The sequence below is a fragment of the Magnolia sinica genome, chromosome 9 (genome assembly GCF_029962835.1).
Source record: "Magnolia sinica isolate HGM2019 chromosome 9, MsV1, whole genome shotgun sequence".
Lineage (NCBI taxonomy): Eukaryota > Viridiplantae > Streptophyta > Magnoliopsida > Magnoliales > Magnoliaceae > Magnolia > Magnolia sinica.
The window spans coordinates 37,860,487-38,004,665 of record NC_080581.1 but is presented as its reverse complement, the minus strand read 5'-3'; the positions used below and the strand labels follow the sequence as shown (position 1 = coordinate 38,004,665).

Here is a 144,179-nt window from a genome sequence, read left to right as displayed (position 1 = left end):
TGAGATTTACATGTCCTTATGGCACCTTTGCTTACTGAAGGATGCCATTCGGACTATGTAATGCTCCCATCACTTTTCAGTGATGTATGTTGAGTATTTTTTCTGATATGGTGGGGCAATATTTAGAGGTTATCATAGATGACTTCTCGGTCTTTAGTCCATCCTTCAGCGAATGTTTAGAAAATTTAAAAAATGTGCTAAAACAATGTGACAAAAAGAATTTAGTACTTAATTGGGAGAAGTGCCACTTCATTGTTCATAAGAGAATTGTCCTGCGACATATCATCTCTTCCAAAGGAATTGAGGTAGATAAGGTTAAGATTGATCTTATCTCTAACTTACCTCCACCCAAGAACATACGTGACGTGCGATCCTTCTTAGGACACGCTGAATTTTATAGAAGATTCATAAAGGACTTTAGTCACCTATCTCGTCCTTTATGCAATCTACTTCAAAAGGATGTACCATACGAGTGGATTGAGCAATGCTAAGAAGATTTTTCTAAGCTCAAGGGCATGTTAACCACCGCACCTATCATGCAGCCACCTGATTGGAGCATCCCTTTTGAACTTATGTGCGATGCATTTGACTATACTCTTAGGGTGGTATTAGGTCAGAGAAAAGATAAGAGGCCCTACGTTATACATTATGCAAGTAGAACTTTAAATCCTACCTAAGTAAATTACACTACTACGGAAAAGGAACTCTTAATCGTAGTATTTGCTTTGGACAAATTTAGGTCCTACCTGATTGGATCCAAGATCATCATCTACATGGCTTACCACCTTTCCCGCCTTGATCTCTCTGATTCCCTTGAGACGATGTATATAAATGATATGTTCCTTGACGAACAATTGTTTAAAGTCTCTCAATCACCTTGGTTCGCTGATATTGCTAATTATCTTGCCACAGGTTCCGCGTCGACACATTGGACTACGCAAGATAAAAAGAAATTCTTTGCTGAGGTACGCAAATTCTTCTAGGATGATCCGTATTTATTCAAATATTGTCCAGACCAAATCTTAAGGAGATGTGTTCCAGACAATGAACACTAAAGTGTCATCTCCTTTTGTCGCTCTTAGGCTCGTGGTGATCACTTTTCTACTAAAAGGACCACGACCAAAATTCTGCAGTGTGGCTTTTATTGGCCCACTATGTTCAAGGATACTCATGAGTTCTGCAAATCTTGTAAGTATTGTCAGAAATTGGGAGCATTATCCCATAGAAATATGATGCATTTAACTCCATTCTTATCATAGAAGCATTTGATTACTAGGGCATTGATTTCATGGGACTATTCCCCCAATCCTTTGGAAATTTATATATTTTGCTAGCAGTAGATTATATAACTAAATGGGTCGAAGCAATCTCATGCCAGAACAATGACCATCAAATCGTCATTAAATTCTTAAAAGAAAACATCCTTTCCTGGTTTGGAATGCCTCGAGCCATCATTAGTGATAGAGGATCACACTTTTGCAATAGGTCATTCGCAAATTTAATAAAGAAATATGACACCTCTCACAAAGTAAGCACTCCATGCCACACACAAACAAGTGGGCAAGCTGAGATTTCAAATAGGGAAAGTAAACACATATTGGAAAAAATGGTTAACCCTGACCGCAAGGATTGGTTAATCCTCTTGACCGATGCTTTATGGGCTTACCGTACTGCATTTAAGACTTCTATTGGAATGTCTCCCTTTAGACTTATTTATAGGAAGACTTGCCACTTACTTGTGGAGTTGGAACATAGGGCCTACTGAGCAAGTAAAAATTTGAACTTTAATTTAAACAACGCTGGCTCGCTGCGCAAACTTCAATTGAATGAACTTGAGGAAATCTAGAACAATGCATTCTAGAACTCGAGAATTTACAAGGAAGACTAACATATTCTTTATAAATCATTCACATTAGGTCAGAAGGTCCTTTTGTACAATTCTTGATTACATCTCTTTTTGGGTAAATTCATATCTCGTTGGTCCGACCATTTCACTATTACTAATGTCTATCCTCACGGGGTCGTCGAGATTCGGAATCCAAACAATGACAATGATTTCAAAGTAAATTGACACCATTGAAAGCCATTTGTTGAAAATTTTTATTCAGAGGACATGTTTATACCTTTGAATGATCTTATTTACTAGGATTGACCTCTTAGTCTGACGGAGGTGTAGTTAGGTTTATTGCTTTTCACTGTTTAGGATAATTTACTTTCCGCTGTTTTAGGATATTTTGCTTATTATCTGTTTAAGTCTTTTGTGTTAACCCATCTTCATACTCAGATCATTGGAAAAGCCTAAAATTCTTTCTTCAGGTACTATCTTTCCATCACTTCCCTTTTCTTTTTATTGCCCCTCTTGCATTACATGCTTATTTCTTTTACATTGAGGATAATATAGATTTTAGATTGGTGATGGGGGATTAGGTTACCTAATCAGTTGTTCTCCTAGTCTTTAAGCAAAAATTGTGAAAAAAAGGTGCAGAAAATTGGATTTTTTTTTTAAATAGAAGTATAAGATGCTTAATGTTGATGATTTATATCCCTTAGATTCAGTTACTTAGAGATTTCAAAGTTAAGTTCGAGTTATTAATCCATAAGTAGAAGTTTTAAACATTAATCAAGTTATGATTTCACATGCCACATCTAGCAGTACATTAAAGCTTCAGTCAATATTGAATTGTTAACTTGGTGATTATTTAACATGAAAGGAACCCACCGGGAGAATTTTTCCATCATCTTTTAAAAATAATAATAATAATACCCAGCTAAAAAATAGATGCCTTCACAAATACCACCTATTAAAGATCTTTAAAAAGATTGACATAACGTGAAAGCCATTAATGTAAAAATTAAAAGCTGAAGGAATAAAAGAGGGAATTAAAAGATGAACTGTAAGACAAGTTTCAGTTTAGGTTTTGTTTGTCATGAATGCTCTTTTAATTATCAATGTTAGCATGAAAGTAAAGAATTGAACCTTCACCCATGGAACTCAATATTTGGAATTGTTCTAATTAGAGGATTAATGCTTTGAACTTGATTATGATACTTATCGAGTGCTAGAGTTTAGGAGAAGGTAATGCACAACATTGATGTATTTTAAAATTCTATTATCTGGATTATTTCTTAAACTACTTAAGCTTATAAAAATTATCATGTCGTTCTTGAAATATTTTTCACATACTTTGCTCGGGACTAGAAAAATGCTGGTTGGGGGATTGTGTTAAGGGTCAAATATTGCATATTATCCCTCATTTATATCTTGGTTTTATGAACATGATAATGCTTAATGTTCTATTTTACTCATGTTTGTGTTGCAAAGTGAATTTAAGAGCTTGGATTGAAAAGGGTGTTAAAAGCATGAATTTGATGCTCAAGAATCACCAAGGCAAGGGATGGATCTTAGGAGACCAAGATTGAAGAATTCACATGCTAAAGATCCAAGAAAACTAAGTGAAGAATGAAAAGAATCAAAGATTTGAATTGAAGAAAAGGAATCCTGAAATCGTCTTGAAAAAGCATATTCTGAAACTTTAGGTCATTTTGTGAAATTACGCAGAGTGAAGTCTATTTTGGAAAAGCATATAGAGTGAAGTCTATTTTAGCAAACTGCGTAAATTTAAGGCGATTTATAGAGTTTTCCAACTAGGTGTAAAAGAGTTCCACAACTATAAATATGACTCCCTAAGATGTTCCTAGGCATCTTTTAGGGTTTAAGGAGTGGAGCAAAAGGGTGAAGAAGCCATCGCTAAAAGTTTTTCTTCTTCTTCCTTAATTATTTTCATATTTTTTTAAGAGACTTTAGTCTAATCATGTCTATGATTGGCTAAATATCTTAGATAGGGCTAAGAGGTGAAGCTTGTAGCGTGATGGGATGTTTCTTTTACTTTAATTCATGTTTATATTGAACCTTCTTTGATTCTAATTTGATTTTAAAGGAATACTTTCAATTTTTAATGATTTATTGTGACTTAAATTATAGTAGATCTGCAATAGCTTTGACTATCTTCTTTTCCTTACTTTGAGATTGTGGAATTGGTATATCTTGTCGTCGGCCATCGTCCTATGGGCATAGTTTGGTGATGGAATCCCTTCCAATATCACAATTATCCTCCTTTGAGAATTAGATCAATAAAAGTTCAGATTTATTTTTATTGATATATCTTCCAATTGTATAGGGTAGGACTCCAATTCCAATTGTGTTACTTGAATCAAGTAAGAGGGTTCCCTGATCACTACAAGTGGATCCTTGGCACCATAGTTCCCACCTTTAAATTCTTAGTTTTAATCACTCTATTTACAATTCTTCTCTCAAATACTTCAGAATTAGTTTCATATCTTCTTCTAGTTTTACTTCTAGTTAATTTTAGAAATGTACAAGTTTCAGTCCCTGTGGATTCGACCTCGGTCTTACCGAGATTAGTACTACATCGTGACCCTACACTTGGGGTTGTGAACAATGACAACCCCAAGTCCAGGGTTGCTATGTAGTTTTAATTCAGTGAGACTGAGATCGAATCCTTAAGGACGTATATTTGTGTGGTCTCAAAACATTTTAGAACTAGAAGTAGAAATAGAATTAACTATGATATTCGAATTTAGAAGAAGCAATGATGAAAACTAAAAAATGTAAAGAGAAAATTAATGAAATAAAACACTAAAGTGTCAAGGATCCACCTCTAGCCATTCTCAATGTTTAATTCACTTGGTTCAATCAAATAGCTCAATTGGAATTGAAGTCCTATCATATCAAGCTGGATGATAGAGTGGTTTATTCATAATTCAGAAACTAAAATAGATTTAAACTTCAATTGATTCAATTCCCACATGAAGCACAAAGTTATTAATCTTAGGAAATCCAAAGTATATATCATGATCGTAGTCTATGATAAATATATGAATTTTACATATCAATCTCTTACAAAATAGATAAGTAAAAAATTTTAGCCTTCTTAAGCATCCAAAGTGCCCAGAGTCGAGAATGGATTAAAGTAAATTAAAACCAAAGCTTTGTTCAAACCAAAAGTAATGAGTTGTTTAACATTCAAACTATAAACTTGAATCAAAGTAAACTAGAACATTAAAAACAACTTTAAGCTTCACTAACGCTTGTTTGAAACACTGTATTTCATGTTTGTTAATTGTTGTGTATTTAACATCTATTTACATTAATCACTTACTATGAGGATTTATCAATGAATGGAGGCTGCTTAGCAAGCACGGCAACACCTTTTTCAGGCCATGTGAGCCCATTTGGGTATTAGGGCCCATGGTTAAGGCCCATAGGTGCATGGGCTATGGGTGAGGCCATGAGCACCTATGGGGCTAATTGCGAGGCCCATTTGAATATAAGGCAGATAGCCCATTTATGAACTTAAGTGCCACGGGCATGCCATTGAATGACATAAGGCCCATTAGGTGGGCCCATTAGTGCCAGAGAATATAGCCATATGAAGGCCCTTTGTTATTAAGGCCCAATGGGATATACCTAAGTCCATTGCAATGTGTAATCCTATCATATTTAGTAAATGTTTACACCACTACTTGGACAAGGTTGCTCCCCATTGCAAAGTATATTTGGTTAAATGCGCATTATATTTCCTAGGTCCATACTGAATTGTGTAGCCGTCTAGCCATCTTCATAGGAATTTATCCATCCCTTAACGCTTTAATTCCATGATTCAGTCATTGACAACGTATGTTATATAAAATGTGATATAGCATTCCTGGACGAATTGTTTAGAGTCCTACGTTCCACATAGGCACGTACTGAAGATTGCAATGATGGATTGCTAATTCATCATTTGCATTGAATGTTCCAGTACGCCAGCGACATGGTCCTACCTCACGTGCGTATCTGTTGCGGGATTGGATACGAAAACTTCTTCTACATGGGTGGATAGATTCCCTGGTAAATCCCTAAACCTTATGGTACCGAGTTGCCCAAATCTTAGCCGAGTGGGTCATGACCATGACGATTACCAAGGCATTCCTTTACTGTCTGCTCGGTTGGAAGGTCGGCCTTATCACTTTGATAGCATGCTAAGTGATCGACCGACTCAGAATGGGTCGCTATTTGGCATGGCCCTTATTGGCGGGCGGATAGTTAGGTTTTTCACTCATGATTCGCGCGATGCGCAATCGGCTTGTAGTAGTGTCTAGACCTTGGTGAATTCATTTTTATGTATTGTAATATGATGGTCTTAATGAGGATTCTATCTTGAGTTGCATTTGCATTCATGGCCTTGTTCATGGTGACTCATTCTTTCACCGCATGACCATTGAAATACGCTTATGGTATTTTGCATTCATCGGCATGTTCGCATTATCATACTCAAATGGTGATTATCCTAAGCTATACATTCACCACCTCAAACTTTCATAAATCTTATGACACATCTCGTGGGTGGTTGGATCGCTCAGATCGAGCTTGGCACCATCATTTTGAGTTTTTGTTATCACATTTATTTCCCTTATGGTCATTGCTTGTAAATTTTGATTAAGGGAAATGTGATGGATCTCACATGGTAGTTTGATTGTGGGTTATGCCCTTGGCTTATGCTAATAGGAAATTAAAGCATTTGAAAATCCCCTTGTATATCCCTGATCGGAACTGGTAATGGCCGGGACCGAATGGGGTCTCTGATTTGATCGGGACTTATTGGCGATCGGGAATTTTGTGAGCCCGGTTTCCGAGTTTGGGGCGTGATAGTCTCCCTTTAGACTTATTTATAGGAAGACTTGCCACTTACTTGTGGAGTTGGAACATAGGGCCTACTGAGCAAGTAAAAATTTGAACTTTAATTTAAACAACGCTGGCTCGCTGCGCAAACTTCAATTGAATGAACTTGAGGAAATCTAGAACAATGCATTCTAGAACTCGAGAATTTACAAGGAAGACTAACATATTCTTTAGAAATAATTCACATCAGGTCAGAAGGTCCTTTTGTACAATTCTTGATTACATCTCTTTTTGGGTAAATTCATATCTCGTTGGTCCGACCCTTTCACTATTACTAATGTCTATCCTCACGGGGTTGTCGAGATTCGGAATCCAAACAATGACAATGATTTCAAAGTAAATTGACACCATTGAAAGCCATTTGTTGAAAATTTTTATTCAGAGGACATGTCTATACCTTTGAATGATCTTATTTACTAGGATTGACCTCTTAGTCTGACGGAGGTGTAGTTAGGTTTATTACTTTTCGCTGTTTAGGATAATTTACTTTCCGCTGTTTTAGGATATTTTGCTTATTATCTGTTTGAGTCTTTTGTGTTAACCCATCTTCATACTCAGATCTTTGGAAAAGCCTAAAATTCCTTCTTCAGGTACTATCTTTCCATCACTACCCTTTTCTTTTTATTTCTCCTCTTGCATTACATGCTTATTTCTTTTACATTGAGGATAATATAGATTTTAGATTGGTGATGGGGGATTAGGTTACCAAATCAGTTGTTCTCCTTGTCTTTGAGCAAAAATTGCGAAAAAAAAGTGCATAAAATTGGATTTTTTTTTTTATAAATAGAAGTATAGGATGCTTAATGTTAATGATTTATATCCCTTAGATTCAGTTACTTGGAGATTTTAAAGTTAAGTTCGAGTTATTAATCCATAAGTAGAAGTTTTAAACATTAATCAAGTTATGATTTCACATGCCACATCTAGCAGTACATTAAAGCTTCAGTCAATATTGAATTGTTAACTTGGTGATTATTTAACATGAAAGGAACCCACTGGGAGAATTTTTCCATCATGTTTTTTTAAAAAAAAAAATAATACCCAGCTAAAAAATAGTTGTCTTCACAAATACCACCTATTAAAGATCTTTAAAAAGGTTGACATAACGTGAAAGCCATTAATGTAAAAATTAAAAGCTGAAGGAATAAAAGAGGGAATTAAAAGATGAACTGTAAGGCAAGTTTCAGTTTAGGTTTTATTTGTTTTGAATGCTCTTTTAATTATCAATGTTAGCATGAAAGTAAAGAATTGAACCTTCACCCATGGAACTCAATATTTGGAATTGTTCTAATTGGAGGATTAATGCTTTGAACTTGATTATGATACTTATCGAGTGCTAGAGTTTAGGAGAAGGTAATGCACAACATTGATGTATTTTAAAATTCCATTATCTGGATTATTTTTTAAACTACTTGAGCTTATAAAAATTATCATGTCGTTCTTGAAATATTTTTCACATACTTTGCTTGGGACTAGCAAAATGCTGGTTGGGGGATTATGTTAAGGGTCAAATATTGCATATTATCCCTCATTTATATCTTGGTTTTATGAACATGATAATGCTTAATGTTCTATTTTACTCATGTTTGTGTTGCAAAGTGAATTTAAGAGCTTGGATTGAAAAGGGTGTTAAAAGCATGAATTTGATGCTCAAGAATCACCAAGGCAAGGGATGGATCTTAGGAGACCAAGATTGAAGAATTCACATGCTAAAGATCCAAGAAAACTAAATGAAGAATGAAAAGAATCAAAGATTTGAATTGAAGAAAAGGAATCCCGAAATCATCCTGAAAAAGCATATTCTGAAACTTTAGGTCATTTTGTGAAATTACGCAGAGTGAAGTCTATTTTGGGAAAGCATATAGAGTGAAGTCTATTTTAGCAAACTGCGTAAATTTGAGGCGATTTATAGAGTTTTCCAACTAGGTGTAAAAGAGTTCCACAACTATAAATAGAACTCCCTAAGATGTTCCTAGGCATCTTTTAGGGTTTAAGGAGCGGAGCAAAAGGGTGGAGAAGCCATCGCTAAAAGTTTTTCTTCTTCTTCCTTAGTTATTTTCATATTTTTTTAAGAGACTTTGGTCCAATCATGTCTATGATTGGCTAAATATCTTAGATAGGGCTAAGAGGTGAAGCTTGTAGCGTGATGGGATGTTTCTTTTACTTTAATTCATGTTTATGTTGAACCTTCTTTGATTCTAATTTGATTTTAAAGGAATACTTTCAGTTTTTAATGATTTATTGTGACTTAAATTATAGTAGATCTGCAATAGCTTTGAGTATCTTCTTTTCCTTACTTTGAGATTGTGGGATTGGTAAATCTTGTTGTCGGCCATCGTCCTATGGGCATAGTTTGGTGATGGAATCCCTTCCAATATCATAATTATCCTCCTTTGAGAATTAGATCAATAAAAGTTCAGATTTATTTTTATTGATATATCTTCCAATTGGATAGGGTAGGACTCCAATTCCAATTGTGTTACTTGAATCAAGTAAGAGGGTTCCCTGATCACTACAAGTGGATCCTTGGCACCATAGTTCCTACCTTTAAATTCTTAGTTTTAATCACTCTATTCATAATTCTTCTCTCAAATACTTTAGAATTAGTTTCATATCTTCTTCTAGTTTTACTTCTAGTTAATTTTAGAAATGTACAAGTTTCAGTCCCTGTGGATTCGACCTCGGTCTTACCGAGATTAGTACTACATCGTGACCCTACACTTGGGGTTGTGAACAATGACAACCCCAAGTCCAGGGTTGCTATGTAGTTTTAATTTAGTGAGACTGAGATCGAATCCTTAAGGACGTATATTTGTGTGTTCTCAAAACATTTTAGAACTAGAAGTAGAAATAGAATTAACTATGATATTCAAATTTAGAAGAAGCAATGATGAAAACTAAAAAATGTAAAGAGAAAATTAATGAAATAAAACACTAAAGTGTCAAGGATCCACCTCTAGCCATTCTCAATGTTTAATTCACTTGGTTCAATCAAATAGCTCAATTGGAATTGAAGTCCTATCATATCAAGCTAGATGATAGAGAGGTTTATTCATAATTCAGAAACTAAAATAGATTTAAACTTCAATTGATTCAATTCCCACATGAAGCACAAAGTTATTAATCTTAGGAAATCCAAAGTATATATCATGATCGTAGTCTATGATAAATATATGAATTTTACATATCAATCTCTTACAAAATAGATAAGTAAAAAATCTTAGCCTTCTTAAGCATCCAAAGTACCCAGAGTCGAGAATGGATTAAAGTAAATTAAAACCAAAGCTTTGTTCAAACCAAAAGTAATGAGTTGTTTAACATTTAAACTATAAACTTGAATCAAAGTAAACTAGAACATTAAAAACAACTTTAAGCTTCACCTGTTAGCTTTATGTAAGAGTTTAGCCAACCATTGTCATAGTTGAACTAAACTCAAACAAAAGTATGAAAAATAACTTAGAACCAAAAGATTGAAGAAGAAGAAGAACGACTTTATAGAAGCTCCATAACCTCTCTCTCTCTCTATTCCAAACCCTAATTCGTATATAAAAAAACCCAAATCACCCATTTAAATAGGAAAAATTCTACACCAACTTTAAATTTTCATACTTTTGTTATGCTTCTGTTGCACCAAATGCACCTTCGATCGTACCGAACATCACTTCAGTTACATCGATGGTGATTTTCGATCACAACCAAATTTTCTCAAAATTTATCTGAAGTCTTTGTCTCTGTTTGGTTAGATCAAACCCTTCTTCAGTGACACCTAATATAACTTTGGTCACATCGAACTATCGAGCCGAATTAAGTATGAAAATCATTGTTTCTTAGTAGACTATTTTGGGCACTTTCGGTTGGACTGAGACCGAATAATTTGTTATTTTCGTTATTAGTCTATGGATTTCCAGACTTTCTCCATCCTTGGTTCTTGGTTTTCTTGGATCTTTGACACTTTAATTCTTTAATATTAATCTTTAATTTCCAATTCTTCACTTGGTATTCTTCGAGCATTAAATCTTTGCTTTAATCATCCTTTTCATTGTAGCTCTCCAAATCACCTCGCATAGAAAAAAAATTAGATCAGTTTAACACACTTATGCTTATAAAAATAATGCACAATCAGGGAGAAATATGCAATATTTCATACTCAACAATATCTTGAGTATTGGGTGGAGGTTTAGGTGAGATCAACCGTTGTGGGAATAGTGCCAAAGCTTATACTCTTGTTCCAGTTCCTACTCATGTGGGGTGTTGCTTGGTTCATTATCACCCTTAGATTCTTTCGAGTCCTTAGGCTTATCAACCATCGTCGGGATGCTCTTGTCAATTATTTTTCCACTTCTAAGAGTGGTGATGGACTTGGCTTGCTCAACATGTTGATTGGAAGAGTTAGGGTTACTGATCTCACATTGAGGTTTTGGGTTAGGTAGAGGTTGGGCTAGAAGAGTCCCCTTCTCCCTAACGACTAATTGTGACTCTAATATTTGAATGGAAGATGCAAACATCCCTAATGATTTTTTGATATCTTGGAATGTTTACATGACGTTTTGATTGAATTGCTCTTGATCATTCACGAATTTTTGAATCGAAACTTCGTGTGACTTCTTCAATATTAAAAATAGAATAAGAATTGAAGGAAGACGCCCTTGAGGATTCTTGTCAGTATTAGCCATTAGTCCATTCCTCCAATTGAAATTTGGATGGTTCTACCAATTAGACTTGTACATATTTAAAATTGGAGCATTGAAAGGCCGTTGATAATTGTTCACGACATTAGATTGTTCATGTAATAGCTCTTAGAACGTAGGAATTGTGGGACAATCCTGAGTCAAGTGCACATTACTTGAGCAAATACCACAAACGGTTGCAATGGTCACATTGGGTTTGACCGTTTTCACTTTCTTCAACTCTATGGCCTTGATTTTTCCTGTGACGTTGGCTACTGTAGCAATAACATCATCTTCTTCCCTTAATATACAAATTCCTCATTTTTCCTTGAACTGAGTCAACTTTGGATTGGTTGACTTATTTGAAGTATCACAAGATTACACGTTTTTAGATGACATATCAAAGTAGTCCCATGCGTCATCAGGATCCTTGTTCATAAACTGTCCATCGCACATCATCTATACAAATTGGCGCATGGGTGAAGTCAGTCCATTGTAGAAAAAGTTTATTACCCACCAAATCTCGTAGCCATGATGTGGATAAGCATTTAAAAGTTCCTTACACCTCTCCTAGCATTGAAATAAGTTTTCATCCTCATTTTGTGAAAAATTTATTATGGCACTTCTGACGGTGTTAGTCTTATGAATCGGGAAGAACTTTTTAAGGAAATCCTGGGTCATCTCAGCCCATATCCTAATTGATCTCAACCTTAAGGAGTGTAGCCATGATTTGACATTCTCTTTAAAAGAAAAAAGGAACAATTTGTCTAAAGTTGTCGTTAGACGCATTATTAAAGTGCAGGGTGGCTACAATCTCATCTCATCAAACTCTTTAAAATATAGATATGGACTTTCAGAGGCTAGTCCATAGAATTTTGGAAGTAGTTGGATCACTTTCGGTTTAAAATCCACCTTTCCTTCATTGCATGGAAAAATCATGCATGAAGAGGTGCTTGTCCTAGCTAGTTGTAAATAATTATATAAAGTTCTAGATGGTGGACCATTGTCCACATCATTCTCATATTGTTGTGTCTGTTCTTCAACACGTCGATTGGGTTGGTTCTCAGCCATGTTCTCAGCCAATTACGAAGATCTAATGTTTTTCTAACATGACAATGGATCGACAATCCTTCGACTAACCCTTGCCCAGTTAGAAGACAAAGAGTGTGATCACGGACCCACTTGGGTATGAACCACTCAAACCTAGTGCTAAATCTAATATTACTTTAGAGGTAAGCAATTAAAAGTTCTACAATGAAAGAAAATTCAGAAACAATCTAAAGCAAGAGGGTTGGAAACATAGTACCCAATTGACGATTATAGGTTAGAATCTACAAAACGAAAGGATAAAAAAAAAAAAAAACAATGTTAGTATCTGAATTTTTTAAGAAAACACTAACCTAAAAACGCAGTGAAAACTAATCCCTATCTTAAATGAACTCTAACCCTAAAGTATTTTAGAAAAATGCAACTGAAGTCTTTGACAACGACGCTAAAATCTTGATCGATCCAAAAGGATGACAACTCCAAGTACAAGGATGTGATGTATTTTTAACTCAATAAAATCGAGATCGAATCCTTAGGGACTTATATTGGTACGATCTCAAAATACTTTAGAATTAGAACTAAAATTAATTATGAAACTTTGAATTAGATGAAAGAAATAATGAAAATCTAAGTATTATAAAGAGAAAATCAATAAGACGAAACACTGGAGAGACAAGGATCCACTTCTAGCCATTCTCAATGCCTAATTTATTCGATTCAATTAGATAACACTAATGGAATCGAAGTCCTATCCTATCCAGTTGAATAATAAAGTGGTTGAATCAAAATTCAAAAACTAAAACAAATATAAATTTTAATTGATTCAGTTCCCACCTGAAGCACCAAGTTATTAATTGTAGAGAATCTAAAGTAACTATCATGCCCGTAATTTACGATAAATCAATGAAATTATAGATAAATCCCTTACAAAATAGATAAGTAAACAGTCTTAACCTTCTTAAGCATCAAAGTGTCTATAGTCGACAATGGATTAAAGTAAACTAAAACTAAAGCTTTATTTAAACCAAAATCAATGAAGTGTTCAACATTCAAACTATAAAACTTGAATCAAAGTAAACTAGAACATTAAAACAACTACATGCTTTACCTCTTAGTCCTAACTAAGAGTTTTACCCAACCATTATCATGGTTGAATTAAACTCAAACAAAAATATGAAAAATAAATTAGAACTGAAAGATTGAAGAAGAAAAAGGGCCCCGGAGAAGTTTTGCGACTCTTGCTCTTTGTGCCAAACCTTAATTCATCCTTAAAGAAGCTGAGAACACCTCTTTAAATAAAAAATCATGCACTAACCTTGAATCGACTTTAAAATTGTGCGCTTATGTTTTTGTTTGCATCAAATAGCACATTTAGTTGGACTGATCCAGCCGAACAATTCTTCGATTGGAACAAAATTTCTCTAAAAGTCTCTGAACTCTTCGTATCCTTTCGATCAGGCTAAACTATCTTTTGGTCGCACCCAACATAACTTCGATCACACCGAACAATCCTTCGGTCAAACTGAATTAGCTTTGACATCCACCATTTGTTTGTTGCTTGACAATTTTTGGTACTCATAGTCAGACCGAACCTAACTTCGGTCGGACCAAACAGTCTATAATCTCTATTGTTTGACTAGTAGATTTTCTAGACTTTTCTCCATCTTCAACACTTGGTTTCCTTGATATTTTATCACTTGTAATTTTCATGCTATAATCATCAACTCTTCAATTCTTCACACCTCATGAATTGGGCTTTAAATTTTCCTTTTAAGCACGTTTTCTTCCTTGGTTTTGAAACCACATCGCATATAGAAAATGTATGTTATTAGATCAACTTAAAAATTGAAAGCAGTTGAAACTAGTGCAATTGAAGGGATAATATATGTAATATTTGAGTTTTAATACCCTCATAAACTTCTATGTCAAAGAGTGTGGGAAAAATATATTTAAAAACATATAGAAGCTCATTGTAATGGAGGCAATGATGTCGAATGCATGCTGGAAGCTTGCTGAAATGGGTCACGAAGATGGCGACAGTCCTAACGGCTATATGGTCCCCTCTCGTAAAAATTTTTAAAAAAAGAAGAAAAAAGATGAAGAAAAAGGCTAAATGGCTTTTCCCGCATAAGGAACCCACCTATTTAAGCCCATCTTATGTTTGCTGGATTGTCTTAGAGCATATCCAAGCCATGTACATAAAATGAGTATTAATTTCATGCTATCTATCGTAGTTTGAGAGAAAAAATAATCACAGATGTACCACACTAGAGGAAACAGTTCGAAATTAATGCAGTTGTGGGCCATAAATACTAATTTTTTCTTGAAATAACCCTACTGTGGATTCCGGTTGTCTAATGAAAGTGGGTTAATTTCATACATACCACACCATGATGTATGTGTTTTATCCATACGGTCCATCCATTTTTATATCTTGTTTTAACCCAAAAATAGTCTACATCAAAGGGTTAACTGGACCACACCACAAAAAGTGGGGATCCACAAAAAAGTAGGGATTAAAAGCCTACTGTTGGAAACTTCCTAGGGTTCACCGTGATGTTTTATTTGCCATCTAACTTGTTCGTCGTGTCATACAGACCCGGGTAAAGGGAAAATACAAATATAAGCTTGATTCAAAACCTCTGTGGCCCCAAGAAGTTTTCAATGGGGACATTTATTTCATAATGTTTTCTGAGGTGTGGTCAACTAGAACTTTAGATCTACATAATTTTTTCCTCATGCCTTAAAAATAACTTCAAAAATGGATTGACAGTGTGGATAAAGAACAAACATCACGGTGGGTGCTACAAAGCTTGGGCCACGGCGTTAACAGGTGAGAAATTTATGATTGTGGACCCCACCTTTTATCCAGCAGTTTTTTTGAAGCAATACAAACTTAACATATGCACTTAGACCTCCTCGTACAGACACCGAATTCCAGGATGAAAATACCCCTCCTTTTTACAGAAACGGCTTTTCCTCTCCATTTCCTCTGTTTGCTTCTCCTCTCCCTTTCCACTACTGTTTTCATTGCCGTTGCTTTCACCCCCTTTCCTCACTGCGTTTCAGGTAGAAAGACTAAAAAAACCCTTTTTGTGAGCCTCCCTTATCAGCATTTTGTCTTCTTATAAAAATGGTCAGTGCAGTGAAGAAAGCACACAGCACAGGTATATATTTTTATTTATTTATTATTACACATGCACACACACCCCACACACTCATGCAGGTGGAATTTCACCACCTATGGGTACTCGAACCCTTGACCGAGAGTTGAAACTCCTGAGAGTTTACCACCCGAGCAAGAGTAAGGACCCCAGCACAGGTATATTTTAAACTCAGTTGGGCCCACATTAAATGTATGTAGTATATCCACATCGTCCATCCATTTTTCCATCTATTTTAAGGGGTTGAGCCCCAAATTGAAGCATATCAAAAGATCAAGGGGATCATACCACGGGAAACAGTGGGCATAATGATTTTCTAGTTTAACTCGCTGATTTTCTAGTTTGTCCCACTGAATTTCATGATTTGCCTTGCTGAATTTCATGTTACCCCCACTGAATTTCATGTTTGCCCTGCTCAATTTTCAGTTTGCCCTGCTCAATTCCATGTTTGCCTTGCTCAATTTCATGATTTTCCCTGCTGAATTTCATGTTTCCCCCGCTCTAAATCAAGTTTGCCCCAATCAATTTCCAATTTTCCCCAATGAATTTCATGTTTTCCTCGCTGAATTTCATGTTTGCCCCGTTCAATTTCATGTTTGTCTCACTCAATGTCTAGGTTCCCTCCTTCAATGTCTAGGTTCCCTTCCACATATGGGGTTTTGGTGTATACATATTCCGATGAAAATGGAGGGGTATTACATAATCTGTTGAACATCATGTATTACAAATAGAACATCATTGTGGGGCATTGTAAGCGTAATCAGATTGCGTACTGAGTTAGTCAGTACGCTCTCATTGTACTAAGTAAACTCAGTTGGGCCCACATTGAATGTATGTAGTATATCCACGCCGTCCATCTATTTTTCCATCTATTTTGAGGGGTTTAGCCCCAAATTGAAGCATATCAAATGATCAAGTGGATCATACCATCGGAAACAGTGGGTATAATGATTTTCACTGTTGAAACCATAGTCGGCCCAACAGTGATGTTTATTTGTTATCAAACTTATTCATAAGATCATACAGACATGGATTAACAGAAAACACAATTATAAGCTTGATCTAAAACTTCTGTGGCCCCTAAGAAATGATCAACGTTAGAAGTTCAATTCAAAATTTCATGTGGTGTGGTCCATTTGAACATTGGATACGTTTAGATTTTTTGGCTCAAGCCATGAAATTATTTGTTAAGTTTGCCCCGCCGATTGTCTAGTTTGCCTCGCTAAATTTCATGTTTGCCTTGCTCATTTTCATGTTTGCCCCACTGATTTCCTAGTTTGCCCCGCTGATTTTTTTAGTTTACCCCATTGACTTTCTAGTTTTCCCTGCTCAATTTCAGGTTTGCCCCGCTGATTTTTCAGTTTGCCTTGCTGAATTTCTAGTTTACCCCGCTGATTTTCTAGTTTGCCTCACTCAATTTCATGCTTGCTTCGCTGATTTTCTAGTTTGCCCCGCTGAATTTGTAGTTTTCCCGATTGATATTCTAGTTTGCCCCGTTGATTTTCTAGTTTACCCTCCTCAATTTCATGTTTCCCCCGCTGAAATTCAAGTTTACCCTGCTCAATTTCATGTTTTCCTGCTGAGTTTCATGTTTTCCCTACTGAATTTCATGTTTCCCCTGCTAAATTGAATGTTTCCCTTGATCAATTTTCTAGTTTGCCCTGCTCAATGTTTTCTTAAAGCAATCATTTTTTATATATCGCAATGGACAATTCCATCAGTTATAGTTGAAAAGAAGAGTTAGAAGAGGATTTTCAATCCATAAGAGGTCTCTATCCTCTTTAAGTATTTCCAACTTCCAATTTTCTTGAAACCATTGATTCCCATATAGTTTGTTTGGATCCTTATTTTCTTTGGAACAAAGGATAGAGACTTCTTTTGTGGATGCCTCTTGTTCTTGTTTAGTTCCCATCATTTCGAAAGTCGTTTCTAGTTCTACGTTTGTTTCTTCCGTGCTTTCCCCCCTTTCTTCCGATTCTGAGGTTTGTTTCAGATTCTTAGTGATAATAGGCGATGGTATTTTGCCTAAATAGTAGACACATGTGATAAATAAAAGAATACTAAAGATTCGAGGCATAGACTTTCTCAATTCTGACACATGGTACCTATTAGATCGAATAAGTACATTAGATCTACTAGAATTATTTTGTCGTATCCAAAATAATGTGAATCCAACCCACTTCATGAAGAAAATGTGACCAATTAACCAACCAACAAAACTAGTTGCAAATAACATCTTCTTGTTGATACTACCAATATAAATGTTCACTAATATGGCTAACGTTGAACTTAGTAAAATGTCTAGCTTGCCCTGTTTAATATCCAGTTTGCCCCACTCAATTTGCAGTTTGCCCCGATCAAATTATAGTTTGTCTCGCTTATGTTGATAGTTTGTCTTGCACAATTTCTGGTATTTCCCCACTCAATTTCTATTTCTATTTCATATGAAGCTTATTCAAATTAATGAAATGCTACATTGTTTTCAATTATGTTTGATTTTGTACACTGTTTATCTTGTGAATTTTATGTTTGATATGTTTTTCAATTCATCTCTACAAGCGATGAATATTCTGCCGTAATCTCCAACCCAACATCTAGGTGTACACTAACATAGTGGTTTGACAAGGTGAAGGGTGGAGTGGAGAAGCATGATAGTCGCCTAAATCTGTTTAAGCAATCCCCTTTATTATTTCTATTGCATGTTACATCCTTTAGATTTATAGGGGCTTTATTTCACCTTCTTTTATTAAGATACAAAGGCAATTCAGTATTTGAGATCAAGGGGAGGCGATTGCAGTTTTTCAAGATGGACTTCGCCCTCATTACTGGTCCTAAGACTGGAGATCTTACTGTACCGAAGAATCATTGCACTACGAGTACACTAAGAGATAAATACTTTAAAGAATATCCAGTCTTAAAGAAGCACCTAATGGACGTGTTTGAGAGATTAATTGACACCAATAAGCATGAGGACGTCGTGAAGGTTTCCCTACTTCTAGTTGTGAAGTGCTTTCTTAGGAGAACCGAACTGAAAACCATGTGCAACATGGATTATATTCACCTAGTGGACTCATTAGATGATTTCTATATGTATCCCTGGGGTAGTTTGGGATACTAAACAATGTTGCAAGGAATCGAATCTGCCATTGTCGCATCAAGTTCCCCTCGGTACACTGTATGTGGTTGCATCTTTTCTCTACAAGTAAGAACAACTTTTATTTTCTATATGTTTTCCCTCTGTAGTCAATTTTGGATTTTTAACCTGGTGCAATTTCATTCTAAAAGGTATGGGCAGTAGCGATATTACCGGCCCTACTAGTGTGTGTTGTTTCGTATGTTCCCCATCAAATTCCACGCTTCATTCAATATTGAGGCTGGAAGGGTTGGAGGTACAACATAATACATGCTATTTTCGAGAGTAAAGCTATAAGTTTATATATATCTCCAGCATTTACTTTGCTTAAGTTGATGTATGCGCTTTTTTATTTAACAGTACTCTTTGTTCTTTTGCAGACATCAAAAGTAATGAAATTAGAACCAACACTACGAGAATGGGAAACGGATGCTGTTCGCTCGGTGCGTGACAGTTTCTAGGTGAGATGTTATGAAAAATGAACTATAATTTTTCTGCCATTGTAAAGTTATCCTTACTCTTACATATCCATCTATACATTTTGTAGTTCACTGAGACCCAGGAAGATGATGAGGAGGGCAATGAGATTGATCATGAGGAGGTTGAGGAGACAGATGATAACGATGAGAAAGGTGTGGAGGGAGAGAGACCGAGGGGGGATATTATGAAGAATGTTGTTTTTATGGAGAAATTTCGGATTGAGAGGGAAGATTTGAAGAAGGAGAGAGAGGAATTGAAGAAGGAGAGGGATGAATTGAGAAAAGAGATGGAAGAGATGAGAAGGAAAGAAGCAATGTTTGCTGAGCGGGAGATGTTACTGAAAGAGAAAGAATAATTGAAGAGGGAGAAGGATTTGTTTTTTGAGGACAAGGAAAAGTTAACGAATGAGAGGGAGGAGTTTAATAAGGAGAAGGAATGTAGTCGTACACAGAGGGGACGTTTTGTGATGGAGGAGGGTGAGAAGTTAAGGAAGAGAGGGAAAGTAAATGATATTGAAGATAAAGAACTTGGACATGAGAATCTGGATGTGCAATCGTATAATAATGTTAAAGGTAATGTATTGAATGCATCCACTTCTCATCTCGTTTATAAAAGGAGAACCAAAAGGATGCCGAAGCTGTCATATTACAAGATTTCTCCGTACTTGTCCCTGTTTGCATTCGATATAACCCCTGGGGCGATTCCCGAACCCGAGCAAGTAACAACTTTTGTTACTTCTCTGATACCATTTCCTTTATAGATGGATCCTTTCAGGATACTATCCGCGCAGGAGGTGAAAAAGGCAGAGGACTGGTATGAAGCAAATAAGGCTATGACAGCGGGGAAATGGTTCAGTACGATATGGATGAAGGATGTGTGGGTTGATAGTGAGGTAAGCATTACTAATTTATTCTCTATATACATTGATTGACATATAATTAATTGTTATATTAATCTATGACTAAATCGTACTATCCTATTGATTAGGCTATCGACACATACATTGAGTTCCTTGATAAAAGGCATAACAACCTTTCAATCGCATATCCTCTGGATTGCAAGTTTTGTCCTACGTATTTTATGGTAACTGTTTATTTCACCAATCCTTAATCTGTTTGAAAGTTTTATTTTTTTTACATGTAATGAACTTTGATCATGTTTGTAACAACAAAGCCTTGAGGGGTGTTTGCCGGTTTTGATTGCATACCGGGTCTCCAAATCAGCATCAGAACTGGCCTTGCTAATAGGTCAGCTGAGTATGGCCTACGCAATTGCCAAGTAGCGAGATAAACCATATGCCAAAGCGATTTGGTATTATGAATAGGTAATGCACTCGTCACAGAACATCATCTCTTACCGTTATGTGTTTTATCATGTTTTAACTAATATATTATTTTGTGAATCATAAATAGGTCTATGCGCCCATAAATCATGAAAATTCACATTGGTTTTTGCTGGTCATCTATCATAGAGTAAGAGAAATTGTTGTTGTGGATAGCTTATGCACAAATCTAATGTCGAAGTATAAGCAAAAGATGAAGAAGATGACTGATGCACTCTCCATTCTCTTCCATGCCACTGGAGACAGCACTACGATTGAAGGGAAGAAAGGGACCGTCAAAGTCGATGAATCTGCGTTAAAGCAGGACAATGGTTATGACTGTGGTATATTCGTAATGAAATACATTGACATTTTGTGTAGCGGTCTCACCTTGGTGGGAACAGACATGAAAAAATTCTCCGCCGATTAGATGAAGTCAATAGCGTATGATTGCTTGTCTCTAGTCTGTAGATGATATTTGTCCAGGGCATGGGAGGAATTTTGGAAAGATGTTGTATAAATTGTATTATATACATCATTGAATATACATTGTATGAGGTTTACAATAATCTTGGAGTGCAAAAATTCTCAAATCTGTACATTTCAGTTCGAGTTCCTTTTCTAATCACGATAGCCTTGGGTGGGTTGATCCGAGGGATGGGTTGACTGCAAAAGGGCTGATTAAAATTATATTGGGTTATCTTGCTAGTCCTGAAATCATTATACCAGCCAGCAAGATAACCGAATATAGTTTTAATCGGCCCTTTTGCAATTAACACATCCCTCGGATCAACCCTCTCATGGCTATCGTGATTAGAGAAGGAACTCAGACTGAAATGCATAGACTTGAAAATTTTCTACATAATCACCGGAATTGTAAGTTTTGATGTATAATATACTTTGTAATTTTGGTGGATGATGAAATGAAATTTATACTTTGTCCCACAGTATTTTCAGTTTGTCTCGCTATGCTTGTCGATCAAGTTCAATGCACATGGAACTCAATGCTTGACAATTGCTCTAGATCTTGAATTTTATGTTTGCCCCTCTCATTTTCATGTTTGCCCCGCTCATTTTCATGCATGCCCCGCTCATTTTCATACATTGTTATTTTGAAAATCTTGCAATAATATCACAAAGAATACACTTAAGCGATATTATCGTGAGAATGTGAAAATCTCAGCATGATTTTTAAATATTGCATTTTTTTTGCGATATTATCAATCAAGATGTAAAATCGAAAAATGGTAATAACCTAATGATTTTGTTATATTAATTCATATTTTAATTTTATATTTCTTTTTTAGTTACAAGAAATATTTTTTCGGTGACATTTTCCCAAATATACCTTGAGAAAAACCTTAAAATTTGAAAATCCCTCAAGAAATTCCCAGGCTGAAAAATTGGAACGAGGTTTGTCACTATGCTAGAATGTCCCCTGGCTCAAAAATAGGCATGTCTCCTCAGCGGGTCATCTCTTCACACAAAAAAGAGATGGTTGGTTATAAAAGACAACTAATGATCTCATTCATTTTACACATGCTTCCCATGTAGTGAGTGGACTAGCATTGTTTTTAGCCGGGGAGACATTGACCATGGGCCCGCTGATGAACGACTTAGATCCCAGACACATGCTGCATATGGAGCTTGTGTTTTGTCATTTACAGATGTGTACTAGCACCTCCCTGTTTGGCAGCAACAATTATGTCTTATGATCTTTCAGCTTGGTTATGAAATCCATTATTATAAGGATTCTTGTTAGATTATGAATTTCAGCTTGGTTTCTCTTATGATGTTTCAAAAATCCATTATTATAAGGATCGGTATAGTCTTTCTTGGAATATTTGCTTTCCTTTCTTAGGCCTTTATTTTCTTTCTTTCTTTTTTCTTTTTCAGAGAGCTCATGTTTTATTCCCCACAATTGGGGTCACCATAGTACTGTTTCTTTGGATGGTTTGACAAAAAGGCATCAGGAAAATTTTCTAAAGAGAGGACTGGTCTTATCATTGGTTTGTTTGATTTTCATTTAGGGAAAAATAATTCATCCTATATTAGGCCCAAGCTCAATCCTATGTGGTAGGGACTTGAAGCCTAATAGGCTAGTCTATCTTATTGCCATAGCAAAGTCAGCTTTTGCTTGGGTGAAGTCTGGGTATTATTGCAAACCTTACTCATCTTTTAAACCCATACCTAAAGACACATATTATCCAAAATCATGTACATTGAGTGTGGGGCCCACCAAAACTGAATTTCATGAGTATGGGGCACACAAAAACCATGTACATTGATTGTGGGGCCCACCAAAGTTGAATTTCAGAGTGTGGGGCCCATTGAAATTAAAAAGGGGGGGCGGCACTACCACCTGGACCACTAAATAGTGCCACCATAGTTTGGTGGTCCGGGCGGTAGTACCACCCGAGTGCGGTAGTGCCGCCCGTCCCCCCCTCCCCCTTTTTTTTAATTTTTTTTAATTTTATAAGGAGAACTTTTTCTCCCTTACATTTTTCTCTAATACATAATTATGTAAATAGGTCTGAGCGGTAGTACCGCCCGGGTGTGGTAGTGCCGCCCCCCTGTTTAATTTCAAGTGGGTCCCATCATGGGTCCCACATAAAGAGATTATTTAATCTCCCCCACACACCCAAACCCTTATATTCCACACCTTTTCTTCATCTTCCTTCACAAAAACCCTCTCCTTTTCTAATCTCTCAACTTCTAAGCCCACTATCCACATCTTCCACAACCCTCATTTCCATATTTCAAACCCTCATTTTGCTAAACCTTTCTTCATCTCCCTTCCCCTTTCTTCATCTTCCTTCATAAAAATCTCTCTTTTTCTAATCCTTCTACCATCTCCTCAAGTTCCAAACCCTCTCTCCTCATCTTCCACAACCATCTTTTCATCTTTCCAATACCTTTCTCTTCATATTCCAAACCTTACTTACATAACCATCTTCCCTTCTTCCATCATCCTCATAAGGAAGAAGAGGGTGGTTCAAGTGGGTCCATCATCTCCACCTCTCTTAAGAAGCACGAGGCGGGCCGCTGGGGATGTCGCAAGTCGATCATCACCACCTGAGGGTGGAAATGTGAGGACGGTCAATGTTGGTGCAACAAGTTCTTCACCACCACCTCGTGAAAGGAGGTCGAAGAGGGGCCACGATTGAAATTCACGGATATTGGATGCGGGCCGATATTACGATCGGAAAGTGGTTTTCAAAGTCATGGTGGGGGACCGACTGTTTGCCGAAAATGACGTGTTAGATCGACTCATGTATCAAGGTTGGGGACCTATTTTTGAAGGTAATTTTCTAGCTAATCAACATAATGTGCGGTTTTTCTACTCACGAATTATTAATGCAAGTGTCAACCCACTCAGATTTGACATTTCATATGGAGACGTTGTGCGTCTCATCAGGGTAGAAAACATCACGAACATACTTGGCGTGTCACTAAGAACGGTCCGTATCCTTATAGACACAAAGAACTTGAATATATCGCAGCACAGGAGTGAGCTGAGCAGTAGATTGTGTGGCCACATCGTGGAGTGGAGGAGAGATAGTAACTTCATAAACAAAGAAATGATTCCAATTTACAGACTGTTGCATTCCATCTTCACACACAATTTATATCCAAGATGGGGAAACAACACAGAGGTTTCTGTCTACCATGTAGAGATAATGTACCAGATAGGCCGTGGGGAGAATGTGTGCTTGCCCTCCATTATCCTTTACCATATAGTGAAGGCTGTGAGGATAAGAAGAGATAATCTCTCCCTCCCATTTGGCTGCCTAATTTGTAAGCTAGCTTGAGATAATGGGTTCAGGGCATCCATTGGCCCTTCACATCCAAAAAGAGTGATAACCGAAGACACCTTAAATCACATGCAATGTGGCCCTAGACAAGAAGTAAGGCGGTTGGAAGAAATTGGAGACGAGATAGCTGAAGATGAAGAAGAAGAGGAAGAAAGCAACGAAGAGGATGAGGCTAAAGAAGAATAAGAGGGTGATGATACAAGTGAGGTGCCCGATGCACGTCAGGGTTTAGATGAGAGTTTAGGTGCGATCGAGGTGAGTATATCTAAGATTAAGAGGGACCAAGACTATCTGAAGCATAAGATGAAGAGTATACACTACTTCACATCATAAACCAAAGTGGAAACAATTTCATTTATAATCTAAGTTAATACATTGTTCCCATACATACCTAACTAAGTGAAATTGTTTCCACTTCTCATTTTATCACTCTCGATCCCCTTCATCATGCATCTCAGATTGATCATGGGCCTTCACAATCAGAGCTGATTCTGTCATTCCTCATCCCAAGCATGAAAATGAGCAGGGCAGACTTGAAATTGAGCGAGACAAACATGAAATTGAACGGGGCAAACTGAAATATGAGCGGGGCAAACATGAAATTGAGCGGGGCAAACTAGAAAATCAGTGGAGGAAACATGAAATTGAGTGGGGCAAGCTAGAAATTCAGCAGGGCAAACATGAAATTGAGCGGGGCAACCATGAAAATGAGTGGGGAAAACTAGAAAATCAGAGGGATAAACTAAAATATGAGTGGGGCAAACTAGGAATTCAGTGCGGGGAAACATGAAAATGAGCGGGGCAAACTAGAAAATCAGCGGGGGAAACATGAAATTGAGTGGGGCAAAGTAGGAATTCAGTGGAGGAAACATGAAAATGAGTGGGCCAAACTAGAAATGCAGCAGGGCAAACTAGAAATTACAAAGTATGCTATACCCAAAGTAGAAAGTTCATTTCATCATCCACCAAGATTACAAAGTATGCTATACATCAAAACAGTAAATAAATTACAAAGTATGCTATTTTTCAGGTATAGAAAACTTGCACTTTCGGCGATTATGCCTTGTTTGTTTGCATCACCCACACTTTGTTGTTTTCGATTCCTTTCCACGCGATGGAATTGTAAGCTTTTTGGGTTTTCCAGCTGACCTCCTTTGTCCTGGGGGTTTAATTTGTGCACAATATTCCTTGAAGCCCACTGAAATTTCTTCCCACTCACTCTTGTCACGTACTGGGTACACCGATTCGCTATATGTGGCCATGTAATTTTGTGCCATGTAGAATGAGGAGCAGTATGAGTAATGAGGGAGATTGTAGTTTGTACATACTGACAGGACATGCATACAAGGCTACCCCTTCACGCCAAACTCGTGGCATGTACACGAAAACTCATTGAGCTTGACTGTATCATTATAATCTCCCACAACATAGTACTCATCTCGAGAAATAGGATGACAGCGAACATCTCGCGCCTTCTGCACAAGATCCTTTAACTATTGCTTTGCCCATGGTGTCAATGGCCCTACAAATGATGCTGTAGATTCTCTTCTCTTATAAAACAATTCTTATATCTTAAATCTAACCCCTTCTATCAATTTCGTAACAGGGTATTCGCGTGCTTCTTTGAAGAGGGCATTAACACACTCAGAAATGTTTGTAGTAACCCAGTTGAATCTTTTTCCTAGAAAGGGCGAAGATGCCCATCTCTCGTATCTGATTTCTGTCAGCCATGCATATATTGCGGGGTTGGCCATTTCAATATCATGCATTAATTTCTTGATTAAGCCCTCCTACATGTCTTCACTGCTCACCAGAAGTACATCTCCAATGACTTATCTTTAAAGGTGTCCACCAAGTTTCTGTAGATATGATACACGCAGTAACCATGAATTGTACATGGTAAGACTTGGGGAACCTCTTTCAGTAAACCTTTATGTCGATCATATATAATCACAAGATCGCCTAGAGACCCTATCACATCGTTAAGGTAGGTAAGGAACCAATTCCAATTGCTAGTGTTCTTCGATTCCCCGATGCCAAACGTAACTGAAAATATATGATTGTCCCCATCTAAGGCCGTGGCGATGAATATAACACCCTTATATTTGCCCTTTAAGTGTGTCCCATCAATGGCTAATACCATCCGCAATGATTTTTGAAAACTTTTAATGCATTGTCCGAGCACAATAAAACATCTCTAGAACTTGAAAGTCTCTTTGTTAACAAGCAGGGCAGTCACTGTCCCTAGGTTGACCGTTCTCAACTCATGCAAATAGAAGGGGAGTTGATTGTAGGAGTCTTCATAAGACCCCATCACCTGATTAATTGCAAGCTCCCTGGCTGCCCATGGCTTCCTATAACTGATAAGAATATTATACTTCTCTTGCATGGCGAAGATAATATCACGTGGCCTCAACCCCAGGCGTTGCTCAATGTGGCTAACAACCAGATCACAAGCTAATTTACTGCTTACTTACCGGTGATTACTCCTCATCCATGACATACCACACGTGTGTTTTGACGTATAAGTCCGTATCTTGAATATCCCAGAATCACAAGATGCATGAACACGCGATTCGCATCTATCTTCGAAGCACACAACCGTAAATCTCCTAGAATTTGAGTACAGTACCCTGTACTGGAATTTATTTTAAATAGCAAATTGGCTCAACACATACTATCACCAACTCTTGTCCTTAAACGTTTGCCTAAAGGCTATATCGATCGATTCACATAATGAATCCGTATATTCCAGCATTGCTGCATTGGTGAATGCAGCATCATGAAACGGTGCGGGAACTTGACGAGTAAGGAAGTTCGATGTTTTGGGAAGGTCTGGATGCGGGATGTCGCTTTCAGGTTTGATGTATCTTTGAGCTGTGGATGATGATGGCAGATCTACGGTTGTTGCTAGAGGCGGTGGCATGTAATCATAGACGAGATCAAGGTCACGTGCACCGCTGACTTGGCTACTCACAAATTTTGATGTTTGGGGCGGCTCGGGCAGTTGATCATTAGTTCCTCCTACTTGTACTGGATTTGGTTTATATTCAAATTCCACGCCATGCTCCTCTTTCACACTGTCCACATGTATTGTCATATTAATGTGTTTGATTGTCTCGATGACTAAAGGGATGAATTTTTTCAAATGCTCCAACTGTGTTACCAGTAACTCTCTGACGTCATCGTCGTCCTCGAGTGCGGTTGAAGGGATTGATTTATTGGAGCAGGGATACAAAACTTTCATCCTAATATCACAATCTTTTGGTGTACTCTTAATAATCCTGTACATTTTGGATACAAATTCCTCGTATGTAGTATCAACATCTAGCGACATAGTTTTCGTACTTCCACTCGTGTACGTCCATTGCTTATTTTCACATTCTAACTCCCTGCTACAGCAACAGATGATTCTCGTACCCATTATCTGGAAATCAATACAATGACAAATTATTAATAAATCATTAAACAACAAAAGTTTCCATAAGACAAAACTCAATTAAATAATAGAAGACCGAAAACTCTCTTTCCCTTATAGATGAGAATGATACAAAGCTTAAGGAAATAAAGAGTAAGCAACGCGTTAAATTGTCAAGTAAACAACCAGAGTTTATATGGATTAGGCATTCTACGAATGATTTCGTATCATATTTTATTAAATTAAGAAAGGCAATCTACAATGACATTGAGCGGGTGAATTGGAAAAATGAGTGAGACAACGTAGAAATTGAGCAGGGAAAATATGAAATTCAGCAAGGTATATGAAATTGAGCGAGGCAAATATGAAATTCAGCGAGCGTAACATGAAATTGAGTGGCGCAAACTATAAGTTAAGCTATGCAAGCAAACATTAAATCAAGTGTATGTAATCCCCATCAAGGCATAAAATTAACTAAGCCTAATGCATGAAATTGACTAAGCCTAACACATGCGCAACAACTTGCATTAAATTGACCTTAACTACATCAAATAAGTCCATCAGTAAATTCACTGAGCTAGCATCAAATAAACAACCAGAGCTTAGACGGATTAGTCCTTCAATGATACGAATGATTTCATGTGGTGCACATTTAACTTTGTGACACTATCTATCATGACATTGAGCGAGGCAAGCATGGAACTTGATCAACGCAAACTAGGAATTGATCAAGGGAAGTATGAAATTTTAGCGCGACAATCTAGAAACTGAGCAAGGAAAGCATTAAAATTGAGTGGGGCAAACTAGAAAATTGAGCGGGGCAAACAACAAATTGAGTAAGGCAAATTGAAAAATTGAGCGGGGCAAACTAGAAATTGAGTGGGGGAAACATGAAATTGAGCGGGGCAAAATAAAAAATCAAGGGGGGGGGGGATATGAAATTCAGCAAGGCAAAATAGAAAATTTGCGGGGGAAACATGAAATTGAGCGGGGTAAACTAGAAATTCATCGGGGCAAAAATGAATTTTAGCAGGGCAAACTAGAAATTGAGCTGGGGAAACATGAAAATGAGTGGTGCAAACATGAAATTCAGCGGGGCAAACTGAAAAATGAGCGGGATAAATATGAAATTCAGTGAGGCAAACTAGAAAATCAGCGGGGGAAACATGAAATTGAGCGGAGCAAAGTAGAATTTCAGCGGGGCAAATTAGAAATTGAGCGGGGGAAAAATGAAATTGAGCGGGGCAAACTAAAAAATTCAACGGGAAAATCTGAAAAAACAGTGGGGCAAACTAGAAATTGAACGGGGCAAACTGAAAATTGAGCGGGACAAACTATAAATTTAGCTATTCAAGCAAACATTAAATCGAGCGAGCATACCATGATATGAAACTGAGCAAACGATATTTCGAGCGAGCATAACATGATATTGAGTTGGGCAAACATTAAATCGAGCGAGCATAGTATGATATTCAGCAGGGCAAACAATAAATTGAGCAAGCATATCATGATATTCAGTGGGGTAAACATTAAATCGAGTGGGCATAACATGATATTGAGCGGGGCAAACATTAAATCGAGCGAGCATAGCATGATATTAAGCGGGGCAAATATTAAATCGAACGAGCATAGCATGATATTGAGCTAGGCAAACATTAAATTGAGCGATCCTAGAAATTTATCGAGGCAAACATTAAATTGACCTTATCTACCATTAAATTAAGCTGGGAAAACATTAAATTGAGCGATCCTACATGTAATTTATCGAGACAAACATTAAATTAACCTTATCTACCATGAAATTAAGCTGGACAAACATTGAATTGAGCAATCTTAGCATGAAATTTATCGAGGCAAACATTAAACTGACCTTATCTACCATGAAATTAAGCTAGGCAAACATTACATTGAGTGATCCTAGCATGAAATTTATCGAGGCAAACATTAAATTGACCTTATCTACCATGAAATTAAGCTAGGCAAACATTAAATTGAGCGATCCTAGCATGAAATTGAGCAGGGTAAACATGAAATTTAATGAGCATAACATGAGATCGAGTGAGCCCTAACATGGAATTGAGTGAGCTTCAAATGGAATTGAGCGATTTTCATATGGATTTGACCGATCAACACATAAAATTAACTAAGCCTAACGCATGAAATTGAGTAAGCCTAACATATGGAATTGACCGAACTTCGCATGTAATGTAATTGTACGAGTCGAGCATTTTTTAAAAATATCTGTACTACCGACTACTGTAGTACTGGTCAAATATAGGTTGAAGAGAGGTGCTTTGCAGTGAGGGAATATTTTGAACCTTTTCAAGGATTGCAAATGCAGCCACTTCGTGGGATTTCACGTAACCCTAACCAAGACGGAAAATGGCAAATGTAGAATGATGATATCTAGATGATTCATGGAGATTCCGATCAGGAAAACGATAAGAAGAACCTCCGTACGTCGGTTTATCGTTGAAAGGGAGTGAAATGCAGTTATTTTGAGAAGGAAGGTTTATTCATTAAGGGAGTGAAAGCAATGGAGTGAAAAGCAAGGCTTAAAAAATAAGCCAGTGAAAGGAAACAGATTGGCTACTCCCCCTGCCACAAACTAATGGCTAGTGGTCGGTGGTCTGTGAGCCCCACCATGATGTATGTGTTTCATCCATTCCGTTCATCCATTTTTACAGTTCATTTTAGGGCTTGTTCCAAAAAATGAGAGGGATATAAATCTTAGGTGGACCACACCACGGGAAGATAATATTGATTGGATATTGACAATTAAAATTCTCCTAAAGCCCAACGAACTGTTTATTTCACATATAATTTGTTGATTAGGTCATACAGGCCTAGATGAAGGGCAAAACCAAAAAACAGCTTCATCCAAAACTTTTATGGCCCCCTAATGGTTTCTAATGGTTGATGCTCATTTAACATTGTTTCCTGTAATGTGGTACACTTGAGATTTGGATATACCTCATTTTTGGTCTCATACCATAAAATGATCTAGAAAAATATATGGACGGCATGGATGAAAAGCATACATCATGGTGGGGCCCACAGACCACCGACCATCCGCCATTGGCTGGTGGCAGGGGGAGTACCCAATCTGTTTCCTTAAAAAGGAGGGGTATTTTCGTCCTGGAATTCGGTGTCCGTGCAAGGAGGTCTAAGTGTGTACTGTAAGTTTGTATTACTTCCAAAAAACCGCTGGATAAAAGGTGGGGTCCACAGTCGTAAATTTCTCTTATAGAAAATGACCACTGTAAACAAAACCTTTTACCCAATGGTTTTTATGAAGGAATACAAACTTAAGCTACCAACTTAGACTATCACGTGCGGACAACGACTTTGAGGACGAAACTACCCCCCTTTTCACTGCGAAGACGAGCGCTGATGCTCCTCCAATTAAGAGTTGTACGAACGGCTTAAAAGCGATCAAAGTTACATGGCCCCATAACTATGTATTTATTATATCCACAACATTCATCCATATTTCGAGATCATTTTGGAGCATTATAAAAAAAAAAAGAAAATCAAATCCAAAGATCAACTGGGCCACACCACATAAAGTAGCGAAAAATTGATTTTCATCATTAAAACTTTTGTAGGGCTCGCCATAACATTTATTTTCCATCCAATCTATTCATAAGGTCATAAAGACTCGGATGAAGAGGAAAAACAAATTTCATAGTGATCCAAAACTTGTGTGGCCCCTAAAAGGGTTTCAACGGTAGACGTGCAAGCATAATGGTAATGGCATGTGGACAGGGATACGGATATAGCTATGGTTATAATCTGTAGCCATAACAGTAGCTCGACGATCAATCGCGGATCCCGTGATTCCACCGCAAGTCGCTGTCCCTATTGGCGATTAATCGCGGATTGTGCGATTCCACCCCCGATCTAAGGCTACGAATTATAACCGTAGCTATAGCCGTATCCCTATGCACTTTTTTTTTTCTACATGGAGAATTTTATTCTACCTACATTTTTTTCTAACACATATTTATAATGTAAATATAAGCATATAAAAACAAAATTTCTCCTTTTTTTTCATTTCTTTCTTTATTCATATAACAAGAATATTTTCTAAACCAAAATTAATTACTTGACGTACCATATATAATTTTAGGGCTGAAAGTTGGGCGGGCTCAACCCGACCAACCTGTGACCGACCCAACATTGGGTTGGGCTTGGTCAGGATGTATTGGGTTTGGTCTTGGGGTTGGGCCATACAAATAGCAACTCGATAAAACTTGGGTTGGGCTTGGGTTGAGGTCTCGGGAATTGCCAGGAAATGCATGGAAATGACCGTGAAATGAAGGAAAATGACCGTGAAATGCATGGAAATGACCATGAAATGTATGGAAATGACCGTGAAATGAAGGGAAATGACCGTGAAATGCATGGAAATGACCGTGAAATGAAATGGAATCACCGGGATTGACCGTGAAATGCATGGAAATGACCGTGAAGTGAAAGGAAATGATCGTGAAATACATGGAAATGACCGTGAAATGCATGGAATTGACCGTGAAATGAAACGAAATCACTGGACCGTGAAATACATGGAAATGACCATGAAATGAAACGGAATCGCCGGATTCGTGAAATGCATGGAAATGACCGTGAAATCAAAACAGAATCACCGGGATTGACCGTGAAATGCATGGAAATGACCGTGAAGTGAAGCGAATTGACCATGACGAGGAAATGCATAGGAAATTGAGCCAGTGCAACCTAAAATACGGCAATCACGGATTGAGACAGTGAAATGCATAGGAAATGACCGTGAAGTGAAGCGAATTGACACATAGGATTTGAGCGAGGAAAGTTAGAAATTCAGCGAGGCAACCTAAAAATTGAGCGAGGAAACCTAGGAATTGAGCGAGGGAAGCTAGGAATTGAGCGAGGGATTGAGCGAGGCAACATAGGAAATGAGCAAGGAAACATAGGATTTGAGCGAGGGAAGTTAGAAATTGAGCGAGGTAACCTAAAAATTGAGCAAGGCAACCTAGGAATGAGCGAAGGAAGCTAGGAATTGAGCGAGGAATTGAGCGAGGCAACATAGGAAATGAGCAAGGAAACATAGGATTTGAGCGAGGGAAGTTAGAAATTGAGCGAGGCAACCTAAAAATTGAGCAAGGCAACCTGCGAATAAGTGAGGAAAGTTAGAAATTGAGCGAGGCAACCTACGAATTGAGCGAGGGAACATAGGATTTGAGCGAGGGAAGCTAGAAATTCAGCACGACAACCTAAAAATTAAGCGAGGCAACCTAAGAATTGAGCAAGGGAAGCTAGAAATTGAGCGAGGCAACCTACGAATTGAGCGAGGAAAGCTAGAAATTCAACGAGGGAACCTAGGAAATGAGAGAGGGAACATAGGATTTGAGCGAGGGAAGCTAGAAATTTAGTGAGGGAACCTACGGATTGAGCAAGGCAACCTACGAATTGAGCGAGGGAAGTTAGGAATTGAGCGAGAGAAGTTAGAAATTGAGTGAGGGAACCTACGGATTGAGCGAGGCAACCTAAGAATTGAGAGAGGGAAGCTAGGAATTGAGCGAGGGAACCTACGGATTGAGCGAGGCAACCTACGAATTGAGCGAGGGAAGCTAGGAATTGTGCGGGGCAACCTAAAAATTGAGCGAGAGAACATACGAATTGAGAAAGGGAACATAGGAATTAAGCGAGGGAAGCTAGAAATTGAGCGAGGCAACGTACAAATTAAGCGAGGTAACCTAGGAAATGAATGAGGAAACCCGGTCGACCCTGAACCACTGTCCAGCCAACCAGGTCGACCGGGTGGACCCGGTCGACCCTGCAAATGGCATTCATACCCCAAACATTTGAGATCATTTTTTGCTCCTCTAATAATTGAAACAAGGAGAAACAAGTTTTTAAAATAAGGCAAAAACCAACTTTGGTGTATATGAAATCTTTTCGTATTTCAATTTTTAACTCAAGGTCAAGGGCTATTGATAAGCATAAATGTTGGGAGTTTTGACGTTTTGAATGATTTATGAGGAATTATGCTTGAAGTGACTTGTGGCTGCTACAACTGATAGGAAAAGGATAGCTTAATCCTGAATTTAGGAGCAAGGGTTGTTCAATGTCATCGTTGAGTTAAGAAATCCTGTAGGTAGCCCTAGTGAATGGGTTAGTAGTATGAGTTTTGTGTTTCACTTGCCTAAAACCTCAAGAAAATCAATTTTTTTTAATATTATTTACACTGCTACAAATTAGCAAGCAATATATAAATTGAGCAAAGGAACCTAGGAATTGAGCGAGGGAAGCTAGAAATTCAGCGAGACAACCTAAAAATTGAGCGAGAGGACCTAGGAATTGAGCGAGGGAAGCTAGAAATTCAGCGAGGGAACTTAGGAATTAAGCGAGGGAAGATAGAAATTAAGCGAGGCAACCTAAAAATTGAGCGAGACAGCCTAGGAATTGAGCGAGGGAAGCTAGAAATTTAGCGAGGCAACCTAAAAATTGAGCGAAGGAACCTAGGAATTAAGCGAGGAAACCTAGGAATTTAGCGAGGGAAGATAGAAATTGAGCGAGGCAACCTAGGAATCGAGCAAGGAAAGCTCGAAATTTAGTGAGGCAACCTAGGAATTGGTGAGGCAACCTAGGAATTGAGCAAGGCAAAGTACAAATTCAGCGAGGCAACCTATGAATTGAGTGAGGCAACGTAGGAATTGAGCGAGGGAAGCTAAAAATTGAGTGAGGCAACCTAGCAATTGAGCGAGGCAACGTACAAATTCAGCGAGGAAACCTATGAATTGAGCGAGATAACGTAGGAATTGAGTGAGGGAAGCTAGAAATTGAGCGAGGGAACCTATAAATTAAGCGAGGCAACGTAGAAATTGAGCAAGACAACATAGGAATTGAGCAAGGGTAAGTATAAGGTGAGATAGGCAAACTAGAAGTTGAACAAAACAAGTATGAAAGTTGAGTGACGGAAACATTTACACGTTATGAAATTTAATTCATTATAAAATTTCCTGAAGTACAAATTGTGTGGGGTACATAAAACACTATATATAATATAACATTCCTCAAAAATATCCTTTTCATCTCATGCCTACAACGAGTATCATTTATAAGTTACAGACAAACAATCATACGCTGTCGACTTCCTCTAATGTATAGTGAATTTTTACATGTCTGTTCCTTCCAAGGTGTGACCGCTGCATAGTATATCGATGAATTTTATTACAAATATGCCACAGTCAAAACCATTGCATTGCTTCGGCACAGATTTCATGGATTTGGCGGTCCAAGTCTTCCCTTCATGCGCGGTGATGTCTCCGGTGGCATGGAAGAGAATCGGGAGCGCCTCCGTCATCAAATTGATCATCTGCTTATACTTTAGGAGAGCATTTGACACTAAGCTATCGATAATAATGATCTCCTGTTGTCTTGGATATAGGACCATCAAGAACCAATGAGAGTTATCATGGTTGATGGGTACATAAACCTGTCTATGTTTAAGAAGTAGGCTATCCGTTAAAAAACATGATCAAAGAACACATTACGACCTTTTTTGATTTTATGTGACGAATAAATTACTCGTTCAGTATACCAAATCTCCTTGGCGTGTGATTTACCCTGCTGCTTGGTAATTGCGATGACATTGTTCATCATAACTATCAACTTTAGACGTTCCGAAGCAGACTTCGAGTCCCGATATGCCCTTAGAGTCGGCATACTAGTTTGAAGGCATGGCTGTAACAAAAATCAAAGATCAATACAAGTAGAAAAACACGAATTAATGGAAAAAATAGGTTAGCGATACTCCGAACTAAATATTTACCATAAAATAAGTGGGACAGAACTTACAATCTTGGGGAAATGCAATTGCACAATCAGACTGCCTTTCCTCTAGGAAGTCAACATATTTGTCGATAGCCTACTCCACAAGATAATATGATTCAGCAATAATCGATTAAAAGATATAACTATATGAAAGTCAATGTATATAGACACTCTCATACGAATGCTTGCCACACTATCAACCCACGCCTCATCTACCCATATAAACTTGAACCATGAAGCCTCTCCCGTCTCCTTATTTGCTTCATAGTAGTTTTCTACCTCTTTGAGTTCATCCGTCGATAGCATCCTAAATGGATCCATCTGTAGATGAAATGGTATCGGAGATGTAGGAAAGTTTACGGCTTCCTCAGGTCGCCTCACCACATTCGGGGTTGTATTGATCGAAGACAGGGACAAGAATGGATAAAACATATAATAGGATGGCTTAAGTACCCTTTTAGTTCTCCTTACATAAACAGGAGGAGAAACAGGTGCTTCATCTAATAGATTACGCTCCGCCATACCATACGATTGCACCTCCAACTCCATATTTCCCTGTTCTTTTTCTTCCATATCCTCAACTTTGACTTTCTTCTTCAACTCCTCATCCTCATCCCTCATAAACTGTCTTCTCTGTATATAGAAATATTCCTTCTCCTTCTTCAAGGCCTCCCTCTCTTTCCCTAAGTTTTCAGTTTCTCTCAACAACTCACACATCCGCCTATTCAACTCCTCGTTCATAATGAAAAACAATTCCTTCTCTTTCTTCAACTTCACTCTCTCGTTCATATCTACTCTCTCCATCTTTAACAATTCTTTCTCTTTCAACAACACCTCCCTCTCATCGAGCCTCTCTTTTCTCTTTCTCAACTCTTCCTTCTCTTTCCTCAACTCATACCTCTCCTTCTTCAACTCCTCTCTCTCCTTCTTCAACTCATCTATCCCAACCCTAAATTCATCCACCAAAAGAGATGGTTTCACGATATTCCCCCCTAATTCCTCTCCTTGTATGCCTTTTTCATCACTTTCCGCTGATCCCCCCTCACCCTCGTCATCATTCTTGTTACCCTCATCGCTCAATTCCTGGGTTTCGATGACCTACAAAATATATCAATGCACATATAAGAGTCGAAAAACTTTTAACGGTGAATTAAACAACATTTCATTTTAATTAAACACTCATGATATCTCACTTGAAAACTATCACGGAGCAAGCGAACGGCGTCCGTTTCCCATTCTCGTAGGGTGGGTTCCAAGTTCTTTATTAAGATAGTCTGCAAAAGAACCCAGATTGATGTTAATATACGGAGTGTATGTGTCAAATCAAGCAAAGTGAATGGCGGAGAAATACATATACTTACAGCTTCACTCTCAAAAATTGCTTATATTTTGTTGTACCTCCAACCCTTCCAGCCTCAATATTGAATGAAGCGTGGAATTTGTGAGGGAACAAATGAAATAACACACTCTCGTAGGGCCAGTAATCTCTCTACATCCCATATCTGTTTTAAAGAAATTGTATGAGGATAAAAATCCACAATTAAATATAATCATGTAGAATAAATAAAGAGTTCTTCCCTGCGGAGGAAAGACACAACCATATACATTGTAGCGAACCGCACCTGATGCCATCACAGAGCTGCGACCCCTTGCGACATTGTATTGTAGGCCAAACTACCCCCAGGATAGCTATAGAAATCCTCTATGGAGTCTACTAGGTACATATAATCCATGTTACACATAGTTTTCAATTCGGTTCCCCTAACAAAATACTCTACACACATAAGTAGAGCAACCTTCACGACATCCTCGTGCTTATTGGTATCAACTAATTTATTAAACACATCTAATAAATGCTTCTTAATAACTGGATATTCTCTGAAGTATTTGTCCATTAATGTACTACTGATGGGACGCTTTTCTGGTATTGTAAGCTCCCCAGTCTTAAGCCCTGTTATGAGGGCGAAGTCCATCTCCGTGAATTGCAACCGTGTCCCCCGTATCTCAAATATAAGATCACCTTTATATCTTACAAGAAGAAGGTGAAATAGAGCCCCTATAAATCGAAAGGATGAGAGGTGCAATAAGAAGGAAAATGAGGATTGCTTGAATAGGCTTAGCCGAGTATCATGCTTCTCTAATCCACCCTTCACCGTGTCGAACCACCCTCTCAATGAACACTTAGAGGACGGGTTTGGGAATTGAGAATAAGAATCGTCACCTACAAACATGTAATTGAAAATATATTAATAGCAAATTTCACTACTTAAAGAATCATAACACAAAAAATTAAACATAGTTGAAATTGAGCGAAGCAAACTAAAAATTAAGTGAGACAAATTACAAAATGAGTGAGGGAAACTTGAAATTCAGCAAGGCAAACATTAAATTTAGTGAGGCAAGATGAAACCGAGCTAAGTAACCTAAAAAACTGAGCGAGGCAAGGTGAAATTGAGCAAAAAACTTAGAAATTAAGCGAGGCAACCAAGAAATTCAGCGACGGAACTGAGACAATGAGCAAGGGAACCTAAGAATTTAGCGAGGCAACCTAGGAATTGAGCAAGGAAAGCTAAAAATTAAGCGAGGCAACCTAGAATTTGAGCGCGGCTACCTACCAATTGAGCGAGGCAACCTAGGAATTGAGCGAGAGAAGCTAGAAATTGAGCGAGGGAACCTAAGAATTGAGCGAGGCAACGTAAGAATTGAGCGAGGGAAGCCAGAAATTGAGCGTGGCAATGTAGGAATTCAACGAGGTAACCTGGGAATTGAGCGAGGGAAGGTAGAAGGATCCTAGAAATTGAGCGAGGCAACGTAGTAATTGAGCGAGGCAATGTAAGAATTCAGCGAGGGAAGGTACAAATTAAGCGAGGGAAGGTAGAAATTAAGCGAGGGAAGCTAGAAATTCAGTGAGGCAACCTAGGATTTAAGTGAGGGAACCTAAAAATTGAGTGAGACAACTTATAAATTGAGCGAGGCAACGTAAGAATTCAGCGAGATAACCTAGGAATTGAGCGAAGGAACCTAGAAATTGAGCGAGGCAACGTAGGAAATTGAGTGAGGTAATGTAGGAATTCATCGAGGTAACCTAGGAATTGAGCGAGGGAAGGTAGAAGGAACCTAAGAATTGAGCGAGGCAACGTAGGAATTCAGTGAGGCAACATAGGAATTCAGCGAGGGAAGGTAGAAATTGAGTGAAGGAAGCTAGAATTTGAGCGAGGCAACCTAGGAGTTAAGCGAGGGAACTTAGAAATTGAGCGAGGCAACGTAGGAAATTAAGCGATGCAACGTAGGAATTCAGCGAGGTAATCTAAGAATTGAGCGAGGAAAGGTAGAAATTAAGTGAGGGAAGCTAGAAATTAAGCGAGGCAACCTAAGAGTTGAGCGAGGCAACCTAGCATTTGAGCGAGGGAAGGTAGAAATTGAGCGAGGAAAGCTAGAAATTGAGCAAGGCAACGTAGGAATTTAGCAAGGCAATGTAGGAATTCAGCAAGTTAACCTAGCAATTGAGCGAGGGAAGGTAGAAATTGAGCGAGGGAACCTAGGAATTGAGCAAGGCAAGGTAGGAATTGAGCGAGGCAACAGAGGAATTCAGCGAGGTAACCTAGGAATGGAGCGAGGGAAGCTAGAAATTGAGCAAGGGAAGCTAGAAAATGATCGAGGCAACTTATCAATTAAGCGAGAGAAGCTAGGAATTGAGCGAGGGAAGCTAGAAATTGAGCGAGGGAACATAGTAATTGAGCAAGGCAACGTGGGAATTGAGCGAAGCAACATAGGAATTCAGCGAGGTAACCTAGGAATTGAGTGAGGGAACCTAAAAATTGAGCGAGGCAACATAGGAATTGAGCGAGGCAACATAGGAATTCAGCGAAGTAAACCTAGGAATTGAGTGTGGGAAGGTAGAAATTGAGCAGGGGAAGCTAAAAATTGAGGGAGGCAACCTAGGATTTGAGCGAGGAAAGCTAGAAATTGAGCGATGGAAACTAGAAATTGAGCGAGGCAACCTAGGAATTGAGCGAGGCAACCTAGGAATTCAGCGAGGGAACCTAGGAATTGAGTGATGCAACGTAGAAATTTAGTGAGGGAACCTAGAAATTTAGCGAGACAACCTAGGATTTGAGCGAGGGAAGCTATAAATTGAGCGAGGGAACCTACAAATTGAGTGAGGCAACCTAGGATTTGAACGAGGCAACCTAGGAATTGAGCGAGGCAACATAGGGATTGAGCAAGGGAACCTACAAATTGAGCGAGGCAACGTAGAAATTCAGCAAGGAATCCTAGGAATTGAGCGAGAGAAGCTATAAATTGAGCAAGGGAACTTAGGATTTGAGCGAGGCAACCTAGAAATTGAGTGAGGCAACGTAGGGATTGAGCGAGGGAAACTAGGAATTGAGCGAGGAAACGTAAAAATTCAGCGACGAATCCTAGGAATTGAGCGAGGCAATGTAGGAATTCAGCGAGGTAACGTAGGATTTGAGCGAGGCAACTGAGAGAACCTAAGAATTGACGAGGAAAGCTACAAATTGAGCGAGGGAACTGAGAAATTAAGCGAGGCAACGTAGGAATTAAGCGAGGGAAGCTAGGAAGTGAGCGAGGCAACCTAGGAATTGAGCGAGGCAATGTAAAAATTAGAGCGAGGCAACCTAGGAATTAATCGAAAGAACCTAAAAATTGAGCAACGAAACCTAGAAATTCAGCGAGGAAACCTAGAATTTGATCGAGGTAATCTAGGAATTCAGTGAGGAAAATTAGAAATTGAGCGAGGGAAGCTAGAATTTGAGCAAGGGAACCTAGAAATTCAGCGAGGCAACCTATAAATTGAGCGAGGCGACCTAGGAATTGAGTTACGCAATGTGGAAATTCAGCGAGGAAACCTAGGAATTGAGCTAGGGCAGGTAGAGGAAGCTAAAAATTAAGCGAAGGAGGCTAGAAATTGAAATAGGGAGGCTAGAAATTGAGTGAGGCAACCTAGGAATTGAGCAAGGCAACAAGGAAATTTAGTGAAAAAACCTAGGAATTGAGCTAGGGAAGCTAGAAGAAGCTAGAAATTAAGCGACGAAGGCTAGAAATTGAGAGAGGGAACCTATAAATTGAACGAGGCAACCTAGGAATTGAGCAAGTGAAGCTAGAAATTGAGAGAGGCAACCTAAAAATTGAGCGAGGGAACCTAGAAATTGAGCGAGGGAACGTGAAAATTCAGCAAGGCAACCTAAGAATTGAGCGAGGGAAGCTAGAAATTGAGTGAAGAAACTTCTAAATTCAGTGACGCAATATACAAATTCACCAAGGCAACCAACAGATTGAGTATTAGTTAAATCATCAACAAAGATGAGAACGACTTTATTTTGAGAGACCATCCATCCTCTCATAGATAGAGGAATAGATAGAACAGAGAAGATCTCTATATTTTTTCTCGTTGATATAATATAGAAGAGAGATCCCTCTCATTTTTTATCAGGAGAGATCTCTCCTCTCCAAGGGCTTAGGATTCAACGATTTTTAAGAGCAAGATAGAGAAAAGAAAAGTTGAAATAATACCTTTCATCCTAATCTCATCTACTGGAAAAGGGGCCCCTCTTGATCACCTGAATATATTTGTAGGCAGAATTAGCATAATTATGACCACAAGGATTGAGCTGCCAAATGAGATTATCCTCATTCCTTGGTTGGGGTTCTGGAAGATAACATTTATGCAGTAAAAAAAGTCTTCTGAATTTAGCGAGGGAAGCTACAAATTGAGTAAGGGAGGGAAGCTACAAATTGAGCAAGGGAACCTAGGAATTGAGCAAGGCAATGTAAAAATTCAACGAGGCAACCGAGAAATTGAGCAAGGGAAACATGAATTTGAGCGAGGCAAGCTTAAAATTGGGTGAGGCTAACATGAATTGGAATGAACTTTAAATTTAATTGACCTAGCCTAACAATTTGCTCTTTAGTGAATTTGATCGAGCAGTTAATGAAATTGACCGAGATTTACATGAAATTCTCTTCGATGAATTTGACCGAGCAATTAATGAAATTGACCGAGCGGTTCATAAAATTTTCCGTTACATTACATGAATCTGTGGAAGTTCCCCATCATATTTTTATGATATCTCCGTCAAATTTATGAATTGCTTGGGGAATTTCACCAATCGTGACCCGAGGAGTAGGTCAAATGGACCAAAACCTCTCGCAATTTGGATTTATAGTTTGCTCAGTATGCACTTATAGTGTTGAGTTAACTGAGTTGGGCACACCTACGTCCATAGCTCAATTGGCAGGCTGAGTGGAGATACCTCATGTCAAACACTTGAAGTCTTAGTATCGATCCCTAGCAGGGGTGGTTAACATGGAGTGTGTACTGACATGGGTGTGTACTAACAAGCTAACCCAATAAAATAAAAAGTTTTAAAAAAATTAATAATAATTTTTTTTTTTAAAAAATTACAAAAACTGAGTTGGGCCCGCCTTGAATGTATGTGGACTATCCACGACATTCATCCGTTTTTCCATCTAAAGTAAGGGTTTTAGCCCAAAATGGTGGCATATCGAAATATCAAGTGAATCACAGCACAGGAAACAATGGTTCCACCGTAGAAACCTTGTTATGCCCCTACACTGATGTTTTACTTGTAATCCATCATATTCATATGATGATTTTTGCATGGATGAACTGAAAACTAAGATTCGAGCTTCATCCAGCAGTTCAATGGCCCACAAAAAATTTACACCGTTTAGGTAAATGTACTACATTATACCTATAGTGCGTACTTTCTTCTATGGAGGGACCATTTTCATGGAGGGACCATTTTCAGCAAAACGAGATGATGCCGCTGAATAGAGACGGTGGGATCCAGCTAGAGCGTGGTGCGATCCAAGCAGCAGATGTAGTGCAGTATAGTTTTCGTCCTCCTTTTTTTCGAAAATGGAGCGAGGCAAGGGAGGGAGAGGAAAAGCAACGGCGGTAAAAAAACGAGGGGCAGTTTCATCCTCAAACTTACTGTCCGCACGTGCTAGTCCAAGTTGGTAACTTAAGTTTGCATTCCTTCATAAAAACCGCTGGGTAAAAGGTTTTGTCTACAGTGGTCTTTTTCTCTTTCTCTTAACAGGTATGTCCGTACCGGCGGGTGCCACGGGCACTCGGATGACTCTGCCCAGCTTTTTAATTTTCTTACGGTGAAGTGACAAAAATGCCCACTAACCATTTATCTCTAAAACATTACCATTCGGTAATTAAGAAATGTTCCAGAGCTAAGAGTTGTACAAGTTTCAATGCTCGTACTTATATCAGAACATTTGGCCAGTCCAATTGATCGATCTTGACTGTACATCAGGCACACCCCACATCTAATTGACTACCAAGCAAAAATAGGCCCGTCATATTTATACTAGGTCCCAATAAATAGACGGTTCAGATTATTGAATTTAGGGTAGATATGATACTTTGTATTGTAACATTGGTACGACGCTTAGTATTGCATAGGTAATTGGTATGAGGCTTTGTATTGTAACATTGGTGTAGATTTTAAGATATTACTTACGAAATAGACGGTGGTCAGTTCAAATTAATCTGCAATTGGACTACCACAACTTTCGGTACTCTCGTAGCGATTGTTCCTGTTCTTTTACGGGCCACCGTGGTTCACGTCTCCTCGTAATTCAAAAAACATTTGGGCCACAATGTAAAATCATACCTAAAACCTATAAAGTAGGCGGTTTAGCCCGCCTAGCTTTTTAAAATAGCCTGATATCTTGGGTGTCCATTCATCTTTATAGACCGTATCTTATGAATGGATTGGATGGCATATATAAAACACGGTGGACCTCACATGGAATCTGGAAGGTTTTGATGCTGGAATCCCAATCCCAACTGCTCCCTGTGGGAGTAATCAACCTGGAACTTGGTTTTGGCGTGACTTTTAGGATACGGGGTGAACTTGAAAAGGCCCACCTCATATACGGAGTGGTTGTGGACTCTACATCACAAAGGGGCGCGCCTACACACAAAATTGTATAAAAAATTAATATTTATATAGCTAGTTGTAGGTGAACCTAATGATTAATAATAAAGTTTATCTTATCTGTTCCACCTCAGCTGCCCAACCTGTACTCCTCAGTGCTTTCTCTATAAAATCAAACTCTACTACCCTTTTCCTACTGTTCCCTTCATCAACCGTTTCTCATACTTGCTCTTTCAAATTTCTCTTCTTTACTCTCCCGTGGATGCTCAACTTAGGGTTTTTTCAGCATTCTTTATTTTATTGCCAGTGCTGTTAGCACTGAGGCCGGTCCTGGGCTTGACGGAATGCCATTTTCCAGCCCTCTTCAAATTTGGTGACTCGAATTCTGACACCGGTGGATTGTCTGCGGCTTTCGGGCAGGCTCCTCCGCCGAATGGAGAGTCCTACTTCGGCGCACCTGCTGGAAGATATTCTGATGGACGCCTCATCGTTGATTTCATCGGTGATTTTTTCTTTCTCACAAGATGCATATGGTCGTATATTTTATTTATTTTCATGCGATGAACGGCAAATTACATTGTAACCTTTAAAAAGTTACACGCAATTAGTCGCGCGAATGAATGGACCATAGAACATGTTATATAACATGAAAGATATAAAAAGAAATTTTGAACAATTAAAAGAATATTTAAGTAATTTATGATGAAGTTGTTTTAACATGTTGTCTTTGTAAAAGAGACCTAACTTTTACAACCATATTCCATAACTTGGACTGATGATGTCATCTGCCACATGCCAGTTATGTGATTATTATTAAATTATATCAGTGCCAAATTTGCTGATATTATTTTATCATATAAATTACGTATTGTGTAATTTGTTAGGAGATGTAATAGAAGGTGAGTCATTTGGTAGTACATGTATGTAACTAGATAAGCAGTGGATTGCATCTTGGCCCGCTTGGACGGGCTTGGTGTAGGTAGGGCCATTGTCATGCCCCGAACTCGGAAAGTGAGCTCACAAAATTCCGGATCACCGAATCCGGCACCGACAGCCTCCGTAGTACCCCATTCTCGGCTCCCGGCACCCATACACCAGGTTCCGATCCTAGGATGCTACAAGGAGGGTTTTTAATTATCAATCGGATTCGTAATAAGCATAACCACAAGCATAACCCAAGAACAATAACCACAAGAACACCATCACAAAATCCACTATGATCAAAATCTTTGAGTACAAGGCGTATGAAAGGAAAATACAAGATAATGAAAGTTAAAAAAACTCCAGAAGCTCGGCTGCACGCTTCAACTGCGGCGAGATTATGGCTGCGTCCTAGCGTCACTTGCACGCATCAATCATGCATAAGCTTCTAGAAAGCTTAGAGGGTAGTGTAAGTGTGTGCGTAATATAAGCGTGCTCAGAATGTAAGATCAGAGTAATGCAGAATCATGGTGATGAGGACATGAATGCAATCAGTCGTACCAAGGCTACGCCGTGTATGATATGAATGCTACCGGCCATAACAGGACCATGTAATGCGAGATGCAATTCAAGCATGCTAATCCTCATCTAAATCCACATACAACTTATAAAATATCAGTGCAGTTCTCATTCTGGATAACCACCGGGGTCTAATACACTCTATGCCAGCTTGCTGCCCCTATCCAGACACACAATTGGGAGAGTGGAAGAGACCTTACTATCCACCTGCCAATATCGGGCCCAGCTCGTCGATAACTGACACATTCCTCAAGCTAGTCAAACTCAACCTAAAAATTGCTCCCTCACTCAGGCGGGTAAGGTCACACCCCTTTCCAACCGACAACGACACAGTGGGAGACACGGCCTACTGGTATACAGCCCTCGCACTCGTGTATCCACTCGGTTTCGACGTTGGAGTCATCCTCTGGTACCATCGGGTTTAGGAATTTTCACCCAGGGACATCTATGGCGCCTCGATGCTAGAAACAATATTTTCGATATCCAATTAAACCACCCACGATGTGTCTATGGAGGCTATGACCCTGATGTCGCTAGGGCATACAATAATCACGATCACACAAATGTAAGTGCATGAATCATACTATTAGACATGCAACAATCCTGCGCGTATCGAGCGCTTATGTGGGGCAACTCCGCCTATCAAGGAGCCCATAAATGATCTGCCCGAAGGCATATGCTATGATCAGTCACTTCTCACATCAGGCATACATATGATGTGTACGATCATGAATCATGGATCTATACTATATATGTTATGTGGTGATGGGCTCTGATCAAAACGAAGATGGGCCTAGACGGCCTATACGCTACAGGTATGGGCCTATTAATGGGCCCAAGGGAGAGAGTGACAATGTGGACATTTAACCAACATCATCCTTACAATGTGGACATCAAACCATCATTGCTCCCAAGGTATAGCCCGCTATAAAATCAACACATATACCATGGTGGAATCACACTACAATGAGCCTTATGTACGTCCTATTGGGCCTTGACCCATGGGCCTCCAGTACATTAAATGGGCCTCATACATGGGTCTCTTATGTATATATATCAAGGTGGGCCTCAACGACGGGGCACAAATGCATCAAGATGGGCCTAGTCACATGGGCTTGCATACATCACAATGGGCCTTATAATATATGCCTCATATTTATATTAAGGTGGGTCTCAACAAGGGCCACCAATACATCAAGATGGGCCTAAAAATGGTCTCTAAAATGGTTGGATGGTTTGGATGAAACTCATGTATCATGGTGGATCCCATAGTGATTGAAATGATGGACGACATAGATGAGGTACATACTCATGGTGGGGCCCACACTAATGGGAGGTGTAGATTACAACACATACATCAGTGGGTCCCATGTGGGGGCCTACCATAATGTTTATTTTCCATCCAACCCATTGATAAGGTCACTTAAACCAGGGGGGTCCACAGTAATGTTTATTTTCCACCCAACCAGGGCCCACTGTAACGTTTATTTGCATCTAATCTGTTCATAAGGTCACGTGGACCAGGGGCCCACCATAATGTTTATTTGCATCCAATCTGTCCATAAGGTCACGTGGACTAGGGGCCCACCATAATGTTTATTTACATCCAATCTGTTGACGAGGCCACATAGGCATGGGGTCCACTGTACTATTTATATGCAATCTAAACTGTTGATAAGGTCAAAGGACATGAATGAATAGGAAAAATATATTTCATATTTGATTCAAAACTTCTGCAATGCCCAAGTGGGTTCTAATGGCAGCTATGCAATCACCACTGTTTCCTATGATGTGGGCCACCTGAGTGGCGGATATGGCTGATTTTTGGGGTGGCCCCTGATCAGAAGGGGCCCATCAAAATGTATGGTGTTGATGTTCAAACACATCATGGTGGGGTCCATGGATGGGGCCCGTGGCCCAACCTATTCACCCGTCCGTCTGGCGCAGGCACTGCCTGCGTCTGCAGCAGCAGCGTCAGTGCTGCCTGTTTAAATAATTTTTTTTTTGAAAATTTCGTCTTCCCATGGTTTTTCACAGGCGGGACCCGCATCAAGGAAATCCACCTCGCCCATTGGTCCCTATGGCTCAATACGAATGCATTAAGCCCAATATGCAGCATATTTTTGGCGGATAAAAACATCAAGGCGAGATTTAACGGATAACCCTACTATTTCCTATGGTATGGCCCGCCTGATTATCAGATTGGTCTCAAATTTCGGCTCAACGCCTAAAATGGGCTAAGCCATGGAATGGACGGCGTGGATTATCTACATACATCAAGGTGGGGCCTGCATGAGCGGCCCACCCCAAAAGCACTTTTTTTTTGTTAGCTTTGTTAGTACACACCCATGTTAGTACACGTACTTCATGTTAGCCATGCCTAGCGCAGAGACGCTGGACAGACGGATGACGGTAGGCCTCACATGCATGAACGGTTTTGATGAAACACATGCATCATGCGGTGGGGCCCACATAGTACACACACCAGCTAGCCGCCCTTACTAGGGATTGACACCAAGACCTCAAGTGCTGAAACGAGGTATCTCCACTCAGTCTGCCAGTTAAGCTATGAATCTGGGTGTGTGTACTGCACGGTGGAGTCCCACCGTCCACGATGGACGGTGTAGATAGAACATGAATTAGTGGGGCCCACTTCATCAAAATGGATAGAGAGAGAGATACGGTGAGATAGAGAGGAGGGACCCTGCCACTATGGGCCCTCCATTTCTTACATTCATACATCAAACGGGTCTCACCACATGTGACCCAAAAAATGAGAAATAACGGTGGATCACCACCTCTAAGCTTTCTTCTTGCTCCTGTAGGCTTATAAGCTCTTGTGCTCGACTTTTAACGGTGGATGATGGAGTTTCTATGGTGGGGATGAGAGATGAGAGGGTGGGCCACACTTGGAGTTGAGAGAGAGTGTTGGACGTGTGGAATTTCTCATGGAATTTAGATATTTGCTAGAGAATGAGAGAGGGAGATAGAAATAATGGGTGTAAGGATGGATGGAGTGGTGTTGTAAGGATAGGAGATGGATGGGTATGGGTGAGTTTTGAAAATTTGTAAAAGGAGTATGGTTATGTTTGAAAATTATAAAAAGGAGGAATGGTGAGGGGAGAGAGAGGTTTGACTTGTGGGAAAAGGAAGAGAGGCCACTTGTACTTGTTGTTGGGTGAGGTGGCATGGAGGTAAGGTGGTGTACTTGTCTTGATTTAATGTGACATTCCGTAGAGATTCTCTCGAAGTTCGTAATGCATGGCGTTTTTCTCGAAATGAACATGAGTTGACATCTTCTATCCTGGGTATCAGTTCGGTGCGCGAGTCGCGGCGTTGAAACCGTGGCGACGGCACGCTCGCCAAGGTACATGTCTCAGGTTGAGCCGACTTCGGCATGCAGAACTCGGCTTAGAATCGCGCGCAAACGTCGAAAATGGGTCGAAGATTTGCCGGGATTCGACCGGAAGGACTGCGGAAGCATACGGAACAGTACGGACTAGGGTATAGGTCTTACAACTCTCCCCTCTAAATAAAAATTTCATCCTCAAAATTTGCACAATCATCGCAACTAGACATAACTCAAAATAGAAGGGAAAACAAGGCATCGTCATATAAAATCAAAGACAACATACATGATACAACATATAATCAATTTTCAAAGAGATGGGAATAACGCTCTTGAATATCTGCCTCACGCTTCCAAGATGCCTCATCAATAGAATAGTGACCCCACTGAACCTTCACCAAGGGAATGACCTTGGTCCGGAGGACCTGCTCCTGATCAAGGATACGAACAGGTTGCTCAATGTAAGAAGCGTCCTCACGAACCTCCAACGGCTGCCAGTCGATAACAGGAACTACGTCTGACCCACACTTCCTCAACATAGAGACATGAAAAACATTGTGGACGCCAGACAACTGAGATGGTAAGGCAAGCCAATAGGCCATGACACCAATGCGCTCAGTGATCTCAAAAGGTCCTATGAATCTCGGGACAAGCTTGCCCTTCGCTCCAAATCAAACTACGCCCTTCATGGGCGAGACCTTGAGATACACGTGGTCCCCTACATCAAACTCCAAGGGACGACGTCGGCGATCAGCAAAACTCTTTTACCGGCTATGAGCTGTGCGCATCCTTTGCCTGATGATATCAATAACCTCTGACGTCTGCTGCACAAGCTTGAGACCTAGGAGACGCGGCTTTCCAACCTCAGTCCAATAACTCGGAGATCTGCATGGTCTGCTATACAATGCCTCAAAAGGAGCCATGCCAATGATCGCCTGTGTAACACCTGGTCCATTCGGTACTATTTTCCATGCATATGTGCATGATGATTGATGTCCTTAGCTAGACATAGATTGACCGTTCATAATACACACCCAACTGACCAGAACCCCAAGACCTTGAAACCTATCTCATATCGACCGCCCCATCGCCGCGATCGTGGAGGTACCTCCCGTGCGTCGGTATGATACTTCGTTAGTGAGATACGCCGTGAAGAATAATAAGTGTATCATGTGCGCATGGCACCATGTATTTCATTCCACACATGTGCACAACACATGTCAAGCACACATGTACATGCCACACATGGGTGAGAGAATCTCTACCCATGTGTGTGATGTCACATACCCATACCTCCCATCTCTCATGTGCTCCCCAAAGTCAACATCTCTCCATGCCACACCTCATGTATGACATCATCAAACCATGCCATCCCATGCTTCTTTAATCCACCATTAATTACAAATCATGAGTTAATTATTAAAATTATAGCCTAAGCTAATATTAATCACATTAGCCTAACTTAACCAAAAGTTTATCCATTTCTCTATAAATACACCTCCACCCCTTAGCCTTTCACCATTTTTCTACAATTAGAGAGAGAGAGAGAGAGGATTGATCTTGGTGGGCCATCAATCACATCCCTTCCATCCATCTCAACCATTAATTTCATCTCAACCATCCATCTAATTCATCAAGGTGAGTACACCCACCCTACTCATTCTTATTTTATTTTGTTGTGTTTATGTATGGTAGAGATGATGTTAATGATGATGTGATTAATGGTGTGGATGATGAAGATAGTATGATTGATGGTGAAGATAATTGCAATAATGATGATGATGCTATTAATGGTGGGGATGCATAGGAGAAAACATATAAAATTAATTTATTATAGAGTTCATGTGGGACACATTGATAGTGAGCCCCACCAAAATGTTTGTATGGCATCCAAATCACCCATCCATTAGCCCATTGGGCTGGCCAAACTCACACACACTTACACGTATAAAAAAAAGAAGAAGAGAGAGACACTTCCAGCCATTTGATTTAAAGGGGCAGGGGTTGTGGGTCCCCAACGGGCCCCACACGTGATGTATGTATTTAATCCACGTTGTCCATTTAATTTCTCAGCTCATTTTAGCCATGGAGCTGAAAAATGAAGACAATCCAAATCTTAGGTGGCCCACACCATCTAAACTAATGTGTAGACATGGCTAAAGCATATAAAAGCACTTGTTGGGCCCCACCTGAAATTTGGATGCATCTGAAACTTGGATTGAACGCTCCACCACGTGGGACACACACAACATATGGACTGGATCATCCTGTTGTGGGCCCCATATATGAGAAATAAAAAAAAAAAAAAAAAAAAAAAAAAACAATGACGCTGCTGCTGCACTGCTGTTCACGTTGGAAGAAAATGGGCCCCACCACAGGCCCTACCTTGATGTATATTGAACATCGATCGTGCATTTGATGGGTCCCCTCTTAAAAATGGGTCACGCCAAAAATTAACAGTACAAGAACTCTAGTGGCCAACACCATCTAAAATAATGTGCAGACATGGCTAAAACATATAAAAGCACTTGCTGGGCCCCATCTGAAATTTGGATGCATCTGAAACTTGGACCGTCCCCTCCATCAAGTGGGACACACACAATAGATGGACTGGATCATCCTTTTGTGGGCCCCATATATGAAAAATTTAAAAAAAAAAAAAAAAAAAAAAAACACAACAACAGTGACGCTGTTGCTGCCAGCGTCTGACGCTGGAAGGATGTGGGCCTCACCACAGGCCCCACCTTGATGTATGTCGAACATCAGCACTGTGCATTTGATTAAAAATGGGTCACCCCCAAATTTCAGCCGTACACAGAACTCAGGCGGCCCACACCATAAAAATAAATATTAATAATAAATAATAATTACAAAAAAAGATTTGGATCAATCTGCTCACGAGGTATGTGTTATATCCAAACCGTCCATCCATTTGGCAAGTTTGTCTTAAGGCTGGAAAAAAAAAAGAAAAAAGAGAGAGATAGATTTAACTATCAAGTGGGCCACACTACAAAAGTGGCGGGGATTGAACATAAACCATTGGAACCCTTTTGGGTTAGAAATTTTGGAGCAGTATGAAATTTATTTTTTCCCCTTAATTCAGGTCTTTGTGACCTTATGAACAGATTGGATGGAAAATAAACGGTATGGTGGGCCCTGTAAATTGTTTAGTGGTGAAATCATTATCTCCACTACTGTTTGTGGTGAGGTCCAGATAATCTTCGGATATGATTCATTTTTGGATGATGCTATAAAATGATCTCAAAATAATAATAAAAAAATAAAAAATAAAAATATGTGAATTGTGTATATGCAATAAATACATCTCTTTGCACCCATGTAACCTTGATCTCCTTAACTGTCTGTACAACTCGAAGCTCGAGTATGTAAATCACCTGTTAGGTCCACCTGAAATTTGGATGTATTTGAAACTTGGTCTGACCCCTCAACCAAGTGGGACACACATAATGGATGGGCTAGATTTATGAACCACACCTCTGTGGGCCCAACAAATAATTATGAATATTTAAGGGAGGGTAACCCTCTCAACTTGTGTGTGGTATGACCCACTTTGATGTAGGTGTTATGCCACTTAATCCACCATGGTTATGACATGATTTATATTTAAGATCCTCATCATTTATCTATTTTATCAACTTTTTTGACGATATGTTACCAAGACTTAGGCCCATCCAATGATTAGGTAGTCGTACGTTATGAAATAATGCAAATTAAATTCTCATCATTGAAAATTCATTATGAGCCATCCTGACGATGTATTAGATATCGACCCATATACCGGGTTTCCTTTAAGCCATTATCCCACAGAACAGTCAATCCAACCTGAATTGGACCATACAATACAAGGCTGTGAGGATAAGTACTTAACTATTGAATTCAACTTAAGGCCACCATGGTGTATCTATTTAATCCATACAGACCATCCACTTCCTCATATCATTTTAGGACTTGGACTAAAATAATCAAAGCAGACCTAAGTCGTAGGTGGGTCACACACAACTCAACCTCATGGGAAATCCCCATGGACTCTACTGCATAGGACCCATTATGAATTCCATTGATATGTGAGCCTAAGAATGTTAAGGCCCATTTTGAGTGAACGCCATGTGGACCCATCAGTGATAGCCTTGTTTGGGCTAACCATTGGGCCTCTTCGATAAGAGTTTGTAATTTCCATGTGTGGAATGTATGATGAACTGGTATTGTAATTTTTGAAGTAATGATGATTAATCCTTTAAATGGGCTGATTGTGGACATCCCTTGATCACTTGGCACTTTGGTTAGAGTGCGGCCCCAAGTAATAAGATCATGATACTTGTGTTTAAACTCTTAAAAACATGTTTAATTATAGCAAATATATAAACTCTAGTGGTGTGAGGGTGTGATATTACCTGTTTGGCCCATTGATCATGTGGGTATTTGATGTATGTATAGCCACCTAATCATAGGCAATGGTGGAGTACATGTAGTATACGTAGTCATCTAATTGTATGAATGTGAAATACGTACAAGGCCACCTAACCGTATGAAATCAAGTGGCATTGATGACCATTCAACAATGTAGATTTGTACTTATCGACATAGATACCACCACTTGAATCACACATGACCAAGTTGTACACTAAACCGAATATGATTTAAGGTTATATTACCCAAGCTAATGCTATCAAGATCCTGGATTTTTATACAATGTGATCTTTAAACTATAAATGGTATGATGAAATGTGGCTCTCGGCCCTTAACCAGGTGACACCGAATATGAGTCATTATCTATGTGACGTGCGAAGTGGTTGTAGTATAGGACTTATCATAATTGGTGTAGCCATGTATTCGTGGCCTATGGGCAAGGCCCATTGAGATATATTTCCGGTCCATATGATAAAGCTCATTGTGATGTATTTTCGGCCCATGTGATGCGGCCCATAGTGATGTGTATTAGGCCCAGGTATGTGGTCTACCTGTGAAATAGATTTGAGGCCACTTGCAATGTATTCGAGGCCCATGAGCGAAGCCCAATGTGATGTAATTGAGACTCATGGGCGTGGCTAATTGAGATATATTTTAGGCCCATGGGTTGTGGCCATTGTGATGTATTTGAGGCCCGTGTGTAGGGCTCACCTCTTGAGTATTTGAAGCCCATGGGTCGTGACCTGATGTGGTGTATTCATGGCCCATGAGTGAGGCCCAATGCGATGAATGTGCGGCCCTTGTGTGAGACCCGAAGTGATGTATCTGAGGACCGATGTGGTGTGATTTCACCATGATGTATGTATTGATATTTATGTGGGTCATTCCTTGGGGACAATGTTGGTTAAATGTCCACATTGTCGAAGCCGATTGTTGAGGCCGGTTATTGATACTGATTATGAGTATGTGACAGCACAGCATTATCATACATGCCCATACGCATCATCTGCATGTTTGTTATGAGATGTGGTTGACCATTGCATATGTCGTTGGACAGATTGTTATGAGACTCCCTGATAGGTGGAGGTTATCTCACATGAGTGCACGGTATGCGCAGGATTGATGCATGACTGTATTGTATGACTCATGCATCTTGCATTGTGTGCCCTAGCAACATCAGGGCCGTAGCCTCCACAGGCATATCGTGGATGGCCAGATGGGACACCGAAAATATTTGGTTCTAGCATACGGGCGCCATAGATGTCCCTGGGTGAAAATCCCTAAACCTCCGAGGCCAGGAGACGCCCCAACGTCGAGACCGAGTGGATACATGAGCGCCCGAGTGCCGAATACCAGGAGGCCGCGTCTCCCACTGTGTCGTGGTCGGTTGGGAGGGGGTGTGGCCTTACCCGCCCGAGGGTAGGGGGCATTACTAGGCTGAGTTTGACCAGCTCGTGAATGGGTCCGCTATCGACGTGCCGGATAGGTATTGGCAGACTATTGGCCAGGCGGATAGTGAGGTTTCTTATGCTCACTTGGACTGTGCTGCTAGGAGAGAGACAGTGTCATTTGGAGTGTACTAAACCCCGGTGATGATCCCAGAGATGAACTGTACTGATATGTGGACTTATTGAGCAGGAGTTGCATACTCATTCATTCATTCATTTACTATTCACTCGGCCGGTGGTGCGCAACTATTCTTGTGTGTACCTTCGCAATGGCCAAGATTTCGGTTGGGCGCGCGACTAACCTCGAGATCGGAGTTTACCACATTGAGTCCGACTATCCAAATTAGGTATGGGACTATTTTGGATAGAAGTCCCTGTGAAGACCCCATAGTCTGCGATACTACGTACCACCATCCCGACTTCACTCCAAGGATAGTCATTTCATTCGCACCACATATTGTGTTGCATCCTCGACATCCGATATTTGACTCTTTATAACTCCTCATTTACATGCTGATTTATATTGTGTACTCTGATATTGTATGACTCATGGACTTGTCAGTATTTTCGATATTGTATAATTACGGCATGACAATATGATGATGATGACGTGATTACGGATGCATGTAATATGGTTATGGCTATGGTATGATTTCCTTGTAGTACATTTATCTTGCCTGCTTGTAGGACACACTGCACACACGTGTGTACTCACTAGGCTTTTTGGCCTAAGCCTCCTATTTCCCATTTTTTTTCAGGGTTGGAGTAGCTTGGAAGACTTAGCTTTCTCGATGCATTGCATTTATTCTTCGATTTGGCAATGTTGACGTTGCGTATATTTTGTAAAGCATTATACTTATAACCATCGGGACTTATGATGGAGAGTGTTGCTTGGTAGTTTGATCATGGATCTTCATGCTCAGGTATTACTATGTATATATAAAAAAAAATAAAAAAATTTTAGTTAAAAATCTTCCTTGTGGTGCGCCGAACTCGGGACTTGGTGTATGGAAGTCGAGTGCCGAATTCGGGGCATCACGGAAGCTGTCCGTCCCCGGGTTTGGGGCGTGACAGCCTGATAGTTATTATTTTATGCGAACTCAGTCAATCGCAAATGCTCATCCCAGCTACCCCCGAAGTCAATCACGCAGGCCCGAAGCATATCCTCAAGGATCTAGTTAACCCTCTTGGTCTGGCCATCGGTTTGCAGATGATACGTGGTGCTGAGCTGCAAATCAGTACCCATCGCTCTCTGAAAGCTCCTCCAAAACTGAGACGTGAACCTCGGATCTCGGTCAGAAATGATCAAGACTGGAAAGTCGTGCAGTCTCACAATCTCCTCGATGAATAACCTCACAAGCCGGTCCAAAGGCCAAGTCGTACGAATCACAAGAAAATGTGCCGATTTCATCAGACGATCAACAACAACCCAGATGGCGTCATGACCGCACTGGGTCCTTGGTAAACCCATAATAAAGTCTGTAGATACGTGCTCCCACTTCCACATCGGGACGCTCAATGGCTGCAATAGACTAGGGGGTCTCTGATGATCCGCCTTGACATGATGGCATGTGTCACACTCGGCCACAAAATTGGCAATCTGACGCTTCATCCCTGCCCAAAAATACTGTCACCTCATATCACGGTACATCTTCGTTGAGCCAGGGTGGATAGAAAACCGCGATCGATGTGCCTCGGTCATAAGATCTCTACGCAACTCAGGAATATCCAGGGCACATAATCGGCCTCTGAAGCGAAGTCCACTATCAGCACCAATCTGCCAATCTGTCTGACTCTCAGATGTTGTCTCTGCTCGATAGTCCTATAACGACTCATCTGCCTGCTGAGCCTCGATCACCCTTGCAACAAGAGATGGTTGAATCGACAGGCTCGATAGCTGAACGATAGAAGATTGCAGACCAAAATCAAGGTCGTATCCTGCTATATCCTCGAGCATCCTCCACTCCTGAATCATTAGATGTGCCACCACGCCTCGTGGCCGATGGCTGAGGGCATCTACCACCACATTCACCTTACCTGGGTGGTACTGGAGGTCAAAGTCATAGTCCTTCAGAAGCTCCATCCAGCGTCTCTGTCTCATGTTCAGCTCGGACTGAGAGAATAGATACTTCGAGCTCTTGTAATCAAAGAAGAGATCAAACCTGACCCCATAAAGAGAGTGTCTCCACACCTTCAGTACGAAGATGACTACTGCCAGCTCCAAATCATGCGTAGGATAGTTCAGCTCATGGACCTTGAGCTGACGAGACGCGAAGGTTATAGGCCTGCCGTGCTGCATCAGGACAACACCTAAACCAATACGTGAGGCATCAGTAAATATAACAAATCCATCACTCCCAGAGGGAAGAGTGAGGACAGGAGCGGACGTTTAGATGGTCCTTCAGCTCCTTGAATGCCTGCTCACATGCATCACTCCAAACAAAGTCTGCGCCCTTCTGAGTCAACCTAGTCAACGGGGCTACAATACGGGAGAAGCCCTCAATGAAACGCCGATAGTATCCCGCTAAACCAAGGAAACTACGGATCTCGGACGGAGTCGTGGGCTGGTCCCACTGACACACTGCCTCAACCTTCGAGGGGTCTACTACGACACTCTCCCTCGTCATCACGTGACCGAGGAACCTCACCTCCTCCTGCCAGAACTCGCACTTCTCCAGCTTCGCATACAACTGGTGGGCACGGAGGGTCTGCAATGCGATCTCCAGATGCTACATATGATCCTCACGGGTCCTCGAATATATCAGAATGTCATCGATGAAGACCACAACAAACTGATCAAGATATGGATGGAAGACCTCGTTCATCAACTTCATGAAGACCGCGGGTGAATTGGTCAGTCCGAAGGACATGACTTGAAACTCAAAATGACCATAACGCGTGCTGAAAGCCGTCTTCGGGATGTCCTCCTCTCGGACTCGAATCTGATGATAACTGGAACACATGTCAATCTTTAAAAAGAACTGTGCACCCTGCAACTGATCAAATAAGTCATCTATCTTCGGGAGTGGGTCCGGTTGAGCTCGCAGTAGTCCACGCAGAGCCTCAACGAGCCATCCTTCTTCCTAACGAAGAGTATCGACGCTCCCCACGGAGAACTGCTCGGATGAATGAATCCCAACTCACACAACTCGTCCAACTGTCACTGCAGCTCACGCAACTCCATCGGTGTCATACGGTATGGGGCTTTCGAGATAGGCGCGGTACTAGGCACAAGATCTATCTAGAACTCAATATGACGGTGAGAAGGCAATCCCGAAATCTCCTGGAACAGATCAGGGAAATCACAAACCACCGACAATTGATCGATACACAAGGCAACGGGCTTCTCGACTGTGAAGGACATCAAACAAGACAATGGCTCTCCTCGGGGCTTGGCGACGAATTGAAATTGCGGCAAGCTGGGTATGCAAAACGTGACTGTCCTCGCAGAACAGTCCAAGATGGCGTGGTACTCGGCAAGCCAATCCATGCCCAAGATAATGTCGAAATCAGACATCGGCAACATAAATAAGTCAGCGGGCAAAAAGATGTCATCGACCAGAACAGGACAAGACGAGCAGAAATGACCCAACATTGTAGTCTTCCCCAAGGGCGTCGATACGATCAATCCCTCACTAGCAGACTCTGTCGGTAATATAGTCGATCAGTAAAAATTCTCAGACATAAATGAGTACAAAGCACTGGAATCAAATAATACTCGGGCGATGCATGAAGAGACTGGAAGTATACCCTCGAAAAACTCCTCCGGATGACTGTGGGTCCTGCTAAACTGCGTAGAATCTGGCCTGAGCTGGCTGGGGAGGTGTCTGTCCCCTCTGAGGTCCTTGGTGCTACTGCTACCTCTGCGGTTGCTTGTATTACTGTCTCTTCTGCTGATGGGGTCTCGACGGCTGGTGCTGCTGTTGCTGCTAAGGGAGCCTTGGTGGTGGAATTTGCTGTCGCTGCTGCTGCGGGGGCTACTGCGGTGCTCTCGGCTGCTGATGGGGAGGCTTCTATGGTGCTCTCGGCTGCTGTTGCTGCTATTGGGGACACTCCCACCTACGGTGTCCTATCCCACCGCATCCATAACAGGTATCAGAAAGCTGCCTCTGAGGTGGTGCTGTTAGAGGTGCCGACGGTGCTACTGGTGCTCTGGTGGATGGGTGGCTCCTGTATCTCTGTGGGCGTCGATGCTACTGGGAGCTACTGGAGGGAGCTTGCCTCTTCTGTCCCCTCCTCTGATCTTGATCGGCCTGCGTGCCGGCCCACTCGACCTCATAAATCTGAGCCCTCCGCACTACCGCCTGAAAAGTCAGAAGCTCATGTCCAATAACACGGCCTCGAAGACCGTAATGTAAGCCGTTCTCGAAATGGTGGGCCTTCCGCCCCTCATCATCAACCATATATGGCGCGAACCTCGATAGCGCCACAAAATGGGCCGTGTACTGCGCCATGGTCATGTCCCCCTATACCAAAGTCTCGAACTCCAGTGCTCTCTAACGTCGAATGTGGTCAAGGAAGTACTGCTCCTCAAATCGGTCGATAAAGTCCTCCCATGTCCAAGCATAATCAGGTCGTACGACACCGGTAACAGAGGTCCATCAGTGCTTGGCCTCGCCCTGGAAAAGAAATACTGCCAACCGGACTCACTGCTTGGTCGTACATGACATGGTATCAAAAATCTTCTCCACATCGGAGCGCCATCTCTCAGCTGTTGTCGGATCTAACTCGCCCTAGAAACGCGGAGGATCGAGCTTTCGGAACTCACGAAGAAGGGCGCTCGGGCGCTCCTGCTCGTCCTAGGCTGGAGAAACAACTGGGCGCCTGCCCTGCCCTTGAAGCGCAGCAGTCACAACCTGCAACATCTGCTATAATGCGAGGCATAGGCACAATCAGATCCGCACTGGCATCAGGTGGAGGAGAGACATCCTCAGGCTGTGGGGCAGGGATCTCTGGCGGTGGAACGGGAAGCGTAGGTGGTAAAGCTGGAGCCTCAGGTGGTGATCGGGGTGCGCTCGGGTCACTCTTCTGGGTGGCATGTCCTATAGGAAGAATAAGGACGCTAATCAACCTTAAGAATCGTATGTTAGGGAACTCAATCAGAAGGTTTCGCACTCGGAACCTAACTGCCTTAAACTCATAGTAAACATGTGATGCTGTTCTCAGTTATTCCCAAGTTATGCTCTGATATCAACTTTTGTCACGCCCCGAACTCGGAAACCGGCCTCACAAAATTTTTGATCGCCGAATCCGGCACCGACAACCTCCATAGTACCCCATTCTCGGCTCCCGGCACCCATACACCAGGTTCCGATCCTGGGATGCTATAAGCAGGATTTCTAATTATCAATCGGATTTGTAATGAGCATAACCACAAGAATAACCCACAAACAATAACCACAAGAACACCATCACAAAATCCACTATGATCAAAATCTTTAAGTACAAGGCGTATGAAAGGAAAATACAAGATAATGAAAGTAATAAAACTCCAGAAGCTCGGCTGCACGCTCCAACTGCGGCGAGACTATGGCTACGTCCTGGCGTCACCTGCACACATCAATCGTGCATAAGCTTATAGAAAGCTTAGAGGGTGGTGTAAGTGTGTGCGTAATATAAGCGTGCTCAGAATGCAAGGTCAGAGTAATGCGGAATCATGGTGATGAGTACATGAATGCAATCAGCCGTACCAAGGCTATGCCGTGCATGATATGAATGCTACCGGCTATAACAGGACCATGTAATGCGAGATGCAACTCAAGCATGCTAATCCTCATCCAAATCCACATACAACTTATCAAATATCGGTGCAGTTCTCATTCTAGATAACCACCGGGGTCTAATACACTTTACGCCGGCTTGCCACCCCTATCCGGATACACAACTGGGAGAGTGGAGAGACCTCATTATCCGCCTGCCAATATCGGGCCTAGCTCGTCGATAGCGGACACATTCCTCAAACTGGTCAAACTCAACCTAAAAATTGCCCCCTCACTCAGGCAGGTAGGGTCACACCCCTTTCCAACTGACCATGACACAGTGGGAGACACGGCCTATTGGTATACAGCCCTCGCGTGCTCGTGTATCCACTCGGTCTCGACGTTGAAGTCATCCTCTGGTACCATCAGGTTTAGGGATTTTCACCCAGGGACATTTATGGTGCTTCGATGCTAGAAACAGTATTTCTAGTATCCAATCCAACCACCCACGATGTGTCTGTGGAGGCTATGGCCCTGATGTCGCTAGGGCATACGACAAACACGATCACACAAATGCAAGTGCATGAATTATATTATCAGACATGCAAAAATCCTGCACGTATCGAGCACTTATGTGGGGCAACTCTGCCTATCAAGGAGCCCATGAACGATCTGCCCGAAGGCATATGCTATGATCAGTCACTTCTCACATCAGGCATACATATGATGCGTATGATCATGAATCATGGATCTATACTATATATGTTATGTGGTGATGGGCTCTGATCAAAACGAAGATGGGCCTAGAGGGCCTGTACACTACAGGTATGGGCCTATTAATGGGCCCTAGGGAGAGAGTGACAATGCGGACATTTAACCAACATCATCCTTACAATGTGGACATCAAACCATCATTGCTCCCAAGGTATAGCCCGCTATAAAATCAACACATATACCATGGTGGAATCACACTACAATGGGCCTTATGTACGTCCTATTGGGCCTTGACCCATGAGCCTCCAGTACATCAAATGGGCCTCATACATGGGTCTCGTATATATATATCAAGGTGGGCCTCAACGACGGGGCACAAATGCATCAAGATGGGCCTAGTCACATGGGCCTTGCATACATCACAATGGGCATTATAATATAGGCCTCATATCTATATTAAGTTGGGTCTCAACAAGGGCCACCAATACATCAAGATAGGCCTAAAAATGGTCTTCAAAATAGTTAGACGGTTTAGATGAAACTCATGCATCATGGTGGATCCCATAGTGATTGAAAGGATGGACGACATAGATGAGGTACATACCCATGGGGCCCACACTAATGGGAGGTGTATATTACAACACATACATCAGTGGGTCTCATGTGGGGCCTACCATAATGTTTATTTTCCATCCAACCCATTGATAAAGTCTCTCAAACCTGGGGGTCCACAGTAATGTTTATTTTCCACCCAACCAAGGCCCACTGTAACGTTTATTTGCATCTAATCTATTCATAAGGTCACGTGGACCAGGGGCCCACCATAATTTTTATTTGCATCCAATCTATCCATAAGGTCACGTGGACCAGGGGCCCACCATAATGTTTATTTGCATCCAATCTGTTGACAAGGCCACATAGGTATACGGCCCACTGTAATATTTATATGCAATCCAAACTGTTGATAAGGTCAAAGGACATGAACGAATAGGAATTTTTTTTTTCATATTTGATTCGAAACTTCTACAATGCCCAAGTGGGTTCCAATGGCAGCCGTGCAATCACCACTGTTTCCTATGATGTGGGTCACCTGAGTGGTGGATATGGCTGATTTTTGGGGTGACCCCTAATCAGAAGGGTCCCATCAAAATGTACGGTGTTGATGTTCAAACACAGCATGCTGGGGTCCATGGCTAGGGCCCGTGGCCCAACCCAATCTGCTTGTCCATCAAGCGTAGGCGCTGCCTGCGTCTGTAGCAGCAGCGTCAGTGCTGCCTGTTTAAATAATTTTTTTTTTGAAAATTTCATCTTCCCATGGTTTTTCACTGGCGGAACCCGCATCAAGGAAATCTATCCTGCCCATTGGTCCCTATGGCTCAATACGAACGCAACAAGCTCAATATGCAGCATATTTTTGGCGGATAAAAACATCAAGGCGAGATTTAACGGATAACCCTACTATTTCCTATGGTATGGCCCGCCTGATTGTCAGATTGGTCTCAAATTTTGGTTTAACACTTAAAATGGGCTAAGCCACGGAATGGACGATGTGGATTATCTACATACATCAAGGTGGGGCCTACATGAGCGGCCCACCCCAAAAGCACTTTTTTTTTGTTATCTTTGTTAACACACACCATGTCAGTACACGTACTCCATGTTAGCCATGCCCAGCGTCTAGCGTCCAGAGACGCTGGACAGACGGATGACGGTGGGCCTCACATGCATGGACGGTTTTGATGAAACACATGCATCATGCGGTGGGGCCCACATAGTACACACACTAGCTAGCCGCCCTTGCTAGGGATCGACACTAAGACCTCAAGTGCCGAAACAAGGTATCTCCACTCAGTCTACCAGTTAAGCTATGAATCTGGGTGTGTGTACTGCACGGTGGAGTCCCACCATCCATAATGGACGGTGTAGATAGAACTGAATTAGTGGGGCCCACTTCATCAAAATGGATAGAGAGAGAGATACGGTGAGATAGAGAGGAGGCCCCCCACCATTATGGGCCCTCCATTTCTTACATTCATACATCAAACGGGTCTCACCACATGTGGCCCAAAAAAAAGGAGAAATAATGGTGGATCACCCACCTCTAAGCTTTCTTCTTGCTCCCGTAGGCTTGTAAGCTCGTATGCTCGACTTTTAACGGTGGATGATGGAGTTTCTATGGTGAGGATGAGAGATGAGAGGGTGGGCCACACTTGGAGTTGAGAGAGAGTGTTGGACGTGTGGAATTTCTCATGGGATTTGGATATTTGGTAGAGAATGAGAGAGGGAGATAGAAATAATGGGTGTAAGGATGGATGGAGTGGTGTTGTAAGGATAGGAGATGGATGGGTATGGGTGAGTTTTGAAAATTTGTAAAAGGAGTATGGTTATGTTTGAAAATTGTAAAAAGGAGGAATGGTGAGGGGAGAGAGAGGTTTGACTTGTGGGAAAAGGAAGAGAGGCCACTTGTACTTGTTGTTGGGTGAGGTGGCATGGAGGTAAGGTGGTGTACTTGTCTTGATTTGATGTGACATTCTGTAGAGATTCCCTCGAAGTCCGCAATGCGCGGCATTTTCCTCGAAATGAACATGGGCTGACATCTTCTATCCTGGGTATCGGTTATGTGCGCGAGTCGCGGCGTTGGAACCGCGACGACGGCGCAATTGCCAAGGTACATGTCTCAGGTTGAGCCGACTTCGGCATGCAGGGCTTGCCTTAGGATCGCGCGTAATCGTCGAAAATGGGTCGAGGATTTGCCGAGATTCGACCGGAAGGACCGCGGAAGCATACAGAACGGTACGGACTAGGGTACAGGTCTTACAGCCACTACATGGCCTGCTATAATGCATGGGTTTTATCCACCTAGAGCATCCATTTTACTATATCATTTTAAGTTATAAACCCTAAAATGAAGGAGATTTAAGGCTTAAGTGGACCACATAGTGAGGATTGAATGCCCATCATTAATAATTTATTGGGATCGTGTTGGGATTTGTGCTGGGGAATCACATGGATATGGATCTAGGATAGTAATCCAAGAGCACCAAGCAAACATAAGAGAACATAAAGATTTAAAGTGGAAAACCCTTGTATGAAAATTCTACAGCACAAAGTGACATAAATTCCACTATGAAAAGCACAGATTACAAAGATAGAAGACTTACTCGGCTTGAGAAATCCTCAAACCTCTCCTTTTTCTATACCCCTTGAAACCCTAGATTGCCTTAGAATTCCCTTAGAATACCTCTTAGTTCCATATACAACCCTTTATATAGCTTTAGAAAAATGTAGAATCGGAATAGGAAACAAAAATTGCAGAATCTGCATTTCCGCAAACGAATCCGCGTAAACCTTCGGCGACATCGAATTAGCTTCGATGTTATCGAAAAATGACAAAAACAGTCCATCGACTGGGGCTGAAAATCTTGAAAAAACTTGATGGCATCAACTGGCTTCGATGTCATTGAACTGGCTTCGATGACATCGAAGCTAGTTTAATGTCATCGAACAGTAAAATAGATTTACGACATTTGTTATCACAATATCCACCATATCTTCAATCTTCAAATATGTAACTCCTTGTCCTCTTCTCTTATCTTTGTATTCCATCATAGCTTTATCAGTGCTTCTCGTGCACACTCCGTCCTTCTATTACACCATCGCCAAGCCCAGAGAAGTTGTATTGAACTTGAACTTCTTTGTAGGAACAACCTTAGTGAGCATGTTTGCTGGATTCATGCTGGTGTGAATCTTCTCAAGTGTTACGTCTCATTCCTCAAGCACCTATCGGATAAAATGGTGATGAACATCATTGTGTTTAGTATGTGAGTGATAAATAGAATTTTTAGCCAAATTGATAGTACTTTCGCTATTACAGTTAACTGACACGGCCTCCTACTGAAGTCCCAACTGATTTATCATGCCTCTGAGCTAAACACCTTCTTTAAACACTTTCGTCACTGCCATATATTCTGCTTCAGTGGTGGAAAGAGCCATTATGGACTGAAGCTTCGACATACAACTGATTGCTCCACCAGTTAGTACAAATGGATAACCAGAAGTTGACTTTCTGGAATCCCAATTGTCTCCGTAGTCTGAATCCACATACCTTGCCAACTTTGTCCATGTCTTCTCAAAAGTTAAGACGTAGTCTTTCATACTACGAATGTATCGAAGTAATCATTTCACCGCTTCCCAATGTTGCTTGCCGGGGTTTGACATGTATCTGCTCACAACATCGACTGCCTGTGAAATATCTAGTCTCGTACAAACCATAACATACATTAAACTGCCAACCGCATTCGAATTAAGCACATGAGATATAACTTGCTTTTCCTCATTTGATTTAGGACATTGTTCTAAGGAAAGCTTAAAGTGAGCCGCATGGGGAACACTCATTGACTTTGCTTGGTCCATCCCATACTTGATCAGCACCTTTTTAAGGTATTCTGCCTATGATAACCAAAGTCTGCTCTTCTTCCTGTCTCTATGAATATCTATGCCAAGAACCCTCTTTACAGACCCCAGATCATTTATCTCGAATGTCCCTGATAACTGAGTCTTCAGTATGTTGATTTCAGATATAAAATGACTGACGATCAACATATCATCAATATAAAATACTAGGATGATGAATCTACCATCACTTAGTGTCTTGTAATAGACATAGTGATCGTATTCACATCGAGTAAATTTCTAACTCAACTTGAAAGAATCAAAATTTTTATACCATTGCCTCGACGACTGTTTCAGGCCGTACAACGACCTCATTAACCTACAAACTTTTTTCTATGCCCCTTTAATTTCGTAGCCCACTGGTTGCTTTATGTAGATCTGCTCTTCCAACTCTCTGTGCAGGAATGCAGTCTTGACATCCATCTGTTCGAGCTCGAGATCGTATTGGGCAACCAGCGCTAACACGAATCTGATAGACACTTGCTTAACCACCGACGTGAATATCTCTGTGAAGTCAATTCCTTCTCTCTGAGTATAACCCTTCACTACCAATCTAGCTTTGTATCTATCCTGTTTTCTTTTGAATAACCACTTGCATCCGATCGCTTTTCGACCCACTAGAAGCTCCACCAGTTCCTATGTGTGATTTTTGTGCAACGATTCCATCTCATTGTCCATAGCTACCTTCCACTTTTCTGCATCAAGCTCATCAAGAGCCTCTTGAATAGTAGACAGGTCCCCCTCATTTGTAATGAGGGCTTATACAATATGAGAGTCGTCACTGAATCTTGTCGGTAACCTCTGATCACGCGATGGGTTTCTTCCCACAGGTGGCTGCCCCACCTGCTTTTGTACCTCTGTCTGCCCATCTATCTTTGCATGAGTATCATCTGTATATGTCTGGACGTATATGATGAACCTTTTCGGTTCCTCTTGCTCCTCTTGATCATTCTTGTGGAATAGGGAGCTTTCATCGAATCTGATGTTTTGGCTAGTGATGACCTTGCGTGTGACATTGTCGAATAACTTGTAACCTTTCACACCAACACCATAGCCAACAAAAATATACTTTTTGACTCTATGGTTTAACTTATCTCTCTCAACTGACGGTACATGAGAGTAAGCCTCACGACCAAATATGCACAAATCTAAGTAGTTGTTGAGGGTCAAAATTGCATATTATCCCCCATTTATATCTTGGTTTTATGAACATGATAATGCTTAATGTTCTATTTTTACTCATGTTTATGTTGCAAGGTGAATTTAAGAGCTTGGATTGAAAATGGTACTAAAAGCCTAAATTTGATGCTCAAGAATCACTAAGGCAAGGGATGGATCTTAGGAGACCAAGATTGAAGAATTCACATGCCAAAGATCGAAGAAAACTAAATGAGGAATGAAGAGAATAAAAAAATTCGAAGTTAGAAAATAAGTCCTGAAATCGTTCTGAAAAAGCATATTCTAAAACTTTGAGTCATTTTGTGAAATTGTGCAGAGTGAAGTTTATTTTGGGAAACCGCATAGAGTAAAGTTTATTTTAGCAAACTGTGTAAATTTGAGGTGGTTTCTAGAGTTTTCCAACTAGGTGCGAAAGTTGGAGTTCTACAACTATAAATAGGACTCCCTATGATGTTCTTAGGTATCTTCTAGTGGTTAAGGAGTGAAGCAAAAGGGTGGAGAAGCTGTCACGCCCTAAACTCGGAAACTAGGCTCACAAATTCCCGATCGCTGAATCCTGTGCTGACAGCCTTTGTAGTACCCCATTCTCGGTTCCCAGCGCCCACCCGCTAGATTCCGATCCTAGGTTCTACAATGAGGATTTTTCAACGTGCATTTATCTCATAAGAAGCATAACCACAAGTTTTCCCAAGTCACAAAGGCAACATCATCATCACATATCCACTAATATAAACAGTTGAATACAGTGCTGAAAGGGAAATACAATATCAAAAATTAAAGCTCCAGAAGACAGCTGCACGCTCCAAGCTCAACACTGCTGCGATCTAAAGCCACTTGCACACATCTATCATGCATAAGCTTATAGAAAGCTTAGAGGGTGATGTAAGTGTGTGCGTAAGGTAAGTGCCAAGTATGCAATATCAGAGCAATGCAGAAACATGCTGGTAAGTCCTAAAATATAATAAACCAATACTATATACTAAGGAAACAATGTAATACGGAGACATAATAAGCCAAATATCATATACTAAGCATACAATGCAATATGCAAATCCTGATGAGTCCACGAATATCGTCAACCTCATCACGACCATATAAATGCAGAAACATAGCAACTCAAAATGTCATATGCCGCGTTTCACACCCCAAACTCAGAAATCGGGCTAACAAAATTTTCGATCGCCGAATCCGGTGCCGACAGCCTCCGTAGTACTCATACGCTAAATTCCGATCTTGGGACATAAAAGGAGGATTATATAACTTACATTGAACTCGTAATAAGCATAACCACAAGTTTACCCAAATCACAAAGGCAACATCATCATCACACATTCACTAATATAAACAGTTGAATACAATGCTGAAAGGGAAATACATATGACAAAATCAAAACTCTAGAGGTCCGCTGCATGCTCCAAGCTCAACGCTGCTACAACTTAACGCCACCTGCATGCATCTATCATGTATAAGCTTATAGAAAACTTAGTGGGTGGTGAAAGTGTATGCACAAGGTAAGTGCCAAGTAAGCAATATTAGAGTAATCAGAGTAAGCGAAAGTATCGATAAGCTCATAATCATAAAATATTAGAAATATTGGCAAGATCATAAATCATACGATACCAGAGTAATGCGAAAACATGTTGATAGACTCATAAATACCTTCAACCTTATCCAGGCTATGTAATGTAAAAATATAATAAAAACAATATCATATACTGATGAAGCAATGCAGATCAGCCGAATGAAATGACCAAGCTGGAGTGAAGTCGGGATGATAGTGCGTAGTATCGCAGGCTATGGGGTCCATCACAAATGACTTTTATCCAAACCAGTCTCATACCTAAATTTGGATAGCCAGACTCAATGTAGTAGACTCCAGATCTCAGGTTAGTCACGCGCCCAACCGAAATCCTTACTATTACGAAGGTACACAATAATTAGTTGCGCACCACCAACTCGAGTAGATAGCAAATGAATGAATGAATAAATATGCAACTCCTACTCGATAAGTCCAATATCAGTACGGTTTCTCTCTAGGATCATCACTGGGGTCTAGTACACTCTACATGCAAATCGCCGCCCACTGACACACGACCATGCAAGTGGAAGAGACCTCACCATCCGCCTGGCCAGTAGTCAGTCAATATCTACCCGGCACGTCGATAGCGGACCCATTCATGAGTTGGTCAAACTCAGCCTAGCAATGCCCCCTACTCTCGGGCGGGTAAGGCCACATCCCCTCCCAACCGACTACGACACAGTGGGAGATGCGGCCCCTTGTATTCGGCCCTCTTGCGCTCATATATATCCATTTGGTCCTGATGTTGGGGCGTCTCCTGGCAACGGAGGTTTATGAATTTTCACTCAGGGACATCTATGACTCCCGTATGCTAAAATTAAATATTTTTGGTGTCCCATCTGGCTATCCACAATATGCCTATGGAGGCATGGCCTTGATATCGCTAGGGCGTACAGTAGTCACAGCATACAATGCAAGATGCATGAGTCATACAAACCAATCATGCATCAATCCTGCGCATACCATGCGCTCATGTGAGATAACCTCGCCTATTAGGGAGTCTCATAACAACCTGCCCAATGACATATTCAATGGTCAACCACATCTCATAACAAACATGCCGATGATGCATATAGGCATGTATCATGATGCTATACTGTCACATACTCATAATCAGTATTAATAACTAACATCAACAATTAGCCTCGACAATGTGGACATTTAACCAACATTGCCCCCAAGGAATGACCCACATAGAGCCTAACATATAGTGGACTCATGGCCTCGCATAAGGACCTAATACACAATACCATGGGCCTTACTTAAGAGCTTAATACACATCACAATGGGCCTCTCACATGGGCCTAATATACATCACAATGGGCTTTATCGCCTGGCCCTTAAATGCATCACAATGGGTCTCATCACATAGACCTCATATACATCACATTAGACCTTAAACATAGGTTGAATACACATCACAATGGGCCTTAAATACAAACGCATATACATCATGTCACACCCCAAACTCGAAAAATGGGCTCACAAAATTCTCGATCGCTGAATCCGACGCCGATAGCCTCCGTAGTGCCCCATTCTCAAATCCCGACACTCACATGCCAGATTCCGATCCTGGCATCCTACAAGGAGATTTTTAATATGATTTTTTTTTGTAATGGAGCATAACCACAAGCATAACCAAGTCACAAAACAACATCACCACATATCCACTATATCAAAAACTTTAAGTACAATGCAGAAAGGGAAATACAAGGTGATCAAAAACCTCCAAAATAATCCGATACGTGCTCATGCCTCAGCGCTTCTGTGATCCAACGACACCTGCATACAACGGTCGTGCATAAGCTTATAAAAGCTTAGAGGGTGGTGTAAGTGTGTGTGCAAGGCAAGTGCCAAGTATATAATATTAGAGTAATGCAGAAATATGCGGATAAGCTCATGAATGCTATCAGCTGTACCAAGCTATGTGATGTAAGGCATGAATGCTATCAGCCATACCAAGGCCATGCGATGCGAGGCCTATGTAGCTAAATGTCATATATGAGATATAAAGCAAGCATGCCAGTACTAATCAAGTACACATATCAGTACAGTTCCTCTTTGGGATATCACCGGGGTCTAGTACACTCCACACTGACTGCCGCCTCCCTAGCCGTACAGCCCAGCGAGCGGAATAGACCTCACTATCCGCCCAACCAGTAGTATCCCAATACCTACTCGGCTCATTGATAGCAGACTCATTTACGAACTGGTCAAACTCAGCCTAGCTTATAGCCCCCTCACTCGGGCTGATAAGGCCACACCCCTTTCCAACCGACCACGATACAGTGGGAGATGCGGCCTGTTGGTATTCGGCATTCGGGCGCTCGTGTATCCACTTGGTCTAGACATTGGAGCAGCTCCTGGTACCAAAAAGGTTCTGAAATTTTCACCCAATGACATCCTAAGTGTCCACAGTGCTAGAACCAAGTATTTCTAGTATCCGATACGACCATCCACGATGTTCCGTGGAGCCACGACCCTGATGTCACTAGGGCATACAATGATTAAGTCACACATATGAGAGATGCATGAGTCACATTGTACAATCATGCAGTAATCTCGTGCGTACCACGCGATCATGTGGGGGCACTCCGTCTCATAAGGAGTCCCGTAAATGTCTCAGCCCAACAGCTTATGCTATGATCAAACATTCCTCATATCAAGCATATAGATAATGCGTATGGGCATGAATCATGGAATTGTACTACGCATGTTATAAAGTAATGAATTATCCTTACAACACAGATGGGCCTAGACGGCCTACACACAACAAACATGGCCTATCAATGGGCCCTAGGGAGAGTTATAATGCAAACATTTAACCAACATTATTCTTACATTGTGGGCGTCAAACCAACATTACTCTCATGGCATGGCCCGCCATAAAACATCATTACACAAACCATGGGAATCACACATTGCAATGGACCCTAAGGACATCCCGTTGGGCCTCGACCCATGGGCCTTAGATACATCAAATGGGTTGCATCACATGGGCCTTATATTGATCAAGTGGGCTGCACCAATGGGCCTTATGTACATTGCAATGGGCCATGCCCATGGGCCTTGAATACATCACAATGGGCCTCATAACATGGGCCTAACATGTATATCAAGGTGGGCCTAAGCAACGGGCCATAACTACATCAAGATGTATATAATATATATAAATGAATCATATCAAAAGATCAACTGGACCACACTCCAAATATCAGTAGTGACAATGATTTCCACCATTGAAAACTCCACAGGGCCTACCATTATATATACTACCATGGCCCTTAAGAAGTTTGAACGATGAATGTCACTATCCCCACTATTTTTCAGTGGTGGGGATCCACTTGAACTATGGATCTGACTCATTCTTTAGCTCATGCCACAAAATGAGCTTTCAAATTAGTTGGATGGTTTGGATGCAACACATGCATCATGGTGGGTCCCATATAGATGGACGACATGGATGAAACATATACCTCATGGTGGGGTCCCCTGCCGTCCAGCATCCAGCTAAAATGGCTAGACGACATAGATAAAACACATACGTCATCATGGGTCCCACCGTCCAATGGTGTGGACAGTGTGGGCAAAACACATATACCATAATGGGTTCCACCATCCAGTCATCTGGACAGTGTGAATAAAACACATACATCATTGGTGGGTCCCACGTAGGGCCCACCATAACGCTTATTTTCCATTCAATCTATTGACGAGGTCACACAGACCCGGATGAAGAGTACAAACAAATTCATATTGATTCAAAACTTCTGCAACCCAAAAAGGGTTTCAAGGGTAGACGTTCAATCCCACTGTTCTCTATGACGTGGGCGACTTGAGTCTTGTATATGGCTGATATTTGGGGTGGCCCATTTCCCCAAAGGGGCCTAACAAATGCACGGTGTGGATATGCAACACGCATCATCGTGGGGCCCACGGCTGGGACCGTGGGTCCTTGCTGTCCGTTCGCCAAAACACAGCAGCGTTCTGCTGCTGCGTCAGCAGTAGCAGGCGTTGCCTGCTTATATATATATTTGAAAATTATTTTTTTATGGTTTTCCATATGTGGGGCCAGCATCAGAAGGATCCGACCCAGCCAATGGCTCCTATGGCTCAAGGCAAGCCAAACAAGACCAATATTCGACATATTTTGGGGTGTAGAAACATCAAATGAATTTCAACAGTGAAAAACACTGGTTGCTATGCTATGGCCCACCAGAAATTCGAATCAGCTTCATTTTTCAGTTCAACGCCTAAAATGATCTAAGGAATGGAATGGACGGCTTGGATTAAATCCATACATCAAGGTGGGGCTTGCATGAATGGCCCGCCCAAAAGCTTGTGAATCAAGCTAATATTTTTGTTTTCATTACAGACGGTTTGGCATAACACATACTTAAGGTGGGCCCTGCTCAGGTGGACCACCAAATGATGGATGGTGTGGATACAACACATATGTAAAGTGGGCCCCACCTACAGATGGCTTGGATAAAATACATGCTTCATGGTGGGGTCCATCTGGGTGGGCCACACAGCCACATCATCACATACAATAGGAAGAAATGAAAGAGAGAGGGAGAGAGAGAGAGAGAAAGTGGGACACACGTGTGATGGGGGGACCTCGACACTATGGGCCCTCCTTTTTAAGCATTCAATCATACATCAAGTGGGTCCCAATACATGTGGGCCCATCAAATTAAAAATCAACTGTGTAGATTACTTCTCCACTAAAATGGAAGGTCTAGATGACCTCTTTAGATCTTAGGAAAGTAAACATCGTGATGGGGTCCATGGAGAATGGCCCCATCATGGAATAATAATGAAAATCAAGGTGGCCATCGGCCACATCAAGGGTCCAAAGTGAGATCCATACCATCAATCGGTAGGCCTCACTTGGCCCATCATAAAAATATGAAAATCTAGCCTATAGAAGCACCCACCGTTCGATCTTCTTGGTCTGTTGAAAAGTCGATCTTCTTGTGTCTCAGTTTGATGGTGGAAGATGAGAAATGAATGGTTAGGATGAAGGTTTTTGGGAGAGGAGGTGGGCCACACACATCACACTTTTCTCTCCATGGGAAGGCTTGGATGTCCACTTTTTTACTCTTGGAATGGCTTGAAAAATGTGTTGGAGAAATGAGAGAGAGAGAGGGTTGTTGTAAGAGAAGTGATGGTTGATGGATGTGAGTGATAGTGTACTTGACTTGAGAGTTGACTTGGTGGTTGCTTGACTTGTGGAGAAAGAAAGCATGGGTGTGTGTACTTGACATGAGGTGATTGATTGATTGATTGATTGGACATGTGTAGAGATTCTCTTGGGATTGCAAACGCACAGCGTTTTCTTCGAAATAAATGTCGGCCCACATCTCCCTACCAGGCTATCGGATCGGTATGCAAGACGGGTGTTAGAACCGCGGCGACGGTGCGGTCGTAATAGTATAAGTCTAGGATTAAGCCAACTCAAATATACATGGTACGACTTAGGGTCACACGCAAACGTCGATCATAGGTCGCAGGTTGCTGAAATTTGATGGGAAGGATCGCGGGAGTCGACGAAATAGTACAGACTAGGATACAGGTCTTACACATCACGTTAAGCCTCGATAATCGGGATTGGCCTATACAATCGGCCTTAACAATTAGAATCGGCCTCGACAATCGGAATCGACTTCGATAATCAGAATCGGCCTCGACAATCGGAATTGGTCTCAACAATTGGAATTGGCATCGATAATCGGAATCGGCCTCGATAATTAGAAACGACCTCGATAATCGGAAACGACCTCGATAATCGGCCTCGACAATCGGAATCGGCCTTGATAATCGGAATTGGTCTCGACAATCGGAATCGGCCTCGACAATCGACAATCGGAATCATCCTCGACAATTAGCCTCGACCATCGGAATCGACAATCGGAATCAACCTCGACAATCAGAATTGATTATCGAAATCGGCCACGATAATCGGAATCAAAAATTGAAATTGACCTCAACAATCGGCCTCGACAATCGACAATTGGAATCGGCCCTGACAATCGAAATCAGCCTCAACAATCGGAATCAGCCTTGACAATCAGAATTGGCCTTGCAATCGGAATCGAAATCAGCCTTGACAAACAGAATCGGCCTCATCAAACGGAATCGACCTCGACAAACGGAATCGACCTCGATAATTGGCTTCGATGATCAGCCGAACAAGGCCTAAGGGAAGGTCATAATGTGAACATTAAAGCATCATTGGCCATCAATGTGGCCATTTAACCAACATTATTCCCAAGCAGTAGCCTATATAGAGCCAAACATATAGTGGGCCCATGACCTGACACAAGGGCCTAATATACATCACACTGGGCCATAAATATATCACATCGAGCCTCAACACATGGGCTGGGTATACATCATATTGGGTCACACAAAAGGGCGTCATACACATGCCATTGGGCCTCACCAAATGGGCCCAAGTACATCACATCGGGCGTATCAAATGGGTCATACCAACTACACCATTCATCTATCTATAGAGATCATTTTAGAGCATTATCCAAAAAAATGAATCATATAAAAAAAATCATCTAGACCATACCACAAATAACAGTGTGATAATGATTTTCACTGTTAACATTTAGAGGGCCCACCATAGCGTTTATTTTCCATCCAGTCTGATCATAAGGTCACAAGGACCTGGATTAAGAGGAAAAGTGAATTTCATATTGATCCAAAACCTCTGTGACCTCAAATGGTTCCAATGATAGGTGTTCCTCTTTCCACTGTTTTCTGCAGTGTGGTCCACCTGATGGATCTGCCTCATTCTTTACCTCATATCATAAAATGGTATCTCAAAATGGTTAGACGGTATGGATACAACACATGCATCATGATGGGCCCCACCATCCAAACAGTGGATGGTGTAGATAAAACATATACATCATTGAGGGCCCACACCACAGGGATGAAACATATACATCTGAAGTGGGTCTCACCGTCCAGTGATGTGGACGGTGTGGATAAAACACATACACTATGGTGGTCCCCACTTGGTACATCACGGTGGAGTCCTCACTTGTGTGGGGCCCACGCTACTGGGCAGAGAATATAAAACACATATATCACGGTGGGTCCCATGTAGGGCCCACCATTATATATATATATATTATAATATATGATAATAACATTACCTTTATTATTATTATTTTTTTCCTTATTTGTTAGCTGGTTAGGATACCCCACTGTCAGCACACACTTCACTGTAACACGTCCAGTGTCCTTGGACACTGGACGGTACGAATACAACACATGCATTTAAGGTGGGTCCCACGTGGAGATTAAGGTGGGCCCACATGATCTGGATGGTTCAAATCTCATCCAAGGACTGGACGTCCTGGCTAGCATGTACATCAGGTCGTCCCACCGTCCTTGCACTGGACGGTGTGGACAGACCACATACATCTGGACCCCACCATCCCACGTGGACGGTGGATCTAACACATATCTCATGGTGGGTCCACATGTGTGGCCCACCTCAGCTTTGTATAAAGCTGATATTTGTGTTATTTCTTCATCTAGGCCTATCCAGATGGATGGGCAGCAATCCCGTCCACTGGACAGTCCTGCAAGGTGGGCCCAATGCATGGATGGTATGGATAAGATATATACTTCAAGGTGGGGTCCATGCACATGCGGCCCACTAGCCACAAACATCATTATCATCACCATAAAATAAGAGAAAGAAAGAGAGAGAGAAAACAGTGAGATGGAGGGACCTCACCTCTATGGGCCCCTCTAGATTATAACACACATCAAATTGGGTCCCACATACAAGTGGGCCATAAAATTAGAAATTAACGGTAGATCACCCACCATTCGATCTTCTTGGTCCAATGGAATCCCTAGCTCCTCGGCTTCGACTTTGACGGAGGATGATGAAGAATGAAGGGTGGAGATGAGAGATGGGGAGGTGGGAAGTGGGCCATACAAAGCTCTCTCATGGAGCTCTCATGCCTTGGACGGTTGGGTTGCTTGGAGAATGAGAGAGAGAGATATAAGAGAGAGAGAGGTTGTAAGAGAGAGAGAGAGAGATGGGTGAGTGATGGAAGAGTTGACTTTAGGGATGGGTGTTGTACTTAGGGATGGGTGTGAGTGATGGGATTGATGTGTACTTGATTGATGTGACTAATTGATTGATTTGACATGTTCTCTTGGGTTTAGCAAATGCGCGATCTTTTTTCTTGAACTGAACGCAGGCCCACATCTCCTGGCCTGGGTATCTCATTAGGGCATAATACGTAGCGTCGGAACCGCGGCGATGGCGCAGTCGTAAGGGTATAAGTCTCAGGTTGAGCCGACTTTGAAATACGAGACATGACTCAAGGTTGCGCGCAACTGCCAATAACAAATCGCGGGTCACCGAAATTCGGCCGGGAGGACTGCGGAAGTCTATGGAACTGTATGGGCTAGGATACGGGTCTTACACCATGGATGTAATGCAATATGTGGTGTGAATGACATGATTAAGCTGGAGTGTGAAAACGGGATAATAGTACGTAGTATCGCAGGCTATAGGGTCCATCATAAGGGACTTCTATCCAAACCAGTCCCATACCTAAATTTGGATAGATAGACTCAATGTGGTAAACTCCTGATTTCAGGTTAGTTGCGTGTCCCAACTGAAATTCTGGCCATTAGAAATGTACGCATAACAATTAATTACACACCACCAGCCCGAGTGGATAATGAATGAATGAATGAATGGGTATAATGTTGAGTATGAAACTCTTACTCAATAAGTCCACATATCAGTACCGTACATCTCTGGGATAATCACCGGGGTCTAGTATACTTTACGCCACCTGCCACCCCATCAAGTGCACAACTGGGTAAGTGGAAGAGACCTCACTATCCGCCTGCCAATATTAGGCCCGGCTCATCGATAGCGGACCCATTTATGAGCTGGTCAGACTCAGCCTAATATTGCCTACTCCCTCAGGCGGGTAAGGCCACACCCCCTCCCAACTGATCACGACACAATAGGAGACACGACCTATTGGTATATGGCCCTCATTCACTCATATATATCCACTCAGTCTAGACATTGGATCGTCGTATGGTATCAAGAGGGTTTAGGGACTTTCACCTAAGGACACTATGCCAGCCCATGTAGAAAAAAATTTTGGTGTCCTATCTGGCCATCTACGATATGCCTGTGGAGGCTACAACCCTGATGTCGCTAGGGCGTACAGTGGTCATATCACAAAATGCGAGATGCATAGTCATGCCATCTAGTCATACAATAATCTTGTGCATACCATGCACTCATGTGAGCAACTCCTCCTATCAGGGAGTCCCATAATAATCCGCCCTATGGCATATGCAATGGTCGACCACATCTCATAACAAACATGCAGATGATGCGTATGGGCATATATCATGATGCTATGCTGTCACAAACTCATAATCGGATCGATAACCAGCATAGATAATCAACCTCGACATTCAGCCTCGATAGTCGGCCTTGACAATCAGCCTTGATATCCAACCTCGATAATCGGCCTCGATATCTGGCCTAACAAAGGGCCTAAGGGAAGGTTGCAATGTGGACATTTAACCATCATCGCCCATCAATGTGGACATTTAACCAACATTGCTCCCAAGGAGTGGCTCACACAGAGCCAAACGTATATTGGGCCCATGGCCTCACACAAGGGCCTAATATAAATCACAATGGGCCTCACTTAAGGGCCTAATACACATCACGATGGGCCTCCCTCATGGGTTATATAAACATCACATCGGGCTTGATATCTAGGCCTCAAATACATCTCAATGGGCCTTATGCCTGGGCCTCAAATACATCTCAATGAGGTGGTCCATGCTCATTCCAAATGGGCTCATCAAATGGACAACTTGGATAAAACACGTACATCATGTGGGGCCCCCATAGAACTTGCTAACGCAATACAGTAGCTATATGGATGGTGGGAGGTACACCAGCCGTCCCACGTGGGAGGGTGGGTCCCACAGAATTTGTTGACGTTAAATAGAACACCTGCATTGCTGGTGGGATGCTGACCCACCAGAAGATGGACAGTTAGGATATAAGACATACCTCATGGCATGGCCCACCGTCCATCCATCTGGACAGTGTGCACCATCACATACATCATCAGGTGGGTCCCACGTAGGGCCCATCCTACATATATATATATTATATTTATATTATTATATTATATATATAAAGGTCATATGGATCACACCATATAAATTTAAATGTAATATATATAAAGGTCATCTGGATCACACCATATATATATATATTATTTTTATTAATTAAAAACATGCCAGCATCTAGTCCAGGCCCTGGACAGCCTGGACAGCATGGCTGGTCCACGGATGGATGGGTTGGATGTGTCATGCATTAAGGTGGGGTCCACGTCAGCGTGGCCCACCTGATGAACCAAGTTAATCTTTGTGTTTCCCCATCATCTAGACCTTCCAAAGGGGTAGGAAGGTGGTCCATTCGGTGGACAGTTTGGATAAAAAAATACATGCATCACGGTGGGCCGCAAAAATAGGGAAGAGAGAGAGAGAGAGAGAGAGAGAGAGAGAGAGACGCATGTGATGGAGGGACCCCGGCACTATGGGTCCTCCCTTCCACAACATACATCAAGTGGATCTCATTACAAGTGGGCCCACCAATCAAAATCAACGGTGGGGATCCCATCACCACCAAAATGTAAGGTTTAGATGACCTTTTCATACTAGGAAAATAAACATCATGATGGGGTCCATGGAGAATGGCCCCATCATGGAATGATCGTAGGAATCATGGTGGGCCATCGGCCACACCTAAGGTCCAAAGTGAGATCTGTACCATCAATTGGTAGGCCCCACTTGTTCCATCATCAAAAACAAAAATCTAAACCTATAAGAACAACCACCGTTCGATCTTCTTGGTCCGATGGAATGCCAAAATCCTTAGCTCTCTCTTTGATGGAGGTTGATGAAGGTTGGAGGGCTAGGATGAGGGATCTTGGGGTAGGAAGTAGGCCACACCTAACTTCTCTCTCTCCTTGGAAAACCTTGGATGGTTGCTCTCTTGTTTGCTTGGGAGTGAAGAGGGAAATGGGAGAGAGAGAGAGTGATATAAGGAGAGAGGGATGGGTGTGATGGGTGAGTGATGGATGTGTGCTTGACTTGAGAGTTGACTTTGGTTGAGAGAGGGATGGGTGAGTGATGGGTGTGTACTTGACTTGTACATTAATTGATTGATGAAATGAGTTGTAGAGATTCTCTCAAGATTGCAAATGCGTGGTGTTTCTTTAGAAAATACGCGGACCCACAACTACTGGCCTGGGTATCACATCGGTGCACAAGACACGGCGTTAGAATCGCGTCGACGGTGCAGTCGCAAGGGTACAAGTTTTGAGTCGAGCTAACTCAGATCTACTGGATGTGACTTAGGATCACATGCAAATGCTGTTTATAGATCGCAGGTTGTCGAAATTCGACGGGGAGGATCACGAGAGTTTATGGAATGGTACAGACTAGGATACAGGCCTTACAGAAGCTGTCACCAAGAGTTTCTCTTATTCCTCCTTAGTTATTTTCCTGCTTTTTTCTAGGGTTTTAGATCTAATCATTCTATGGTTAGCTAAACCTCTTGCTAGGGCTAAGAGGTGAAGCTTATAACATGATGGGATGTTTCTATTACTTTGATTCATGTTTATGTTGAACTTCATGAATTCTAATTTGATATTTAAGGAGTACTTTCAGTTTTCAATGGTTTATTGTGACTCAAATTACAGTAGATTTATAATAGCTTTGAGTATCGTCTTTTCTTGATTTGAGATTGTGAAATTAGTAAGTCCCATTGTTCACCATCGTCCCTTGGGCATGGTAGGGTGATGGAATCATTCCTAATCTTCACAATTCTCCTGCTTTGAGATTATGGGATTAGTAAATTCTGTTGTTTGCCATCGTCTCCTAAGCATGGTTTGGTGATGGAATCCCTGCCAATTATCATAGTTCTCCTTCATTGAGAATTATGTTAATGGAAGTTCAGATTTGGTTTTATTGATATATTTTCCAATTGGATAGGATAAGACTCCAAGTGGATCCTTGACACCCTAGTTCCCAGTTAAATTCTTATTTTTAATTACTCTATTCACAATTCCTCTCTCAAATACTTTAGAATTAGTTTCACATCTTCTTCTAGTTCTACTTCTAGTTAATTTTAGAAACGTACAAGTTTCAGTCCCTGTGGATTCGACCTCGATCTTACCGAGATTATTATTACATTGTGACCCTACACTTGGGGTTGTGAACAAGTTTTTGGCGTTATTTTCGGGGATTGACGGTTGCGTTTTCTGGATTTGATTAGTTTTGGAATTAGGTTAAGATTAAGATTTTTCTACTTTCTATTTTTAGGTTAGGATTTTTTTCAGAATTATTTTAGAAACTAACTTAGCTTTCTATTTTTAGGTTTAGAAACTTTCCTTTTTTGTTTTTAGAAACTAATTTACTTACTAATTCTATGATAGAAACTTTCCTAATTTGTTTTTAGAAACTAATTTTTTATTTTTTAGGAACTTTCCTAATCCATTTTTAGAAACTAATTTCCTTTCCTTTTTTTCCTTGTTTTTAGAAACTAACTTACTTTCTTTTTTTAAAAACTTTCCTTTTTTTTTTTCTTTTTTATTTTAGAAACTAGGTTGCTTTCTTAGTTCTGTTTTAGAAACTAATTCACTTTCCCTTTTCTTCCGCAGGATCCCAAAATTGAAATTTCCAATTTGGTAACTTCTTTCCAATTCTTTTTCTTTCTATTTCCAGATTTAAAAACTTTCCTAATTTGTTTTTAGAAACTAACTTTTCCTTCTATTTCCAGGTTTAGAAACTTTCTTAATTTTTTTTAGAAACTATCTTTTCTTTCTATTTCTAGATTTATAAACTTTCCTAATTTGTTTTTAGAAACTAACTTTTCTTTCTATTTCTAGATTTAAAAACTTTCATAATTTGTTTTTATAAACTAACTTTTCTTTCTATTTCTAGATTTAGAAACCTTCATAATTTGTTTTTAGAAACTAATTCTTTTTTTTTCTTTTTTTTCTATTTTTAGATTTGAAAACTTTCATAATTTGTCTTTAGAAACTAATTTTTTTTTAGAAACTAATTTGTTTTTAGGACTAACCTTTTGTTTTGATTTTAGGTTAGGGTTTTTTCTGATTTATTTTTAGAAACTAACATTGTTTTTTGTTTTATAGGATCCTAACATAGAACTCTCCAAACTGGTAAACTCTTTCTAACTTCTCCTCTACTTACTTTACATATTGCTGTAAGATTTTTATTTTCTTCTATTTTAGGTTTAGATTCGGAATTAGTGTTTCACCATGTATATGTAAGAGTGGGAACGTCAATATACTGAGGTAATTTTAGAGAATGCCAGAAATTGTGAAGGGCTGTTAGATAATTACGTAAGAAAACAACCTACATCTCAAAATTTTTCTAGAAACATCATCGAGAACCAAATGGAATACAATTCTCCACTAGTTAAGAAGTCCTTACGCGATCATATGCGGGAGATAATTACACCCCATGGATTAATAAAACTGCACATGATTGTTGGGGTTATCATGGGAGTGAGAACTATTATCACCCATCAGACAGGAAGAAAACAATGACAGATTATATTATAGGTGATAATATGTACCAATTACTACCAGATTTTTCCACATATGACTCATATGACTATAATCAGTGGAAACATCAATGTTGGGAAGATGAACCAGCAATACATCATAGTGACAATTCTCTTCGATCCGCTACCTTTGAAACCCAACCAGAAACGATCCAAGAGGAGTCACTTCAGGGTTATACAAACGATTTTGCTGTTTTAGAAGAACCATAGAAGCGATTGCATCGCGCCTTGATAAGCTAAAGGAGGCAAGTTCACCCCAGCCTCAACCCACTTTAATTCTTCATTCCCAACTCTCTACTTACAATCAGTGGAAATATTAAGATTGGGAAGTTGAATCAACAATGCATCATAGTGACAATTCTCTTCAGTCCTATACCTCTGAGATCCAATAAGAAACAATCCAAGAGAATTCACTTCAGAATTCCACATAAACTTTAGAGCTCATCCAACAAAACACACTTCGAAGATTTCAAAAACTTATAAAATATGTACAACAGTTAAGTTCACGTGATGCGATTATGGAGAATATTAAAATTGAGAATGAAGAGTTGGATTGTGTTAATGAGCATACGATTAATTTTTTAAAGAGTCGATCTCGATGACTGTCTAAAGGAATGATCAAGAGACATGCATGTCTTTCAAATATAATGTTACCGACACGCTCCAGTCATATAACACACTTGACTTCAATGAAGAGGAAGATGCTAGTTTATTCAAGCCTCAACTCAACCTAGAAAAATAGTGTGAGGAAAGTGATCTCATCCAACTTGTGAATTGTACTAAATTGGAAGATGATAAGTATTGGGATGAGAATCATGAGTTTACAGCACAAGATTCATTGGAATCGATTTCAATTATGGTTCAGGAAAGTGATCATGAGGTACAGGAAGTTGTCAACCATAATGATCTACTTCACCTATTTGACACACTTGATTTAAATGTGGAGGATGGGCCTCTTTCAATCGACCCTTCCAACTCTTTTGAGGCATGTTAGATCACTCCCCTAATTTAGATTATAATATGATTAGGGAGATGGACGAGTTGCTCGATATGACTCTGGAATTTGAAATCACCCACTTAAGACCATCATCTGAGCTGTCAACCCTTGACGATATAGTGCCTCTACTAAGTAGTAGCAATGAACAGAATCTTTACATCATTGCGCCTACTAATCCATAATCTGTCTATGCAGGGTAGGGCGAGATGTATTCGGTGACAATTCGTTCTCACCAAGGTGAAGAGCAAGAGATCATGTTTTCATCTATTCTAAGAGAAGATGAAGGAAACATTGGGCATACCATCACAAACCTCAATGTAGAAAATGAGCCTCTCTCAACTGACTATCTCAACTCTCTGAAAGATCGCTTGGCATATTTTGCAGATTCAAATAATCTCATGATAAAAGAAATAATGAATGCATTGCAAAACAATTTCTCAGTGGTTGTTACTGACCGAGACAATCCTTATTCTAAAGCCCCTCATTTCACAGATCGTGAATGTTTACCATTAAGGGAGGAGGAGTTGAAAGTTGAACCGAAGCCTGAAACTTTGGCATATGTTGAGACTACATCACCTACTAGATTTTTTCTAAGTTTTATCTACTTGTAGTCTCTGATTCACCATGTTGCGCTAACTCTAAAACTTTCTCTGTCCCAGGTGAATCATATGTACTTTGGATACCTCAGGAGATTGAAAGGAAACTTTATGCTGAGGTCCACAAATTTCTCTAAAAAATCATGCTCTAGGGCATCCAAGCCTATTGTAAAAAGGGCTTTTGGATGATCTTGTTTCAAAACCTACTGAGAAATTTATCATGATACTGGCCAGAGGTGGAACCTTGTGGCATGACTAAGTAACTTTCTCCTATTTTTCTAGTTAGGTTTATTGCTTTCAAAGAATTTAGGATTAGGATAGTTTGATTTTTGCTGTTTAGGATAGTTTGCTTTTTGCTGTTTAGGAAAGTTTTCTTTCTGATGGTTTAATTCTTGTGCTAACCCATTTTCACATTGAGATATTTTGGAAAAAAAAATTCTTAGAATTCCTTCTTCAGGTACTACCTTTCTACCACTTCCCTTTCTTTTCATTGCCTCATTTACATTGAATGTTTATCTCTTTTACATTGAGGACAACGTAGATTTTAAGTTGGGAGTGTGGATTAGGCAGGCTAATCAGTTGTTTTCTTATTATTTGGGTGAAGTTGTGAAAAATTGAGAAATTTTTTAGAAATTTCTACAAATATAAGTGATGTCGAAGTTAATCCGTGAATTAGAATTACAAGATACTTAATGTTGATGCCTTATGTCTCTTGGATTATAGTCTCTTGGGAGATCTCAAAATTAAGTTAAGTCATTGATCCTTGATTAGAAGTTTTAAACATTGATTAAGTCATGATTTCACATGTCACATTCAGCTTACACATTAAAGAGTCAGTTTGATATTGAATTGTTAACTTGATGATTATTAAGCATGGAAGGAACCAACCTGGGGAATTTTTTTATCATGTTCAATGGGAAGAATTGAAAAGAAAGAAAAAGCAAATACATAACTAAAAAAACAGTTGTCATCGAAAAGGGCTACCTATTAAAGATCTTTAAAAAGGTTGACATAACGTGAAAGCTATCGATGGAAAAATCAAAATCCGAAGGAATAAAAGAGGGAACTAGAAGATGAACTGTAAGGCAAGTTTTGGTTTAGGTTTTGGTTGTCCTGAATGCTCTTTTAATTATCAATGTTATCATGAAAGTGATGAATTGAACCTTTGATTGTGATAAGTCTAGACTTCATTATACACCCATGGAGCTCAATGTTTGAAATTGTCTTTAAACTTGATTATGAAACTTACCGAGTGCAAGAGTTTAGGAGAAGGTAATGCACAACATTGATGTATTTTAGAATTCTATTATCTGGATTATATATATATATATATTTTTAAAAACCACTTAAGCTTATAGAAATTATCTTATAGTTCTCGAAATATTTTTCGCATATATTGCTCGGGACTAGTAAAATGCTGGTTGGGGATTGTGTTAAGGGTCAAATATTGCATATTATCTCCTATTTATATCTTGGTTTTATGAAGATGATAATGCTTAATGTTCTATTTTACTCGTATTTGTGTTGCAAGGTGAATTTAAGAGCTTGAATTGAAAAGGGTGTTAAAAGCATGGATTTGGTGCTCAAGAATGACCAAGGCAAAGGATGGATCTTAGGAGACCAAGATTGAAGAATTCACATGCTAAAGATCCAAGAAAACGAAGTAAGGAATGAACAAAATCAAAGATTTGAAGTGAAGAAAAGGAATCAATCGTCTTAAAAAAGTATATTTTAAAACTCTACATCATTTTGTGAAATTGCGCAGAATGAAGTCTATTTTAGAAAATTGTACAAAGTGAAGTCTATTTTAGAAAATTGTATAGAGTGAAGTCTATTTTAGCAAATTGCGTAAATTTAAGGCGGTTTCTAGAGTTTTCTAACTAGGTGCGAAAGTTGGAGTTTCACAACCATAAATAGGACTCCCTAGGATGTTCTTAGGCATCTTTTACGGTTAAAGGAGTGGAGAAAAGGGGTGGAGAAGCCGTCGCCAAGTGTTTTTCTCCTTCTTCCTTAGTTGTTTTCCTGCTTTCTTTTAGGGTTTTAGATTCAATCATGTCTATAGTTGGCTAAACCTCTTAGCTAGGGCTAAGAGGTGAAGCTTATAGTATGATGGGATGTTTCTATTGCTTTGATTCATGTTCATGTTGAACTCCATGGGTTCTAATTTGATATTTAAGGAATACTTTTAGTTTTTAATGGTTTATTGTGACTTAAATTATAATAGGTCTACAATAGCTTTGAGTATCTTCTCTTCCTGATTTGAGATTGTGAAATTAGTAAGTCCTGTTATTCACCATCGTCCCTTGGGCATGGTAGGGTGATGGAATCCTTCTTAATCTTCACAATTCTCCTGCTTTGAGATTATAGGATTGGTAAATCATGTTGTTTGCCATTATCTCCTGGGCATGGTTTGGTGATGGAATCCCTGTCAATTATCATACTTCTCCTTCACTGAGAATTAGGTTAATGGAAGTTTAGATTTGATTTTATTGATATATTTTCCAATTGGATAGGATAGGACTCCAATTCTAATTGTGTTACTTGAATTAAGTAAGAGGGCTGCCTGTTCATTACAAGTGGATCTTTAGCACCCTAGTTTTCACCTTTAAATTCTTTATTTTAATTACTCTATTCACAATTCCTCTGTCAAATACTTCAGAATTAGTTTCACATCTTTTTATAGTTATACTTTTAGTTAATTTCAGAAATGTACAAGTTTTAGTCCATGTGGATTCGACCTCGGTCTTATCGAGATTATTACTACATCGCGACCCTACACTTGGGGTTGGGAACAGTAGTCCATGTAAGACCCATATCCTACTCCGTACTATTCCGTCGACTCCCGCGATCCTTCCCGTCGAATTTTGGCAACCTGCGACGTATAATCGATGTTTGCAGGCGACCGTAAGTCGAATCTTGTAGATTTGAGTTGGCTTAATCCGAGACTTGTACCATTGCGACCGCACCGTCGCCGTGGTTCCAATGCCTCGTCTTGCATACCGATCCGATACCCGGGCAGGGAGATGTGGACCCATGTTTAGCTTAAGAAAACGCCGCGCGTTTGCAATCCCAGGAGAATCTCTATGACATGTCAAATCTATCCAATCAATCACCTCACATGTCTAGTACATGTCTCATCCCCAAAAGCAACCCCAAAGTCAAGTCTCTCCCTCTCTCTCTCTTACACACCCATACATGTCAAGTACATGCCCATCGCCCCATCACTCACTTCCCATCACTCCATCACTCCACACATCACCTCTCCTTACAACCCTCTCTCTCTCTCTCCCTCATTTCTCAACACAAATTCCTAGCTAGGAAGAGAAGTGCACGTCCATGCATTCCAAGAGAGAAAAGTGATTTTGGTGGCCCACCTTTCCATCCCAAAAACCTTCATCCTACACATTCATTTCTCATCGTCCACCATCAAAGTGAGACACAAGGAGATCAGCTTTCCAACGGACCAAGAAGATCGAACGGTGGGTTCTTATTAGGCCTAGATTTATTACTTTGATGATGGGCCAAGTGAGGCCTACCGATTGTGGTATGGATCTTACTTTGGACCCTAGGTATGGCCGATGGCCCACCTTGATCCTCATAATCATTCCATGATGGGGCCATTCTCCATGGACCCCATCATGACATTATTTTCCTTACAAAAATAAGGTCATATAGACCCTTCATTTTGGTGGACAAAGGATCTCCACCGTCAATTTTGATCGGTGGGCCCATATGTAATGGGACCCACTTGATGTATGTTGTAAATCGTGGCAGGGAGGGCCCATAGTGTCGGGGTCCCTCCATCATCGCGTGTCTCTCCCTCTCTCTCTCTCTTTCTCTCTCCTTCCTTTATTTTGTGGGCCACATGATGAGTGTATGTGATATCTAGACCATCCATCAAATTAACCCCATGACCGTCCAAACCAAGTGGGCCCCACCTTATGGAGATGAGAAACCACAAGTATCAGATTAATTTAAATCAGGTGGGCCATGTCCATGTGGGACCACCTTGATTTTTATATTCAAGCCGTCCGTCCAGCATCCCTGGACGCTGGACGTGGACTAAATGAAGTGTGAATAGACAGTGGGTTTTTAGGCCTTTTGATGGACCGCTTATACAAGCCCCACCTTGATGTATAGGTCCATTCCATGCCATCCATTCTATTCCCCATTTAATTTTAGGCGTTGAGCCAAAAAATGTAGCCAATCCGCTCATCGGGTGGGCCATACCTTTCAAAACAGTAATTCTCATCGTTTAAATTCACTTTAATTTTGCTACACGCTGAAATATATTCAATATTGGACTTGTTTGGCTTGTCTTGAGCCATGGAATGCAATGGCTATAGTGGATTCACCTGGTGCGGGCCCCACGTGTGAAAATCCCTAAAATTTCATTTTTTTTAAAAAAAATAAATCATATAACAGCAGCAGTGTCTGCTGCTCTACTGACAGAGGCAACGTCCTGCTGCCGTGGATGCTGGAGGCAGGGACCATGGATCCCAGCCGTGGCCCCACTATGATGTGTGTTGCTCATCAACACCATGCATTTGTTGGGTCCCCTTTGGGACAGTGGGCCCCCTAAGAAATCAGCCGTATACAGCTCAGGTGACCCACACGGTAGGAAACAGTGTTGATTAAACTTCCACCGTTGGAACCCTTTGGGGTGTCACAAAAGCTTTGGATCAATTTGAAATTTGTTTTTCCTCTGCAGTCCGGTCCGTGTGACCTTATTGGATGGCAGATAAACGTTACAGTGGGCCCTACGTGGGACCCACCAATGATGTATGTGTTTTATTCTCATCGTCCACAGGAGTGGACAGTGGAACCCACTAGGGTGTATGTGTTCTATCCGCACCATCCACAGCACTGGATTGTGGGACCCACCCCACGTGTGGGGCTGCACCTGATGTGTGTGTGTATATATATATTATATAATATATTGTATATATTATGTATATTATATATAGATTATATATTATATTATGTAATATATACACGATGGGAGGCCTTCATGGGACCCACCATGATGCATGTGTTGCATCCAAGCCGTCCAACCATCTTGAAAGCTCGTTTTTAGGCTTGAGTTCAAAAATAAGACAGATCTAGGATTAGGTGGACCACATTATAGAAAGTAGTGGGTTTGAATGTCCACCATTAAGACCCTTGGGAGAAATGTTGGTTTGACGTCCATATTGTAAGAATAATGTTGGTTAAATGTCCGCATTATAACTCTCCCTAGGGCCCATTGATAGGCCCATACTTGTTGTGTGTAGGCCATCTAGGCTCATCTTCATTGTAAGGACAGTTTATCGCTTTATAACATGCTTAGTATAGCTCCATGATTCATGCCCATATGCATCATATGTATGCTTGATATGAGGAATGTTTAATCATAGCATAAGCCATTGGGCTGAGACATTTACGAGACTCCTTATGAGACGGAGTGCCCCCACATGAGTGCGCGGTTTGCGCAGGATTGCTGCATGACTGAGGTGTGACTCATGCATTTTGCATTATGTATCATAATCAATGCAGGCCCTAGCGACATTAGGACCGTGGCCTCCACAGGCACATCGTGGATGGTCGTATCGGATACTGGAAATATTGGCTCTAGTATTGTGGGCACTTAGGATGTCTTTAGGTGAAAATCTCAAACCTTTTTTGGTACAAAGAGATGCTCCAACATTTAGACTGAGTGGATACCTGAGCGCCCGAGTGCCAAATACCAGTAGGCCGCGTCTCCCACTATGTCGTGGTCGGTTGGAAGGAGGTGTGGCCTTATCTGCAAGAGTGAGGGGGCTATAAGTTAGGCTGAGTTTGACCAGTTCACAAATGAGTCCGCTATTGATGAGCTGGGTAGGTATTGACAGACTACTGGTCAGGCCGATGGTGTGGTCTCTTCCACTTGCTTGGCTGTGTAACTAGGGACGAGGCAGTCAGTGTGAAGTGTATTAGACCCTGGTGATATCCAGAGAGAAACTGTACTGATATGTGTACTTGATGAGGACTGGCATGCTTGCTTTGCATTTCGCATATGACATTTGGCTAAATAGGCCTCACATCGCATGACCTTGGTGTGGTCGATAGCATTCATGCCTTGCGTCATATAGCTTTGGTACAACTGATAGCATTCATGCCCTTACCGCATATTTTCCCATTACTCTGATATTGTACACTTGGCGCTTGCCTTGCGTACACACTTACACCACCCTCTAAGCTTTTGTAAGCTTATGCATGACCGTTGCGTGCAGATGGCTTTGGATCGCAGCAGCACTGAGGCAGGAGCGCACATCACATTATTTTGAGTTATTGATCACCCTGTATTTCCCTTTCCGTATTGTACTTAAAGTTTTTGATATAGTGGATATGTGGTGATGTTGTTTTGTGACTTGGTTATGCTTGTGGTTAAGCTCCATTACAAAAAAAATTTCATACTGAAAATCCTCCTTGTAGGATCCCAGGATCGAAATCTGGTATGTGAGTGTCGAGATTCGAGAATGGGGCACTATGAAGGCTTTTGGTAATGAATTCGGTGATCGAAAATTTTGTGAGCCCGTTTTCTGAGTTTGGGGCGTGACAGAAGTTGGTATCAGAGCATAACTTGGGAATACCTGAGGATCACATCACATATCTACTATGAACTTAGAATGAATAGGTTCTGAGTTCGAATAACTTAGTGATTTTTTTAACCTAGACCCTAAATGTTTTTGCCTTCGAGAATTCTCAAGGTTGATAGGCCCTTGTTCCTTCCAGTAGGACGTGATGCCTAGAAGAGCGACACGAGCGAATCCCGCTCTACCAGCTACGACTCCTGCTTTACCACCTGCTATTCCCGCTCCACCACCAGATATTCCTAATTTCCAGCATGAAGATGCCACTCCTTTTCCTGAGACCGGTGTGGATCCGACCGTACCTGTGAGTGCCACTTAGGTACAGTAGATGCTATAGGCGATGGCTGCTATTCTTCAGGGGCTGAGCAGGCCTCCTACTGTTACACCAGCCGAGGCTGAGCAGTAGCGTGCGAGCGCCCTTCTCAAGGACTTTCAATAGCACGATCCTCCACGTTTTCGGTGAGAGCTAGACCGTACTGCAGCAGAGATATGGTGCTCCGAGGTGGAGAAGATATTCGACACCATGAGATATATGACCCAGCAGCGAGTCTCATTAGCTGTATTTCTTCTTCAGGGTGAGGCTCAGCATTAGTGGGCATCTGTTGCCCGAGCGGTAGCGGCCGATTTCATATGGACCTGGGAGGACTTTGTAGACTGGTTTGACCGAAAGTTCTTTCCTGAGCATGTGCGACACCAGTACGCATTAGAGTTTGAGACTCTGGTCCAGAGGGACATGACTGTATCCCAGTATAAGGCTTGTTTTGTCACACTATCGAGATTCGTGACGTATCTTGTTGATGATGAGGGGTGGAAGGCCCACCGTTTTGAGAACAGCTTGTGTCCTGCCCTCAGGAGCCGTGTGATCAGACACATGCTTCCTACTTTTAAGCAGATTGTGGAGAGGGCTTAGATATACAGGTCAGATTAGGTCGGTTTACGGAGAGCCCGTGACCAGAGGGAGATCAAAAGAGGAAGGTGCCCTCTAGTAGTTCCCACCAGCAGCATCGTTCGCAGCAGCGATGCACAACCCGCCCAGCATTCCGAGCACCAGTAATACCCCCAGCACCACCACTGGGACCGTTTACAGGTACTTACTTTGGGTGAGGTAGGACAGACATCGTGTGTACGAGTGTCCCCATCCATGACAGCATCTGATGACACCATATAAGCCTCCACGACAACCACCATAGCAGTAGCAATGACCACAACACCAGCCTCCAGGGCCTCCCCCATAGCAACAGAGGCAGCAGATCAGGCTGCCACAATGACAGCAACATCAGCAGAGACCTCAGAGGGGACCTACACCTCCCCAGCAGTCCCAAGGCAGATTTTATGCCGACCAGCAGGACCCTCAGTCATCAGGAGGGGTCGTTGAGGGTACTCTCCTTGTTTCTGCATGCATTGCACATGTATTGTGGAGTCTGCCTGTGAGGGTTTGTCAGTATTGATGCCCTTAGGGAAGACTGCAGTGTTGGGCCAATTTTGCGCATCTTGCCCCATTCTGATTGGGGGTATCTTTTGACTGCTGATTTGTTTGTATTGTCGATGTCTGAGTTTGATGTCATCTTGGGCATGGATTGGCTCATCTAGTACCACATCATATTAACTGCTCTGTGAGGATAGTCACGTTCTGTATACCCGGCGTGCCAGAGTTCCAGTTTATTGCTGAGCCCAGAGGAGAGCAGCTTTCCTGCCTATTATCGTGTGCCATTGAGAAGCCAGCTGCTTTGAGTATCGACCAACTGCCGGTCATTTGTGGTTTTCCCAATGTGTTCCAGGAGATTCCAGGGTTACCACCTTGTCGGCACACCGAGTTCCAGATTGATCTTGTGCCCGGTATCGTGTCTATTTCGAAGGCCCTGTATCGTATGACACCATTGGAGTTATGGAAATTCCAAAAGCAGTTGGATGAGTTGGGCGAGTTAGGCTTTATCTGTCCGAGCAGTTCGCCATGGGGAGCACCGCTACTCTTCGTGAAGAAGAAGGATGACTCATTGAGGCTTTGCATAGATCACCGTGAGCTCAACAAGGTCACGATCAAGAGCAAGTACCCGCTTTTAAGGATCGATGATTTGTTTGATCAGCTGCAGGAGGTACAGTTCTTTTCAAAGATAAACTTGCGGTCCAGTTATCATTAGGTTCGGGTCCGAGATGAGGATATCCCAAAGACAGCCTTTAGGACGTGCTATGGTTATTTTGAGTTCCAGGTCATGTCCTTCGGATTGACCAATGCGCCCACAGTATTCATGTAGTTGATGAATGAGGTCTTCCGTCCGTATCTTGACCAGTTTGTTGTGGTGTTCATCGATGACATTCTGATATATTCGAGGACCTGTGAGGAGCATGAGCAGCATCTAGAGATTACATTGTAGACCCTTCGTGCACACTAGCTTTATGCGAAGTTAGAGAAGTACGAGTTCTGGCAGGAGGAGGTGAAGTTCCTCGGTCATGTGGTGACGAGGCAGGGTGTCACAGTGGACCCCTTGAAGATTGATGCCGTGCGTTAGTGGGGCCAACCCATGAACGCATCCGAGATCCATAGTTTTCTTGGCTTAGCGGGCTACTACCGACGTTTTATTGAGGGATTCTCTCGTATTGTAGCCCCGTTGACCAGGTTGACCCGGAAGGGTGCCGAGTTCGTGTGGAGCGACGCTTATGAGTAGGCATTTATGGAGTTGAAGGACTGCCTCACGTCCTCTCCTGTCCTCACTCTTTCCTTTGGGAGTGATGAATTTGTTATATTTATCGATGCCTCGCGAGTTGGCTTGGGTGCTGTCCTGATGCAGTACGGGAAGTCGATGGCTTATGCATCTCGTCAGCTCAAGGTCCATGAGTTGAACTACTCCACACACAATTTGGAGCTGGCAGTAGTTGTCGCACTGAAGGTGTGGAGGCACTATCTTTATGGGGTGAGATTTGAGCTCTTCTTTGACCACAAGAGCTTGAAGTATATATTTCTCTTAATTTGAGCTGCATATGAGGTAGAGGCGTTGGATGGAGCTCCTGAAGGACTATGATTTTGATCTTCAGTACCACCCGGGCAAGGCGAACGTGGTGGCAGATGCCCTCAGCCCATCAGCCACGAGGCCTGGTGGCAACATGATGATTCAGGAGTGGAGGATGCTCGAGGATATAACAGAGTATGACTTTGAGTTTGGTCTGCAGTCATCTATCATTTAGTTATCAAGCCTATTGATTCAACCCTCTCTTGTCGCAAGGGTGATCGAGGCTCAGCAGGCAGATGGGTTAATGCAGGATTACTGAGCAGAGGCAGCATCTGAGAGTCAAACAGATTGGCAGATTAGTTCCGATGGTGGACTTCGTTTTAGAGGCCGATTATATGTCCCGGATATTCTTGAGTGACGTAGAGATCTTATGACCGAGGCACACCGATCGTGGTTCTCTATCCACCCTGGCTCGACGAAGATGTATAGTAATATGAGGCATCAGTATTTCTGGGCGGGGATGAAGCGCCAGATAGCCAGTTTTGTGGCCGAGTGTGACACATGCCAGCGTGTCAAGGCAGATCATCAGAAACCCCCTTGTCTATTGCAGCTGTTGAGCGTCCCGATATGGAAGTGGGAGCACATATCTATCAATTTTGTCATGAGTTTGTCGACGACTCAGCGCGGTCATGACGCCATCTGAGTTGTTGTGGACTGTCTGACGAAATCGACACATTTTTTTACGATTCGTGAGGCCTGGCATGCGGACCGGCTCGCTAAGCTGTTTGTTGATGAGATCGTGAGACTTCATGGTGTTCTTGTCTCGATCGTTTCAAACCGAGACCCGAGGTTCACGTCTCAGTTTTGGAGGAGCTTCCAGAGAGTGATGGGGGACTGATTTATAACTTAGCACCGCGTATCATCCGCAGACCGATGGCCAGACCAAAAGGGTCAACTAGATCCTTGAGGATATGCTTCGAGCCTACGTGATTGATTTCTCGGGTAGTTGGGATGAGCACTTGCGATTGACTGAGTTCATGTATAGCAACAGCTATCAGGCGACCTTTGGCATGGCTCCTTTTGAGGCATTATATGGCAGACTATGCAGATCTCTGAGTTATTGGACCGAGGCTGGAGAGCGGCGTCTCTTAGGTCCCAAGCTTGTGTAGTAGACATCAGAGGCTATTAACATCATCAGGTAGAGGATGCACACAGCTCAGAGCCGGCAGAAGAGTTTTGCTGATCGTCGGCATCGTCCCTTGGAGTTTGTCGTTGGGGAACATGTGTATCTCAAGGTCTCACCCATGAAGGATGTGGTTCATTTTGGAGCGAAGGGTAAGCTTGCCCTGAGATTTATAGGACCTTTCAAGATCACAGGGTGCTTTGGCGCCGTGGCCTACAGCTTGCCTTACCATCTTAGTTGTCTGGCGTCCACAATATTTTCCATGTCTCTATGTTGAGGAAGTGTGGGTTAGACATCGTGCCTGTTATTGATTGACAGTCGTTAGAGGTTCGTGAAGACGCTTCTTACGTTGAGCAGCCAGTTCGTATCCTTGATCGGAAGGAGCAGGTCCTGGGAACTAAGGTCATCCCCTTGGTGAAGGTGCAGTGGGGCCATCATAGTGTGGATGAGGCGTCTTGGGAACGTGAGACGGAGATTCGAGAGCGTTATCCCCATCTTTTTGATGTTTGATTGTATGATGTATTATGTTTTGATTATATATGATGTTATGTTTGCTATTCCCTTATGAGTTATGGTTAGTTGCGATGGTAGTATAAATTTCGAGGATGAAATTTTTATTAGGTGGGGAGAGCTGTAAGACCTGTATCCTAATCCGTACTGTTCCGTCGACTCCAGCGATCCTTCCAGTCGAATTCTGGCAACTTGCGACATATAATCAATGTTTGCGCGCAACCATAAGTCGAATCCCATAAATTTGAGTCAGCTTAATCTGAGACTTATACCATTGCGAGCGCACCGTCACCGCAATTCCAACGCCGCGTCTTGCATACCGATCCGATACCCTGGCAGGGAGATGTGGACCCACGTTCAGTTCGAGGAGATGCTGCGTATTTACAATTGCAAGAGAATCTCTACGACATGTCAAATTAATCCAATCAATCACCTCACATGTTAAGTACATGTCTCATCCTCAAAAGTAACCCCAAAGTCAACTCTCTTCCTCTCTCTCTCTTACACACCCATACATGTCAAGTACATGCCCATCACCCCATCACTCACTTCCCATCACTCCATCACACATCACCTCTCCTTACAACCCTCTCTCTCTCTCTCTCATTTCTCAACACAAAATCCAAGCTAGCAAGAGAAGTGCACGTCCATGCATTCCAAGAGAGAAAAGTGATTTTGGTGGCCCACCAACCCATTCATTTCTCATCTTCCACCATCAAAGTGAGACACAAGGAGATCGGCTTTCCATGGACCAAGAAGATCGAACGGTGGGTGCTTATTAGGCCTAGATTTATTGCTTTGATGATGGCCCAAGTGAGGCCTACCGATTGATGGTATGAATCTCACTTTGGACCCTAGGTGTGGCCGATGGCCCACCTTGATCCTTATGATCATTCCATGATGGGGCCATTCTCTATAGACCCCATCATGATGTTATTTTCCTTGCATAAATAAGGTCATCTAAACCCTTCATTTTGGTGGAGAAAGGATCTCCACTGTCGATTTTGATCTGTGGGCCCATATGTAATGGGACCCACTTGCTATATGCTGTAAATCGTGGCATGGAAGGCCCATAGTGCCGGGGTCCCTCCATCATCGTGTGTCTCTCCCTCTTTCTCTCTCTCCTTCCTTTATTTTGTGGGCCACATGATGAGTGTATGTGATATCTAGACTGTCCATCAAATGAATGCCATGGCCGTCCAAACCAATTGGGCCCCACCTTATGGTAATGAGAAACCACAAGTATCAGATTGATTCAACTCAGGTGGGCCACGTCCATGTGCGACCCACCTTGATTTTTATATTCAAGCCGTCCGTCCAGTGTCCCTAAACGCTGGACGTGGACCAAATGAAGTGTGAACAGACAGTGGGTTTTTAGGCCTTTTGATGGACCGCTCATGCAGGCCCCACCTTAATGTATGGGTCCAATCCACATCATCCATTTTATTCCTCATTTGATTTCAGGCGTTGAGCCAAAAAATGTAGCCAATCCGCTCATTGGGCGGGCCATACCTTTCAAAACAGTGATTCTAACCGTTTAAATTCACTTTAATTTTTCTACACGCTGAAATATATTCAAGATTGGACTTGTTTGGCTTGTCTTGAGCCATGGAATGCAATGGCTACAGTGGATTCACATGATACGGGCCCCACGTGTGAAAATCCCCAAAATTTTAATTTTTTCAAAAAAATAATCATATAACAGCAACAACGTCTACTGTTGCTGCTGACAGAGGCAGTGTCCTGCTGCCGTGGACGCTGGAGGTAGGGAATATTGGTCCCAGCCGTTGCCCCATCATGATGTGTGTTGCTCATCAACACCGTGCATTTGTTGGGTCCCCTATGGGACAGTGGACCCCCCAAGAAATCAGCCGTATACAGCTCAGGTGACCCACAGGGCAGGGAACAGTGTTGATTAAACGTCCACCGTTAGAACCCTTTTGGGTGTCAAAGAAGCTTTGGATCAATTTGAAATTTGTTTTTCCTTTGCAGTTCGGTCTGTGTGACTTTATTGGATGGCAGATAAACGTTACAGTGGGCCCTATGTGGGACCGACCAATGATGTATGTATTTTATGCCGTGGACGGTGGAACCCACTAGGGTGTATCTGTTCTATCCACACCGTCCACAGCACTGGACGGTGGGACCCACCCCACAAGTGGGGCTGCACCTGATGTGTGTGTGTGTGTGTGTATATATTATATATATTATATATAAATTATATATTATATTATATAATATGTGTGTGTGTGTGTGTGTGTATATATATATATATATATATATGAAGGTGGGCCTTCATGGGACCCACCATGATGCATGTGTTGCATCCAAGTCGTCCAACCATTTTGAAAGCTCACTTTTAGGCTTGAGTTCAAAAATAAGACAGATCTAGGATTAGGTGGACCACATTATAGAAAGTAGTGGGTTTGAACGTCCACCATTAAGACCCTTGGGCTACTAAGTTTGAGTCAAATAGGATATTGGTTTTTCCTCTTAATTCAGGTCTGTGAGACCTTATGATCAGATTGGATGGGAAATAAATATTATCGTGGGCCTTAGGAAATTTAATGGTGGAAATCATTACTACCACTTATATTTGGGTGTGGCCCATTTGATATACATATGGCCCATGTGATGTGGCCCACTTACCATATGAGGGCCCATTGTGATGTATTCAAGGCCCATGGGTTATGGCCGATTACAATGTACATAAGGCCCATTGGTGCGGCCCACTTAATTTATATAAGGCCCATATGATGCGGACCATTTAATGTACCTAAGGCCCGTGGGTCGAGACCTAACGGGATGTCCTTAGGGTCCATTGTAATGTGTGATTCCTCCATGGTTTGTGTAATGATGTTTTATGGCGGGACATGCCTTGGGAGCAATGTTGGTTTGATGTCCACATTGTAAGAATAATATTGGTTAAATGTCCGCATTATAACTCTCCCTAGGGCCCATTGATAGGCCCATACTTGTTGTGTGTAGGCCATCTAGGCTCATCTTCATTTCTCATCTTCCACCATCAAAGTGAGACACAAGGAGGTCATCTTTCTAATGGACCAAGAAGATTGAACGGTGGGTGCTTATTAGGCCTAGATTTATTGCTTTGATGATAGGACAAGTGAGGCCTACCGATCGATGGTATGGATCTCACTTTGGACTCTAGGTGTTGCTAATGGCCCACCTTGATCCTTATGATCATTCCATGATGAGGCCATTCTCCTTGGACCCCATCATGATGTTATTTTTCTTGCATAAATAAGGTCATCTAGACCCTTCATTTTGGTGGAGAAAGGATCTCCACCATCGATTTTGATCAGTGGGCCCATATGTAATGGGACCCACTTGATGTATGTTGTAAATCATGGTAGGGAGGGCCCATAGTGCCGGGGCCCCTCCATCATCGCGTGTCTCTCCCTCTCTCTCTCTCCTTGCTTTATTTTGTGGGCCACATGATGAGTGTATGTGATATCTAGACCGTCCATCAAATGAACCCCGTGGCCGTCCAAACCAATTGGGCACTACCTTATGGTGATGAGAAACCACGAGTATGAGATTGATTCAAATCAGGTGGGCCACGTCCATGTGGGACCCCCCTTAATTTTTATATTCAAGCTGTCTGTCCAGCGTCCCTGAACGCTGGACGTGGACCAAATGAAGTGTGAACAGACAGTGGGTTTTTAGGCCTTTTAATGGACTGCTCGTGCAGGCCCCACCTTAATGATGGGTCCAATCCATGCCGTCCATTCTATTCCCCATTTGATTTCAGGCGTTGAGCCAAAAAATGTAGCCAATCCGCTCATCGGGCGGGCCATACCTTTCAAAATAGTGATTCTCACCGTTTAAATTCACTTTAATTTTGCTACACGCTGAAATATATTCAAGATTGGACTTGTTTGGCTTATCTTGAGCGATGGAATGCAATGGCTACAGTGGATTCACCTGATGCGGGCCCCATGTGTGAAAATCCCTAAAATTTTGTTTTTTCCAAAAAAAAAATCATATAACAACAGCAGCGTCTACTGCTGCTGCTGACAGAGGCAGTGTCCTGCTGCCATGGACGCTAGAGGCAGGGACAATTGGTCCCAGCCGTTGCCCCACCATGATGTGTGTTGCTCATCAACACCGTGCATTTGTTGGGTCCCCTTTGGGATAGTGGCCCCCCCAAGAAATCAGCCGTATACAGCTCAGGTGACCCACAGGGCAGGGAACAGTGTTGATTAAACGTCCACCGTTGGAACCCTTTTGGGTGTCACAGAAGCTTTAGATCAATTTGAAATTTGTTTTTCCTTTGCAGTCCGGTCCGTGTGACCTTATTGGATGGCAGATAAATGTTACAGTGGGCCCTACGTGGGATCCGCTAATGATGTATGTGTTTTATTCACCCTGTCCACGGCAGTGGACGATGGAACCCACTATGGTGTATGTGTTCTATCCGCACTGTCCACAGCACTGGACGGTGGGACCCACCCCACGTGTGGGGCTGCACCTGATGTGTGTGTGTGTGTGTGTGTGTATAAAATATTATATTGTATATATTATATATATATTATATATAGATTATATATTATATTATATAATATATACATGATGGTGGGCTTTCATGGGACCCACCATGATGCGTGTGTTGCATCCAAGCCGTCCAACCATTTTGAAAGCTCGTTTTTCGGCTTGAGTTTAAAAATAAGACAGATCTAGGATTAGGTGGACCACATTATAGAAAGTAGTGGGTTTGAACGTCCACCATTAAGACCCTTGGGCTACTAAGTTTGGGCCAAATAGGATATTGGTTTTTCCTCTTAATTCAGGTCTATGAGACCTTATGATCAGATTGGATGGGAAATAAATGTTATGGTGGGCCTTAGGAAATTTAATGGTGGAAATCATTACTACCACTTATATTTGGGTGTGGCCCATTTGATATACATATGACCCATGTGATGTGGCCCACTTACCATATGAGGGCTCATTGTGATGTATTTAAGGCCCATGGGGTATGGCCCCTTGCAATGTACATAAGGCCCATTGGTGCGGCCCACTTGATTTATATAAGGCCCATATAATGCGGCCCATTTGATGTACCTAAGGCCCATGGGTCGAGGCCCAACAGAATGTCCTTAGGGTCCATTGCAATGTGTGATTCCTCTATGGTTTGTGTAATGATGTTTTATGGCGGGCCATGCCTTGGGAGCAATGTTGGTTTGACATCCACATTGTAAGAATAATGTTGGTTAAATGTCCGCATTATAACTCTCCCTAGGGCCCATTGATAGGCCCATACTTGTTGTGTGTAGGCCATCTAGGCTCATCTTCATTGTAAGGACAGTTCATCACTTTATAACATGTTTAGTATAACTCCATGATTCATGCCCATACGCATCATATGTATGCTTGATATGAGGATTGTTTAATCATAGCATAAGTCGTTGGGCTGAGACATTTACGGGACTCCTTATGAGACGGAGTGCCCCCACATGAGCGTGCGGTACGCGTAGGATTGTTGCGTGGTTGATGGTGTGACTCATACATTTCGCATTGGGTGTCGTGATCACTGCACGTCCTAGCGACATCAGGGTCATGGCCTCCACAGGCACATCGTGGATGGTCGTATCAGATACCGAAAATATTAGCTCTAGTATTGTGGGCACTGAGGATGTCCTTGGGTGAAAATCCCATAATATTTTTGGTACTAGGAGATGCTCTAACCTCTAGACCGAGTGGATACACGAGCGCTCGAGTGCCGAATACCAGTAGGTCGCATCTCCCACTGTGTCGTGGTCGGTTGGAAGGGGATATGGCCTTATCCGTCCGAGTGAGGGGCTATAAGTTAGGCTGAGTTTGATCAACTCGCAAATGAGTCCGCTATCGACGAGCCAGGTAGGTATTGGTAGACTACTGGTCAGGCGGATAGTGTGGTATCTTCCACTTGCTTGGGTGTGCAGCTAGGGAGGAGACAGTCAGTGTGAAGTGTATTAAACCCCAGTGATATCCAGAGAGGAACTGTACTGATATGTGTACTTGATGAGGACTGGTATGCTTGCTTTACATCTCGCATATGACATTTGGCTACACAGGCCTCGCATCGCATGGCCTTGGTATAGCTGATAGCATTCATGCCTTGCATCATATAGCTTTGGTACAGCTGATAGCATTCATGGACTTATCGCATATTTTCGCATCACACTGATATTGTACACTTGACGCTTACCTTGCGGATACACTTACACCACCCTTTAAGCTTTTATAAGCTTATGCACGACTGTTGCGTGCAGGTGGCATTGGATCGCAGTAGCGCTGAGGCAGGAATGCACATCAGATTACTTTGGAGTTCTTGATCACCCTGTATTTCTCTTTCCGCATTGCATTTAAAGTTTTTGATATAGTGGATATGTGGTGATGCTGTTATGTGACTTGGTTATGCTTGTGGTTATGCTCCATTACAAAAAAAAATTCATACTGAAAATCCTCATTGTAGGATCTCAGGATCAAAATCTAGCATGTGAGTGTCGAGATCAGAGAATGGGGCACTATGGACGCTGTCGGTGCCGGATTCGGTAATCGGGAATTTTGTGAGCTCGTTTTTCGAGTTTGGGGCATGACAGTCCAGCTTATGACCACTCCATACTTTCTCTAGGAATTTACATTCAATTTTCATAAAAGAAAAACAGTTCACCAAATAGCAAGCCGTGTTAATGGCTTCAGTCCATAAGTCCTTCCCCAATGCAACATTACTTAACATGCATCGGGCCCTCTCCATGAGAGTATGATTCATTTGCTTAGTCACACCTTTTTGTTCGGGCGTGTGGCACACTATGTTGTGCTTAATGATCCCTTCATCCTTACAATATTCATTAAACTTAGTGGAAGTGAATTCTCTACCATTATCAGTCCTTAAAACCTTTATTTTTTGACATGACTGTTTTTTCACCATTGCCTTTCATTATTTAAATACGGTGAAAACTTTGGATTTATGTTTCATGAAGTAAACCTAAACTTTCTTGGAGTAGTCGTTAATGAATAAAACAAACCATTACGACCCCCTAATGGAAACCTCTGGCGATGACCCCCATACGTGGGAGTGCACATAATCAAATACTCCATTACATACATGTTTTTCAGTTGTAAAAGATAATCTAGATTGTTTGCCATATACACCATGCTGGCATATATCTAAATCAGAATATTTAAAAGCTGTAATTAAACACAATCAGATAGTACCTTCATGCCCCGCTCGCTCATGTGGCCAAGATGAGTATGCGACATACGTAAAGACGTGGAATTTGTAATAGCCGTTGCCGCTCTACCTGCTGAAGTGCTCCCGATCAACCTGTAAAGGTTATCGTGCCTTTACACTCTCATGATCACGAGTGCCCCTTTTAAAATTTTAAGGACACCATCAATTCCAATGAGCTTGTACCTTATAGCCTCAAGTGTACCAAGAGAAATCAGACTCATGTTTATATCAGGAACGTGCCTGACGTCAGTCAAGGTATGCTCCATCCCATCAAACATCTTGCTGCTCACCATACCAATAGCCACAACATTACAGGTATTGTCATTGTCCATAAACACCTATCCACCATCGCATTCCTTGTAATTAGTGAACCAACTCTGATGAGGAGTCATGTGATATGACGCTCCTGTGTTAAGGATCCACTCACCTCCATGATTGTTGTGCAAGTGTCCGATCATGGACACAGATAGTATATCACCACCACTTGTCTCTTCATCAAATGTGACAACATTAGCCTCCTTAGAAGAAACCATTGAATTTTCTTTATTCGCTTTGGGATTAGTAGAATCCTTCTTCATGTGTCCAGTCATTCTATAATTCCAGTACTTTAGTTTTTCTTTGCCCTTGCCCTTGGATTTGTATCTAGGTCTTGAAGATTCTGTACCTCGCTCAGAATTCCTGCATCTTGTAAACAGCACATTGGAAGATGTCCCCATGTTATCGTTTAGCTTTCTTATGGCCTTTCCTTGAAGGGCTGAGATAACGGTGTCGATACTTAGGGTTTTATTTGCGGTGCACATCATGTCCTTGAATGACTCATACAATGCTGGAAGAGAATTCAACAACATACATGCTTGTTCCTCATCTTTGATCACTTCCATCATATCCAGCAATTTGCAAACCAATTTATTAAAGTTGCTGATGTGGGCCTCTAAATCTTCACCCTCTGCCATCTTAAAGCTATACTACTGTAGCTTCAAGTGTAGGCGATTTTCAAAGAAATTTTTAGCATATATATCCTCTAACTTCGCTCATAACTTAGATACAATTTTCTCCTTCAAAACATTATAGAAAACCTCATCCATGAGACATAAACAAATGGAGGCTAAAATATTACTATCAAGAGTCTCCCATTCTTCATCTTTCATCGTCGATTTTCGCTCCTCAAGGGCCTTAACTTTGCCTTGCTTAGTTAATAGACTAATCATCTTAATCTTCTATAACTCAAAATTATTTTTGCCTGAGTATTTCTCAATATCAAACTTGGTGTTTCCCATTGATGCTAATCCTGCAGATCCAGATTTGTACCCCAACGATAGCTCTGATACCACTTGTTGGGATTTGTGCTACAGAATCAAATAGATATGGATCTAGGATAGCAATCCAAGAGCACAAAGCAAACACGAGAACAAAAGGATTTAACATGGAAAACCCTTGCGGGAAAAAACCACCGTACAAAGCGACAGAAATTCTACTATAAAAAGCACAAATTACAAAGATAGAGGACTTATTCGGCTTAAGCAATCCTCAAACCTCTCATTTTTCTCCACCCCTTGAAACCCTAGAACCCTTTTAGAAACCTTAGAATACCTTAAAATTACCTTAGAATACCTCATAGTTCCGTATACAACCCTTTATGTAGCTTTAGAAACAAGTAGAACCAGAATATGAAATGAAAATCGCAGAATCTACGTTTCTGCAAATGAATCTGTGTAAACCTTTGATAATATCGAACTAGCTTTGATGTCATCGAAAAATGACGAAAACAGTCCAATGACCGGGGCTAAAAATTCTAAAAAAACTTAATGGCATCGACCAGCTTCAACGTCATTCGAAGCTGGTTCGATGTCATTAAAGAGTAAAACAGATTTAAGACATCTATTATCACAAATCGGAGCTGCAAAAGTTTTGATAAAGTAGATCCCACCGTGTTGTATGGATTTTAACCATACCGTACATCTATTTTTCTATATCATTTTAGTTTACAAGCCTAAGAAGGAGACAGATCCAAGGCTGAAGTGGACCACACATTGGGGATTAAAAGGCTACCGTTGAAAACTTCTCAAGGGTCACAAAAGGTACGGATCAAGCTGATATTTGTGTTTTCCCCTCGTCCAGATATATATATGACCCTATGAAAGGTTAGATGACAACCAAACATCACATTGGGTCGTAGGAAAGTTTCAACGGTAGGCATCATCTAACACATACACGGAATGTACTGATGGTTCAGCTCATCTGTCCTTTCTAAGGATGAGTTCTTCTGGCTCCATATACACCCGTCAAGTGCACCCTCACGTGTGGTACACGTGACCACATGGCACGTCTAGCACATCAGAGCTGCGTATCTAGTGGGACCCACAATTTATATCACCTGGCCTAAAACTCAGGCGGGTGAAATTTAAGTGGGCTACACCTGCACCAGAAATGATCATCCACTTGAGTGGGCCAGCTGTCCATATCCCTAGTGGACTGAACACCTGTGTTTGAACTGTGAATTCATTCCAATTTTCTTTTTCAGATAATTTAGGAATATTAATTTATAGAGAAGTGTAAAGCAGTCATGGCAATTTGAAAATGAATTCTATAACTGTCCACAGGATCACAAATGTACAGACACACTATATCTATTCCCGTACTTTATTTAGCTTTGAAATTATTTGCGTATGAATGCATGTTTGGGTGATTTCAAATTCTCAGCCAAGGGCATTGGATTGCCTTATATCGATGCGTACCTCAACTCTGTCGGGACCAACTTCACCCATGGAGCCAACTTCACCGCAGCCGCAAACGATCAGAGAACCAACCTCAGCCTTATTCCAGGGAGGGTTCAGTCCATTTTCCTTAGATGTGAAGTCATGGCAATTTGATCAGTTCATAAATAGATCACAAACAACGGCCAAATGGGGTAAGTACTAATACTAGTTTAATACAATTTGGAAATTTGAAAGATGAAGATAATGACTGATGTTGTTTTGGAGTGCTTGAATTCCATATGCAGGAGGAGTCTTCATGGATTTGTTACCAAAGGACGATTATTTCCCACGAGCTCTGTATACATTTGACATAGGACAGAATGACTTGACTTCATGCTATTTTTCTGGTTTGACTAAGGATGAAGTTATAGCTACTATACCTGATATTCTCAACAATTTTACCGTTGTAGTTGAGGTAAACAGAAAGGAAAATTTTAGGTCCGTGCTCTTGCTCCAGTGGTAACTTCTTTGGAGTTTCAACACATGGTCAAGGGTTCGAGTACCCATGGGTGGTGAAATCCCACTATGGTGTGAGTGTGCGGCAGTTTGTGTATTTTATCTTAAGATGTTGTGATAAATAAGTTTATGAGCTTTGTCATGGCCACATGCATGTACAGCCAGCTAATGCACATGCCACCACATATGTCACTGTTGCACACAGGTGAAACATCTAAGCCATCCATTAGAAGAGAACCACCACGTGTAGATTTCCTATTCCAAGAATAAGGTTGGTCCACTATTTGGGTGGGCCACAATTAGCTCAACAAATGTACAATTGTGAAAAATTGGTGGAACATAATTAACTGAACAAATGCAACTTGAAAATATCAGGTTTAAATTTTATATATTACTTGTATGTAGCGAATCTGCAAAATTTTATAGAAGTGCAATCATTTGTAGGTAATTTCTGTTAGTCTTGCATTGCTAGGTAATTTTAGTTTAGTGGAGGAATTATCTAATAAGAGGTGTAATCATCAATCTTTATTCTTGTTAGACTTATGAAGCAAATCATGGATACATTAGTTATTAAACTTTTCTCTTCCTCCAAATCAAACATCCCATTTAGAATGGTACCCTTTGGAATCCATTCCTCGGAAGTAATGATTAAGAATTCCTTTGTTTTTAGGTGAATCGCCTATTATTAAACCGGCCCTAAAAGTAAAAGTTAGTTCCTCATCAAGTGGCTGATTTTAGAAACAAATGGGAAAAATTCAGCGACCAAGTGCCTTATGCATGCATGTGAGCTTAGGAAGGACATGAATTACTTATAACCAGGGTTACATGAAATTCTTGTAACCATGACCCAGTCTAATGACAAAAGTGCCATGTGTGGTTATTAGTGACAACTTTTTGAGAACTCATGTCCCGTGATATGAGCGTAAAATCTGAACCATTCACGTGATGCAACACCCCATGAAACCCCTAGGACCTAACTTTTACTCTGATCCAAAACTTTAGTGGGCCATGACGAAAGAAGAGGCGGGCTCCACGGTAGTCATTGCTATGCTCTCTCTCTATCTCTCTCTGACTGGTGTAGTATGGTCCCAACTGAGGTTATTCATGACCTGAGTATTGATAAATGAAAGGTAATGTGGTGATGCAGAATATATACTGGAAAGGAGGGAAGTCGTTTTGGATCCACAACACAGGTCCTTTTGGCTGCCTTCCCTACGTTTTGGATAGACTCCTAATTAAAGCTGCTGAAGTGGACCCCATTGGTTGTGCCACTCCTTTCAATGATGTGGCCCAGCAATTCAATCGCAAATTGAAGGAAACCGTTGATCAGCTAAGAAAGGACTTTCCATTGGCTGCATTCACCTACGTCGACATATATTCAGCGAAATACTCCCTCATCCACCAAGCCAGGAAGTATGGCAAGGCCTTTCCAACACTCCCCCTTTAGTCTCTTCATTGCTTACCTATATAGTTTTATCATCTATGAATATTATTAATGGTACATTTGTTCCAATGGTGGACCCCACAGAGAGTGGGTTTGTAGACCACCCTTTGATCATATTATTGTTATTTCTTTTAAAATTTTAATGCAATGTTTATATTTGATATTTAATTGAATAATTCTTTTATTCATTTTATTTACTACATTTTACCATTTATTTATTGTTCTCAACCTTATGAAATATTAAAATCCTTATTTTTGTTGCAGGATTTGAACACCCTCTTAGAGCTTGTTGTGGGTATGGAGGCACGTATAACTACAACCAGCAAGTGGGCTGTGGAGGAACGATTGTTGTTAATGGAACTGAAGTTTTGGTTAAATCTTGAATTTACATTCAGTCCATCCCCTATTCCATTGAAAAAGGCATATGCCATAGGGAGTCCCATTGATTTAGGTTCAATTCGGTCGAGTCATCTTCGTTTTTATCTTTTACTTTGAAGCTAGAATTTATGAATTTACATTCCTTTCGCATATTTGATAAGAGGACTAGATTTCCGAACTCTTATGATGCCTTATTGAAATGCGTTTATAACATCCCATAGTATTGCAGTACAAATGAAGTTGGTTCTTATTTCTAAAAATCGTATGTACTTATTATACTTGAAACCGGATGAGTCAACTCTCTTAATGAGGTTCAAGATGATTCGCTAGGAAACCCACCCATAATTATGTGACTCGCACTTGAATCGACATGACTCGGTGACTTGACTCACTACAGCAAAACACCGGAGATTCAATCAGAAAAATACGCTAAATTCAATGGCCTAAGGAATTGAGTGTGTTTTTCTGCCCTGGCCATCGAATTTAGAATTTAGGGATTAAAACATAATAGTGCCATTCTTGTCATCTTCTTTTCTTCTTCTTCTCTTTGAAGTTGGTTAAATCGAAATCCATAATACCTGATTTCTATCTCTGATCCGATTCAGTGGACTACTAGAAAGCTCTCGGGTCTCACTTAGAGACCATTTGGAATGTGAGATCAAATCGTATGGAATTACATTTGGGGATTATTTTGACCATGGGATTAAATTGTAACACTCTGAATTTCAGGGGTTGAACACGTACTCAATCCTCATGTACTCCTCAACAGGTGTATCCTCCTCTAGGGAACCTACATCGACGAAATTATCTGGTTGGTGTTTTAAAACATTGTCCCGGGTAACAAAAGTCGGCAATCCACAACTGGTCGTCTACACATTGGAAATACGAGAATGCCCTACTCTAATTAAACGGTCACTGCTAGTCGATCGAGGTTGCGGTTATATAGATATACGTTGGAAATGTCTTAAGTTTGACCATGATCCAATGATCTAAAAGTCACAACTTTGGCAAAGAGTGCAGGGTGATCATTTCACTTAATTTCAGGTTATTAACTAAGGCACTCGCACACTCATGTGCTTAATTTGTGGGTTGAAGTTGAGTGATCTGAAGCTCCACCTTAGCTCAATATCTGCAATGGACATCAAGCTCAACAAGACGGATGCTAATCTATAGTTTTGAATCTAGTAGACTTAGAACATGCAGTCTAGACCTAATCTGGTTAGCTAGGGCATTTATAGGATAAGCTAACCCTCGAGACTCCTTATGGGTGTCAACCAGCATTAGACTTGTCTAAATTCATGACCCTACCCATTCACGATAAGAGAGAATGGATATTCAACTCTAATTTTTCTAAATCCGTTATCTTTAGTATAATTAGGGCACCTAGTTGGGCTACTACAACCCACTGACAGTTCCACTCGCCTATATATTGGGGTTCCTGTACGAGTTTTATAGAATGTTACAATCTACCCTCCTTAAAAGAAAATTTTATCCTCAGAATTTATACTTGCTCGTACTCTTCAAGTATCAATGGGTAGTTCTTTTGTACTTCAGCCTCGATCGCCCATGTGGCTTCCTCCTTAGTGTGATGGATCCACAACACCTTTACTAATGGGATGACTTTGCTCTATAGGACTTGCTCCTTCTTGTTCAGAACGTGTGTCGGTCAGAGTTCATAGGTGGCATCCTCACATAACTCCACTTGCTCCCATTTGATAACGTATGAGGGATCCAACACGTACATCTTTAACATGGACACATGGAACACGTTGTGTACAACAAAAGTGACGTTGGGAGTGCTAAGTAATACGTGACGGTGTTAATCCAATTTAGAATCTGGAATGGGCTTATGAAATGTAACGTCTCGAAAAAATTCGTACAAAGACCCAAGTACCACCTCAGGCAGAACTACCCGAGGATCACATCCTGTCATATAATTTAGGCGGAATTTAGTTAAGTACTAAACTAAATAATCAGTATATTAATCTTGGGCCACCATTTTCACAAATGGGAAGGCCCAAACCCTTGAGTACCACTGGCTCAATACTACATAAAGACATAGGAGAAATTCCAAGGGCCTGTTGCTCTCGGGAGTCCAATGAAACCCCATATCGGACCTAGACCGCACGTTGAGGGTCTGATGACCGTAAAACTATGGGACTATGTCCGTCCTACTAGGCTTGACAACCATCGTGGGATTCAAGCCCAGATAGTGTCCAGAAACGTACAACTTGGGCCAAGAGTGAAGTGTGTGAGAAATGCGAATATCTTTAGAAAACGAACAAAAACTTAAGTGAATTAGGCCGTTTGCTCACACACGAAATTGAGGATTTCAGACCGTTAGTTTCTGACCAAACTTCACCCATGGGGAAAGGAAATTTCTCTACACATCAGTATAGCTGTGGACCCGATTGAGTGAGTATGACTGTTGATCTGACACAGATCCTCCACGGTCGATTGGCCTATCCGATCGCACCGAAATCATATACTGGCATAGATCCATTGACAGAGAATTTACCCTATGACGTAGGTGAGTAGTGCGCCTCCCTATGAGCCCTGTTTGTTAAAAACAGCCGCCCAAAGGGTATAAACTATGTATAAGGTGGCCCTGGGGCCATTTGCATCACTTTTGGGCTTATAAATAGCCCTTATCTTACCCCTCCTCTCTCATATACGAATTTCACAAAACTCTAAGGGAGAGAGGAGAGAAAAGAGGAGAAAAGAGGAAGGAGAGGAGAGATCTTGGGAGATTGCTGCAGGCATCCTCTCCCATGAATCTACACACCAAATCTCCATCCCATTGCGCTACCAAACCTTTTCGATTACGATTTTGGGTAAGAAATCCTAACCTTAATATCGTAGTAGAGATCCAGGATAGCTTTTGCTAACCTAGCTAACCTTTTCGGTGCCCGACGTTCCCTATTCAGGAGCGTAGAGTTCGGACCGAGTCCGAGTCGAGTATTTCGACGAAAGGTGTGGACTATAAATGCTTAGGTTGCGATTATCAATGCTTTCATATCGGCTAATGATTTATGTCTGACTTGATTGCTACCGTATTTCTTATATATGCCGAGTTCTGTATGATATACATATATGAACTGTGTTGAGTAAAAGATGCATCCCATGTGTTTGTTGAAATGTTTGAATGAACATTTGAAAATGATCTGTGTTTGACATGATTACTGATCTAGGAGTCATCATTGTCATATGTATGTTAATCTCTCTATATAGGGAATTGATAAAATATATGTTGTAACTAACCTAGTCTATATATTTGGTGAAGTGTAGTTTAAGTGTTTGATGAATTGTCTGAATGAGAAATTGTTAATGATTTGTATTTATTACGAGTATTAAGATAGGATTCCTTATTGCCTTATGCATATGTATAGTTTCTTTTATGTAATCATATTTGCCTCTATATGATTAATTGATAAAATGTAAGTGTTTGGTAACATGATCGACGTGTTTGATGAAATGCTCAAATGAGGAATTCACTTGGATTGTTTGTTAAATGCTGAGATGATTATCACATGTATTTACTTACTGCATATGAGTAAGATTGGAGCTACAATGCAGACCAGACAATTGGTAACAGTCCCTGTTCGGGTGTCCGAATTAGTCTCACCACATTAGGTATACACGATGAATTCGGGTTGCACGACGATTGTCAACAGTGGTTAGGCCATGAGGGGTGCTTATGTGCTCCATGTCGATTAAGTTAGCATGTGCCCGAACTAATTGAACTTGCCTAACAAACTGATTGGCCTATTACGTGTTTACCTTGTATGGACACTACTGCTTGAATCTAAGGTACCCCTCACCAATGTAAAAGCCCACTTTAACCATGGTACCACGATCCGCTAAGACTCATGAGCCGGGCATGGTGGTATGGGACACCGTGTTTGAGCTGTCAGCCTATGATAGGGTGACGAACGTCCCCATAGTGACCAGTGAGCAACTCAGACTCGTGAGCCAGGTATGGTAGTATGGGACACCGTGTTCGTGCTGTCAGCCTACGCTGAGGTGACGAGCCTCCCGTAGTATGGACAACCTCGCCCTTGTCCATTTCATCAACAAGACTGCCCTCAACAATATGAAAATAGGCCCTAGGCAATGCCAAGCCATAATTTTAGAATTTGGGGATGAGATAGAAGAAGAGACCGAAGAAGAGGAAAACAGTGAAGAGGAGGAAGACTGAAAAGGCCAAGCTATATGTCTTAGAGGGGGGGTGAATAGGACAATGCCAAATAAAAACTTATAACAACGGAATAATAAAGAATATGATAGCCAAAGTAAATCACAATGCACTAAATTAAAATAACCTCAAAATTCAGATCTTGAGAGGTTGATACAAACGTTGTTCTAAGGACAACCTTACACCAAAAACAGAGTTTATGGTAGGACAACCTTATTTCTAGAAAGGTCTTTGTATCAAGTCTCAAATCGAAGAGGAATATAAAAAGAAATACAAACTGAATTGAAATAACTTGTAATTAAAAATGTATTGTTCTAGGGACAGCCATACACCATAAAAATGGCAGGGCAACCTTGTTGGAACAACTTTCAAATGAAATTAAAATATCAAGCTGATAAAGGAATAGCAGAAAATAAATTCTAAATTATTATGACATTCCCACAAAGCTTGAATTAAATGATTACAGCATTCACCACCATACATACATCCCACACAAGAATAAAGAATTAGAAGAATAAAACAATCAACCACAACACAAGGGTTTATAGTGGTTCGCCTGTGTGTTCACCAACTGTTATACAACAGCCACACAAAAAGCTACTCCACTCCTAATATCCTCACACAGGGGATATTAGCGTTCACTAAAAATAGGTTTTCCCAAGTTCACCCAAAACCCTTACAATTGTGTCTTTGTATGTGGGCTTACATAATTAAAAAAACCCCACTTCTGAGTTTTCCTGGCTTTCCTCAGATAACCAATATAACAAGATTTTTCTGGCAAATCTTGAAAGAAACCAAAATAATAGAAAGGAATTTACAATATGTAAAATACCTGAATATCTCCTTCGTAGTAGCAGCCCGGTAGAACCAAATCAAAGTAGATGATTGAATGTCCAGTACTCGATTACAATGGTTATAGTTCTAATAGATTTTAAATTAAACCAAATAGGGCTTGCCTTAATTGATTTTGATTCCAAAGAAAGGGAATAACAATTCCTCTTTTCAAATCAGATTGGAATAGCAGAAACAAAATCAATTAAAATAAAGCTAAGGAAGGAAGAATATTAAATAAGCACACTTAGCTTAGATGGAGCACAGAATTATCTCTCAGAAGTTCGATGAAGATAGGCTTGAATACTTTAATTAATTCGATAATTTCTTCTGAGATTCGTGCACTATTTATAGGTGAGAAGATCGGGTCTTCGACTGGTCTAGAGTGCTCTTCGACTAGTCGAAGCCATAACAGATATTTAAATAATCCGGCGGGATATACTTTGACCGTTCTACGACTGGTTGTAGCCCTCCTACGACTGGTCGTAGGTCACCTACGACTGGTCGTAGGTTTCCTTCGACTGGTCGTAGGTCCTGTAAACCATCGCGAACTTGAGTCGAAGGTTTTACGTAGTCGAAGATCGGTCGACACTTTCCTACGTGGTCGAGCAGTTTACGGACTAGTCGAAGGCTAACAGATTTTATCCGGAATTTGTAACAAACTCACGACTGGTCGAGGAATATCTTAGACTGGTCGAAGCAAGTCTAGGACTAGTCGAAGAAGACCTAGGACTAGTCGAAGAACAGACCAATCACATGTAAAATAAACATTCGGTTTATGTATCCGAAATGACCTACTTCTAAGGTCAACCTATGGTCAATCAAACCTCAAACATGAAGTATGGACATTGAAACATTCGGAACTTGAGACCTTGAAGTATGAGCCTTGTAATCTTGATGTAGATCAAACCTTGATGTAGCTCAATCTTGAAAGTGTACAAACTGCCTTGAACTCTTCTTGAAGTCTTGCAGCTTGAGTCTTGTCTTGTGAGCTTTGCTTGTTATGAGCTTAGCTTGTTCATGGAGTCATGAATGTTGATCCTTGAGAGAGCTTCACTTAAGCAGGTTATATATAACATAACAGTGATTTTGGCACCACAAATTTGACAACAAACAGGGATATAAACTATAGCACTTACAATCTTCCCCTTTGTCAAATTAGTGACAAAACACATAACCAAACAAAAGTAAAACAACTGGTTAATACATGCAAATCAATATTCAACATTTAACATTCGACCAGTTTCAACATTCAACCAGCTTCATTCAACAAGATCAAACATATACTCCCCCTAACTCCCCCTGGGTAACATAACCACTGCTACTCCCCTCACAATCACATTAAGAACAAACCATTCTCCCCCTTTTTGTCACAATATGACAAAGGAGAACTAAAGAAAGGAAGTCATGAGAGGAAACATGAGGAAGTAAGAGAGTAAGAGGAACTCAAGATAGCATCACATATATCCAACATTACATCAAGAACAAATATTCAGCATAAAACATAAATAGAATCCAACTCATACCCAAGCAAACAAGTGCTAAGTAATAAAGTTATTACAGACCAAAAAGTCTCATAAAAACTAGTCAGAACTAGAACTTGATGAAGGAGAAGGAATAGAAGGGTCAAGTTGGTGCATGCCTTTGTTCAAGCGCCTAAGATATTTGCACATGTACTTGAATTGCAAATCATGAGCAACAGACATGTTTTCCAACTTAACATTAATATTCTCAACTTTACCCTCTAATACACTCAGACGTGCATCAACATCAGATGGTACAAAATCTGGATCATTAGCAGAGTCAGAATCCAGTTCCTCAAAAATATCATCCATATTAATATCAACACCAGCTTCTTCAGGACCACCACCAACACCACCACCTTGTTCAGGAAGTAGATCCAACTTCATCTTATTAATATTGGTATTGTTGAAGATCAGATGATGGATAGGTGCTTCATTAACAGGCATATCGACTAACATATGTGTAGCCAATACAGTCATAAAATAGGCAAATGGAATGTCACTATGACCAGGATGGAGTCGAAACTGAATAATGAAATGATAGATTAAGGATGGCAAACAAATCTGAGTACCATTTGAAATAGCATGGATAACACGAACCATAAACGAAGTCAAGTCAATTTTATTTCCCGAACGAGGATATAGATTAGACACAAAGATTTTGTGGAGAATTCTGTATTTGGGTAACAAATACCTTGCGGGGAGCGCATTCCCTTTTTGAGTCCATTGAACATCCTTGTTGCACAAGTCTCTAGTGAGCATGCGTTTTTCAGCCATTGAGGGTTTATCAGTTAAATTATGGATAGGAATACCCTCATCATTCACAGGAATTTCCATAAGGGCTGAAATTAAATGACGATCAACGTCAAATGGCCCTTCTCTAGTAGAAATTTGAAAAGTTAAATTATCTTGTGAAAATGCACTAATACATGTAAACATGGATTGGGCAATGGACCGGTATGCAGACCCACCCCAATGCAATAAGTTAACCCAACCTACAGCTTCAAGTATAGGAAGGATGTCAAAAGGTGCAATATGATTGACATCAATAGGATGTTCAACGATAACATTACGAGATCTAATGTCCCTAACATATGATGGATCATCATTAGGAACAAGAAGATGACCCTTAGAGATAGCGGTCGATCTGGAGGAAGAAGATGGACCACGGGAAGTAGTTTTTCTACCTCTAGAAGCCATTTGCAACAAGGATTTCAAGAAAATAGGAAGTTGCAAAGGATTGAGAAGTGTGTTTTCTTAAAACAGATTTTTCAAAATCCAAACCCCAAATCTCAATGAATTTCAAAATAGAAAGTTTCAAGAGAGAAAAGGAAACAATCTTGACACAAATATGCAAGAAAAAGAGGATTTAGAACACTAACCTTGAAGGACTTGAAGGATGGGTTCGACGAGTCGAAGTTCGGCTCCAAGGAGAAGAAAGAAGAAATGAGGAAGAAAGAGAAAAAGCCCCAATTTAAGTGAAACCCGTGTTCCACGACTGGTCGTGGGTATCTACGACCGGTCGTAGTACGACTGGTCGTGTATACTCACGACTGGTCGTACAAACCCCAAAAATTCAATTTTCTTGTAATTTAAATAAAAATTGGAATTTAATCTAGCAAATATATACAATATTATACAAGAAGGCATAAATCATCAATTTAAAATGCACATGCCAAGATCAAATTTCATCTTTTTGAACCTACTTTTATCGAGAGGTTTTGTGAAAATATCAGCACGTTGATCTTCAGTAGGAATATATTCTAGAGATATAACTTTTTCTTCTACTAATTCCCTTATATAATGAAATCTAATGTCAATGTGCTTAGTACGAGAATGATGAATAGGATTTTTTGAAATATTTATCGCACTGGAATTATCACAGTGTAATAACATAGAATCCTGTTTAATTTCATAATCACTTAGCATTCATTGCATCCAAACAAGCTGTGTGCATGCATTACCGGCTGCGATATACTCAACTTCAGCTGTTGAAAGTGACATAGAATTTTGTTTCTTACTAAACCAGGAAACTAGACAATTTCCAATGTAAAAACAACCACCACTGGTTGATTTTCTATCATCTAGATTACCAGCCCAGTCAGCATCCGAGTACCCGGCTAATTGAACATTGGTTTCATGAGGATACCAGAGACCAAGATTTACAGTACTTGCGATATATCTAATAATTCGCTTGACAACAATCAAGTGAGATTCTTTTGGATCAGATTAATATCTTGCACAAATACCAACACTTAGAGAAATATCAGGTCTACTAGCAGTTAAATATAACAAACTACCAATCATACTCCGATAAAGTTTTGAGTCAACATTTTTACCATTAGAGTCTTTGATAGTTTCAGGGTAGTACTCATAAGAGTATCGAAATTCTTGCCATTCTCAAATCCAAATCTCTTGATTAGATTCAAGGCATACTTAGATTGAGAAATGAATATTCCTTCAGGTTGTTGCTTTACTTGCAATCCAAGAAAATAAGTCAATTCCCCAACCATGCTCATTTCAAACTGTGATTTCATCAAATCTGCAAACTCAGTAGTCAAGTTAGTATAAGTTGATCCATAAATAATATCATCAATATAAATCTGTACCATTAAGATATGATCATTATGTTTTTTAACAAACAGAGTTTTATCAACAGATCCCATTTGAAAATTATGAGTTAAAAGAAATTTCGTTAGTTTCTCATACCATGCCCTAGGTGCTTGTTTTAAACCATAAAGTGCCTTTTTAAGCCGATATACATGATCAGTATTTTTGGAATCTTCAAATCCCATTGGTTGTTCAACATAGACTTCTTCATGTAAATCGCCATTTAGAAAAGCATTTTTTACATCCATCTGATAGATCTTTATCTTTTTAAAACATACAATGGATATAAATAGTCTGATAGATTCAAGACATGCTACTGGTGCAAAGGTTTCATCGAAATCAATTCCTTCAATTTGAGTATAACCTTGTACCACTAGTCTAGCCTTGTTTCTAATTATATTTCCACATTCGTCAGACTTATTTTTGAATATCCATTTTGTTCCAATGATGTGTTTATCTTTATGTCTTGGTACGAGATACCAAACATCATTTCTTATGAATTGGTTGAGTTCATCTTGCATCGCAACAATCCAGTTTTCATCAGCAAGAGCTTCTTTTTCGTTTGATGGTTCAATTTGGGATGTAAAACATACATAATTACATATATCCTCAAGTTGTATACGGGTGCGAACACCGGTGAGAGGGTTTCCAAGAATTTGTGTGGTTGGATGATCTTTAACAGTCCTTAACTTAGAATCAGTTTGATTCGATGAAGTATCAGGTTTATCAATGATTAGTACTTCATCATTATCTGAATTAGAAGTTGGTGTATTTAAATGATCATCAATGACAACATTAATGGATTCTTGAATCACACCAGTCCTTTTGTTCAGGACCTTATAAGCTTGACTGTTTAAAGAATATCCTAGAAAAATACATTCATCACTCTTCGTATCGAACTTTCCCAAATTTTTACGATCACGTAAAATATAGCACTTGCTGTTAAAAACAGTAGGCTTTTTATTGAACCACAATTAGTAAGCCGTTTTATTATTATCTTTTCTAGTGTAGACTCGGTTAATAATATAGCAAGCTGTGTTGACTGCTTCAGCCCAAAGATTTTTAGAGAGCTTCATGCTATTCAACATAACATTAGCCATTTCTTGAAGCACCCTATTCTTCCTTTCTACAATTCCATTTTGTTGTGGAGTTTTGGGAGCAGAGAATTCATATAATATTCCTTGGTCGGTACAGAACTTCTCAAAATTGCTATTCTCAAATTCAGATCCATGATCACTACGAATTTTACTGATTTGAGAAGATTTTTCAGTTTGAATCCTTTTGAGAACTTTTCTTACTTCTTCAAGGGTTTCAGATTTGTCCCTTAAGAAGACTACCCAAGTGAATCTGGTAAAGTCATCAACTATTACCAAGATATACTTTTTCCCACCACGACTTTCCGTTCTGGTAGGTCCTATCAGATCCATGTGGAGAAGTTCGAGTGGTCTTGATGTGGTATTTGAATTCACCTTTTTGTGTGAGTTCTTTATTTGTTTGCCTATCTGGCACTCACCACATATTTTATCTAATTTCTGAAGTTTGGGTAAACCTCTTACAAGTTCTCGTTTGCTCAATCGATATAAATTTTGATAATGTACATGTCCAAGACGTTTGTGCCATAAGTCAGTCTCGTCTGTATGGACCATGTAACATGTTTGATTAGATGAGCTGGATTCACTAATAATATAACAATTTTCAGACGTTCTACGTCCAGTTAATATTACAGAACCCTTATTATTTAATATCTCACAGCTTTGATTAGAAAACCGAACATTATGGTTATTATCACATATTTGTGATATACTAAGCAAGTTGTGCTTTAGGCCTTCAACATATAAAACATTTTTAAACACCGGAAGATTAAAAAGTTGAACCGTACCTTGGCCTATTATCTTGCAGTTGCTACCATCACCAAATGTGACTGAACCATCAGTCATATCTTTCAGATCGGTGAATAAAGCTTTGTCACCTATCATATGCCTGGAGCATCCACTGTCTAGGTACCACTTTGAATGACTTGTTGCTTTGAAAGCAGTGTGAGCAACCAAGCAGGTAACTTTAGGAACCCATTTCATAACTGTTTTGGGTTTAGGAACATAGTTGGTCTTCTTTTGCGTATATTTGTAGGAATGACCTGTAGACTTAGATTTTAAGAGCTCCTTGAGTAAATCAACTATCTTTTCAGCTAGTGGATTTCGTTTCTGATTAAAGTTGACATGGCTATTTCTAGGTTTTTGAAAAGTTTTTGAATTTTTAAAAAAATCTTGATAAGTACTTTTCCCTTTTGAGTTTGAGGACTCTCCTTTAACAAACATAGGAGGAGTATACTTTTGTTTAGGAGGTAAATTTTTATCATAGCCCAACCCGGATCGATCGCCACTTTTTCTTGATCCGGATAAAAGTTTCTCTAACTTTGGATCACCTTGGGCATATTTCCATGTGTCCTTTAAACTCAGAAGAGAAGATACTTCTGTTTTAAGATTCTCAATTTCAGATTTTAAATCAACAATTAGTGAGTTTTTGAATTCCAAATCGCATTTTGATTTTTCAAAACAATCTGAAATTTGTGATTTTTCTAAGATAAGTGATTCAAAACAATTTTTGAGTTTAGAAAACTTTTCTTTTTGAAGTTTAAGTTTGACAGCAATTTTACAACTTTCCTTATATAGGGCATTGTAAGCATCTTGAAGATCATCTTCATTTTCACATTCACTATTTAGATTTTCTTCACTTGTTGAGTCATTATCTGAAAATGTGAATTTGGCTAGAGTCATAAGAGCTTTAACCTCATTGCCCGACTCAGTTTCAGAATCTTTTGATTCAGAAGAACCTTCAGAATCAGATGATTCATCCCATGTAGCCAACATACCCTTCTTCTTGGGTTTGTCCCTTTTAGGACATCTATTTGCTAAGTGCCCATATTCTAGACAGTTGTAACATTGACTATCTTTTAAAGATTTTCGAGATTTGGGTCTGAACTTCTTTTTGTCATTTGATTTTTGAAAATCAACCCTTTTCTTGCTTTTGAAAATCTTGTAAAATTTTTTAGCTAAAAGAGCCATATCATCTTCTGAATCAGAATTTTCTTCTGAATTACATTTAGAAGATTTTAGTGCGATAGATTTTCCTTTAGGAGCTTTAAAGTTTAACTCGTAGGTTTGTAGTGAACCAACTAATTCTTCTACCCTCATATTATCCGTATCACGAAGTTCCTGGATCGCGGTTACTTTAGAATTGAACCGTTCAGGAAGTGAGCGTAATATTTTTACACACGCTTTACTTTCTGGGATTTTATCGCCAAGACCCCACATTGAGTTTACAATGTCATTTAATCTAGTATAAAAGTCCATAAACATTTTATTTTCCTCCATATGAATTTCTTCAAATCTGGTTGTGAGGAGTTGGACTTTAGATTTTTTGACAATTGTAGTACCCTCATGTGTCATTTCTAATATATCCCAAGCTTGCTTTGCAGTATCACAGGAAATGATTCTTTTGAACTCATCCAGTGATAGTGCGCAAGTAATTACATTTAGTGCTTTAGCATTTGCACTACTCTCACTTTTCTGAAGGGTGGTCCATTGGTAATATGGTGTGACTTTCATTGATTTTGAACCGTCAACCCCAGTAACTTCCATGATAGGAGGATTCCATTCAGTCACTGTGGCTTGCCACACATTTTCATCCATTGATTTGAGGAAGATCCTCATTCTAGCTTTCCAATAGGCATAGTTGGAGCCATCAAAGGGTGGAGGCCTTGTGACTGAAAGGCTATCAAAATTTGACATCTTAAATAGCTTAAATCGTTAGCTCAGGAATTAAATCCAAGAATTAAAAAGGAGCTATTAGGCTTTGATACCACTTGAAAAGGCCAAGCTATATGTCCTAGAGGGGGGGTGAATAGGACAATGCCAAATAAAAACTTATAACAGCGGAATAATAAAGAATATGATAGCCAAAGTAAATCACAATGCACTAAATTAAAATAACCTCAAAATTCAGATCTTGAGAGGTTGATACAAACGTTGTTCTAAGGACAACCTTACACCAGAAACAGAGTTTATGGTAGGACAACCTTATTTCTAGAAAGGTCTTTATATCAAGTCTCAAATCGAAGAGGAATATAAAAAGAAATACAAACTGAATTGAAATAACTTGTAATTAAAAATGTATTGTTCTAGGGACAGCCATACACCATAAAAATGGCAGGGTAACCTTGCTGGAACAACTTTCAAATGAAATTGCAAATCATGCGATAAAGGAATAGCAGAAAATAAATTCTAAATTATTACAACATTCCCACAAAGCTTGAATTAAATGATTACAGCATTCACCACCATACATACATCCCACACAAGAATAAGGAATTAGAAGAATAAAACAATCAACCACAACACAAGGGTTTATAGTGGTTCGCCTATGTGTTCACCAACTGTTATACAACAGCCACACAAAAAGCTACTCCACTCCTAATATCCTCACACAGGGGATATTAGCGTTCACTAAAAATAGGTTTTCCTAGGTTCACCCAAAACCCTTACAATTGTGTCTTTGTATGTGGGCTTACACAATTAAAAAAACCCCACTTCTAAGTTTTCCTGGCTTTCCTCAGATAACCAATATAATAAGATTTTTCTGGCAAATCTTGAAAGAAATCAAAATAATAGAAAGGAATTTACAATATGTAAAATACCTGAATATCTCCTTCGTAGTAGCAGCCCGGTAGAACCAAATCAAAGTAGATGATTGAATGTCCAAGTTCAACGTCTAGTACTCGATTACAATGGTTCTAGTTCTAATAGATTTTAAATTAAACCAAATAGGGCTTGCCTTAATTGATTTTGATTCCAAAGAAAGGGAATAACAATTCCTCTTTTCGAATCAGATTGGAATAGCAGAAACAAAATCAATTAAAATAAAGCTAAGGAAGGAAGAATATTAAATAAGCACACTTAGCTTAGATGGAGCACATAATTATCTCTCAGAAGTTCGACGAAGATAGGCTTGAATACTTTAATTAATTCGATAATTTCTTCTGAGATTCGTGCACTATTTATAGGTGAGAAGATCGGGTCTTCGACTGGTCTAGAGTGCTCTTTGACTAGTCGAAGCCATAACAGATATTTAAAAAATCCGGCGGGATATACTTTGACCGTTCTACGACTGGTCGTAGCCCTCCTACGACTGGTCGTAGGTTTCCTTCGACTGGTCGTAGGTCCTGTAAACCATCGCTGGACTTCGAGTCGAAGGTTTTACGACTGGTCGAAGATCAGTCGACACTGTTCCTACGACTGGTCGAACAGATTTCTGGACTAGTCGAAGGCTAACAGATTTTATCCGGAATTTGTAACAAACTCACGACTGGTCGAGGAATATCTTAGACTGGTCGAAGCAAGTCTAGGACTAGTCGAAGAAGACCTAGGACTAGTCGAAGAACAGACCAATCACATGTAAAATAAACATTCAGTTTATGTATCCGAAATGACCTACTTCTAAGGTCAACCTATGGTCAATCAAACCTCAAACATGAAGTATGGACATTAAAACATTCGGAACTTGAGACCTTGAAGTATGAGCCTTGTAATCTTGATGTAGCTCAATCTTGAAAGTGTACAAATTCCTTGAACTCTTCTTAAAGTCTTGCAGCTTGAGTCTTGTCTTGTGAGCTTTGCTTGTTGTGAGCTTAGCTTGTTCATGGAGTCATGAATGTTGATCCTTGAGAGAGCTTCACTTAAGCAGGTTATATATAACATAACAGTGATTTTGGCACCACAAATTTGACAACAAACAGGGATATAAACTATAGCACTTACAAAGACAACTAAGAAGAGGAGGCCCAGGACTCAGACGGGGGACCTCCTATTGCTCATGGTGACTGCCATGACCGGGCCATCGTAGACGCCTACATGGCCAAGATCGAGGAAAATCAGGCCTACTTAAAGCAAAAGTTCGAGGAAAACCAGGCCCGAAGCAGAAGTTTAAGAGAATGTTCCGTACCTTGAAGGCCCTCCTATGCTGTATGCTGGATAAGGGAGCACCTTCGCCTTTGCTAGAATCAGAGGATTAGTAGTATAGTTTATAGTTGTTTTCCTTGCTTTTTGTAATAGCCTTGGATAAGCTTATTTTGGATGCTAGGTTAGTATGTGTTGAAGCCTTTTGTAGTAAGCTTTCATGTATTCTCTATCATAGTACATGTAATGTCGCAACATATGTAACTGTGACAAATTTTGTTAAATGAAATGCATGAAGCCCCTTTTATTTAGAGATGTGTAGAATGTCTGGAAAAACTTGATGATGTTATCCTAATCCTATGAATCTTGTACCATATGTTATATATAGGGAATGCCTCCTAAAACTACTCGGAACATGGCACGTCTCTCACTTGGTGAATTGATTGACGGGGCCCCTCTCTCGAGTAATAGCCAAACGGACCCTAGTTTGGGCCCGAGTAGTGAGACGATGCCGGATTCACAATCGGCCACTGGCCTCGCAAATGGGCCAACGCCGAGTGCACCACTGGTTCTAGGTCAGAATCGCACGTCTTCGTCGATACTATACATGCCTTAGACAGCATCTCCCCCTGATAGGTTGGAGCAGATGATGCTCTTAATGCAACAACAATAGCAAGTTCTGAAAACTATAACGGGGGCCATCGCACAAAACATGAATGTGGCCCCGCCGATGCCACACGTACATGCTATTGGGACTATCACTGCAAGTGTCCTGTTTGAATGCTTTCAGTGCCTTCGTCCTCCCACTTTTGTGGGTACTCATAGACCTGAGGAGGCCAAGTATTGGTTGGATCATATTTCTAAGATGTTGAGGCCGTTACATTGTACCAAAGTGGAACAGGTTGAGCTAGTCACATACATGTTTGAGAAGGAAGCTAGCCTGTAGTGGGACAGTGTCCTTCGAACCGTTCCCACAAGATTTGTGTGGACGTGGGACGAGTTCGAGGTACGCTTCCACGAGAAACACTTCCCCCCTCACTTACTGTAATGAAAAAGAGGGCGATTTCCTTCACTTCCGACAGGGGGGAATGACAGTGGCAAAATACGAGAACCGTTTCACGAAGCTGGCTAGATATGGTCCTTTGATTTTGGCAAATGAGCCGAGCAGAGGTGATTTGATCTTTGGTGTACCTATTGTAACAAAGTAGGCCATACAGACCCCTTTTGTTTTACCAAGATGAAGGATAACGGCTATACGCCGCCTCAGAGGATCAACCGCCAGCCACCGCATGCTATTTTGACTTTACCTCTACGATCTGTAGCACCGGCACAATCATACAACCAACCTCTTGTACCTCGAAATAGGCCATCACAACGACCTATGACAGTGCCGCCTAACCGTCAGCAATAAGCTCGCATACATGCATTTGCCGCCGAAGTATTTGAATTAGCGATTACAGTATTGCTAGCCTTTTGTGGGTACTCATAGACCTAAGGAGGCCGAGTACTGGTTGGATCGTATTTCTAAGATGTTGAGGCCGTTACACTGTACCAAAGTGGAACAGGTTGAGCTAGTCACATACATGTTTGAGAAGGAAGCTAGCCTGTAGTAAGACAGTGTCCTTCGAACCGTTCCCACAAGATTTGTATGGACGTGGGTTGAGTTCGAGATACTCTTCCATGAGAAATACTTCCCCCTCACTTACTGTAATGAAAAAGAGGGCAATTTCCTTCGCCTCCGACAGGGGCGAATAACAGTGGCAAAATACAAGAACCGTTTCACGGAGCTGGCTAGATATGCTCCTTTGATTTTGGCAAATGAATCGAGCAGAGGCGATCTGATCTTTGGTGTACCTATTGTAACAAAGCGGGCCATACAGACCCCTTTTGTTTTAGCAAGATGAAGGATAACGGCTATATGCCGCCTCAGAGGATCAACTGCCAGCCACCGCATGCTATTTCGACTCCACCTCTATGATTTATAGCACCGGCACAATCATACAACCGACCTCTTGTACCTCGAAATAGGCCATCACAACGACCTATGACAGTGCTGCCTAACCGTCAGCAACAAGCTCGCGTACATGCACTCGTCGTCGAAGTATCTGAATCAACGATTGCAGTACCGCTAGCCTTTAAAGTTACTGCCCACATCCAAAGTACACCTGTATTCTTGTTAGTGGACATCGGGTCCACTGTTTCGATAATAGCATGCTCTACAGTCAAGCGATTAGGGTTGGACACTACTCCTATGATCGGGGTGAGAGTCATTACCACAACAGGGACCTTCTTAGATGCCACTAAGCTTTGTAAGAATTGCCCAACAGACTTAGGGAGCAGAGTGGTGTGCATTGACCTAATCGTAACCAAGATATATCATTACGACATCATCCTCGGCATAGATTGGCTCAACGAAATAAAGGCAGAGATTAACTGTGAGATCAGATTAGTGACAGCACATGGGCCTAAGGGCATGACCTTCACCTTCCCAGTTCAGGTCAGTTGGCCCTACCGCATTAGTTGTATTGCTTCTCTATTGGAAATTTGTGATGGTCCGTCACTTGGGGACATTCTAATAGTCCAAGATTTCACGAACGTGTTCAGAATGATCCTTGGACTACCTCCTCAGTGCGAGATCGACTTTACCATCGACCTTGTGCCAGATGCGACACCTATCTCCTTACCGACATACCGCATGCCTCCGTGTGAAATGGAGAAATTTGAGGAAACAGATTGATAATTTATCAGGCTCGGGTTTTATACAACCGAATGTATCTCCTTGGGGAGCACCTGTGTTGTTTGTGAAAAAGAAGGATGAATCGCTGCAGTTGTATATAGATTATCGCAGGCTAAATCACGTCACGGTAAATAACAAGTATCCTCTGCCCTGGATAAATGATTTGTTCGACCAATTAAAGGGGGCTCAGTATTTTTCTAAGATAGATTTACAGTCCAGGTATCATTAGTTATGCGTCAGGAATGAAGATGTGCATAAAACAACTTTAAGGACCAGCTTCGGGCACTGCGAATTCCTCTTGATGCCTTTTGGACTTACAAATGTACCGACCGTATTCATGGATCTCATGAACTGGGTGTTTCAGCCGTATCTTTACCGATTTGTCATCGTATTCATAGACAACATTTTAATATACTCAAATAGTTGGAAAGATTATGAAGAATACCTGTGAGCAGTCCTTGATACTTTTAGGCGGAATCAGTTGTTTGCACAATACCGAAAATGTGACTTCTAGAAGGAAGAAGTCAAGTTCTTAGGACACATGATTTCCAAGGAAGGAATTTCCATGGACCTTGCCAAGGTGACCGCTGTATAAGACTGGGAGCAGCCCGGCTCAGTTACCGAAGTGAGGAGTTTCCTCGGACTTGCCAGTTATTATCGCCGATTTATTAGAGATTTCTCCAAAATAGCCAGGCCATTATCTCTACTTACTCAGAAAGATCTTGAATTTTCTTGGAACGAGAAAGCAGAGGCAACCTTTTGGGAATTAAAGGACAAGCTGATCTCTGCGCTCGTGCTAGTACTGCCAGCGTAAGGGGTCAAATATACTATTTACACTGACGCTTCTCGAGTCGATTTGGGTTGTGTGCTTATGCAGGAGGATAGGGTGATCGCCTATGCCTCATGTCACACCCTAAAGCTGGAAATCGGATTCACAAGAATCCATATCGCCGAATCCGGTGCCGACAGCCTCCGTAGTACCCCATTCTCGGCTCCCAGCACTCATATGCCAGGTTCCGATCCTAGGATCCTACAAGGAGATTTTCCAATGTACATTTATCTCATTAGAAGCATAACCACAAGTTTACCAAAATCACAAAGGCAACATCATCATCACATATCCACTAATATAAACATTTAAATACAATGCTGAATGGAAAATACATATGATAAAATCAAAGCTCCAGAGGTCTCTGCATGTTCCAACTCAACGCTGCTGCAACCTAACGCCACCTGCACACATCTATCATGCATAAGCTTATAGAAAGCTTAGTGGGTGGTGAATGTGTGTGCATAAGGTAAGTGCCAAGTAGGCAGCATTACAGTAATCAGAGTAATCGAAAATATTGATGAGCCCATAAATCATACAATATCAGAAATATTAGCAAGATTATAAATCATATGATATCAAAGTAATGCGAAAACATACTGATAGGCTCATAAATACCATCAGCCTTATCGATGCTATGCGATGCAAAAAATATAATAAAAACAATATCATATACTGATGAAATAATGTAGATCATCTATGCAATGCGGGGACAGTAAGCCAAATATCCAATGCTGATGATGCAATGCAATATGTGATGCGAATGAAATGACCAAGCTGGAGTGAAGTCGGGATGATAGTACGTAGTATCGCAGGTTATGGGGTCCATTACAAGGGTCTTCTATCCAAATCAGTCTCATACCTAAATTTCGATAACTAAACTCAATGTAGTAGACTCCTGATCTCAGGTTAGTCACGTGCCCAATCGAAATCCTTGTCATTACGAAGGTACACAATAATTAGTTATGCACCATCAACCCGAGTGGATAGTGAATGAATGAATGAATGAATATGCAATTCCTACTTGATAAGTCCACATATTAGTACGGTCCTCTCTGGGATCATCACCGGGGTCTAGTATACTCTACATGCAAATCGCCACCTACTGATGCGCGACCATGCAAGTAGAAGAGACCTCACCACCGCTTGGCCAGTAGTCAACCAATATCTACCCAGTATGTCGATAGCGGACCCATTCACGAGCTGGTCAAACTCAGCCTAGCAATGCCTGTTACTCTCAGGCGAGTAAGGCCACACCCCCTCCAAACCGACCATGACATAGTGGGAGACACAGCCTCCTGGTATTCGACCCTCATGTGCTCATATATATCCACTCGGTCTCAACGTTGGGGCGTCTCTTGGCCATGGAGGTTTAGGAATTTTCACTTAAGGACATCTATGGCACCCGTATACTAGAACCAAACATTTCTGGTGTCCCATTTGGCCATCCACGATATGCCTGTAGAGGATATGACCCTGATATCACTAGGGTGTACAGTAGTCACAACACATAATGTAAGATGCATGAGTCATACAATCTAGTCATGCATCAATCCTGCACATACCGTGCGCTCATGTGAGATAACCTCCGCCTATCAGTGACTCTCATAACAACCTGCCCAATGACATATGCAATGGTCAACCACATCTCACAACAAACATGCAAACGATGCTTATGGGCATGTATCATGATGCTATGCTTTCATATACTCATAATTGGTATTAATAACTGGCATCAACAATCAGCCTAGACAATGTGGACATTTAACCAACATTGCCCCTAAGAAATGGCCCACATAGAGCCTAACATATAGTGGACCCATGGCCTCGCACAAGGGCCTAATATACAACACCATGGGCCTTACTCAAGAGCTTAGTACACATCACGATGGGCCTCTTACATGGCCTAATATACATTACAATGGGCTTCATCGCCTGGCCCTCAAATGTATCACAATGACCCTCATCACATAGACCTCATATTCATCACATTGGGCCTTAAACATGGGCTGAATACACATCCCAATGGGCCACATATACATCACATTGGGCCTCAAACACGGGCCGCATATACATCACATTGGGCCTCAAACACGAGCCGCATTTACATCACATTCGACCTCAAACACGGGCCGCATATACATCACATTAGGCCTCAACTACGAGCCGCATATACATCATATGGGTCTCGACAATTGCCCTCAGCAATTGAAATCGACCTTGACAATCGGAATCGACCTCGATAATTGGAATCGGCCTCGACAATCAGAATCAGTCTCAACAATCGAAATCGGCCTTGACAATTGGAATCGGCCTCGACAAACAGAATCGGCCTCGATAATCAGAATCGGCCTCGATAATCAGAATTGGCCTCGACAATCGACCTCGACAATTAGAATCGGAATCGGCCTTGACAATCGGAATCAGCCCCCACAATCGGAATCAAAATTGGCCTCGACAATCGGAATCAGCCTTGACAATCGGCCTTGACAATCGGAATCAACCTCGACAATCGGAATCGACCTCGGCAATCAACCTAACCAAGGGCCTAAGGGAAGGTCACAATGAGGAGTTTTAACCATCATTGCCCATCAATGTGGACATTTAACCAACATCGCTCCCAAGGAGTGGCCCACGAAAACATCATTACATACATCATGGCAAAATCGCACATCACATTGGGCCTTGAATGCACAACAGGTGGGCCCTGCACCTGGGCCTCAAATGCATAACATGTGGGCCCTACACATGGGTCTCGTATGCATCAAATGGGTCACGTATCTGGGTCTCGAATGCATCAAATGGGCCACGTGATAAGGGCCTAATACACATCATAATGGGCCTCATGTACATCAAGTCGGGCCTCATCATATGGGCCTGAAATACATCACAATGGGCCACGTCATATGGGCTGCATATACATCACAATGGGCCTCATTCATGGGCCGCGCATACATGGATCTCATATACATCAAATAGACCGCACTATATAGCCCTCATAAACATCAAGTAGGCCACATCAACGGGCCGTATCACATGGGCCTAAGGGCAGCCCATGATCCAGAAAATGGATGAATGGTGCGTACATAACACATACATCATGGTGGGGTCCACGTCCAGGCATAGACGGCCTAGATCAAATACATACAGTATGGTAGTCCCACGTCCAGCCTGATGGATAATGTGAATACATCACATACCTCAAGATGGGCCCTACCTGCCCAGAATTCAGATGGATGGCGAGGCTGAAAGCACATACATCATGTGGTGGGCCTTATCATCCAAAGGATGGACGGATGGCTAGATTTACAGCACATACATCAAAGAGGGCCCCACCAAGCAAAATGTCCCGACAGACAGCTGGATGGAATAGATGAACAACATGGATTTAAAATACATACACCAAGATAGGCTACATGGGTGGGCTGTGTAGATAAAACACTTACATTATGGTGGGCCACGTGCTGCCAGCACGTGCATCTGGTAAATCCCCACAATCCAAAAACATCTGGACGGTGAGTGTACATCATATACATTAAAGGTGGTCCCACCATCCAGACCACTAGACGGTGAAGATGATAGAGTGCATACATTAAGGTGGCCCATCTCTACACATATAACACGTGCGGAGTGGGTCCACAATGGATGGAAGACGTAGGATATAATACCTACCTTATGAACAGACCCATACACACGTGTGGAATCCACACATGGATGGACGATTTGGATATAACGATACCTCATGGTGGGATCCACCGTCCACATGGCTAGATGGTGTGGATCTCACATGCCTCGAGGGGGCCACGTCGAAATGGATGGACTGTATACAATGCATACATCTAGTGGACCCCACGTATCAAAGGTGAGTTCCTACCATCCAATCCTCTGTATGGTGAGGATGGATGGATGAAACAGATATATTTGGTGGGTCCCACGTAGGGCCTACCATCTATACATATTGTATTATTATAATATATTATTATTATTATTATTATTATTATTATTATTATTATTATTTTTAAAAAGAAGGCAGGGTCCAGCAACCATGGTGTGGAAAGTACATCACGGCAGACCCCACGTCCTAAGGTGGACGGTGTGGATCAACATCAAGGTGGGTACCCACCGTCCAAACTTGCTAGACGGCTGGGATTTACAACAAATCATAAAGGTGGGTCCACGTACGTGGGCCACCCCACTTCTCTCTCTCATATTGTATATATTAATATATTATATAATACAATATAACATGATATCATATCATGTAATATAATATAATATATTATATTATAATATACATAATATTCATGAAATGTAAAAAGGGCCACCATCCAGAGTCTGGATGCTCTGGACGGTGCTTATTTAATGCATGAATTCAAGTGTGGCCCACCTCACATATTAGCCCTGTATGAGAATATATTATATGTATATTAATTAAATATTAACTCCTCTTATTTATTTATTTATTATTATTATTATTTTGATATATATGGCTGCTAGTGATTTCCCTTACATAGCCCAGCAGCAGAGACTGCTGGACGTCCAAGGTATGGATGCAAATACCTTCATCAAGGTAGGGTCCACATACTCGTGGCCCACCAACCACATATATGTATAGAGGTGGCCCCACTTATACATGGTCCTCAAATGGACGGTGTGGATCTAATCCATTCATCACGGTGGGGTCCATTCATCCCAAAATGGACGATATGCATATAATATATACGTCATAAGCAGGCCACGCACTCATCATCAACATCACTAAAAGAAAATGAGAAAGAGAGGGGGGGAGAGAGATCAGTGTAGTGGAGGGACTCCACCACTATGGGCCCCTCATATGATTATAACACATAAATCAAATTGGGTCTTATCACAAGTGGGCCATTAAATTAAAAATCAACAGTGGATCACCCACCTATCAGACTCCTTCTTTAGCTCCTTGGACTTCTATGCTCCTTCCCTTCAATTTTAATGGAAGTTGGTGGAGAATGAATGGTTGAGATGGGAGATGAGAGAGTGGGAAGTGGGCCACACTTGGATTGCTCTTGGAAATGCTTAGACATTGGAATTTGTTCCTTGAGAGAGTGTTTGAGAAAAATGAGGGAGAGAGAGAAGTGATGGGATGATATGGGATGGGTGTTGTAAGGTAAGGATGGTTAGGGTATGGGCGTAGTTGAAAATGGTGTGAAAGAGGGATGGGTGGAGAGAGAGAGTTGACTTTGGGAAAGGGAAAGGGATGAGTTACTTGTACTTGAGGTATGGTGTGTACTTGACTTGATTGATTGATTGATTGATGGGACATGTTATAGAGATTCTTTCAGAATTCACAATGCACGACGTTTCTTCAGAATGAACGCGGGCCCACATCTCCTGGCCCGAGTTTCGGATCAGTGCACTAGTCAAGGCGTTGGAACTACAGCGATGGTGTGGTCGTAAGGGTATAAGTTTCGAGTCGAGTCAACTTTGATATGTGGGACTCATCTTAGGATCACGCGCAAACATCAGATATGGGTTGAGGGTTGCTGAAATTTGACCAGAAGGACCGCGGAAGCCTACGAAATAGTACAAGCTAGGACATGGGTCTTACACCTTACGACAGTTGAGGAAACACGAAGAAAATTACCCCACTCATAACCTGGAGTTGGCGGTAGTCATTTTCGCATTAAAGCTTTGGAGACATTACCTCTACGGAGAGGAGTTCGAGCTCTTTCGCGATCATAAGAGTCTCAAGTACATCTTTATATAGAGGGACCTGAATATGAGGTAACGATGTTGGATGGAGACTTTGAAGGAGTTCAAATTTGAAGTCTCTTACCATCCTAGCAGGGCCAACCTGGTGGCCGATGCATTGAGCCGCAAGAAAACTGTAGAATTTAGTGCCCCACTGATGGTAAGAGTGGGATATGGTGGAGTTTATGTGAGATTTCGAACAGAAGCTGACAATGGAGGAGCTATTCAAGAGCGTTACACACTTCCACGTGCAACCACTTATTGATGACCGAATCATTGTGGCTCAAAAAGAAGATGAGCTGTTGGTGAAGATGAGAGAGCGTGTAAGCAAAAGTGAAGAATCAGAATGGAGGATTGGATTAGATGGAGGTTTGTGGTATCATGGCCGCCTATGCGTCCTGAACCGTTATGACTTGAGGAGAGAAGTTCTAGAGGCCACTCACAATTCAAAGTTGGCGATGCATCCAGGCAGTACAAAGATGTATCGAGACGTGAAGCATTCATACTGGTGAGACAACTTAAAGGTCTAAATACCAAATTTTGTATCCCAATGCCTTACGTGCCAGCAAGTCAAGGCCAAGCACCGTTGACCCCCTTGTTTACTTCAGCCCATGCCCATAGCTGAGTGGAAGTGGGATTTCATATTTATGGATTTCATTTCTAGGTTACTAAAGACGAGAAAGGAGCATGACTCCATTTGGGTGATTGTGGACTGATTGACGAAATCGGCCCATTTCCTCTCGATTAGAGTTTCTAATTCAGCAGATGACCTGGCCAAGCTATACATTGAGGAGATAGTACAACTACATGAGGTTCCTCTAGAGATTTTGTCGAACCGAGACACGTGATTCATGTCTATGTTCTGGACTCGAATATAGGAGGCGATGGGGGTGAAACTGAAGTTTAGTACCGCGTTCCACCCTCAGACCGATGGGTAGACGAAACGAGTAAATCATATACTTGAGGACATGTTACGAGCGTGCGTACTTGATTTCAAGGACAGCTGGGATGACTGCCTCCCTTATGCCAAGTTTTCTTATAACAACAGCTTTCAAGAAAGCATTAGCATGGCTCCCTATGAAGCCCTGTATGGACGCCCATGTAGGGCTCTACATTGTTAGACAGAAGTTGGCAAGAAGAGCTTGGTTGGCTCAGATTTGGTTCATGCGACCTCAGAAAAGATCAATATTATCAAGCGTCGATTCCTTACAGCCCAAAGTAGGCAGAAGAGCTACACAGATATGAGATATAGGTAGTTGGAATTTGAAGTTGTGAACCATGTATTCCTTAAAGTTTTTCCAATGAAAGGAGTACTTCATTTTGGCAGGAAAGGGAAACTCACATCGAGGTTCATTGGCTCATTCCAGATTTTAGACCGAGTGGGTGTGGTAGCATACTGCCTCATCTTGCCCACACCACTCATAGGCGTGCATAACATATTTCATGTATCGATGTTAAAGAAATATGTTCCTGACCCTACCCATATTATCAAGTGGGAGCAAGTACAGCTAAGTGAAGACGCTACCTATGTATTGCGACCAACCCGTGTTCTAGATAGGAAGGAACAAGTGTTACACAGTAAGGTCATCCCACTGGTGAAAGTGTTATGGACACACCACACCGAAGAGGAGGCTACTTGGGAAACCGAAGCCGAAGTCCATAAGAACTACCCTCAAATCCTCAAGGAGTACGAAAAGGTACTAATTTCAGGGATGAAAATTTTCTTTAAGGGGGGTAAATTGTAACGTCTCGGAAAAATCCATACAAAGACCCGAGTACCACCTTAAGCAGAACTACTTGAGGATCGCATCCTGTCGTATAATTTAGGCAGAATTTAGTTAAGTACTAAACTAAATAATCGGTGGATTAATCTTGGGCCACCATACCCTTGAGTACCACTGGCTCAATACTACATAAAGACCTAGGAGAAATCCCAAGGGACTGTTGCTCTTGGGAGTACATTGAAACCCCGTATCGGACCTAGACCGCACGTCGAGGGTCCGATGACCGCAAAACTATGGGACTATGTTCGTACTACTAGGTTTGACAACCATCGCGGGAATCAAGCCCAGATAGTGTCTAAAAACATGCAACTTAGGCCAAGAGTGAAGTGTGTGAGAAATGCGAATATCTTTAGAAAATGAACTAAAACTTATGTGAATTGGGCCGTTCGCTCACACACAAAATTGAGAATTTTGGACCATCAGTTTTTTACCAAACTTCACCCATGGGGAAATGAAATTTCTCTACACATATCCGTATAGCTGTGGACCCGATTGAGTGAGTATGACTGTTGATCTGACACAGATCCTCCACGATCGATTGGCCTATCCGATCGCACCGAAATCATATCCTGGCATAGATCCATTGATAGAGAATTTACCCTATAACGTAGGTGAGTAGTGGGCGTCCCTATGAGCCCTGTTTGTTAGAAAAAGCTGCCCAATGGATATATACTATGTATAAGGTGGCCTGGGGCCATTTGCATCAATTCTGGGCTTATAAATAGCCCTTATTTCACCCCTCCTATCTCATATACGAATTTCACAAAACCCTAAGGGAGAGATGAGAGAAAAGAGGAGAAAAGAGGAAGGAGAGAAGAGAGATCTTGGGAGATTGCTGCAGGAATCCTCCACCAAATCCACACACCAAATCTCCGTCCCGTTGTGCTACCAAACCTTTTCGATTATGATTTTAGGTAAGAAATCCTAACCCTGATATCGTAGTAGAGATCCAGGATAGCTTTCATTAACCTAGCTAACCTATTTCATCATTTAGGTGCCAGACGTTCCATTTTCGGGAGCGTAGAGTTTGGACCGAGTTCGAGTCGAGTATTCCAATGAAAGGTGTGGACTATAAATGCTTAGGTTGCGATTATTAATGCTTTCATGTTAGCTAATGATTTATGTCTGACTTGATTGCTACCGTATTGTCTTAGATACGCTGAGTTATGTATGATATACATATATGAACCATGTTGAGTAAAAGATACATCCTATGTGTTTGTTGAAATGTTTGAATGAACATTTGAAAATGATTTGTGCTTGCCATGATCATTGATCTAAGAGTCATTATTGTCATATGCATGTTGATCTCTCTGTATAGGAATTTGCTAAAATATATGTTGTAACTAACCTAGTTTATATATTTGGTGAAGTGTAGTCTAAGTGTTTGATGAATTGTCTGAATTAGAAATTGTTGATGATTTGTATTTATTACGAGTATTAAGATAGGATTTCTTATTGCCTTACGCATATGTATAGTTTCTTTTATGTAATCATATTTGCCTCTATGTGATTAATTGATAAAATGCAAGTGTTTGGTAACATGATCGACGTGTTTGATGAAATACTCAAATGAGGAATTCACTTGGATTGTTTTTTAAATGCTGAGATGATTATCACATGTGTTTACTTACTACATATGAGTAAGATTGGAGCTACAACGTAGCCCATGCAATCGGTAACAGTCTCTATTCGGGTGGCTGAATTAGTCTCGCCACATTGGGTATACTCGATGAATTCCAGTCGCACGATGATTGTCAACAGTGGTTAGGCCATGAGGGGTGCTTATGCACTCCATGTCGATTAAGTCAGTGTGTACTCGTACCAATCGAGCTTGCCTAACAAACCGATTGGCATATTGTGTGTTTACCATGTTTGGATACTACTACTTGAATCTAAGGTACTCCTCACCAATGTAAAGGCCCACTTTAACCATGGTACCACAATCCGCTAAGACTCATGAGCCGGGCATGGTGGTATGGGACACCGGGTTCTAGTTGTCGGCCTACACTAGGATGACGAGCATCCCCGTAGTGACCAGTGAGCAACTCAGACTCGTGAGCTGGGGGCATGGTGGTATGGGACACCGTGTTCATGCTGTCAACCTACGTTGAGGTGACGAGCCTCCCGTAATGACCGCGAGTATAAACTCTTGAACTTGCGTATCAACTTCTTTTCATTAGGAGTGATGACCCTACAACTTGCCTATCGTATGTGCTTAACTAGGAGTGTCGAACCTAGATGGATCCTTCGATTCTGGTCAATGATATAAAGGGAGGTACCCTAGCTTCCCAAACTTGTTGTATGAATAAGCTTAATTAATTACTTAGCTAACACGACCATGCATTGCACTACATTAGTTAGGATGTGCTTTAAAGGAAATGAAGTTGCACTATTTTGAGGGAGTGATGTCATATGTGAAATAGGTTATCGTAGTCGCTTATGAGGGAGCTTTGGTGTGAGGGCATACATCATTACTTGCACTCAATTCCTGCATTAAAAAGAGTAGATAGGAATTGATTGTTATGATTGCTTTATCATTACTGCTTGATTGACTTGATAACATGTTAACTTTTGCCTTATAGTACCATTGAGTTGATCACTCACTCCCACTTTGGGACGGTGTTTTAAAACACCAACCAGACTCTGATTTAGATGTAGGTGCAGATGAAGTCTATGCAATGGAGTAGGACTTTATGGATGAGGAGGAGGAATTCTCCTACTTCCATCTCTCGGGCGGGTCGATGTAGACCTCGTGACGATACGCAGGGACCACTGGGATATCTGGCTTAGTTGGATACTTGACATTTTCATATTTTGTTCATTTTGAAATAATACATGTATATATTAAACCCGGTTATATACTCATACTCTGGAGGTTTGTGAAACACCCACATGCTTAAATAGATATGTTTCAGACTTCCGCTTGCTTAATTTAATTATATCCGGAGTATGATATGTTATTTTAGTATAACCTCACTCATGCTTAACTCATTAATATAGATGAAATATGAACATCATTATCCATACTGCATAAGTGATGTTCTAAATCTTGGGAGTAGAGCCTTGCTCGACCCTCGAAATTCAGGGCGTTACATGAAATGTGGGGTTAACTTCCCTTTCTTACCAAACCTGAGCAATCCCTTCATGGGGGAGACCTTTAAAAACACGTGGTCTCCCACCACGAATTTTGAGTGTCTCCTTTATTCGTCACATAGCTCTTTTGTCGACTTTGAGCTGTCAAGAGCCATCGCCTAATAACGTCGACATTCTCTAAAGTTAGTTGCATTAACTTCGGTCCAATCACTGTCCATTATCCAACCTTAGTCTAACAATGTGGAGTGTGACATAGATGCCCATACAAAGCTTCATAGGGTACCATGCCATACTGGCTTAAAAAGCTGTTATTATATGTAAGCTCAGCATATAAAAGTCAGTCGTGCCAACTGCCTTTGAAAGCCAAGGCACAAGCTTGTAACATATCCTCTAAAACCTGATTCACCCACTCGGTCTGACCATTGGTCTGAGGGTGAAATGCCATACTATACTTTAAATTTGCACCCATTGTTTGTTGGGTTCATAACAAAAAAATAGGTATGAATTTGGTATCCTGATCCGACACAATCTCTAGTGCCTCTTACAGCCGAATGATTTCCTTTATTTACATCTTGGCCAAGTCTTTCATGGAGGTTATCACATGGATGGAAAAAATATGGGTCGTTTTTGTCAAACGATCCACGATCACCAAAATGGAATCCCGTTCCCTCCTAGTTTTTGGAAAATGGGAAATGAAATCCCATTTCCACTCAGCAATTAGCATCGGCTGTAGCAGTCCCGGTAGCCTACGATGCTTTACTTTCACTTGTTGATACGTAAGACATCTCAATATGTAACCTCGATAAGTAATCTGCAATGCTCGACTTTCACTTGTTCTTATAACCAAGGTGAATTTCTAGCTTTGACTGATGCACCTCATTTAAGACTCTCATTTTAAGCTCGTGGACACTCAGAATGCACAAGCATCCATGAAAATGCAACACCCATTGATGACAACCTACCATTCGGAGTTCTCTTCCTCATTTGTCTTTCCTATCATCTTTATCAGTAGCTCATCTTGGTCCTGAGCCGTAATGATTTGACTGTTAATGGCCAGTTTAAGGCGAAGATGGGCTATCTTCTCGTAGGGTTCCTCGACGTTGAGCTTCAACTTGAAATCTCTAACGAACTCTAACATCTCCCACTCCCTAATCATTAGGGGTGAGACGAACTTATGGGCCTTCTTACGGCTCAAAGCATCTACCACCAAATTTGCTTCGCTTGGGTGGTACGACACGTTGAACTTGAAGTCTTTCAACATTTCCATCTAGCCCCTACCGTAGGTTCAAATCTCATTGAGTGAAAATATATTTAAATATGACTACCGCCAACTCAAGGTTGTGAGTGGGGTAGTTCTCTTCATGTTTCCTCACCCTATCTTCTTAGATGAGGATGCAACCCAAACTAACATGTGGTGCGTCCGTGTATACCATGTATTTAACTCCTTACTTGGGCAGACTTAATACAGGGGCAGATGTCAACTTATTCTTTAACTCTTAGAATGATGCCTTTGCTTTCTCATTCCAAGTGAACTTAATATCTTTGTGGGTTAGCTGAGAAAGGGGTCACGCTATCTTTGAGAAGTCTTTGATGAAATGACGGTAATACCCAACCATTCCCAGGAAAATTCTTACCTCGATAACCGAGGTTAGTTGTTCCCAATCTTGCACGATTGTGACCTTAGCATGATCGATCGCGATGCCCTGACCTGAGATAACATGTCCCAAGAACTTGACTTTCTCCTCAAAAAATTGCACTTCCTGAATTGGGGCAAATAGTTAATGTTCCCAAAAGGTATCGAAGACCATCTGTAAGTGCTCTCCGTGGTCCTCGTGGCTCTTAGAGTACACTAATATGTCATTGATGAATACCACAATGAACCGATATAAGTACAGCCTGAAAACCCCATTCATAAGATCCATGAATACCACTGAGTCATTTGTAAGATCAAACAACATTTTAAGGAACTCGTAATGCCCGAAGTTCATTTTGAATGTGATTGTTTGTACGTCCTCCCTCTTAACACATAGCTGATGAAATCCCGACTGTAAGTCAATCTTGGAGAAGTAACAAGTACCCTGGAGTTGGTCAAATAAGTTTTCGATCCTTGGCAATGAATACTTGTTCTTCACCATCAGATTGTTCAACTTGCGGTAATCAATACACAGCCGCAGTGATCCATCTTTCTTGCTATCGAATAGGATGGAAGCTCCCCATGGTGACACACTAGGTGGGATGAATCTACAACCCAACAATCGATCAATTTGGGAATTCTCATTTTCACTCTCCCTCTCCCCATATGAATTTTTACAAAGCCAATGAGAGAGAAAGAGAGGAAGAGAGGAAAGAGAGATGGTGGGGCCCGTGCTGAATCATACCGTCTAATCCTCGTGCTCGACGAATCTTGAAAGATCTCATCTCTATTCCTGGTCTCATGTCTTCCACGGATGAAATCTAAAGATTTCGGATTGGATTCTCCACTCCCTTTCTAGGTAAGAGGTTTCCTACACGTCTTTCCATTTCTTTCTTTTATTTCTTGCATTTTGAGCCATTAGGGTTAGAAACCCCCTTTTGTTTCCATTGATTCTTGCAAACCCTAATGTTAGTGCTGAATATGTTAGGGTTTTAAGTCTCAATTATCGATTGGAGTGGTCGATACCCTTGTGGGAGCCGTAATCGAGCTCGACTCCATTAGGATTTTAGTTGTGCTCTGATTCCAAGTCCCGATTCATCGAACCGAGATGAGAGATCATTCCAATCGAGTTAGTTAAGCCATAATTCGTTGTTTAACATTTAATTATGATTAAATGAACATTATTAATGATAGTCTTATACTTTAATTTAGGTTAAGAGCGTTTTTCCCAAATTCCCGATGCTAGGGTTGCATCCGAGTCAAGGATTTTGACTATAAGGTGAAGATCTACCCCTAAGCTTCTACTTGATATTTTAAAATAATTAGATGCATTTATTTGCTATTTGATTGATAACATGCTCGATGAAATAATTTAATGATAATAAACTCTTAATATTATAAAATTCTTAGATGTTGAATGGTTAGAAATACTAGGATGATTGAATTGTGTTGTTGCAGTGGATCGAGCTTCCCAAATTATCTAAATATGCAGATAACCCGCTTTAGGGAGGCTATCTCAGGCTTATACGGCCTACCAGAGTTGAACACGGATGATCGAAAGTAGTTGGAGCTACGTGGGATGCTTTGCACCCAACGACGGTTTACCCGGGGTTCTCCATAGTCGAATGCATCATTCTAATACAAGCTCGATCATTTTTGTGCCTGATGATTGTATAATATTCAATAAAATCTTGGATAACACCATTACCATTGATTTAGTCTACTCATAACCATTAGTGTGTTACGATCCCCAAAGACTCATGAGCCGAGCATGGTGGTATGGGACACCGTATTCAAGCCGTCGGCCTATGCTTGGGTGACGAGACTCCCCATAGTGACCATTGAGCACTGATAGAGGTGATAGTATGTTGTTCGAACGGCCCCCATCAAATTACCTGGTCAATGGTTCCGTGCTAGAGTACCGTTCGAACGATGTTCACAACCCCAAGTATAGGGTCGCGATGCAGTAATAATCTCAGTGAGATCGAGGTCGAATCCATAGGGACCAAACTTGTACGTTTTCTAAAAGTAGCTAGAACCAGAACTAGATGAAGATCTAAAGCAGAACTAGATGAATTTAAATGAGTAATTGTGAATAATGTTTAAACTATCAATTGAAAGTGGGAACTGCTAAGGATCCACTTGTAGCAATTTAGATGTTACCTTGATTCAAGAGATCCAGTTGGAATCAGAGTCCTATCTTATCCAAATGGTGAAAGAGATGGTTAAATCTCTGAACTTCTCATTGATTCAGTCTCAATGGAAAAGAATTATGGAGTTTGGAAGGGATACCCTCACCCAACCATGCCCAAGGGACGATAGTGAACAACAGGATTTACCAATTCCATAATCTCAAAGATGAAAAGAAGATATTCAACGCTATCGCAAACTCAATTGTAATTGCAATCACAACAAACCATTGAAAATTGAAAATATTCCTTAAAATCAACTAGAAATCAATGAAGTTTCAAAATAAACATGAATCAAAGAAAAATAAACATCCCAATCACGCTACAAGCTTCACCTCTTAGCCCTAGCTAAGAGGTTTAGCCAAGCATAGTCATGATTAAACTAAAGTCTCTTAAAAAAAGCATAAAAACTACTAAGGAAGAAGAAGAAAGACTCTTGGTGGCAACTCTCCACCCTTTGGCTCCACTCCTTAAACCCTAGATGATACCTAGGAACATTTTAAGGACTCTTATTTATAGTTGTGAAGCTCCACCTTATGCACCGACTTGAAATTTCTGTAATCCATTACGAAACACCTCAATTTACGTAACCCGCAGCTTTTCCGCATTATGCTTCAGTCGAACCGAAGTTGAGTCCGAGCCCGGACAGGATTCTGTTTAAGTAGTTGCCCGATATTAGTCCTACCGAACTTGAATTCGGTCGAACCGAATATGAGTTTAGTCGGACCAAATTAACCTTCGGTTGAATCGAATTAACTCCAAAATTCATCGTTTGTTGCTGGATTGTTTTGCACAATTTCGGTCAGACCGAACTGTCTGTTTTTTTGCTATGAATCTTGAAATCTTTAGAGTCATTTCTTCGTCTTTCGTACTTGGTTTCCTTGGATCTTTGGTATGTGAACTCTTCATTCTTGGTCTCCTAATTAGATCTATCCTATGCCTTGGCGATTCTTGAGCATTAAATCCATGCTTTTAACATTCTTTTCAATCCATGCTCTTAGATTCACCTTGCAACACAAACATGTATAAAGTATACCATTAAGCATTATCATCTTCTTAAAACCAAGATATAAATAAGGAAAAATATGTAATATTTGACACTCAACACATGACTGGGCGTGAATTGAATTGGGTGACAAGCCATTTCCTTTGTATTGATTTTGTTTTGAGTGATAAGCCCGCACCTCTGAATTGATGGTTTGTACCCGGTATTAGTTGATGACCCATACCTTATTGATGCCTTAATTTAGATCAAGGGACACTGGTGAGGAGCCGTCACATGCTGCAATAAACCCCGTGATCTAGATAATAACTCGTGATATAATGGCAGTATCCTAGCTTCACCAATATGCTGTATGAACTGGAACTAATAATCACTTAGCTAATCATGCATATCCTATGATAGGTTGCGATTTGGCATTGGAGTTGCTTGTGAGGGAGTGTTGGTATTTGTGAAATAGGTATGAAAGTCACTTATGAGGGAGTGTTGGATTATGAGAGCATGCATCATTTCATCATCTCATTAATATACTTACCAAATTGATTAGGAAACTATTTTTTATTATGTTATCATTACTTGCGTTCTGTTGTATTGGTAACATGTGTAACTTGTTTAGCAATTGCACGTCAAAGATAACATGCTTGAGTGTATAATATATATTTATTGTGAACCTGCTAATCACTAAAGTGTCCCAAGTAACAATCTTGGGGATATTTCTTCACTATATTGGCGTTTGACGCCTCCTATTTGACATATGTAGATAACTTAGAAATAGGAGCAGTTGGTGGTGTGATCGAGGTGGGTAGATCCCTAGCTTCTTATCACGTGGTAATTGTTCTTCTGTTCTTACTGTAATTGTTGTGATGTGTATAATTCTCACATGGGTGGTCGCCACCTTTGGAATTGTAACTCCCAGTTGTTAGTCCTATATTGTTGGATCTTGCTATCTCTACTTCGCTTTGGTTCCGCTAAATTGAAATGCATTACTATGATTATTTATGTGCGAAATAAATGTGAATTTGAATCAAAACACATGTGAAATTTATTAAGTTAACACTCGGAAACTCAGGATTAGAGTTTATGTACTTGAGTGCCTATTTTCAAGGTGTTAAATCAAAAGAATCTATGTACCCGAAGTTCATAATAGATCAATCAATTTTTCAAATTGATTCCTTCCCCAATATAAGAATTTAAGCACATTCAATCACGACTCAATAAGAAAAATTAATAAATTTCCTAAAAAATGAATTATATATCAAATATTTATCAAAAGGTTTATCCCTTAGTCTTGGCTAAGAGATTAGCCTAGCATGGCTAACATCTTAAAAGAGAAATTAGAAAACAAACTAAAACCGAGGTTTTGACGAAATAACGATGCTTGGAAAAGCTTCGATCCTTCTGTCTCTTCCTTATAAACCCTAATTTGATACTTAAACACATTCTAGGAACTCTTATTTATAAGATTTATAAGCCATCTTACGCACTGCCTCACAAAAATCACAAGCCGAACTTTAAATTACGTAACCCCTTAAATCTTCAATTGATTGATCGATCGATCAAACACATTGATCGAGAACACCAAAAACTATCTAGCAGCAAACTTTTAAATTCTAAATGCGTGTCGATTGATCAAACATATACCTTCGATCAATCGAACATAGAAAAAAGCGTCCAATAATCTTCTCATAATTTTGAATTTCTATCGATCACTCAAGCAAGTTACTTAAGATAGCTCAACGCATCCTCGATCGACCAAACCATGAGTTTGATCAGTTGAACCTCTATTGGTTTCTTCTGATCTTCACTATCTGATTTCAGTTTTTTTCACCATCTTAATACTTGATTTCTTCAGGTCCTTAACTCTTCAAATCTTCATTCTCGTTATCCAAATCTTCAACTCTTCATCATAGCTTCCTTTGAGCTTTAATTTATCATTTTAAAGCACATATTCATTCTTGGTTTTTGAATTACCTCTCATGCAGAAAAGAATCATTAGTATATTGATTTAGTATTTAAATGTATGAAAACTAGTGCAATTGAGAGGATAAATATGTAATATTTAGGGTTAATCACACCCCCAACCAACATTTTGCTAGTCCCGAGCAAAACATGTGAAAGACTCTTAATCCAGAAACAAATTCATAGAAGAATCAATCCTGTAATCTCAAAACCAGTCCAATCCAGAGGAAACCCAAGCGCACTAATATTAAGCATAACATCCACTTAAAGTCTAGTACTTAATAAAATTCCCAATTAATTTTAGAGCAATAATCATATAATTTAATAAATCTCCGCATTGAGTTTCATAAATGCACCATATAATGTTGACTTATCACAACTACAAGTTTAGTTCTTATACTTTCATGTTCACAATAATAATCAAGGGAATGATTAGATCAACTAAAGCCTATACTAAAACATGCCTTACAGTTCAACACTTCACTCTTTCAGTTTTTGATATTTTCATCAACGTCTTTCACACTACCTTCTTTTCTTTGTCCATACATTCTTTTCATCTTGTTTTTTTCTTTTTAACATACCACATATTCTTTTCATGGATAATTCAATAGGTAACCCTTTTCAACAACTATATTTTTTTTAGCTAAGAATTACACTCTTTTTATTTTCATTGAACATGATAGATAAATTCCCCAGGCCCTAACATTCTCAATAATCATCAAGTTAACACTACAGTATCCACTTGAACTTTCCAACATAAAAGCTAGATGTAACATATGAATTCATGACTCAATCAATTTTTAAACTTTCCAATCAAGAATTAATAAACTAAACTGTAATCCAGGCTTTAAAAATTCTCAACGCTAGATATCTTATCATTTTGAACATTACATTATCTTTAAAAATACTTGAGATTACAAAAATTAACTTATAAAAATTTCAAAATTTTCAAAAAAAAAAAAAGGTTGGCTAAAAAATTCACAATTCAACACAATTTGAATATTTTTCCAATAAAAACCCCACCCCCCAACCTAAATTCTAGATTGTCCTCAATGTATGAAATATATATAATATAGACATAATGAGAGACAAAATAAAGAGTGTGTGAAAAAATACCTGAAAGATGACATGTAGAAGAGTGAACTTCATCGATTGGTGCTTTAGCAAACTAAAAACTAAAAATAAAATAATATTCTTGTAAAGAAACTAATTCCGAAGAAAACAATAAACTCCTAAATCTAAACTAATCAATCTTGACTAAACAAGATCATCCCAATTCATGGGTTCTTCCTTTGGCAAATATCTCGGCAAATTTCTCAATAAGCTCTTCAACCAGATTATTCATAAACTTACTTTATAGTAAATTTGGATATCTTGGAACATTAAAGTCTAGAGAAATTTACAAACCTCATTTAAAAA

At 40.8% G+C, this 144,179-nt stretch overlaps 1 long non-coding RNA gene, 1 other non-coding gene and 1 pseudogene across 2 annotated transcripts; 2 read left to right on the top strand and 1 right to left on the bottom strand.

The window, feature by feature from the left end:
• Nucleotides 1-11,936: 11,936 nt before the first annotated feature.
• LOC131257215 (small nucleolar RNA R71) lies at nt 11,937-12,042 on the top strand. The gene has a single exon (XR_009177228.1). It is a non-coding gene; the product is annotated as a small nucleolar RNA R71 (small nucleolar RNA).
• A 24,562-nt stretch (nt 12,043-36,604) lies between these two features.
• On the bottom strand, nt 36,605-37,095 carry LOC131255261 (uncharacterized). Its single transcript, XR_009175990.1, has 3 exons — nt 36,967-37,095; nt 36,799-36,879; nt 36,605-36,703 (listed from the first exon to the last, which is right to left on the bottom strand). It is a non-coding gene; the product is annotated as an uncharacterized LOC131255261 (long non-coding RNA).
• A 5,316-nt stretch (nt 37,096-42,411) lies between these two features.
• On the top strand, nt 42,412-106,701 carry LOC131254969 (alpha-L-fucosidase 3-like; annotated as a pseudogene).
• The last annotated feature ends 37,478 nt before the right edge of the window (nt 106,702-144,179 follow it).